Consider the following 144,179-nt stretch of genomic DNA (forward strand, 5'->3'; position numbering starts at 1 on the left):
ATTCATTTATATACCACTGAAAAATAGATGACTTAAAAATCGGGTTTTGTTAAACATAATTTTTTTAGTTAAGATTTCCAAATTGCATTTAAAAAGATAAAGTGTTTTATTACTGGATTGTTTTAGAATGCTACAATGAACCAAAAAATAAGTCAAATCATTGAAATACTATAACGAAAATTGTTTGAAACTGTAAATGTGCTCCTAGGGCTTAAATTAAAAAGCGTTTAGCTTGCTTTAATATTTTAATTTGGTACGATCGCATTTGATCAATTCTTTTATTTGTCCGTTATGAAAGGAAAATAAAAGGTCGGTTGTTCAGTTTTAAAGATCTGGCAAAAACATAGCTGGAATGTGCTGAAACAAATCACAAATTTGCACTTTTTCCCCCCCGACATTTTCCCCTCTCTCACATTAGGAATAAAATAAAAACGCCTTATTAAGCAATCACGATTGCTTATTGTTCTCACTTGACTGTGTTTGGCGTGCTATGATATTATTTTCCCGCCAGCACCACCGTCAACCGACCTCACGATGCTGTCGATTCTTCACGATGCTGACGATCCTCTAGTGAAAACCGTCTCCAGATTGCGTCCATATCCTACACGCATACATACACACTCATGCCTGACCACAGACACAAACACACGCCTACACACACATACATACACGCCTGCACACAGATACAAACACACACCTACACACACACACTCATACACACACACGCCTGCTCACAAACACACACCTACACACACACACTCATACACACACACACACACGCCTGCTCACAAACACACACCTACACACACACACTCACACACATAATACCCACACACGCAGACACACAAAAATACACGTGATTGCGAAAAACATAATTTGAATTCAAGATGTCAAAATTCAAATTAATTTAATTTTATTTTATTTTTATATTACGTCATTATCTACACATTTAGAAATAATATATTTCAATTGTATGTCAAATTGCCTCATTGCGTATCAAATACTCACTTTTTTGAAAACAAAGAGGGGGAGGCTTTTTAATTAGAAAACTGTCACTATTATGAATCGCGTCGTTGTCAGTGGATTTTACAAATGACAAACATATCTGACACTACTTTTCAACAGAAACAAACTTTGCTGCCTCCAAGAGCTACTTTTGCTTCATCATAAATTGCGCTACTTCAGCGGAGGTAAGGACTATGTACAAGAAAGTGTAAGCGCTCACGAAGACACAACACTAACACACAGACCACAAGAAAGATTCTGAAAATTCATGACTGCACATTGAATTTCATTAAGTTTCTTTTTTCTGTGAGATGGCACATCGGTATATTGAACGTCCCAAGTCAAATAGCTTGTCGGAAACAATTTGATTTTACGAATTGAACATTTGGCACTAATTTCAGCAATCCAAGAATATTGACATAATTTGGCACACATAAGTCTTGATATCATATATCTATCACACACTGCTCAAGTTTGCAATTCAGGTAACCGATTCAATTTGGCTTTTTAAGTACAAGATATTGTGGAAAGGTAAATCTGCAAAATTTCACTCCAATATTTCGTTGACACTGTGATAATTGGTTGAAATTGAAAGATTACATTGTTCAAACTCTACGTTGCATATGGCACTTTTTAAGGTGAAACGTTGTAGTACCAGCGCCACCACCCTAAGGGGGTATTTTCACTCTATATCGAACCCCAAAAGCATTCTTAAAGGTGCCATTTGGTTACGTATGGCACTTCTAAGGTTGCCAAGGGGCTCTCAATGGTTTCCTTAAGGGTGTCCTGGTTGGAAAAATGGCACTCTTAAAGGTACCTCTGGTGCTATACGGTTTTACCTAAAAGGTGACACATGCAATAAAAATAATTATGTTTGCTTTTTTTTAAAATCACACTGCATTTCCTGCTTCTTGGAAATAATTAAGTTATCAAGTAAAAAATAATACTTTTGTTATTTATTTCATTAATAATAATAACAAATTCTCAAAATGATCATTTTGTACTTTGTATTTATACTAAATCAAAGTGTGGTGTAACTACCACGGTTAAGTTACTTTATGGTAAGTAAGCTTGTGCTTTACTTCATAGTTTTTCTAACATGTCGTTGGCGAAAATGCTACAATTTGAATGCTACAATTTGCAATTCATATTTTATGCAGGGTGGACCGACCTGTGAATGAGCACTTATGGGCAATTTAATTTTCAAACAACAGCACAATAAAGTTAAAACTAGCATCTGGGTTAAGGATAATAAAATATTTTAATTGATAAATGCAATTATTTTGAAAAAACAGGGAGAACTTTTACGGTTTTGCCTCATATTATATTTTTCTTGGATGGAGGTTTTTGAAATGAAACAAAGTGCGCTACTCTAATGAATGATCATGAGCACCCCTAAAAACCAGTAGACAGACACATACATCATTTTCAATTTCTTTACTGAAGAAGAAAGTTACTTCTGTGAATTCATCTAAAAAGCTTTTCATTCTTATTTATTGAATTTCCTAATTTTTGTAGATGAGCGATATGCACTTTACAATATTTTACACATCACACCTGTACCTCATCGCTCTTATCAACACAACATACGTATACATGAAATACACCGCCAGCTCAGTCATTTCCAGCCGAGGACTGCAGTTTCGTGTTTATTAGCACTCATCAGCCCGGCATAGGAAAGTGACTGAGCTGGAGATGGAAAACCTCTTAAGGAAGCCAAGAGTGCCAAACATAATTTATTGATTAAAACATACGTACATTGTACATCTATGGCACACAGTTATTGCATAGCACACATTTATTGAATAAGGCATTAACTAATATAAATCTACTTTTAATGGATATTCACACTATTAATTACATTATGAAATTGGAGCATGATTTGAGTAATTTTAGGGATCTCGAGGCATTTATTTCCTTTTATTTTTGTTACATATCTATTCAGCAAGAAAACAATTATTTTACAATAAGAATTACTTCTGTAGCCAGTTTTTTCCCCATTTGCATTGCGTGTAATGATAGCGTGTGTGGATAATCTATCACATGTGTGCTGGATAAATAAAAAACGTTATGAGGTCATAAAAGGTATGACTATCCCACATACCTTTTTATTTAGAAAGATATTCAAATAAATAAATCATCATATGCTTCAAATCTTAGAATATTTAAAGCAATTAATATACCTAACTTACTACAGAAAGTAACTTTATCTTCATTAAAAAGTTTAAACAAGCCAGTTAATTTTTCAAATGCAAATAATATCACATGCTTGTTCACTGATACTACATTATTTTGGTGCAAGGAGAAAGGAATTAACTTTTTAGTGGGGGAATTTATAATGGGATCATTTTTACGTAAATGCAAAGTTATATTTTTGGGATTTAAAAACAAAATTACGAAATAATAACCAAATATTATTTTTTCATTCATTCTCCTTTATCAATTACTGATAGTTTTGTCAATGTCCAAAAAATTTTTTGACAATTTAATGCCTCGTATATTCACATGTGCCCAAATATGTCCATTGTCAAAAATTGCACTGGCGTTTGAAGATCGATTCAAACAAGGATTATCAAAGTCCACTCTTTGAACAAATATTCGTCTGTTCGCCAATTTCCTCAAGAAATTCGTCTGTACTGTCAGGTAGACATGCCGATGCCGCCATCTTTATGTTGCCTTCTTCGAAACAATTGAAAGAAAGAATATCACGTTTGGTTCGTTCAGAACCAGTAGAGGTCTTTGCTCTCTTGAGGTTGACCTTCCAAACCTGAAAAGAGAAAGGAGGATATATATTATATATACATAGAAAAATTGCAGCTTTTCGTAATTCTGCCAGATTTACAGCCAACACAAAGACATGTGCCACGATTATTAATTTCTGGAATCTGCATTTCAAAGTTTGGCTAGATTTGTATGACGTTATTGGAATTTCTTATGGGGTATATTCGTAATGGTAGTTCTTTCATTACAACACAGCAAGAATTTCACATTCGGCTCCAACTTGGGACATTATACTGTTCGGCTAGAGAAACTATTCACGTAGTAAAAATTCTTCTGCAGAACTTTTCTTACGCTTCTGTTAAAAAATCGCTTTGCAGTTGCATGACTAATAGGGGCGGATCCAGAAATTTTTGTAAGGGGGGTCAAGTTTAAATGGATGTCGTTATTATTCCTACGTTAAAAAGTAGCAGTTAAGCAGGGTTGCCCGTCTTTCCATGCATGAGAGCGTACCGCCTCATATGCTACGGAGTACCCCCTCCCCAGTCAAAACCCATTCAAATTACCTCCCCTCCTCTCCCCCTAAATTTTCAATGCCGCAGCCTGAGCCATTTATCATATTCCCTCAAATTTTCATCAAAAGTCACATTTTTTTCGGCATGGTCATGTTACCATTAGCTTTGGTTATTCGAGATTGCATCTATAAATAGTAGGAGAAAGCACACATGACAGGCACAACATGTGGTTTGAGGGGAAGGAGAACTGGGGAAAAAGTTAAACTCATTAAAGAAATTTGTGCTTTTGAAAATGAACAAAGAAATCAAAATAGCAATACCCCAGTAAACAAACCCAGTCAATTCTTAGAATTATGACACGCTAAAAAAACTACCTTACAGAACCGGGAAAAAGAAATGTTGACATTGATTCCATGTACTATTTTTTCGGATCTAAAGAATTGAAGTTTAATAATAATCATAATGAAATTCCACTCACAGGGAGGTCAGCTGACCCTTTGACCCTCCCCTGAATCCGCCCTTGATGACTAAGTATTAAACTCTTTTAAGATTCTTGGATGGACGCTCTCACATGCATCACATTTTCCAGCGTTGGTACGGTCTGAGATCTTCCAGGCGTTTTTGTTTACATTGCTGTAAATGTGACTTCAAAGTTTAATAACTAAACATGAATTGTTTTTCTATCCAGAATAGAGTCATGTAGACCAAGTTGGGACCAAATGCAAAATGCCCGCTTATTATTAATCACAGATCACAGAACCACCATAACGAATATACTTCTCCACAACAGACGACGATTACTCATCACATCATAGCACTGCAACTGCTGTGGATGGCACACGTATACTGCAATCAATCGATATCACTTTCACTATCGTATCGAGGACAGTACCCCCCACCCCCCACAACTGACACAGCGCCCTCTCTAAATACTATGGGTCGATATGTATTTCAGTACAAAATTTCCACGTTTTTAAAAGCTTAGACTTTTGTTTTTTGCAGAGTTTAGCATTTTTAGCAACGAATGTTATGATGATATAAAGATTATTTTCATTTTTTCAATCTTAATACATGCGTGAGAGAAGGCTCAGAGTGAAGTGTTCTTAACTGTCGATTAATACTATGAAGAATGTTAAGAATATTTCATAGAACATTATTTTAAAATTACCACATCTGTCAGAAAAAGAAGAAAGAAAACTTTAAAAGCTGAATTGCATACGTGTTCGAAAATCACGTGACGAACTTCCGATTATTCGCAGCATTCAACAGGAGTTCGAAATTTCAAATCTTTCCACTTCACGGAGCGCATGAAATTCCTTCATGAATTCAGTTAGTGAATAACGAAATGAAATAAAATTCTTCAGGAATGAGAAATTGAAAAAATACGCAAACACGATGCGACGAAATGGCACAAAAGAACACACACAAACGGAAGAAGAAGAGGACACAGAATCAAAATGGCGAAAGCGAAACCGAAAGCGGATTGGGAAGGGCACGCGAATAAATTGAACATTAGAGGGGGGGGAGGGTTTTCCGGGGGATGGAATTCCGGAATTTGGATCAATAACAGAGCGCAACGGATGCCTCGCTTGGAATGCGAATTCCATTCCGCCTTTTTCCGCCAATCGTAGAACGAGGAATGATCCGTGGAGGGAAATGAAAATGGCGGAGCTCCGAATTGAATTAGGACGCGATGCGGAAGGGGGAGGGGGGGGGATGGACATGTTGCCTTTCGAGAAGACAGTGCGGGGGAGCATTTGAAATGGAAGGCACACGAAAAATATAAATTGTTTTTTGAAATGTTTGTCAACTGGAATTAAGGAGGAGGAGAGGAATGCGAATGCGTTACCTTCACAATAGAAGACAATTTTTGACACTGAATTGGACTCATCGGTGCGGATACAGTGATTGGCAGTGATTCCATTTATATCTGTTAGTTGTTTTTCTTTTTTTTCTGCCCAAACATAGCAATTAGAATTGCAAGTTCTAACGTACTTTAGAGAGGAAGCAAATATAAACGTATGAGGTCGAGGTGGTCAAAAAATCTTTCCCTGATTGTAAGATTTTATGGCATAAAATCTAAGGTAATTCGACATATGGTTGCTTCGATACGTTGCAAAGACATTCAAAAAACTTTTAGTGCAACTTTATATACTTCAGCAAATTTCAATGTGAGCACCTTTGGGTAGTTCGAAGAATATCCGAGACAGTTCGAGTTGCTATTGCACATTATTCAACATTTGAGCTCTTACACTAGAAGCAGAATGTATTATCTCGATCTTGAGTATTTCAATATCTTTAACTGATGTTTTAGTTCATTCCTTCTTCCCTTTATGTGTTCTTAAAATAACAATTCCAGGGGAGTAAAATCGGGTGAGTGATAGTCCGAATGTCGAAGATTACCCAGTGGGAATTGAAATCAAGGTACAAAAGGGTGCTCTGAGTGAAATCCACTGCCGTAAGCAGTGGATTTCACTCAGAGTAGTCTTACTAGAACGTTTAAAATTAGTAACACTGAAGTAAAAAAAGCATATGCTTAATTTCATTAGTTTTTGTTTAATTAATTATTTTTACCAGAGAAAGCCCTTATGACCCCCTTGTACTCATAAGTTAATGTATAAAGTAGAACTAACAACTTTATTAATTTCAAAAACATACTAAAAACATACTAAAACTCAAAAACAAATAAATAAAGTGGTAAATAAAATAATAATAAAAAAAAGAATAATAAACAAATAAATAAAAATAATAAATAACAAGAAGCTTTTTACTGCCTTAATATAAGCGAATAAGTTACTTCAAGGAGAAACTCAACCTTTAGGGTGCTTAATAAAGGATGAAACATTTCAATTTTGCTTTTAAACGTGCTGCACAGTCATAAAATACTATATTGAGGCCGTGAGAAGCAAATAGATTTTAGTGGCTAATTTAACGTTTAGAGTAAAACGCGTAAAAAATTTAACCCTTAGGTAAGCTTCCATTGGTTTTTCTATCCTCAATCGTGCTGTGTAGCAACTCCTACTAGGGCGACTAGTACTATCCCCTACCCAAAACGAAGGAGAGGTTCTTCCACATTTTTACCGTCTCTAAATTTTTAATTGAGGGCATTTACATTCCTTCACCCGCTCCTCCCCTTTCTCAGTTTTTTTTTTAGTCACATCAGTTTCAATTTGTGTTTTCATATATTTTGTCCATCAGTTAACTAGAAGTTTTACATTTAAAAAATGATTTAATAGCGAGAAAAATACATTTCTATTTGCAGAAAAATATGAAAAAGTGGAGAAATCTGTGGTAAAAAAAAATATTGTCAAAACGGGATTGATAATTAGTATATGTGTTCAGAACCCGATTAACTAAAAGTGAGGCCCAAGACCCACAATAATTTTGAGGCCCCCTGAAGACTATTATTTTAAAAATGTGTGTATTTTTTGTATAGTTGTAATGCTATGCATAATTCTTTAAGTAATTTAGGGCCCCTTAGGAAGAGAGGGCCCCAGGCATAGGCCGTAGGCCTGTACGGTTATCAGGCCCTGTATGTGTTGGGAGATAGATGGGGTATTGATATAAAAACAAATGATTGAATGCAGAGATTTTAGAAAGGATTTTGACAAATAAGTTGGATGATTGTATACACTGTAGGGGGATAATATTTACTGTAGAAACTAGATAGCATTTTATCCTAAGTTCGCGACAATATGCGTCAGAGGGAACTGCATAAGGGGTCTTTCACAAATGATGCCACACTTCGAGGTAGGAGGGAGATTCGTAAAATTGCTAGTGTGTGACGTGGGAACTGGAGAGTGTAACAAGAAGTGTAATATCACATTATTTTTGCATATTTATAGCAATGTGATTATGACAAGAAGTTCTGTCTAGAACTAGACGAGCCTACTTTCCCGTATACCCATACTACTTTCTAGTACCTGATCAATATTCTCAAAAATAGCTAAAATCGCAAATTTTTTTCAAACATATTTTTAAAATACTTTATGCTGATTTCTGAGAATAAAATATTCCTCACTCATCTAAAAAAATAGATGCGTAAAAAAAGCAGCAATTTTTAAACAAAGCACCTAATACACTTTTTCCATTAAAAAAATCTTTAACAGCTTTCAAAACGAAAAAACAATAATTAAAATTAATAAGCTCATTAAAATAATTACATCATATAAAAAAAATCGTTTCTTTTTCCCCTGTTGCCGAAAACAATTTTTAAATGAATTAATGCACTTACCAAAATAAATAAAAACAATAAAATGTCAACTTAAAGAAATAATTTTCATTGTCAAAAAAAGAAAATCATCTGCGCATATCTTTATGTAGAAACATAAATGACTTCGAGTTTATTCGCCGAAAACTGAATACATAAATTAAAACTTTAGCGTAAAAATAAAAACAAGTCAGATCAACAATAATTATTTCACAGTCAAAGCCATAGCTGCGGAGTCGGAGTCAATCTCATTTTGGGGTAAAGGAGTCGGAGTCGAATATCTAAGAATCGAAGTCAGTCATTTGTCCTCCGTGTACAAATTTTCGCCAAAGCTACGAAGTCAGAGTCGAAGTCGGGGAGTCGGAGCCCGATAAATTATCGGGCACAGGAGTCGGAGTCGGAGTTAAGTGCCCCTAAATTCTTGGAGTCGAAGTCTGGAGTTAGGCGTCAAGAGCTATTTCTAACAAAATTTGTTTGAAGTAAATCCGCCTTCAAGTACGGAATCTACATTGACTTTCAGTTTCCCCGTAAACGCTAATATTAAGGGATTTGAACTGTTCAAAATTGAACGGGAAATTGTTCAAATCAAAAAGATATTTTATATACAAGTTTTTCATCAAACGCTTTTTCCTACAAAGTTTGTTTGAAGCAAATTCGCCTCACAGTTCGGAATTGCCTTGAATTTCCCCGTAGGCGCTGATGTTAAGTTTTTTTGAACTGTTCAAAATTGAACAAAAAATAGTTCAAACCAAAAAGTAAAATATGGGAATGAGGTGTCCTCGCCGAGATCTTTCGAACAAAAAAAAATTTGTTCGAATCGGACTATTCATTCAAAAGTTATTAGGGGGGGGGGAAGACAGACAGACAGACCGACAGACATTTTCCCCCATCTCAATACCCTACTTTCCAATTTTTAATTTTTCGATATTTATTTAATTATTTTATTTATTTTTGACTTTTTTTTGTTTTCGCGATATTTTTAGGATGCATTAAGCCTTCTTTCATGCTTTTTTCTTCTTTTTCTGACTTTTACTAGGAAAGTAGGCTAAAAAACCACGTGACGTGTGACAGGAGTGTAAATTTGTCTTAAAAAAGTGTGGAATCATTTATATTTCTTTTTAAAGCTGATAACTTTTTTTTCTCAATTTCACATTCTCTCTCACTGATATGAACTAGCAGCCCTCTTCTTTACTAATAATAAAGCTGAATGTCCCTCTGTCTGCCGATTTTCATGAAATTTGGCACAAAGTTAGTTTGTAGCGTGGGGGTGTGCACCTCGAAGCGATTTTTCGAAAATTCGATGTGGTTCTTTTTGTATTCGAATTTTAAGAACAAATTTTTCATAAGATGGACGAGTAAATTACGAAATTATCATAACGTGGAACCGTAACATGGGTACAAGCCAATTGTCGAGAAAATTCATCATACAATATTTGTAAATAAACAGGCGAACCAAAAGACCTTTCAATTTTTCTGTTGCGGGTACCTCTAGTAATAAACAAAAACTGTAAAATAACTGCCGATTCAGCACAGTCGACTTCCCGAAACGCAAAGAAAAATGGATGCATGAGTTCATTATACTCAATATTTAAAGCTCTACGCCACTTTAAACATTGACATCTGATCACGAATCCCCCCTCCATATGCTGTCTCGTACCCCCTCCCCCCCGTACGTGGTTAACACAGGCAGTACGATAGGAAACTAGAGCTGATTATGAGCTAGCTACAGCTAGGTAAAGCTAGTTAATAAGTAAAAATCCAAATATTTTCGCGTACAAAATTTAACACCTCTTAACAAAGCTTTATTTTGAACATATTATTGCTAGAATAAGTATGAAATCCGAGAAGCAAATAAATAATTACATTTTTTTTGAGCAATCACGATTGCTTATTGCTTTCATTTAACTGTTTTTGACGTTCCTTTGATTTTTCCCACCGCCACCCTCTGCACCATCACCGTGGACAGGCGGGCTCCTCACGCTGCTGCTCCTATAGCGAAAGCCGTCTCCAGGTTGCATCCATGTCCTACACACACGCGCATACATACACAACTACACACACACGCGCACATACACACACACACAAACACATACACACATACACCTATACACACATACAACTACACACACATACAACTACACACACATACACCTACACACACAAACACATACACACACAAACACACACGCATACATACACACACATACACACAACTACCCACACATTCCTGCCTGCACACAGACACAAACCATATGCCTACACACACATACACATACCCCCCCACACACGCCCATACACATACCCCCCCACACTTATGCCAGCACACAGACACAAACACACATACCCCGTACACACAAACACCCCCCTCCCCACACACACAAACACACATGCCTACATACACGCACTCGTGATTGCGAAAAACATAATTTGAATTCAAGATGTCAAAATTCAAATTAATTTTTTTTTCTTTTTTTTTTCCCCCTGTAAATTAGGATCTGGGTCAATTTGGCGTACACACGAGTCATTTTCACAACATTAATGGGAGGGCTGACACTGTTACTTAACATTCACATGTGATCTCACGCGTATCCAGAGGAAAATAAGGTGGGGCATCTGTCCCCTCAAAACATAAAATACTTCAAGCTAACCCATCCTCACCCCCCCCCCCAAAAAAAAAAAAGGAAATTTCAAAAAAGTTGATTAAATGACGGTTGTTTCGTAACTTACTGGTGAGTTCAGTTCTAGAAACTTAATGCCTGATTTTCGAAGTGTATTTTTTCTTTGGAAGCTCATTGAAAAGTGAAAGTTATTGGAGTTTAGTGGGGTTAGTGTAGGAATACTGCTATGAAAGTTACATAAGGCAATAAATATTCTTCCCTTTTCTACAAACTCCCCACAAACGAGCTGATGTGCGCATAACATGACTTCCTTTTTTTTTACTCCAATTTAATGTCATTTCCCCATTACTGACAATTTTAATGTGATTCAATCATAGACTAATAATAAGAATAGACCGAGCTATGGCAACCCTTTGCTGCTCATGAACCAAACCATGTGACTAGTGGATATCCTAGCAACAGCGGGCGTTGATCGTAGCAGACGATCAACTACCGCAAGAAATAAAATAAATAGAATTGATGGAACGCGGAATATTTAAGGAGTCCGATTTGTAAATTTGTTATTCGAAGTTGTAAATATTTTGTTAATATAGTGAGTTTTTCGTTTAGATAGTATTGTGCATTTTCTTTAGTCAATTTCAATAACTCTCTAAGCAATTAAAGATGCAAGCGCCCAAAAAGAATCGGCAAACGGTAAGATTTTTACCTACAATTTCAATTTAAGATACCGATTAGTACATTTTTGCGTTAACGCAAAACGTTTACGCCATTTACGCCAACGCTGTTCCGAATGAAATAAAAGTTACTGAAAACTGTGACCAAAAACTATTACTAGTGTCAAAATAATGCATAACTAAAAGAAAAACAGTTCAATCTCTGCACCTGGAAAAAAATTATAATGAAAACACATTACGTCTTAAAATACATGTCGAGTGCCAAACTATAGATAATGTTGCCATCTAGCAACCATGCTGCCAAAGTTTTCGCCAAGCCTTCCACCAGTCACATGATGTATCCATGAACCAATTTTTTCATCAGCAAGTCTGGGAAAGCTCGGTCTACTCTTATTATTAGTCTATGGATTCAATAGTTTACTCTTTAAATATCACCACAGTGGCCAAATTGAAACAGATTTTAAAAAATATATATCGCCCCAAAGTTGGCGACAAAACTTGGCGACCAAAAGACTGCCGGTATATCGCCAAGTGTCTGACAAATTACAACACCACTTAAGTTTACATCGAAATTAACAATGATTTCCCCCCAAAAAGGGACAAAAGACCCCTTTAGAAACACCCGAATGCAACCAAAAGGGGAGGTGCACAACTAGACCCCACTAGGAGTCTACGTACCGAATTTCAACTTTCTAGGACATACCGTTTTTGAGTTATGCGAGATACAAACACACACACGGACATACATACGGACATACAGACCGTCGCGAGAAAATTCGTTGTAATTAACTCGGGAATCGTTATTACGGATATTTCTCGTGTTTATACGTTCTTAGGCACTTATCCACGTCTGGTCGAGTCAAAAAAAAAAAAAAAAAATTCATTTAGGGGTGAGCAAAATGGAAATTAAGGTCGATTTTTGAGTGAAATTTTTTCGCGAATACAATACTTCCTTTTTTGTAAAACGAAGTAAAAAAGGATCCTTCCTTTTGCATAAGGGTAATATTATACTTGACCTCTCTCCATCCAAAATTAAATTTCATAAAAGTTTCTCCAGCTGATTCATCATTTGAAAATTTTCCAGAGGACGAGGGGGGGGGGGGAGCTTAATGCATTTTATAGGGAAAACAAAATGCGTAATTTCATGGTTTTAAGAACCTCAGGGAAGAGATTAACCTCCCTGAATACCCGAATGACAGGTCTACCTCCCAATCCCCTCCATTTTGAGCTGGATACGCCCTTGCATGTGACCATAAAATTAAATAAATCATTGTTTTATTTTTATTTTGCCTGATATGCCCTCACGTCTCCTTGAAGTTCGTCTACGCTAAAAGAGCGCAACCCCTGGTCGAGAACTACTGCATTATAAAACGGTTCATTATGTGTATGTGTAAGATTCGAAGCATATACTTTGTTCAGTAAAGGTTTTCGTAATGCGTTTTTTCCCCTTTAAGTAATAAACAGCATTTTCAAATAAAAAACGAAGTTTAACTCGGATTGTAACGTTATATTTGAAAATCACTTCCTACGTGGATTCCATAAAGAATATGGAAGTTTGAGCACAAAAATCCGAAATACGTCTATCTGTATACTTTATTGGTTGATTCAGTGAATTTAAAGCGCTGTATTTTTTCCCCAAAAAGAAAAATATGAATTTTTTTATATTTTTGACACAAATTGTTTTCCGTGCTTTAGGATAAAAACAATCAATGTAAGATTTTTATCGAACTTATGATATATTTAAGATATATTAGGATATATATGATATACTTATAATGCTTTTGTAAAGTAGATTTAAAAAATGGACGTATTTCTTCATTTGTTTATTTCATACCTGTTCATATTTGAAATTTTATAAACTGACAATTTTTTTCTCTCTATTCATTTCCACAATTTATGCGTTTCATATACAGTTGCTTGAGTTTCAGTGGTACTATTTTTAATTGCATACTTTGACCTCAACCGTTACAAAAAAGAAATGAAAAGTTCAAAAGCATGCGGTGAATGCCACGGACTTTCATGGCTGCTATAAAGAAACTTGATGAGAAGAATTTTTCCAGAATTAAAATAATTGCTGTGACGCTACTGTTGGAGCCGCAACAAGTCAAGCTCTCTCGCAATCTAAAATAAAATAGGGACTCTGCGTCTGTCTCGCGTGATTGTTTCGGTGAATGATGAAAATAAAGCTAGCAATGAATATTTTTTTCAATCTCCAACCGCTGTTACTAAAATGGCCAATGCGAGAACAAAAGATGCAATCTCTTTCTAATTTAAGAGACAATCTCTTATCTGTAACAGAGACATATCTCCTAACAGGAGTTAATCATTCCAAGTTTATTCCATCTTCAAAACAAGGCAGTCTGGATTATTCGATCGTCTGCCTCTCGCCAATCGGGGTTGTTCTACAAGCCTCGAGGAGCGAAGACAAATCGCCATCTGACCCAACCTCGCTATTCTCCAGATATCCCGTCACTTGAGGAACTCCAACCGATATCTCATGGTCCGGATGTGAACAATGAACAAGCAGTGGAACAACGAGATGGAACGGCGGACGATCAGAAGCATCAAAGACTATCATATGGCGAAAATAATGTCTTCTGGCTTCTTGCCGATGGTATCTCCACAATAGCAAGCAAGAGACAGAGAAGGCGGATTTATCCATCCCAAGCAAGAATTATCCTCCGGAATCTAATATTAGAAGGACGAGGGTTTGAGAAGTTTAAGAAATGGAATGCAGTACTCGAAGTGAAAATGCATCGGGTCTGGAAGCCCGATTGGAGGATTCATTGTGCAATCTGATTACTGGTGCTTCAAAAGTCTAGTATTCTTCTTTTTCATTCCGTTTCTGAGCAGGGTCTTTCACGAGGGGGGGGGGGGAGAGAAGGGACACAATCATCCTCTAGAATCTATTATTAGGAGGACGCAGGTTTGAGAAGAAGTTTTCCAAATGGAATGCAGAACTTGATGTGAACATGCATCGTTACTGAAACCTAACTATAAGATTCATTGTGCAATCCCATTACCAGTGTTTCAAAAGTACGAGTTTCTACTTTCACATCTCGTTTTTGAGAATCTGAAGTTTTCAATAAGTTTTTTACTAGTCGTTTTGGATAGGTTAAATCAGATTTTTCTGACCTTCTCCTGTTGGAAATTGCATTTTTTGGAATTCTTATGTGCACAAAAACCTAAACCATATTTGGGACAAGTCTTTTGCACATGTCCCTCACATTTTACTAAATGGTCTCAAATTTGCATTTTACAGTGCCTCTATTGCCTATCGTAGCTCAGCAAATGCTAAAGCCTGATTGGTTTCCGAGGCGTCGCCAAAGCATTTAAACACACTTATTATAGAATTTCTTCTTTTTTTTTTTTTGCTAGACATTATGGAAGGGGGCGGTCCATAATGAAAACCGGCCTGCGTACTTTAATATTTTTAAAATCCGCCAGGTAGGCTATATTAGCCGTAACGACGGCCGCCCATTAATTACTGAACAGTACATTAATTTTCAGCATGGTGCATCTCAGGGCCAGTCTACCACTCACCTCTTAACCATTAACTTGAACCGTACAAAGATCGAAACATTCCCGCTTTAAACAGAAAAAGAGAGAGAAATTAAAGCTGCAGAAAAAAAGGCCATAATTTTGCAGAAGCGTGATGCAGCCTTCGGAAAGAAGATCTCAGGGGGGAAACTAGCACGCTGCCAATAACCTACGGTAGAAATGTCCTTGAGAATTGACGTATTAATTAATATCTTCGCTAATTAAAATCGTAGGAGAACGAAAACTGTCAAAACGTGATGGCAGAATAAAAACGAAACTATCGATACTTTGTTCAATAGACCTCAATTTTCTGGCGTTGGGAAGAAGTTACAGTGACATATATAAATAGATAGATAATTGCTCTCAGGTTTTAATACTTAAGATTTGCACCTATTAACGTTGGCAGTACCATAAAAGTTTCTCCTCCAAAATCCCAATTTTTAATTTAGATATTACAGTTTACTTTCTGTGGATCATTCGTTGACTTTTTCTATTACGCAATTGGCTGAGATCATTAAGACCTTAATGGTCTATGGCAGCCGGAGAGGAGGGGAGAGGGGTGAATGGGTTGTCAACTTTACGTTAAGCAAGTATGCTGGTACGGTGTAAACAAATACCAAAATTATGTTTTTCACCCCTAATGTTGATGGATTCATTGAGCGCTAGACATGCTATTGTCATTTTCTATCCTCCGCGAAGTTTACGCAGGGGATGATTAATGAACTTCATTTTCGAGTTCCAAAGCATCTTTCGAACTATAGAATGGTTGAGAATCTTAAACAATACACGCTAAGAATCAAAAGCAGGAACGAACACATTAAAGGATGAATGGAAAAAAGGCGGAATTGCATCCTGAAAAATGCTGAGAATTTGAGACACAAAACGTGAAGTTCGGTTTGTTCTTTCAAGACTCTTTTCTTCCAGTCAAGCTTATAACACTTTTCTGACAGTGGAGAGAGGGAGAAAAAAATGACTTGTCTAAACACGAGAGTTAAATGAGGTGTGACATTTGGGCAAGATATTTCTTTGTCTTTGAGGTAACCTATTAGTTGATACACTGGGTGAACTTGTGAAAGGAAAGTATCGTTTATTGCGAGTAGAAGTAGTCCCAATAGCAAGAATATATTTAGTTACAGTACTGAAAGCAAATAAAGTTACTTTATTAAGATATCGTATAAAGTAATAAACTTTTCATATGAATTAAAATAAACTGGTTAGCCTTCAGACGCATTTGCGCTCGATTATTTAACCTAATCAATGTATTGTTAAAGAGAAAAGTTACACTCTAATTTAGTAAGCACCTTAAGTTAATTTTTGTTAGACTTCGATATTTATCGATAAGTAATCGACTATGTGTAACATGGCGTCCATTTCCCGATCTCACATTTTTCACATTTTACTCCCGTTTTATTATTTTTATCTTACAAACTAGCGTGTAGTATAAACGAAAACTTTCGAATGTTTTTTTCTTTCATTTGATTGGCAAAAAAGTTTCTTTCTTTTTAATGGATTTCGCAGTTGTTTCTGGGTAATAGCGAGAAGACTTCAAAAATCCAATTTTTTAGAGTAATTTTCGAAGAAAAACCAAAATATCACCTGCTTGTTTATTTTTCGTCGATAGTGGTGCAAAAAATCTTTCAAATGATGCATTACTTATGAAGTTTGATCAGCTCATAAAAGGAAGTTACCGAAAAACAATACAATAAAAAAAAAGAATAAAAAATAACACTTTTGAGAAATAATGTGATCATTTGATCCTACTAAGATCATTGATCAAGTAGGAAAATATAATAAATTTTATAAGCATTAGAGCATAATGTCTTGACCTACAAACTATTCATACACCATACTTTTAATTGCGAAAAGTGAGCACGAAAATCTGCTCCTTCAATATTGTTTCCTTAGTATTGAAATCCACCTACAATTAGTTTAGACATGTATTTTAAATTTTTTATGCCCTTATTTTGTTTACAGTAATTCTCCTAATTCATTCATTACTATTCATATATTTCCAAATTTTGCAATTTGTATTTTACTAATATACGCTACAGTTCAAAAGATAGACTAAAAACCAATACCTAGTGACTCGTTTCTAAAAACATAAAACTAACTCCCGCGTCTATTTAATGTTTTATGAGACTTTATCGAATATTAATTAACGAGTTTACTCTAAATGTTCAGTAAATTAAAAAAATGCAAGGAATAGGGAAGTTGCAACCTATTAAATATTCATATTTTGGCTATTGCATATTGTTAATTGACCCTCAAAACTAAAAAATTCACCATCGCCGAATTTTAAAACACCGTGGTTGATTTTTAATGAATTTTTAAAAATCCACGCGCAAAAGTGCGCTCTTCTGAAACGTCACGAGCCTACGTCACAGGGCGCGAATGGGCAGCCTTCCGCCGAAGATCCCTTGTTTTCGCTAGGGACATTTTGAGCGCGCTGATATTTTTATTTTTTAGAAATTCAATAATCCTTTTGAACACACTATGGAGGCCGGATTCGTTAAAGCACAATCTAAATAATCTTCCTCAAATAATATCAATGGTGATATTCGAATATTTCCGAGAGGATGAGAGGTTTAATGTTCCAGAAACGCGAGGAGTTTAATGCGAGGAGATAAGCCTTTTACGTTTCATCTTCGAAGTCGAATGCACGTTCTTCGGTTTCTCCCATGACATGGGAACCGGTTCGCTAGCGTTTCTCTCCTATCGGACGTCACTTCCTATGCCATCTGACGTCACAGGCGCTTCAACTTTAAAAATTAATTTAAAAAAAAACTACTTATCGTATCGCAAAAATTTTTTCACCTATGATGTTCATACATGTTACTCTATCATATAAAAATAAAATTGAAAAATCGAAAACTTCCCTATTACGAAATGCACTTCAATAGGCTTTATTTTAGGGAACAAGTCTTCTGCCGAAATTTCTTAACACAATAGCTTAGGTCGCATTTTCAAAGGAAATGCAATGATCCGGCTAGTAGCAGGAAATTTCGATTCCAGTCGTCTGGGATCCTATCTGCAGTTAATCAATACCTCCTCTGGGCCTGAGCTATCCCGCTTCGCACCAAGGAGCAGGTTAGCAGTGATTCGCTACTTTTCCCTTTTTTAGGGAATTTTCTTTTCGCAGTGTTGAAGTACCTGTAGTGAGCCGGATTTTTTGGCCTGCGTGAACAGAATCTCAAACCTTGATCTTACCTTATTCCGATAAAAAAAAAAAAAAAGCAAACTTGGTTGACAGTCAAGAAAGAGTACGTCGGCAATCGGCAACTTGTTGACTGTGACATGGAGAAAGCAGAAAAAATTATCGTTTGCGTTATCGTCATTTCAACCATCAAATTTTACTCTTTAAAGTGTCCACTTTTTTTCTTTCCCACGAATGAAACGGTTTTAGCATCATATAAAGCACAATAACAAACCATTTTTGTTTTTCGAAGATTTATTACATTTTTCAATTCCTTTTTGGACTGGAAATGTAGCCACTACATCATCAATAATGCCAATGCTGACAAGCAGTATTTTTCGACACATATCACAACTGCTTTCTTACGGTTCTCAAAATAAAGGAGAATAATTCTTTAAAAAAATTTAATGTGCTAGAAGCGGAGGAATTAAATTTTAAAAGGACACCACCACCATATCCCACCACCTTTTAGTATAAAAACAGTCACGTACTGCAGGATAGTCGCTGTCACCGATATGACCTCTGCACACTCTGCAACTTGTAGAAATCACACATGCTTGAGTACCCAAGGTTGCTGGATTCTGCAGGAATTAATTTTCTCATTAATATTAATACTCACCACACCACTTTAGACACATTTGCACAAAATTTCAAAATGAGTTTTCGGGGACATATCCTAGACGCGAGACATTTAAATTTCAAGCTGTCACTAACATCAGACATCCAACTCTGTTTCACCAGGAAAGTAAGTTAAACAGTTGTAGTGAAACCTAAGTTACACCAGACGTCCATCTCTTTCTTACCAAGAAAGTAAGTTAAACAGATGTAATGAGACTCAAGTTGCACCAGAAATCCAACTCTGTTTCACCAGGAAAGTAAACAGTTGTAGTGAAACCCAAGTTACACCAGACATCCATCTCTTTCTTACCAAGAAAGTCAGTTAAACAGAAGTAATGACACTCAAGTTGCACCAGACATCCTACTGCTTCTCACCAAGAATGTTACACACATAAAGTGAGACTCAAGTTACAACTCACATCGTATTTTTTTTACCAACGTTTTAATAATTTTAGGAACAGAATACTAAAAGCTCTCGGAAATTAAATAGTAAATAACGAACTGAAAATCGTTTAAATTAACATTGAGGATACATTAATAGCTTTTTATTTAAGTGGACCAGACATCCAACTCTGTTTTACCAGGAAAGTAAACAGCTGTAGTGAAACATAAGTTACACCAGACATCCATCTCTTTCTTACCAAAAAAGTAAGTTAAACAGAAGTAATGAGACTCAAGTTGCACCAGACATCCTACTGCTTCTCACCAAGAATGTTACACACATAAAGTGAGACTCAAGCTACAACTCACATCGTATTTTTTTAACAACGTTTTAATAATTTTAGGAACCAAATACTAAAAGCTCTCGGAAATTTAATGGTAAATAACGAACTGAAAATCGTTTAAATTTGCAGTGGGGATAGATTAATAGCTTTTTAATTAAGTGGATTTTTATTAGAGTTATGACCGTGTTTGTAGTATTTTTGAGATTCAATGAATACGAAATTACTAAACAAAACTTCAAACTGGATTTTCTATCCTACAAAATTTGTTATTCGGGATTTGTGTTAGGAAACCGTATATATATTTTTCTTTTAAATTGTTTTACTAAATCATTGGGGAAGGAAGAAGAATAAGAAAAAAATAAATGTCTGACATTTTAAGCCGGATTGCATGGAGCTTTAATAGCAAATGCTAGCGCTAAATCATCTTTACTCTAAATGAAAAGTTATCATATAAGCTTTGTGCTACAATATGATTAAGGTGAAAAAACAACGTAAATATGATTAAGGTGAAAAAACAACGTAAATAAAGCACAAATATTGGAGAAAATACAGCATATAGCTATTTCAAGGCTACAATGGAGCCTCTTCATCAATGCAAAAAGCTCATCAACAACCAAAAGTTGCGAGAGAACTGACAACAACCAAGGTGGACACCGGTATTTATACCAAAGAGGGCCAACAAATAAGAATACAGGAACAAGACATCAAACAACCAATCAACGAACAGCAGGGATGTTGTCAGTTCTCTCGCAACTTTTGGTTGGTTGGTTCCTTGCACTGATGAAAAGACTCCATTGCAGCCTTGAAATAGCTATATGCTGCATTTTCTCCAACATTTGTGCTTTATTTACGTTGTTTTTTCACATTAATCATATTTACGTTGTTTTTTTCACCTTAATCATCTGTACTCTATATGGGAATGTTTGCTTTATCATGCTTTTGACCTAGTTTTATTCAGTTTGGAACAAGACTAGATTACTTCTAGCAGTTGAGCGGTTCCGAAATTTAGTAATTACGTGATAAATAGACTAGTTTGAAGCACGACAGTAGAGAAAATTGGTGCAAAAGCTAAACATTTACTGTCTATATACTTGTGCGGTAAAGAATGAAAGCTTTCGCTGTACAGATACGCAATCTTATGCTAAACGTAGAATAAATAGCTTCATATTCAAACTATTTGCAAGGAGGAGGGGAAATGAGTAATTTTTAAACCATAGTTCTTGCAAATTTTTGAACAGAAACTAGGAGTTCCTTAAAATTGCTTTCAACTGTTTGTTATAATTAAATTTCACTTAGTGGATAAATTTGTTTATGTCAAAGTTATCTCTTCTGTCCGGAATTTTAAACAGTAAAAAATTGTGAGGAAAATAGCCCATGATGTTAATACTAAATTGTTTTTGTCAAGATCTGAAAGTTTTATGCTTACTTCATTAAAACTATGCATGGTTTTTGCTGTCATAACGCACAATAATTGCTCATCATGATGCAAGATTATCGATGAATTACCATTTAATCAGACACGATATTCCCTTGTCATATGAAAATTGTGCTAAAAATCAGTTCAATACGTTTGTCAGTACACATTTCCTTACCGCAGGACGAGTCATAAGTCTTGCGGTATGAATTACTTACTTTATTCTTTTTGAATGCATTGTTAACGTAAGAAACTAGCAATCGAAGTGTAGATCATTATGTTCAATTGTCTTAAAGCCCTCTTTCAGCCAGTTCTTCGATACCGCAGTGATACTAACATTTTATCCTGATGACAGTCGTAACCATCCCAATAAGAGTCCTTCCCGAAAATTCACATATGTCAAATGTTGCAAAACTTATGACTCACCCTCACTTTGAAAGTAAATAAATGACTAACCTGGCATAGGTGTCATTGCACCATAAGCAGCGCCATAATTGGAATCCATGTGTCCAATGGTATCGTGGTACCTCGCCGGTCCCCAACCTTCTGACTTTTCCAGGCTGGCGCAAGCTGCCGCCGCCCTGGCAGCTGACCGGACCGCCGGTTGCAGCAGCAGAGATCCGTACTGGGGACCGAACCGGGAAGCCCCGGTCACCGTGGACATGCCCGGATGGTGGTAAGAAGTCAGTTCGTGGGCCGACCGGTGGTGGTGAGAGAAGGGATGACCTGCTTGGCTCGTCAGGGTGTAGTGCCAAGGGTCGTTCTGTGGATGGTGCAAGGAGAGGGCACTCGGATGGTACGGATCTGGAGCTCCGTAAGTCGTCAGGTCTGTCGGTAGAGATCGAAGAGAGCTCGGGCCTCCCATGCTGCTGAGGTTCGTCGCGTTCGACATAGGTTGGTAGTTGCTGTTCCAAAACGACGGCGGGAAATTCCGATGCGACATCGGTGGGCCATCTGTGAGAAAATTAAAGTGTTAAAAGAGTTGGGGAAAATACTGCTAATTTTATTTATTTTTTTTACTTTAAAAATTAAAACTCATATTAACCCTTAGAGGCACAGTAGCTTTGTTTGAGATGCTTCGTTCGCTAGCTTTATATTTTAGTGAATGATTTGTAGCGAGCATTAAAAATTAAACAAAAAATTAAAAATAGATTATATTGATCGTTTAACATGTTTTCAGAAATTAAAACAAAACGTTAAAGATTTTGTTTATTATATAAAATGTGGATATGCAGAGAGTGAAACGGACGAGCGTCGGAATTCCGTGCAGTGACGATAGAAGAGCTAAGTATTAAGTCTCAAAGAATGACTTTTTAATTCCATTTACCTGCGCTGGCCTCTGTTGGCAGCGCTTTGCATGTATATATATATATATATATATATATATATATATATATATATATATATATATATATATATATACATATATTACAGGAGTTAACTGTTAAAACCACTGAGTCTGTCATCTAGAAAAATAAAAAAAGGTTAGGTGGCTTCAAATGAAGCTTTTAAAAATCTGAGTAGTTTAAAATTTATTTTATAATGCGTGTTCAACTGCTAACTTATGCTATAACATGAAAAACTGATACTGTTGTGCCACTGTGATATTCTAAGGCTCAAAATACAAGAACAATTCTGGACTGAATTCCCACCAGCAAATGCTTGCGCTAATGCCCTTAAAAACATCAGCTTCGTCATTATAAGGTAGCTTCATCCATGTTCTTTCCATTTCCCTTTCATCTTCCACAGCGTGAAAGGGTGAGGGAAACGCGCCCGCTGTGGCATCTGTGTGTGAAAATTATCGAAATTCAACTCCTAAAATGGTTTGCGATACATGGCTCATGCCTGCCGTTCACCTATCTCCCTTTTCGTCCTGATGAAGTCGAAAGTAAAAGGGAAAACGCATGAAAGCAGACATCGAGTACCATGATAGTTTCACTACTCAGTAAAATTCTACTCGCATTTCAGAAAAATCCATCTTGAAAATAGAATTTTTCCACAAGGTGACTGAATTTGGGTAAAATACGAATTCAAAAGTAGACAAAAAAGAATGAGTTTGCTATATAACCGAGCTCTATAAATTGTAGGTTCAAAGTTAGTATTGCAACAAAACTCTGGAACTGTGAGTCAATGATTCTTAAGGCTTGTCCCGAGAAAGTTTTGGACTGCAAAACAATTTGAATTGTATAGAGTGTCCAAAAATTACTTGACACATTTTAAAAGTTCACAGAAAAGCAATAAATTGTTTTATTGATAGGCGGTTTTGGCCATAATACTTCACAGATTCATGAATTTTTTATGACATCGTAAAGAAAAGTGTAATTATAAGTGATTTACATAGACGGCTATATCGTTTCAGTAAGAAAATCTAACGTCACGTAAGGTGTTTAAGGGTAAAGGCCAACCGCTTGTCCCGCACGTGATGGTTCATATATTTCATTAAAAAGTAATAATTTTAAAGGGTAATGACGAAAATTTTTGCTTAAGAAATCACTCATAAGTTTGTATTTTGTTAATCAGCAAAAAATTGTTCAACACTATTTTAAAGTATTATTTTTAATGACATGTATGAGGCGTCACGTGCGGGATAATTAGCATTTTCCGTAGAATGGCCTTTGATCATAATATTAAACAGACAGCAATACTTTTCAAAACTAGAGTTCAATATGTGTACCGTATGCTTCCTCGAACTATATCTAAACGGAACTCAAGTTGATCTGATATCCGCAAACGATTGATTGACGGATTGCACTTTAGGTTGGTGCAAGACGTTGATAGGCATAATTTGTAAAAAAATGAAAGTGGTGTTTTAAAAGGTGAGATTACCTAGCAATTCCATTTATGTCTGCTAGTATGGAGCCGCGGGTTTGAGTTAAAGCACATTGCCTGTTAACATTATCGTATACCTTAGGTGAACACATACACAGGGCCGACGGGAGGCCATATCAGCCTACTCAGAAACGAAGAGACCGGCTCTTGTGAGGGCCCGGCAACTAATCAGAGCAGTAAAAGTTTAACAGGTGTTATGGGGGAAGGTGGGGGGGGGGGGCGGAGATCAAATGGACAAGGGACTCACATTGGCTCTTGGCGGCCCTGCGCATACACTAATTTTTATTCTGACTAAATTGCTATGCTGGAGGCATCTCGTTTAGAACAAAACTCGCAACTCCATTGTTCCAGAATTTTATGACTTGTGAATAGTGAATGAACAATCAATTTGCTGAACTTGTTTTGCGCAACAATTTCATAAACTCGCAACCCTGTCTAGAAGATCATATTATGTAAGTGAAAATTCCGATTAAGTAATCGAAATATCTTTATCAACTTTTCGTATAGGTTAGTTCTTGAGGTTTGTATGAGCTATTAGTATGCTTATAAATCCAGGCATTTCTAGATTCAGCTAATCTTCATGAATAACCCAATAGCCTCTTCAAGAGAAAATCAGTTCCATTTCAATGCTATCACATCTAAAGGGTGTTTTTTTAGAGGTATAGAACTTTACGTCGGGAACACTGTTTGATCTGTGGGCCATTTTGATAGTTGTCACTTGTTTTGTGTTTAGTTTGGTTTGCCATTTCATCATGAATAGACAACAGGACGGTGCAACACGCCACACAGCGCGTGTCACAATTGATTTATTGAACTTTCGGTGAACGAATAATTTCGCTTAATGGACCCGTGAATTGGCCTGCGAGATCATGCGATTTAACTACGCTGGACTATTTTGTGTGGGGCTGTGTGAAGTCTCATGTCTATACCGATAAGCCACAGACGATTGACGCCTTGCACAAGAACATTCGCAGAAATATCACTCACATACGGCCCCCATTGGTGCAAAAAATGATAGAAAATTGGACTTCCAGATTAGACGTTCTCCAAGCCAGCCGAAGAGGCAATATACTAGAAATCACATTTGAATAAAAATGGCAAAGAATCATCTTTCGAATAAAGCCAAATTCATGGCGATTTATATCATTTAACGGTGTTTTATTTGAAACTAAAGTCCTATACCTCTAAAAAAAAAAAACACCCTTTATTTCTGCAACACACATTTCTACAATATCACGTCTATTTAATTCCCCCAAAAATATCATGTGATATCGAGCAAATGAGCTTTCATTGCAATATGTAGATCCTATTAAAAAAAATCTCGGATATTTCGAGTTCTCTTATCGAACAAGAAGTTTCACCTACTTAAAGCTAATAAAAGAGCAGACTTATTTCTGACTACGGAACAGCACTAGACTAAAAGTGTAAGAACAAAAGATTACGATCTATTTTTGCGTTCCGGCAATTTATTATACCTAACATTTCCATTAACTTTATTGAAATTCCTCCCGACCGTCATTCGAAAACAACACGTTGAACAACTCTCTTTCGAGGGACAAACGCGCGCTGAATTTCGGAAACAATGTTTGAAGTGCTAGGCTTTTTGGAAGTAAAAAAAATAAGGGAGTCATTTGTAACGGAAATTAATGAAACGCTATGGCGTCCATTAATAAAGCTCTGCATGTCTTTCGGCATGGTGACTTTTCATTGTGTCGCTAAATGATCCCAAGACTTTGTAAACTATTCGGCAAGTCGCCAGCCAGTGTGCTTGTCGATGCTATGTTTACCAGTCATTAATCGTGTTTTCTGTCATTTAATTGAGTTCAACAGTCCTCATGTCCATTTACATGGTGCAGTCGGTCAATCCTCAACTGACCAGTCATTGTCTTTCGTTCAATGAGGTCAATGGATCAACCAATTCACTTACGTTAATGTTAAATCCTAAAAAAATATGCTAATAGGTGAAGGATTTGTTGGAGAAAAGTCACTTATTGATGAAAATTTTTGACAGTACCCATTTTTCTGACGAAGTGTTCTATGCCATGATGGCGTAATTAGGGACTCAGGACTGATTTGCAACTTGGAAACTATTGGCATAAATTTATCAAAATATACATAACAACTATACAATGAATATTTTGAAGTGGAAAGTGTTGTCTAAAAGTGGATGTCGATGGCTTAAACTGAAAACAAATTGACTCCACATCAATTTAAAGAAAAAAAAGTATCTGTATTAAAAAAAAAGCTTTTTCAAAAAAAAGTATCTGTTTTTTTTCAAATAAATAAAAAAAACAGGAGTAAGACCTAAATGTTTTTTAGAAGTAGAGAAATAAATGCGTTGCATTAAAACATGCTAACTACACAACGTGATAAAGATAACATTTTCTCATTGCCTCCTGAAAAGTCACCTATCATGGAGTTAGCTGGTTTAGTTCATATTAGTTAGTGGTGCCCAACCTACGGCCCGTGGGCCACAACCGGCTCGTGAAGCTGATCCGTGTGTACCGTTGTTCTGTTCAATGTTACAAATCGAAGAGCACGATCCGTGATTGTCACACATTTTAAACCAAATATTCAGAAATAGGTATTTGAAAAGCTTGAATAAGCATCACGTTAGGATTAATAACTATTATTGGTTTGTAATTTTGGTTACCTATATTTTCCCATGCTATTTAGAAAAGAATGAAATATTCTGAAATTTTGTACGTGTTTTGACTTGTGAGAATGTTTTTACTATGAGGTGTGGTCCTCAGGCTGAGAAAGGTTGGACAGCACTGACCTAAAGCCATTTTTTTTTTTTTTTTTGACATGTCAAAAACATTTGTTAATCCTCGTTGTAAGTAATCCGCTTTTTCTTCTGTCGTACTTCAAATTATTCAAGATATATCACATCGTCGCCTCAGAGCAACAATAAGGTATCTAATTCTAGAAAAAAACATTAAGATATCTTACTGTTGCTCTGAGGCGATGATATGCCTCGCTTCAGTACAAATCGATTGCTTTAAAACACGAAGCAGAAACTTCGGTGTTTTCCAAACTGTAAGGAAATTTTAATTCATTATAACTGGTAGAGATATTTTTAACTCTTCTATAAGCGGATTTCGCGAAATTCAAAATCAAAAAAATTCCTCATATTTTGCCAAGAGTACATCTACTTACTCTTGGTACTTTACAAAAATTCTGTATAAAGTGTGTAGCTGCATAAGTACGTATCTGTCCAATTATTTCGCAAATGCGTTTCTTTTCCTAGATACTGTAATACTAAGGTAGACCAACAGCCTAAGATAATCTGAGAGTTTCAAAATGGTTTAAACACAACCAGGAAAGGTTATTACAACCTATATCTTTTTGTATCGACAGATATGTAAATTTTACTTACAGAAATATTTTTTGGATATATCTACTTTTGGAGCCATAATGTAATCTTGAAGATTGAAAAAAAGGAAAAAAAAGAAAACAAACAGCTGAACATTTTAAAATGTAACATTTGAATGGCTTATTATTTTTTTTTTTTTAATACAAAATTTGAAACATTTTAGGCGTTAAAAATCAGAATAGCACGAACTGTTTGTCTGCCATCTTCCATATCATCCTTAGAAATATAAAGTTGATAACTATTATGGTCTTCAATGTGTTCATATATTTCACTCCGTTAAAATGAACTTCACGCATCTAAAAAGGTCAAGGAGCACTTTCACGACTTGAAAAAAAAATCTCATCAATATCTTTGATAACAGGTTATTGTTTGATAAGTACGGTTGTAAAGGCTCGATTAAGATATTGAGACAAACATATTTTTGGGGCGCCTTAGAAATCCAAATCTTAACAACCATTGTTTAAGCCTTACAACTACAGTCATTCTTTCAATATCTTTGATAACAGGTCATTGTTTGATAAGTACGATAGTAAAGGCTTGATTAAGATACTGAGACAAACAGTTTTTTGGGGCACCTTAGAAATCCAAATCTTAACAACCGTTGTTTAAGCTTAACAACTACAGTCATTGGCAAAAGCAATTTTGGCAGTTTGGTGGCCCCCTAAAAGGCGGGACCCTTGGTCACTGCCTACTGGACATATTCAGTAATTCGGCCCTAAAGGTTGATACAAAAGAGCAATCAAAACAGGCAACCTTTAACAACTAGTTTTTCCAACCTCTCTTATAAGTAAACAAAGCAAACCAACTTCAATCAAATATCCATTTAAAGTTCCCAGAACTTCTTTCGAGCTTAATGTGTCTGTTTAAAGATTTTATCCAGCTTCAATCCTCGAGGTTTGGGATGGCAGACATAGTTCGCTTTCACCGATAATTTCAACGAAAGAAAAATGACATCTTTCGGAATTTAAGACACGTAGATACTATTTGGTCTAATGGTAGTCCCTTGGGCAAAAATGCGATGAAGCAAATATCGGCATTGTTTATTTCCGCTACAGGTCCCACTGTGGTGGAGAAGTCATTAAAAGAGCTTCAATCAAACTTTCAGCAGGCATTCTTCGAGTTCCCGTAGAGGTTTTCCGAGATGTTTTGTTGCTGCTTCTGCATATCTGAGTGCCGCGGATGTCTGGAATAACACATTGCAGGCTAAGTGAGACGGAAAAGCCATGCGGATGTCGAACCGCCCGAGTTCAAAAAGTATACCTGCTTTTTTAAATGTCTGCCTGTGAGCTCAATCTAAATTTGTCAGATATGATGTCACTAGCGGTACCCGCACGGTTTTGCCCGTAATAGAAAAATCAAAAGATCTTTTGGTTCGCCTGTATATTTACAAATAAGGTATGGTGAATTTTCTCGCCAGTTGGCTTGTACCCATCTTACGGTTCCACGTTATGATAATTTCGTATCTCGCCAATTGGCTTGTACCCATGTTTCGGTTCCACGTTATGATAATTTCGTAATTTACTCGTCCATCTTATGAAATTTTTGTTCTTAAAATTCGAATAGAAAAAGAACCACATCGAATTTTCGAAAAATCGCTTCGAGGTGCACACCCCTACGCTACAAACTAATTCTGTGCCAAATTTCATGAAAATCGGCCGAACGGTCTAAGCGCTATGCGCGTCACAGAGATCCTGACAGACATCCGGACAGACAGAGGGACATTCAGCTTTATTATTAGTAAAGATAATCTGGGGAATAGAAATTGCAATGAATACTGCCTGAACATCTTTTCTCCCCCCCCCCTAATTATTATATCTAGGAACAGGGGTGTAACAAACCCGTTAGAGCCCATGTTTTTTTTCGCACACTGTCAATTCTAACAGGGTAGTTTATACACAGGCAGGGCCAAATTTAGTCATGGGCATATGGGGCACGAGCCCAGGGCATCAAAATTTGAAGGGTGCCAAATCTGAAGCTAAAGTTTAAGTATTTTCGAACTATACTACAACAACACGTAAATAAAAACAACCTCTTGTAGTAATTTTAATCTTTTACACAGATCTCAAAACCAATCCAGACAATATACTTGTATATAACATTTTGATGTTTACGTCTTTCTACAAGGAAAAAAAAAATGTGACGACATCTTTTATGTGTAATAATGTATATTTATCACATATACAACATCTACTTATATTAGTGCTTCTTTTATTCTAGCACTAGTGGTACCCGCACGGCTTTGCCCGTAGTTGAAAATTAAAAGGTCATTCGGTTCGCCTGTATATTTACAAATAATGGATGACGAATTTCTCGCCAATTGTCTATGTTTATTCGCTCTCCCATTCCACGTCATGATAATTTCATAATTTACTCGTCCATCTTATGATAATTTTGCTCCGGAAAATGTTCTTAAAATTCAGATAGAAAAAGAACAAAATCGAATTTTGGAAAAATCGCTCCGAGGTGCGCACCCCCCTGCTACAAACTAACTTTGTGCCAAATTTCAGGAAAATCGGCCGAACGGTCTAGGCGCTATGCGCGTCACAGAGATTCAGACATCCTACAGACATCCTCCAGACAGCGAGAATTTGAGCTTTATTATTAGTAAAGAAGATGATATTTTAATATGCAACACATCACCAAATTTGGCTTGGTTGAAGACAAGTATCGAAAAACTTTATTACTGCGCTATGCTAACGCTTGCTATGACTCCCACTTGCATTCTGAAGTCTGCAGTACGAGCTTGGTAAAATCATGATTTTTATGAAAAGGGACTTTACAGAAATACCATTCACTGTTTAATAACCCTAATTATAAATAGATACAAAAGTTAACGAGAAATTTTTTCAGAAGATGCTAAAAAACAAAAAAAAAAAAAAAAAAAAAAAAAAAAAATGAATTCTGACATCTAGAATTCAAATTTTTTTTTTCACCTCCACGAAGGTGTGATAAAACCCTACTCCGTAGTTTTATTGTTTCTACTAACGGTTTCTGTCCCCCGGAGAAATGACTTCATTTATACCCGACCTTTTCGACTTTATACAATCTTCGTTACACAAAAGCAACCTCCAGCACACAACAAATCTCCTCGAGTATGCTCCTCCATCTGGGCATATATCTGTGTATGTGTAAGCGTGTGTGTATGTGTAGGCGTGTGTGTTTGTGTATAGGCGTGTGTGTATGTGTAGGCGTGTGTGTATGTGTAGGCGTGTGTGTATGTGTAGGTGCTTGTGAATAGCTGTGTATATATGCAGTTTGTGTGTATTTCAGTGTGCGCATGTCTCTGTGTATGTGTAAGGGTGTAGGCGTGTGTGTAGGTGTGTCTGTGTGTTTGTGAATAGCTGTGTATGTATGCAGTTTGTGTGTATTTCAGTGTGGGTATGTCTCTGTGTATGTGTTAGGGTGTAGGTGTGTGTGTTTGTGAATAGCTGTGTATGTATGCAGTTTGTGTGTATTTCAGTGTGGGTATGTCTCTTTGTATGTGTTAGGGTGTAGGCGTGTGTGTTTGTGAATAGCTGTGTATGTATGCAGTTTGTGTGTATTTCAGTGTGGGTATGTCTCTGTGTACGTGTTAGGGTGTAGGTGTGTAGGTAGGTGAAGGCGTGTGTGTAGGTGTAGGCGTGTGTGTTTGTGAATAGCTGTGTATGTATGCAGTTTGTGTGTATTTCAGTGTGGGTATGTCTCTGTGTATGTGTTAGGCTGTAGGCGTGTGTGTTTGTGAATAGCTGTGTATGTATGCAGTTTGTGTGTATTTCAGTGTGGGTATGTCTTTGTGTATGTGTTAGGGTGTAGGTGTGTGTGTGTTTGTGAATAGCTGTGTATGTATGCAGTTTGTGTGTATTTCAGTGTGGGTATGTCTCTTTGTATGTGTTAGGGTGTAGGCGTGTGTGTTTGTGAATAGCTGTGTATGTATGCAGTTTGTGTGTATTTAAGTGTGGGTATGTCTCTGTGTACGTGTTAGGGTGTAGGTGTGTGTGTAGGTGAAGGCGTGTGTGTAGGTGTAGGCGTGTGTGTTTGTGAATAGCTGTGTATGTATCATGTTTGTGTGTATTTCAGTGTGGGTATGACTCTGTGTATGTGTTAGGGTGTAGGCGTGTGTGTTTGTGAATAGCTGTGTATGTATGCAGTTTGTGTGTATTTCAGTGTGGGTATGTCTCTGTGTATGTGTTAGGGTGTAGGCGTGTGTGTTTGTGAATAGCTGTGTATGTATGATGTTTGTGTGTATTTCAGTGTGGGTATGTCTCTGTGTACGTGTTAGGGTGTACGCGCGTGTGTTTGCGAATAGCTGTGTATGTATGCAGTTTGTGTGTATTTCAGTGTGGGTATGTCTCTGTGTACGTGTTAGGGTGTAGGCGCGTGTGTTTGTGAATAGCTGTGTATGTATGCAGTTTGTGTGTATTTCAGTGTGGGTATGTCTCTGTGTATGTGTTAGGGTGTAGGCGTGTGTGTTTGTGAATAGCTGTGTATGTATGATGTTTGTGTGTATTTCAGTGTGGGTATGTCTCTGTGTACGTGTTAGGGTGTACGCGCGTGTGTTTGCGAATAGCTGTGTATGTATGCAGTTTGTGTGTATTTCAGTGTGGGTATGTCTCTGTGTACGTGTTAGGGTGTAGGCGCGTGTGTTTGTGAATAGCTGTGTATGTATGCAGTTTGTGTGTATTTCAGTGTGGGTATGTCTCTGTGTATGTGTTAGGGTGTAGGCGTGTGTGTTTGTGAATAGCTGTGTATGTATGATGTTTGTGTGTATTTCAGTGTGGGTATGTCTCTGTGTACGTGTTAGGGTGTACGCGCGTGTGTTTGCGAATAGCTGTGTATGTATGCAGTTTGTGTGTATTTCAGTGTGGGTATGTCTCTGTGTACGTGTTAGGGTGTAGGCGCGTGTGTTTGTGAATAGCTGTGTATGTATGATATTTGTGTGTATTTCAGTGTGGGTATGTCTCTGTGTACGTGTTAGGGTGTACGCGTGTGTGTTTGTGTAGATTATGAATATCATCGCCCATGGATAGTGCTGCGGGTGGAGGCCCAGGAGCAGAGGGCTGGTCCAGCACCTGCAGGGGCCGGTGGACAGTGGTGCTCACAGAGGGACCGCGTAAAAAAATCAAAGAATTGTCATTTGCGGTGATGAAGTGATAAGCAATTCACTGATTGCTTAAAAAAACGACGTAAATTTCAAATCTCTCTCCCCTTTTTTTAACTTAAGTAGTTCTTCGTAAATGATCATGTGAGGTGTATGGAAGTTTTACATATTCTTTGCGACTCCATGAAATTTAGCGGGTTAAAGCTTATAAGTTTAAACTTATTTTTTGCCCTATTTATTTATATAAATTCAATTAAAGCACGCTCAGATTCTCCATGGTTAGATCCTGACAAATCCCAGGTGACCAAAAAAAAAAAAAAAAAAAAAGAAAAAAAAAAAGAATCACCTTGGCGATTATGTTAAAAAATAATAATAGAAACTGTATAAACTCTGAGAAATAATTTGGCGTTCAAAACTTTTTTTCTGGCCCCTAATTTTTTACAATTATTGCCGAACTCTATTCATGGCGAATCTGAACGACAATTGAACTCTAATAATTTAGCCATGAGAATTCAGGAAGAGGGAGAATAACGTTTATTAGGTGAATTGCTTTGGAAGTCATCCAAACACAAGAATACAATGGAGAGGGAAAAGAAAGAGCCGCCTTTTTAACTTTCTGTACAATCCGCGAGGAGCAAAGTGAAAGAAATGCCTAAAATATGGCCTGTCAAGAGAAACGACTCAACTTAATTAAAGGGACTAACAGGCAATCCTACATCACGAGTCCGCAGTGACGTATGTTCGCAAAGAATCTACTTTCTTGAATTACCCATTGCGTATCTTTTCTTCATTTGTCAAGCAGAGAATGGTTTTCACCACATTTAAGTACTCGAAGTGTGCGGCATTGCGTTGTACCATCAAAAGTAAAAGTATGTATTAGGCGCTTACCTAAAATTAAAGGGACTAACAGGCAATCCTACATCTTGTGTCTACAGTGACGTATGTTCGCAAGGAATCTACTTTCTTGAATTACCCATTGCGTATCGTTTCTTCATTTGTCAAGCAGAGAATGATTTTCACTACATTTAAGTACTGGAAGTGTGCGGCGTTGCATTGTATCATCAAAAGTAAAAGTATGTATTTGGCGCTTACCTAAAAATGGTTAGTCAAAAAGAAACTGATTGCGATATTGTCTGCTTCGATGAAAATGTTTTGCAATCTTTACTAATAATAAAGCTGAAAGTCTCTCTGTCTGGATGTCCGGAGGATGTCTGGATGTCTGTAGGATGTGTGGATCTCTGTGACGCGCATAGCGCCTAGACCGTTTGGCCGATTTTGATGAAATTTGGTACAAAGTTAGTTTGTAGCATGGGGGTGTGCACCTCGAAGCGATTTTTTGAAAATTCGATGTGGTTCTTTTTCTATTCCAATTTTATGAGCAAAACTATCATACGATGGACGAGTAAATTACGGAATTATCATAATGTGGAACCGTAACATGGGCACAAGCCAATTGGCGAGATGCGAAATTATCATTGCGTGTAACCGTAACATGGGTACAAGCCAATTGGCGAGAAAATTCACCATACATTATTTGTAAATCTACAGGCGAACCAAAAGACCTTTTAATTTTTCTATTACGGGCAAAGCCGCGCGGGTATTACTAATAATAAAGCTGAAAGTATCTCTGGATCTCTTTGACACGCATAGCGCCTTAGACCGTTCGGCCGATTTTCGTGAAATGTGACGCAAATTTAGTTGTAGCATGAAGGTGTTCATTCGAAGCGATTTTTCGAAAGTTCGATTTTGTTCTTTTTCTATGGTTTTATTTTTTATTACTATTGGAGTTTTTAATTCCTCTGCACCGAGCGAATTACCATAACACGGACGAGTAAATTACCATGGACGAGAAAACTAACATAGCATATTGACGAGAAATTCATCATCCATTATTTGTAAATATACATGCGAATTAAATGACCTTTTAATTTTATGCTACGGACAAAGCCGTGCGGATACCGCTTGTTGAAAATATACTTGTTTGATAATTTAGCTCAGACGGGTACGGGTGACATAAGAAAGTAGAGGTAAGGGAATCACAGTTCCCTTGATACTCTTAGTAAACACACTTTCAAAGAAATTTTCTCGCAATGTGTAAGTCAATTTACCTTCCAGTGTGAGGGCGAAAAAAAAATTTTTTTTTCCCTTCCTTACCTCGAAGAGTTTTTACCAACGTTTTAGTTATTATTTTTGCAGCTCGAGAAAAAATGATCAAGTTCGAAACCGAATCAACTCCACTGTTTATTTTGCGGAGAAAAAAAACTTATAGTTTTTTTTAAACAGTTGGAGATAAATAAGCCCAGAGCAAATGATAATATCTCCAGCAAACTTATTCTACACTCCATGCTCCAATCTTCAGAAAAATCAAAACGGAAAGTTCAAATTTTTGTAAATCGATTTTTAATTCAGCAAAATATAGAATTTTTTTTCCACCTACGGCCAGAAAAAAATGGAGCACTTGAGAAAAATTCACACAAATTCTTGAAACAACTCCAGACCAAATAGGGATTTCCCCTTCAAACTCTAATGTAATGATGGATTAAAATTCTGTAAATTCTTGACCAATTAACCATCCAAGATGGTGTGATGAAAGTCTACCTTTATTAAGATAGGTAATGTCTGCAGATACGGCATAATTTCCTACGTCAACGTTTCAAAGGTGGTAAATTTTCGAAATCCTTGAAGTTCTCCGAAGAATTTAAAATTTTTAGGTCAAAAGGTAGGAGTAAATTTCCAATAAATTTTAACTAATGAATAATATTTGTAAAGTGATTTTTGTAGAAGTTATTCAATGAAATCAAAGTCGAAAAGAACATTTAGATTTTATTTCAAACTAGTGGTACCCGCACGGCTTTGCCCGTAATAGAAAAATTAAAAGGTCTTTTGGTTCGCCTGTATATTTACAAATGTATGGTGAATTTTCTCGCCACTTGGCTTGTATTAATGTTACGGTTCCACGCTATGATAATTTCGTATCTCGCCAATTGGCTTGTGCCCATGTTACGGTTCCACGTTATGATAATTTCGTAATTTACTCGTCCATCTTATGATATTTTTGTCCTTAAAATTGGAATAGAAAAGGAACCACATCGAATTTTCGAAAAATCGCTGCGAGGTGCACACCTTCATGCTACAAACTAACTTTGTGCCAAATTTCTTGAAAATCGGACGAACGATCTAGATGTTATGCGCGTCACAGAGATCCAGACATCCTACAGACATCCTCCGGACAGAGAAACTTTCAGCTTTATTATTAGTAAAGATAGGTCTTTCTATTGTTCTAACCATTATATTTTTAAAGCAAAGATAACTTTATGAATTTGCTTTTTTTCAAAAAGTTTTATAGAGAACATTTATATTTATCCTTTAGTTTGATTAAAATGAGAATTCTGTCTCGCATCTATTAAAGCTACGATTTATGTCGGAAATACATTGTATACAACAGAAGTTCATTTTATTATAAACAAAATAGATATAAAATTTCGTTTTGCAATTACATCAACAAGATATTAATATTACTTTCATTATCATTATTTGAAGACTCCTATACTAATATAAACCTTTTCATTATGTAGTTTTCAGACTCGTAATTGAAATCACTACTAATAGCATAAAATGTATTTAAAAATGCAAAGGTAGTAACACTTAAGTTTTTTCCGTAATCGTTAGTACTTTTAGTTTTGCCAAAGCGTTATCCTCATATAAAAAATAGCCGATGATCGAGTAACCCGCGTGTTTCAACAATAAATCTCGCGCCAAGATTTGATAATATGTTTTGGTAATGTTTAACATGCAGGGAAAGACTTTATCGTGACAAGGCTGAACTCGATCCAGTAACTTTACTGTTTTACTAGTAAGACTTTCATTTTAAGAGAACGACGAAACTAAAACAATTAACGCTATCTACTGGAGTTTAGAGTTAATACACTGGTGTTACGGATAAAATGTCAACTATCAAAATATCATCAACTGGCAATTGCTTCGTTCAAATGTAGAAACAATTTTCACCCGTCATACCAGGGCGGGCGATTTTCTAGTTGGTAAAGAAAAAGAGAATATCAGTTAATTTTCATACCCGTGAAACTTTAGGAATTACCAAAGTTGTTTAAATAGTTTCAGTATTTCTAGACTTATTTCGGTGCTTCTAAAACTAAAAGTTGATATAAATCGGCATCGGTTGTAGAGAAAAAAAAGCAGAGAGCAAGTAGTGTACTAAATTTATTACTTAAAGATAAGACACGAAAACTGAGCTTTTAATAACTATAAACTGTTACTACATCGTACAATGATCGTAGTTTGAATCCCAATTTAAATTAAAGTTCAAAGTGTTGCCAATGAGAAATATGAATACAATTGTTGACAAATAACAAGAATAAAAATATCACAAGCAGTACCCGAGAATTTCGTATTTTCAAACGCGTGACGCATACAAGCGAATGTTTCAAGCCGTGAAAGTAATTGCCAGCTGAATAATGCTTAATTTCTTTTATGGTCGCTTATTATATTGAATGGTATGAGGTGGCAACGGTCGTTCAGAAGAAAGATAAAATGGCAGTTAAGCGTTCACGAGTCAAAAATTCTTGGCCATGGCTCTAACAATAATTTCTTCGCTAAAGCATACCTTCGGAGCCGGTCTGTTTATCGTTGTCCAATCAATTTTCCTGCAGTGATAGGTGTGGAATCTCGAACCATTAGGACTCCCCCTAATCGTTCTGACGATTGCGAGCGGAACATTTAAAATTCCCCCTTTTGCATAGTTGGCTGGCTTTCAAAGGGAATGGCATCCGAAAAGCAGCTGATGGTATTCACAGCTTTTCGACGAGGAACTTGTGAATCATTAAAAAAAAGAGCTCATTCTGTCATCCGTGGAACTTTTGCTCTAATGAAGACGCTGAAACTGCACGCATGGGGCTCATATCCGCAGCCAGATCTCACTGTTGGTTGGAGGGAGAATCGATTTGGTGGCAAACGTTTGCGACGGTTGTCCAACGCAATTACTAAACAATGGCTTGCTCAGCTAGAAATCAGCAGATCCTGGGTTTAAATCCATGCGTTGTGCATGAAATACACCGCCAGCTCAGTCAATTCCAGCCGAGGACTGCAGTTTCGTGCTTATTAGCACTCATCCAGCCCGGCATAGGAGTGACTGAGCTGGAGATGGAACAACCTCTTAAGGAAGCCAAGAGTGCCAAACAAACTGGTAGCTAATACAGAATTAGCACTGACCAGACGAGGGACCGAAACAATGATTCGGTTCAACTCGAATATTGAAGGCAAGGCAGGTATGTTCAGTAAGTTACCGCCCTATAGCCAGGGATAAGGCAGAAATACATGAAATACACCATGCGTTGTAATAGGGAAGTTGCAACCTATTAAATGTTGTTGGCTATTGTTGTATTTTGGCTTTTGGATATTGTTAATTGACCCTCAAAGCTAAAAAATTCACCATCGCCGAATTTTAAAACACGGTGGTTGATTTTTAATGAATTTTTAAAAATCCACGCGCAAAAGTGCGCTCTTCTGAAACGTCACGAGCCTACGTCACAGGGCGCGAACGGGCAGCCTTCCGCCGAAGATCCCTTGTTTTCGCTAGGGACATTTTGAGCGAGCTAATATTTGTATTTTTTAGAAATTCAATATTCCTTTTGAACACACTATGGAGACCGGATTCGTTAAAGCACAATCTAAATAATCTTTCTTATGTAACATCAATGATGATATTCGAATATTTCCGAGAGGATGAGAGGTTTAATGTTCCAGAAATGCGAGGAGTTAAATGCGAGGAGATAAGCCTTTTACGTTTCGTCTTCGAAGTCGAATGCTTGACCTTCGGTTTCTCCCCTATCGGAAGAGCGCATGACGTCACTTCCTATGCCATTTGACGTCACAAGCGCTTGAACTTTAAAAATTATTTTTAAAAAAACTTTTTATCGTATCGCAAAAATTTTTTCATCTATGATGTTCTTACACGTTACTCTATCATATAAAAATAAAATTGAAAAATCGAAAACTTCCCTATTCCAGCCGAGGACTGCAGTTTCGTGCTTATTAGCACTCATCAGCCCGGTATAGGAGTGACTGAGCTGGAGATGGAACAACCTCTTAAGGAAGCCAAGAGTGCGAAACAAACTGGTAGCTAATACAGAATTAGCACTGACCAAACGAGGGACCGAAACAATGATTCGGTTCAACTCGAATATTGAAGGCAAGGCAGGTATGTTAAGTTACCGCCCTATAGCCAGGGATAAGGCAGAAATACATGAAATACACCATGCGTTGTAATTTCTGCGCTTGAGAAGCGACTAGTTGAATTGTTGCTCTGAGAGGTAGTTCCATCAACAACCGCTCGCAGAAAGGCAATACTATGTTTGGCAATAACTCTCTTAAGATCCTCTGTATTGAAGGATAACATGTGAAATATACAGTCGAGCACCAACTATCCCAACTTCTTAGGACCCATCCTAGTTCAGACGGTTAAACAAGCAACTTCAGGCAGTGCCTAATTAAGATATTGGACGCCCTAAGCCAACCACTTTTTCGGAGCCCTCTGTAGCCCAACCTTTATAAGCACAAATAACCTCCATATATCGAACTTCTACATATCAAAATTTTTTATATATCGAAATCCCAGCAAATTTCTATGTTCATTACATAGAAAAATTGTTTCTATATATCGAAAAAATCTCTATACATAGAATTTTTTTTTCGAGACATTCGTAGATTTTTTTTTTACTTAAGACTGTTTGTTTCATGAAAAATGAAGGTTAGGGGAGAAAGTTATGTTTAAAAAAGGTTGCTACAAAACTCATAAGGAATCTGGGGTTGAGGGGTGTGTTTCGTTCTTAAATTCCCTCAAGTTTATTTCAAATCTTAGTTGTAACCAGTAGCATTGTAAAATCAGTTTCAAGTTATCCCTTTATTATTCCTAGTCTTTTTAGCTGCAGTAAAAATCATTCAAGTTAAGTAGATTGATTTTTTACTTTTCTTTCGATTACATTGTCAAAATGAAAATCCCCTAATGTTGCGGATCAAGTTGAAGAAGAATGAAGATGTATGAAGGCGCAAAAATAAGTAATTTCTGTTATTTTTTATTAACTTTTATTTAATCCGATGATCGTATCAATTAGAAATTGGGTTTAATACACTTAAATTAGCTTGTATTTTAATGTTATAGGGAACTTTTAGGATAAAATATGATCGTTTCTATATAGCGAAATTTCTATATATCGAATTTTTTTCGGACAATTTGCTACTTCGATATATGGAGGTCCGACTCGGTTTCAGAAGTGCTGTGGTGCTCAAGCGTTTCCCTCAAAATGTAAGCATCTTTGAGGGAAATAAATAAAGGAGAAAAACCAAGTTTCCTTTCTTGTGTGAAAAAAAAAAAAAAAAAAGACTGAAACGTTAAACAAAAAAAAAAAAAAAAAAATACTGACTAGCACTTTTTATCATGTGGGGGTCTACGAATCGGGGCGGCTCTAGGCCATGGCCTGGTTGACCCGTTCAGTATTCCGGCTCTGACTTCAGGGATGCTTCTGACTACATGAAAACGGTCGGAATACAAAACTGTATTGCAGAAAACGTATGTTTGAATTTAATTTTGTTGTTAATAGCCATATATATATTTTTTTAAGTGTGTGTGTACAATTTTTCTCCACAATGTATCAGGCTAAGAGTAGGCTGTTAGAATTTTGTCTCAACATAGATTTCCCCATCTCTCTTAAACCTTTATCCTCTCACACATTAGAAGAATATTCTCGATTTTGCGTGCTTGATAGCAAGAAATGAGAAAGATAGTATGGTCGAATAACTGAATAGTCGATTAATAGGAGTTCAGAGGATTAGGATTTTAATCTCTCTATTAAGTAAAGTGTGGTGGAAATAGTATCCTCATCAACAGCTAAGCCTTACTGAATCTGTGGGAGAAAAAAAGGAGAATGATTTCCACTACATTAATTTCGTAATTTTTTCACGTACTCTAGCAGGAACAGTTACTTCAATGTTTTGTTTTTACGAAGATCCTCTGTGGTACTTAGATAGCGTTTTGAAGTTGGATATTTTCATAGTATATACAATAGCGAAAACTGATCGAGTATCGCTCTGACGTCACCGACAATTCAAATTATCGTCTGCTTTGAAATTGAAAAATTAGATTCTTAAAGAAAAACAAAAAGAGCGACGGTGATCTCTTTTAACAAAATATCGTCTGTTTCGTAATCAGAGTTATTTGATGAAAAATGAATGAACGATTTTTTCATGTATTCAAAAAGAATAATTGATTTAGCTTTCATTTTTTTTTTAAGTATCTCTGCTGTTCCTTGCCAGTTTTATTAGCTCTTGTGGTACACATTGGATTGAAAAAAAAATATTTTTTATTGTTAGTTCTCATCATCATAAGTTAGTTCTAAAATTACTTTTAATCTACGTTTATAGATATTTTTCTAAAGTTTTCAGAATTTAATTCATAAATTCATGCTGCTGTCAACGTGGAAAGATCATCTGATGCTGGTGTGAGTTAAAAATTTACCTTCATGCTTGCTGATCGTATATATTTCAAATTCATTTCTATTTTTAGCAAAAAGTAGTAAATTAAATCAGTTGTACATTACACGAGGTTTATTTATTGCAATCGCAATGATACTCTTTAACAATATTTTTTGGCAATGCTGATGAGCTGAGAACAGCTCTATACTGACCATGATTTCAAAATGGAAATCCTAAGATATTTAAAACGTTTGATTAGTTGCTAATTTCATGGTTTTTTTGAATAGAATGGTTATTTAACTCTGCATACTACAGAATTCTGCATAAGTTTTAAACATTTCTCTCTCATATATATTTAACTAGTGGTACCCGTACGGCTTTGCCCGTAGTAGAAAATTAAAAGGTCATTTGGTTCGTCTGTATATTTACAAATAATGGATGGTGAATTTCTCGCCAATTTGCAATGTTAATCTGGTCGCCCGTGTTACGGTTCCACGTTATGATAGTTTGGTAATTTAATCGTCCACGTTATGAGAATTTCCTCGGTAAAACGTTCTTAAAATTGGAATAGGAAAAGGACAAAATCGAACTTCCGAAAAATCGCTTCAAGATGCACATCCACATAGTACAAACTAATTCTGTGCCTAATTTCGTGAAAATCGGCTGAACGATCTAGGCGCTGTGCGCCACAGAGATCCTGACAGAGAAAGATACAGACACTGATCCAAACATCCAGATAGAGAGACTTTCAGCTTTATTATTAGTAAAGATTTAGAGCTGTACTAAACGTGTCCAAAAATTGTTGTTTTCAGATTATTACTGCATTGCACGTAGAATCCTTTTCCGCATTAAGCCATAACAACGTAATTCTCTTTTACTTCGCACTGTTGTAAAACTTCACGATTAGTTTGGATTTAATCGTGAATGAACGAGGTATTAGTCAAAAGGTCACTGAAATTTATTTTCAGACCTTTTAAAGCACTCTAGAAGATGGAAAGTTATCCTTTTCTGTAACAAAAGTTAGTTATCGACTTCTTGAACCTTCTATTGGTGCGTAAAGAAGGAATCGTTGAAATGTTCGCTGAAATTCATCAGCTGACTTTTTAGAAATCTCTAGAAGTAGGAAAATTATGCTTTTCTGTAACATAAGTTAGTCTTCTCGAACCTCCTACATCCACTTGGTGGGTAACGTAAGAATCAGTGAAATGTACAGTGACCTGTCACTTATACGCGACCAAAGGGGACAACGAAATTTTCGCTCACAAGTGAGATTCGCGCATAAGTGAAAAACCCCAAAAATAAGCTTAAATACAGTAAGTTATCAACAGTTATACTAATACTAATAGTACACTACTGATACTAATGAATAAATACGCACATAATTTCCATTCATGCATTGTAATTTAATAAAAATGTAAAAATTGAAGTTGCACGTTTTGTCATTTTTTATACACTGTACAGTATGTAAGCGAATTCCATAAAACCTAAAAACTGTCGCGTGATCAGTGTCATAGTCTGTGAGGATACAAAAGATCCTCGATAGGCTATATGTCAATGCTTTCCGCTTCGCCACGAAGGTCAACCTTTTCGCATGTAACCCGTTCTCCCCTCTCGATGTCAATCACAAGACTTGAACTGCATCCCGAATTGCACACTTGCGCGAAAAAAACGCGTTCTTGGAAACATTTTGAACATTGGAATAAAGGTGTTTGAAAGCATTCCAAGAGGGGTACAAATCTTCCGACAAGCAAAGCGTGAATAGGCGATTTAACTAAAACTTGAAAAAATTTTATCGCGCATAAGTGAAAAAGTGCATTTTAGGTTTCGCGTATAAATGAACAAGAGTTAACATTGTTTTCCTATATCGCTGGCCGGGTCCATGAGAAAAACGCGCATAAGTGAAAAACGCGTATAACAGAGGTCGCGTATAAGTGAGAGATCACTGTACATGGAAATTCATTAGCAGACCATTAATAGAAGAAAGAAAATTATCCTTTTCTGTAACGAAAAATAGTTACCAGTTTTTTAAAGTTCATTAAAATTCATTAGTAGACCTTTTAAAGATCTCCAGAAGATTGAAAATTATCCTTTTCTGTAATAAAAGTTAGTTATCGGCTTCTTGAATCTCTTATATCCACTAGGCGGGTAAAGGAAGAATCGGTGAAAAGTTCACTGAAATTCATTAGCAGATTTTTCAAAGATGTTTAGAAGATGGGAAATTTTCCTTTTCTATAATAAAAGTTAAATATCGGCTTCTTGAATCTCCAATATCCAGTTGGTGGGTAAAGAAGGAATCAGTGAAATGTTCACTGAAGTTCATTGGAAGACCTTTTAGAAATCTCTAGAAGAAGGAAAATTATCTTTTTTTTTTTTTTGTAACAAAAGCTAATTATATGCCTGAGTTTAATGATGGGAAAACGAGGTTTAAGCGATAGATTTAATGAAATGAATTAGCAGATCTTTTGAAGCTCTCTGGAAGAAGGAAAGTTTTTTTCTGTGCGAAAGTTAGTTATCAGATTAAACTTAATGGCGGATAAACGAGGTATCAGTGAAAGGCTCGCTGAAATGATTCAGCGAAGCAGCAACGTAACGACATCCAGGTGACGGCGACAATTCTTTTATTTCAACATTTTGAAAATATCATTATCCTCGAAACGAAGGAACGTGGGGGGGGGGGGGAAGCAAGAGATTTGGAGGTGGTGACGTTTAATTGGTGATAAAGCAGGAAAAAATAATTAAAACTCACAAGCAGTGGAGGGAGATAAGAGCTTTGGCAGCATTCCATCTTGGCGCGAAGTCGGTGTGTCGACGAGACATTCCATTTTGAAGCCTATTGTTCCCAGGAGACACAACAAAGCGCAGTGGGAGCAATTTAATTCATTCCGTCACCCCTCCTTCCCCCATTCTGCTTGTAACTTGTCGTGGCAGATGTTTTTGTGAAACATGAAAATAATGATTTTTTTTTCGTATGTGTTTTTATGAATTTTATTACATAGTCGAGAGATTTGGGAATCGGCGAAGGTTTTGAGGGAGGGGGAGGGAGGGTCCAGTCCTATCCAAATGTTAAGGGAGCTTTTAACAAATGTACTAATGATTAAACATAATTTTGCGTTAGAGAACCGTTTTTACTTCCTTTTACAAAAAAGGAATTGATATATATCCGAATATTTTGTTATATATGTATATATCCGATATTTTCGACCCGTGAAAGTTAGGATATTTTGTAAAAATTTTATTGTGGTGGCCCCTTTGTTGTAAAGGCCCCGGGGCAGTAGCCCAGCCTGCCCTTCCCTAAATCCGACCCTGTGGGTTGCTGTTATGACCGATACCAAATATAAAGCTACAGGGTAAAAGTAAAAGCAATCTCGACCCTATTTCATATTTTTGCCTTTTCCAATTAAATTCGCACATTATTTCTTTCAGTTATATTTTTCTTAATTGTATAAATTTAATTTCAAGACTAAGAAAACGGGAATTTAGACTGACCGTTTTTTACTTCCTTTTACAAAAAAGGAAGTATTGTATTCGCGAAAAAATTTTCACTCAAAAATCGGCCTTAATTTCTATTTTTCTCACCCCCGAATGAATGTTGAATTTTTTATTTCGACCCGACCACACGTGGATATATGCCTAGGAACGTACAGACACCTGAAATGTCCATTTTCATCACAATCGAGTTAATTACAATGAATTTTATCGTGACGTCCGTATGTACGAACACTGTTAAAAAAAAACCTGAAAGTACAGGTAGTTTTCTGACTGATTTTAACAGAATATTTCCGTAATGCTTCAAAACGTATTTTTTCCTTACAACAACAGAAATATCACGAAAGGAAGTAACGAAAACAGAATTTTTCCATTTCTAGGGTTGCCGCTGTGCTGTACTTTGTTAGTATTCTGATTAGCCTTCAAGTTATGATAAACATCACTTTTTGATAGTGCTTATTAAATCGCACTGTTACATTTTGTTAAGTAAAAGCTTATTTAGAATAACAGCTCAGGTGTCGTAGACAAAATAGATAGCTTGCTATTTCAAGTCAGGAGAGTAATATACTCGTACGTCGAAATTGTTTTTACGCCTTTGGGCTTTGTAGGTTTGGAAAAATGTTTGCGCCATTTTCAGACAGGCAGATGTGTTTTGATCGCCCTGATGATTTGATGTGGGTTTTACTGAGTCAGTATTAGAATATTATTGCGGTGTATTATTTTGCTCAATACTTCGAACAATTTTATTCCTTAGTCATATTGTGTGTTCTAGCGGTGAGAATAGTTTTAGGATCTCGTGTTATCTATTTAAAATAAAGTCTATTGGATTACTTGTAACCAGATGTAATGGAGACACTTAAATTTAGCACCGCTGGTCACATGTAAATATTGTTGAATATCTTTGTACATGCTAATATACAAATGTATTTTTCTTGTTAATATGCTTTTGATAGAATTCCGATGGTAGCTGATTTAGAATTTATAGAACTATTATAAAGTTACTGTTTTTGCTCTAACGCGTTGTATTCTTGAAAGTCATTATAAAACGTCAAATGCCAACATTTCGTATCAACCGGAGATTATCGTGGTGTGCGAGCAAGACAGAAAAAATCAGCTGACAGTTTGACCACGGAAGAGGTGGAAAGGCTAACATCCGGTTTACAGGTGGAAATGAACGCATGTATTAGTTTTCAGGGATACTGCCTTTTTAAAATGAAATTGCCGAATTTTAGGTGCTCCAACAATAAAATAACGCCCTAACGCTAATCTTTTATAACTTATGGTTTCGTAATAAGGTGGAGATTGGCGAAAGTACATTCATTTTATCGCTAGCGTCATTGTTGGTGCCGTCAGAGCGTTATTGGATCAGTGATTTTGGCTATTATACACAGGGTGTCCCAAAACGATCGCATAAACTCTGCACAGCTAGATTCCTCGCTGGGAGTACGTAAAAACTGCCCAAAGAAGCGTTCCTGTACAACCCATAGTTTACGAGAAAAATACGAAAAACTAAGTATGACGTCACTACCGGTGCAAGAAAATACACTGTATTGAGCAAATCAACAGCAGTACACGACGTACATTACGTATAGCAACAAATACGTGTAATGACGTTTTAAACACTATTGTCTGAAAAGATATGTAAATACTGTTGCTGATATCTTTACTAGTAATAAAGCTGAAAGTCTCTCTGTCCGGAGGATGTCTGTAGGATGTCTGTGACGCGCATAGCGCCTAGACCGTTGGGCCGATTTTCATGAAATTTGGCACAAAGTTAGTTTGTAGCATGGGGGTGTGCACCTCGAAGCGATTTTTCGAAAATTCGATGTGGTTCTTTTTCTATTCCAATTTTAAGAAAAAAACTATGATAAATTACGAAATTATCATAACGTGGAACCGTAACATGGGCACAAGCGAATTGGCGAGATTCGAAATGATCATAACGTGGAGCCGTAACATGGGTACAAGCCAATTAGCGAGAAAATTCACTATCCATTATTTGTAAATATACAGGCGAACCGAAAGACCTTTTAATTTTTCTATTACGGGCAAAGCCGTGCGGGTGCCACTAGTATCCAATAAAGTGTTTTTTCCTTGTACCGGCAGTGACGTCATACTTTGTTTTTCGTACTTTTCTCGTAAACTATGGATCGTACAGGAAAGCTTCTTTGGGCAGTTTTTACGTACTTCCAACGAGGAATCTAGCTGTGCAGAGTTTGTGCGGTCGTTTTGGGACACCCTCTATATGAGGATATGGCAAAGAAATATAACGCATTTTAATCGATAATAAATTAAACTAATTGCGTCACCCGGATTTGCACGGTCCACCTCGAATATAAAAGTTATGTCAAGTGACGCGAATTCAACACTCAGGCTTGAACCAAAAAAAAAGTCAGTGAAGTTTTGCGGCAGATTGCGGAAAAAACCCCAAAAAGTAAACATTTTAAATCCCCTGTGTGTGTGTGTGATTACAGGAAAAGCCTCAAGACAAAAACAAGAATTTTACCTGTTCATATTCGAGAAAAAAAATGGCAACAGATCTTTCGTCTCAATGATTTTCTTCACGCTATACATTTTAATAAAAGCATTGTTGCGGAAAGTTGAGATGAAGCACTGACTAATAATTTGAATGGAGGAAAGCCTTCGAAAAATAGGGATTTTATGTCGAAATCTAAGTGTCATAATTAATAGTTTCTAATTGATATCTCCGCTAATTATTATTGGAGGATTATGTTAAATAGCCAAACATGAAGACGAGAAGATTAGGGATCCATCGATACCTGGTTCGATGGTCAGTTCACAGTCGTTCGGAAGAAGCTTGGACATACATAGATACATAGGTACATACGCTCAGTTTTTAATTATATAAGAGATAAAAAACAAATGCAAACTGCAGCAGACGATACATTTACAAATAGCAGCAACAATTAGGAATGTAATACCTCTTCAAAACATAATTCCTGCTTACTACTTGCATCGAATTTCGATTTTGCATGAATAACATAATTGCGTTTTTTTTTTAAATACAAACGCAGCTGGCAAGTTTTGTTTTTCATATTTACTGTTTTTTCTTACCGAACTCCGTTCGACTCGCAGACTTCTTCGAGACGGAGAGAAAATTCGAACCCTCCCGCGCCTCCTCTAAATATCGTTTGCGGGTTTCGTGTCTCATATCGCTCATTACCTCGCTCATTGTGGGACTCGCCTCGATAATGATACACATCCGGGCACTTCGTTAGTGAGTGGAACACCGTTTCGGGTGCTTGAGTGGCATCGGGACATGCGATACCTCCTCTGAGCACCCTCTCGGGCCCTATCTTTGGAACATCGTTCCGGAGAGGCTTCTCGTTTAACGCAATAGAGAGCTGAGCCGAGACATGGGAGAAAATGGGAGGATTTTGTCATATTAAGGGTGATTAACGTCTGGGAAATACAGAAAATCTATCTCTTATATAATTAAAAACTGAGCGTATCTATGTATCTATGTATGTCCAAGCTTCTTCTCCCCAACGACAGTGAATGGACCATCGAACCAGGTATCGATGGATTCGTCATCTTCCCGTCTTCATGTTTGGCAATTTAACATAATCCTACGATAATAATAAGCGGAGATATCAATTAGAAACTATTAATTATAAAGCTTATTTCGACATAAAATCCCTATTTTTCGAAGGCTTTCCTCCGTTTAAATTATTATTCAGTGCTTCATCTCAATCGAAAAACAAAAAACAAAAACAAAAAAATTAATTTGAATTTGACATCTGGAATTCAAATTATGTTTTTCGCAATCACTAGTGTGTGTGTGTGTATGTAGGCGTGTGTGTTTGTGTCTGTGTGCAGGTATGAGTGTGTGGGTAGTTGTGTGTATGTGTGTTTGTGGTAGGGGGGAATGTGTATGTGTGTGTAGGCATATGTGTTTGTGTCTGTGTGCAGGCATTAGTGTGTGGGTAGTTGTGTGTGTATGTGTAGGTGTCTGTATGTATGCGTGTGTGTGTATGTGTTTGTGTAGGTGTATGTATGTGTGTGTTTGTGTGTGTGTGTATGTGTTTGTTTGTACGTGCGTGTATGTATGCGTGTAAATGTAGGATATTGACGTAGCCTGCAGATGGCTTTCGCTAGAGGAGCAGCATCGTGAGGAGCCCGTCGACGGTGATGCTGCAGAGGGTGCTGGCGGGAAAATAAAATCATAGGAAAGCCAAACACAGTCAAATAAAATCAATAAGCAATCGTGATTGCTCAAAAAAAAAAAAAAAATCATTTTCATGAATCAATTCCTGAATGACGAATTAGAATTATTATCTAACATTAAATGTGTTTAAAATACTACATAAAATTAGAACATTGTTCCATGTTCCTAAACATATCTTAATTATTAAGAACCATGCCTATGTTGTACCTTGCAACGTGTCCTAAGGTAATATGTTTGGCTGTCCCAAAGTACAATCACCACGTGGCTTAAGGAAAACTAAAATATTGGTCGATCTAGGTGCACAATCATTATTTTCTCATAACCAAAATATTTATAGTACTTCTCTTTTATAACAAACTAGCTGTACCCGACGTGCGTTGCTACGCCAACAAAAGTACATCATTATACTGATTTTCAGGACAATCGGTTGAACGGGGCAGAAGTTGCTACTCTGCAGGGCCACCTGGTGGCGAGTGGCTTCAATGAGCATATTATGCACCTTCTCCTTGGAAAAATACATATATATAGCAATTTTCATAATAATCGGTCCAGGTATCAAGTGAAGCCGTAACTATACTCAAATTTACACTGTAAAAAAAAACTGTAAATTTTGAAGAAGTTATCCGTATTTTTTACAGAAAAAAACTGTTCGTAATAAAATACAGGATTTCTGTTTTTTTGAATCTGTAACCGGTTATACTTTGTTTTTCTTCGAATCTTCGAAATTTCGAGCGCGTGTTTGGATTTTGGTTCTCGTGCTCGAGTTTTTGATCTTATATTTATTTAAAGCGAGTAAGTCTTAAATCGTTTGCAACTTCCATTTCATTGCATCCTAATCAATATTTTATTATTATGTTTTTTGTCATCTGTTAGAGGCATATTCGGAAATTTACCTTTGTATACATGTATTTCGTAGTAGTATAGTAAATATTGAAATGGATTTATGAAAGTATAGTATCATTTTCTAATCTTCATAAAATAATAAATCAGCTTGAATAAATAATAAAAATACGGAAGATTTCTGTAAAATAAACGGAAGAAAACTGGCGTCCTGGCTGACAGTTTTTTTCTGTAAATTTTACGGATTTTTTTTACAGTGTAGTACTCACGCAGTTTGCAAGATCAATCCATCGCTAAAAATATCAAATAGAAAAAGTTTTAAATCCCCCCGTTGCATGAAAAGCCATAAAACAATAAAGAAAGAATTTATTTGTTCAAACTCAAGAAAAATGGCAACAGCTAACTTCTTATCAATGAGATCTTTCACGCGAATTAATTTCTGCAGCCGATAATTTTATTCGTATTTATCCAATGGATTGTGACTTAAATTAGAATAAAAAAGGAACTATCGATCGGATTTTTTTCGAATTGGTCTATAAACATTCCCAGTACCAAAAATAACAAACGGTGAAAGTTTCAGCAAATCTGCCGGGTAGTTTTTGAGTTCATGGATGACATACAGACAAACATTCATTTTTATATATATAGCCTAGTGGTACCCGCACGGCTTTGCCCGTAATAGAAAAATTAAAAGGTCTTTTGGTTCGACTGTGTATTTACAAATAATGTATGGTGAATGTTCTCGCCAATAGTCTTGTACCCATGTTACGGTTCCACGTTATGATAATTTCCTATCTCGCCAATCGGCTTGTGCCCATGTTAAGGTTCCACGTTATGATAATTTCGTAATTTAGTCGTCCATCTTATGATAATTTTGTTCTTAAAATTGGAATAGAAAAAGAATCGCATCGAATTTTCGAAAAATCGCTTCGAGGTGCACACCCCCATGCTACAAACTATCTTTGTGCCAAATTCCATGAAAATCGGCCGAACGGTCTAGACGCTATGTGCGTCACAGAAATCCTGACAGACAGAGATCCGGACAGAGAGACTTTCAGTTTTATTATTAGTAAAGATTAAAACTCAGTTGATTAGTTTTACAAATACAAAGACAGAAAATGAAATAAAAAAAAAAATTTTACTTTAGAGTCATGAAATTTTCTTTCTCTCACAAAATCGTCAATTTTACTCATTTGATGCTGATTTTTACTATGGCACCATTTAGTGGTGAAGGTTACTATCAGAGATTACAAAAACATGGCTACTAAAAATAGATTCTTAGAAACTAGCAGTGTCCCAAGTTACAACACTCTCCCCTATATAATTGATAGATTTTTGACGAAATGGTTGCACTGATAATATTATCCGCATGTATATAATAGCCAGTTCACTAATCGAGTAACGCTGACGTCACCAACAATGATAGTTGCGTGACGGCGTTATTTCATTCTTGAAGCACTAAAAATTCAGTAAGTTATTTATCGTTTGATAATATATTTTGGCAATGCTTGGCATGTAAGGAACTGCTTTTTTTTGACAAGGCTGAACAGGATCCGGCAACTTAGCTGTTTTACTGGTAAGACTGTACTTTTAGGAGGGTGAAGAAACGATAAAGTGGAAAAGTGGCCAACACTGAGTGCTATTTACTGGAGTTTAGGTTCAATCTACTGGAGTTAGGGTTAAAATTTCAACTACCGCCAAAAAATATTCTTGCACCAAAATATCTCCAAACAGGCAATTGCTTCGTTCAAATGTAGAAGCAATGGGGTGGTTTCCTTTAGTCAAAAGTAGTACTTTTAGCCACTGAAATTGATAGAATAAGCAAAAAAAAACATGGACCCAGAATTTTTTTTTATTTTCCCAACAGTTATTTTTTGATTAATTTTTTAAAATGTCCGATTTTTCAAACAAAGCGTAGTCTTGATGACATCACAAATGATGCTCTTTGGCGCATCTTTGTACTACGTTTCTACGTTCTGATAATCAAGCAGCGAATTAAAATTGCGCTCTACGCTTTCTACCAGCCATATCGCTGCCAATACACGTGAGTAAAGATGCGAATTAAATATTTTGGACCATGAATGGCAACACTGAATGGCATTTCATCATTTGTGATGTCATCGGCAGAAGGGCTAAACGATGGAAGAACACCGATTTAAGTAATTTTTTTAAAAATATTTAACTTAAAGAAATTATTTAAAAAATGGTCAGATTCTATGTATTTAAGCAGGCGCTTTCCGAAAAAAAAAATACTTTTAAAATTTTGGAAACGACCCCATTTTTACTCGTCATACCCTGACGCGTGATTTTCTAGCAGTATAAATATTTAATATTTTTTATAAACTTTCGAATAATTGAAAATCAGATAGCTGATGGTCAAATTTGCTTGATTTTCAAACAGCTAAGATGAACGAAAAATACTCAAAGGCTTATGTCAATCTACGAACAGGTAACAGTGTTTAATCTCATGCAAAATTACAACTTTTAGAAATACAAAGGAATCAGCTGGCTGCAATTCTGGGTTGCGAAATCTTCAATTTATCAAAAAAAACGAATTCAGCTAATTACTGTCTGACCACGGATTGTATGGAAAGACAAACATCCGTTTTACAGCCGGAAATGGACGAATCTATTATTTTTTACCGATGTCAGCATTTGCAGAAGCAGAGTCTCATTCAAACGAGCGGAATACGCGCATCAAATTTTTACTTTTCCCCCTTATTCACATAGATTCGTTTTATCTGGACGTTTGAAAATTCCATGCAATCCGTGGTTGGACTGTATTGTTGTTTTTAATCAGTGGTAAACATCCTAAAATTTGATAAGATAAATAAACAGTAATACCTTCGTGCTGAACAGTAAAGTAAGACAAAACAACGTTAGAAGAAGCACAAATTTGTAAATTGCAGCAGACACGTGTTTCGGCGTTACAGGGAACGCCTTTTTTCAATGCAAAAAATAATGAGCTTTTCATCCATAAACTCATTATTTTTTGCATTGAAAAAGGCGTTCCCTGTAACGCCGAAACACGTGTCTGCTGTAATTTACAAATTTGTGCTTCTTCTAACGTTGTTTTGTCTTACTTTATCCTAAAATTTGTTTTTAACAACGTTCAGAGTCGACTGCCAAGCATTATTGTCTCATCTTCTCGTTTGATGAGGTAAGCGACGTCAACAATGCCCCCCCCCCTTTACATATTAAAAACCGGCAGCCGGAGCGAAGCAAAATAAATTATTACGCGCTCATTTTTTCTCCCTCGGGGTCCTTGACGTATGAGCGATCCTCTCAAAATGGCGGTCGGCTCTGTCTCCTCTTTCGTGACGATGACACCGTTCCATTTGTCAAAAAGCAAGGCCCAAAAAATCAGCGGAAGCCCCTGCGCTCTATCTATAGAACAATGGGCTCATCCACTGTAATTTGTGTGCAGACAAGCCAGCAAGTTTGGAAATATAATTAGAAAAATGTAGCTCCTCAGAGTTGTGTAATGCAAGAAAAAAAAAGGTTTATAGTCTGAAGACCATTCGTTCAGAACGCATTCCGATCTTCCACAAGCTGTTGCCAATAAATTTCATTTATATTACTTGTTTACCATCTTTTATGAGCTCTTTGTAGAAAAGAAAATCTACAGCGTGTATGAGGTTCATTGTGTAAAAATACAAAGCGGTACTAAACGCGATTTTTTTTTTTTTTTAACTTCAGTTGAATTAGCGAATAGTTTTGGATAAAAAGTGTTTTACTTCTGTGGTCAATAACTTTTTTTCCACTAAAAATATATGTGCAACTTGTGAGTAGTACAGTACCCTTCCATTATGGAAAAGAAATTCGAGGCTCAACTGTGAATTACATATTCAACTATGCACGAAGAGAAAATAATTGCATTTTTTTTTTGTAATCTCGCCCCTTAGATTTAAAAAAAAAATATTTCGTTGTGCATACTGTGCCAGTTACCCATGATACATAAAACATTTAAAATTCGTATTTCATAACAATTATTTAGTTCAGCTAGGAAAAAGCATAAAAGTACATTGTTAAAAACTTTCCGGAAAATTTACGGTAATTGTTAGTGGCATCTATGTTGCCAGTAACTATTACCGTAAAAATTAAATGTTACTGTAAAATAATACGGTTTCCTCGGTAGGCCACAGCAACCAATTGGAGCTGGGATCGCTTATTTCTCCAGTATAAATTACCGTAAAAATAAGCGATGCTGTAAGTCCGCCATTTTACAGTAACAATTACCAGAAAATCTTCCTGAATTTTTAACAGTGATAGGAGTAATGTACCGTAAAAATATCGGTAAAAACAAGAAAGTAGCTTAAAATAATAAAGAAATAAATAAATAAAAATTAAAAAATAGAGGTTTTGAGACGTGAAAACCGGAAGGTTTCGGATGAAAATGTCTGTCGGTTTGTCTGCCCTCCCCCAAACATTTTTGTAGAATTACTCCGGATCGAAAACAAATTTCTTTAATACGAAAGATCTCAGCCAGGACAAATCATTCCTTGTTGCATTTTTTTTTATTGGAACAATTTTTCGCTCAGTTTTGAACAGTTCAAAAACAAAAACGCTAACATTAGCACCTGTGAAATTAAAAGCAAACATAAATCTCTGCCTAAAAAGCAGATTTGCTTCAAAAAAAAAAAAAGAATGCTAAGAATAGCTCTTGACAAAGAAATATGTACAAAAAATAATATTTTTATTTGGCTCTTTTAAGGGTTCTTTGTGAATAATTCAGTTTGATTTTTAAATTTTAACATTGTTCAAAATAATTTTGAAAATTAATAAAAATTTTAGCATTGACACCTAAGAGAAAATTTTAAATTTTTTTACCTAAAAATCCAGCAGCAATTTTTTTATTAATACTACTATTATTATTATTACCAAAATACTGACAAAATTGGGCACATTCTGAATGCTGTTTGGATTTTTGGCTTCAAGCAACTCGGAAAATGTTATTAATAAAAATCGAAGTGCCATTTCTCGTAAATTTAACATTGACGAAAGTTAGAGATTGATTGACTGAATCAAAATGAGCTAATATTTAGATGAATGAAATGCAGGGTGTCCCAAAAGTCCTTGACATATTTTTAAAAACAGTCATACAAACGCAACAAATTGTCGTATGACTAGTAGGTTTGCTCAATAATACTTCACAGGTTCACGAATATTTTACGGCTGTGGTGACCTACACTGTAAAAAAATTCCGAAACGTTTCTGGGTATTCCCGTGTTACGTTTCGAGATTTTAATGTTTTTTATCTACTTCCTGGAAAAATAAAGTATCATTGTCAAAAAGTTTCCCGAATTGCTACAAGTCGCACGAATGCAGACTTTTCACTGTTGTGAAAAATATTTCTAGCTCCCAGTTTAAAGATTAACTGAGCACATTTATAAAATGTATCGGTTTCTGTTCCGTCACGGCTCGTTCATGCTAATTAAGCTCCCAAAGGGAGCGAATAAGTATGGACTACGTTGCTTTGCAAGAATTGCAAATAAACTTCTCGTTACTTACCAGCAATTCTGGCTTAGCTTTGGCTATGTTTGCAATAAAGCTTTTGGAACTTCCTTGATAAATCAGGAAGATGCCGAGCCATTATATTATACCTTCTTAAGCTCGCTCGAATTTTCCAGAGACACAATTAGCTTTTAACTGGAATATTTCTGAATTTTTCAGGAGACTTCCAGGATAATGTCAGGAAGGTTACTGAATTTCAACGAAAAATGTTCTTGGGTTTTGCAAGATATGTTACTGGAAGAAATTGGGCACATCAGCTGCCCATTATTTCCCAGGAATGTTCCTGAATTGTTTTTACAGTGTATGGCCCGTCTGGAAACCTCCAAAGCCACTAACCATTTTCTTCCGATATTAGAAATGAATGCTGCAAATTTATAGCCAAATGGTCAGAAGTTGGTCCAGAAAATGGTCAGAAATTGACCAAATGCTCCACAGTTCAACTATCACCAAATGATACCTTCTCATCTAAAAGCTTTGAAGATGCCAGCCAAAAATGGGCAGAACATTCAAAATTAGTGTGCAATTCCGTATATTAATCTAGAAGAACGTAATATTTCAACACTACATACTACTGGTATTTTCACGGACGGATGGAAAATATGTGATGGAACAGCAACAGCATTTATTCACATCTCCAATAATCAAGTTGTAACGAATTCAGTCTTTCAAGCGGAACACACACACACACACACATATATATATATATATATATATATATATATATATATATATATATATATATATATATATATATATATATATATATATATATATATATATTATCATAAAATATTATCTCCAACACTACAATATTCTCAGACAGTATGTCTTCCCTCAAAGCAGAGACATTCAAACCCTCTACAGAGGGCTTGAATGAACCCTTAACATAAAACTAGATTGAGTTAGAGCTCACATGGGCCACTACGGCAATGAACGAGTCGACTTTTTAGCTAAAACCGCAGCATTGAATCCTCACATTCATTAGTATATAAAATTCCCCCGCCAAATCTTTCCTAAAGTATCTCATTTGGTATGAACTTCTTCAAAATTGGCAGAAAATCTGGGACACTGCAGAAACGGGTCGGAGAGTTCATGATTTCTTGCCACAAGTTAGACTAAAACCACGCTGCAAACATCCAATAGAAGTACAATTTATCAGTGCAAATAAACCTTTTCCTTTGTATCTACACCGATTAAAGATAATAGGTCCACCAATATGTCTTTGCAGGTAATCTCAAGCTCCTGAAAATTCCATATTCAACTGCCTTTTAACTAGTTCTTTCCATTGCACTTCCAATTCCAACCTTTATTTTTCCAAAAATATTACTATCTCACATTCTATCTCATCCAGTTTCACGCAAGAATGCTTTTAAAAAATGTCTCAACTGATATCACAAGCAGAAGACATTAAATATCCGGCCCAAAAGCTTTCATAGAACTTTTATTGCCGTTTATATTACATTTACCAGCCATCTCAGTCTCATTTAACGTTTTTTTTACTCATATACTTTGTTTATTTTATTGTTTTGTGCTTTTGTATGTGTTAAAATTGTTCCAGTGGGTGGTGGTGGCTCGTGAACTGTTCTGTTCCCCCCAATCCCGACATCCGGTTAAACCCTCTCCAGAGTCGGTACCGTGGTGAATGTGGTAGGGTTTAAATAAATAAATTAAATACTTTCACCCAGTCCATGCGGCTCAGTGCATAAAGCATGCGACAATGTGACAGGGACAGGCTCTTATTAAAAAGAATCAGCGAGTGGCTTTCAAATATTTCGCAAAGGAAACCATTACTGATCCGTATTTCATTCATTTTTCAATTTCCACGTCATAGCATCCAAAACAAAGAAACATCCCGACTAGCCCTGCGTATTTCTTGAACTCAACATCATCTGGAGGCATTCTCTAAGGTGGTCTGGTGATAGGAATTCCAATTCCTCGACAAGTATTTGGATAAGATAAGCAGTTTAAATGAATCACCTTGTCAGACAGGCAGGATTCCGATAACGCATTCCGTCCCGAAAACTGCATCAGGCTGTGTGAGAAGCCAATTAAATGATTTTTCCTCACCAGTTAGTTGGTGCTGTAAATTAATTTGGCGCTTCACCAACATCCATTAGATCTCATCGTAGTATGATAATGCTCTAACTATAGCTTTCTGGAATTCACTTTCTGAAAATTTAATTGGAATTTTATATGGGAAGAGGCTGAGATCGATGTACCCCGCAAGACAATGGTAAAATAATAATAACGATTAACATCGCCTTATTTTCCAGTAAATTGCTAATTCAGCATTGTTGCAGCGGAACTTTACAAGCGTTTCGACAAAGTGGAGGTTCTTCGTTGTTCTGGTATGCCTTAAGTGATCGTCTACCTTCTGTACTTAGTTACAAATGAGATGGGTCGTGTTTCTCTAAAACGGTGTTTGCTTTTTCTCATTTAATTTCTTCTGCTGTTGTTGTATTTATTTTAAGGATGTTAGTTTGTTTCCTCTGAATTTGATTCTTATCGAAGTAACACGGCTCAGTATATCATCTTCTCGGTAGATTTGGTACGAAGATAATCGCAGCATTAAATCAACTTAAAAGACAATGTACATATAAATGTTGCTTTGACTGAAAAGGAATTCGTTATTGTGCTTAAGATTAAGAGGAAGTTAAAACTGATCCACACTGTAAAAAGTTTTTATTATGTTGCACTAAAATATGGTGCCCATCTGCTGACTACGAAAAATCTTGTATAAATCTTCTCTACTTTGTTCCAGCATGTGCAAGACAGCACTGAAATATAATATTAAGTATTGCGGTGCAGAGCACTGCTGGGTTTGAACACTCTACGCAACCCATGGCTGAAATGAATATATATCACTTCCATAATTTCTTGCGTTAAAAAATGATTATTTCTATTTTTATTATGAAAATAAAATATTTAGTTCTTAGCCTAATTACCTTCCATTTATATCGTAACAAATGAAAAAAGAATAAACACAAATGGAAAATTTTATGAATTCAATCACTTATTTCATTTAGGCACCCCATTGGAAATAATTTACGCCGATATAGCTTAGTGATTTTTTAAGGCATCAAAATACTTCTTGATAATTTTTAGAGTCGTGAATTTTATTCTTGAGGAGTGTTATAATGAAAACATTGGTGACCATTGGTGCCTATTAATTTCAGTTAAAAAAAACGATGAACAGGAAGATTGCAGAGAAAGAGAAGCGTACTATTTTGATTTTTAATATCTAGATAGTTTGACATCTTGTATCTAAAATAATGAAAAAATATTGAAATGCAGATTTCTCTTGATTTTTTTCTCTCATTTTTTGCTAAACTGAATTTTTTATTTAAAATACAAAACGTGAGTATAGGCTTGATTGAGTTTTTAAGGCGTATTTCCGGTTTTCAATGCGTGAAATACGCTTGTGCCTTAAAACAAATCCGTCTATGGGAATAAGTGAATTTTTACAATTTTTAAACAGAAGCAATAAATCATTTTTGAACGATTAGACAATTTGAAATTAGCGCGAGCTAAAAGAACACATCTCATCTACCAGATTCAAAACACATTACCCCTCCCGGAAGATTTGTTCGGTTCGCAGACCGAACATCAAATTAAAATACTTAGTTACTATCTTTGTGGCCTCCACTTTGTACAAGACCAATTACGAGTATAAAAGGATCTTATTGAATCATCCTGGCTGGTCCTTTGTCAGGCAGAAAGAAGTTATTGATTCAGCACAGGCCAAGACCCCCTTGTTCGTCGGGGGAATCGCTCACTGTCTCAGACTGTGTGCCCGAGACACAGCGCGCGTGTTGTGTCTTGGCATGCAATCAAGCCAGAAACAAATAAACATGCAGGTCCTGGGGAAATGGATTGGATGGCAGCAGGACAAGAGGTAAAGTGCGAAATTCCAGGCGCTCCTGGAGAACATGGATCTTTGTGGCTGCCGCGAACGAGAGTTGTATTGTGGATGTCCTCCCGTAATCCATTGGAGTCGCTACTATAATTGCAGAGGCTGTTTTTTTTTCTACCAGCAACACACCCTGTGGCATCCATGCCAACTGTATCCCAGATATGCGCAGAATGAAATTGCTGGGAGACAACAATTTTAAGCATAACGCTATCCGTAATATCCGTAGCTCATCGGAAGCTGTTGAATTTCTTCGTGTCACAAACATATATAGATGAGGGGAAGACAGACTTGCAATGGCAATTGTTTGACGAGTTGAAGGGGGAAAACAATTTTCAGCGCGACGCTATGCGTAATATCCCTTGACTCATTGGAAACTGCTGAATTTCTTCTTGTCACAAATATTTGGACATAGACAGACGCATGACCGCAGAGAGCCAAGGCATGCCCATTGTCAGTTTGGTCTCCGAGCCCCTCTCCACCTAAAAAGTTTCAAATTTATACTACTCTGATTTCGAGCCTTGCCTCCTCAAGGGACGGGCCCCTAGGCTGACATGGCCTCTCTTCGGACCTGGACTGACGGATAGGCCAGCAATTGCAATTGTTTAACCAGTCGAAGGTGACAAAAAATTTCAGCATAACGCAATCAGTAACATCTGTAATTCATCGGAATAAGTGGAATTTCTTCTTGTCACAAATATTTAGATGAAGTGTAAACAGACTAATCATCTTGAAATGACCGCTGTATTACTAGTTTGTAATTTAGGATTCAAATATTGCACTGCATTTAATTGTAATCAAAATACTTCGACGATTTGAATGCATGATGGGATATGATCTCATATACATAGGTGTCACTTTTAGGCGCTGTTTTAAGCTATCAATGTCCTAACCAAACACATGCCACTGTCCATGATAACTATAGCTCGTTATAATAGGCCGATTTCTTCTTCATAAAAACATTTATTGGAATGGTAAGTTGGCAGATGAGTAGTAGACAAATTTCATCAAACTTATATTTATTTTTATTATTAAGACGTTTCTTGATAGGTCTTATGATCACTCTCATTAATGCGAAATTAGTTGCCGATAAAGAACCATGGATGTGTCAAGGGGTCAATGATAGATTAACTTGGCATTGTTTCTTGCATGAACTGGTACAATTTCGCTCTTTAGGACCGTTTTTTATTATGATTGTTATTATCTTTGACCAACTGCTTCTCAAGTACGCAACTGGAGGGGTTTGTAAATTCCTTACGCAAAAAACCCTTAAAGCTGCCTTTTGTGTGAGTATTCTTACTAGAGTTTCTTATAGTCACTCAATTTGGTCATCTTTTATGCAACAGTGTTTTAGAATTTCAAGCATTATATTTAGCAAGAAAAGTACTCGTCACTGTAGAAATATATTCTGTTACAATAGTTGATGAAGAAATTCTGAGCATTTTCCTCTGAACAGAAGCAATTGATCGTCACACTACACATCTTGCGTTGTTAGCATCATCGCGAACAAATTCGGTAGCATGAATCGCGCTCCAAGTTATGTTCATAAACCATGGCACCTGCTGTGAAAGCATCCAAAAAGTGCAATTTGGGAGGGAGAGGTACAGCAGAGGTTGCATTTCTCCACACTCATTACCTCCAACTTTACTTCTTCCTCATAATTCTCCCAACCATCCCAAATATTCGTCTTTTCCTTCAAATTTAAAAATGCCCCCTATCTTCATCTTCATTCGTCTGGGATTTTTTTTCACCGTTTTTTCCACCCTCCCCACTTATTTATTCCTACCCGTCTCTAATTGGCCATTAATCTTTTCATTCCTCAGCGATAAGATTTCTCAGGTGATGACTAAGCGCTTCGTGGGCGAGCTCCTCAGCGAATCGCGCGTAGAAAAAGAGTTCCTCCATTGGCGTTGTATTCTTGCGAACAATGGCAAGCTTTGTGGGTGCAAATGACTATATACGCAACTTGTGGGGCCGTGGCACCCCCTCTACTAAAGCAGAAATTTACCCACCTGGGGAAAGAAACGGCAATCTTAAATTAGAATGTCTTCCAGAACGACGTCTGGCACGGACCCCTCCTCCAGGTGGGAACAGCGATGTCCTTTATTTGGAGGCGGAACATCCTGATGATAGCTCTTGGTGAAGCCCCCAGAAGCCATGTTTACTTTCGAACATTCAGTGGCGTGCTGTCTTATAGAAAGGTAGCATTATGTCATTCGTCACACACGTGCTTCTAATTTTTTTACGGTACACAAGTCAGAAACTGTTGAGGTGTTTGATTGTTCTTGTTGTGCCATGTGGTACTCATCCGTGACAGTCTCTTAGCTCTTTATTCAACTCTTTAAGAGGTGTAAATATATTCATATTTAAAAATATATTCTTATTAATAGACGATTCGGAGTCCATGTTTACCTTTGTGTTTCTGCTATCTTGTTCTTTGTTGCATGGGAGAGCTTTTATGTCGGGTACGAAAATCCTTTCGGGTTGAATTTATATTGCCTCTGTTGTCTTTTGAAGTTCACTGCTCTAGTGCACAATATGACGATAATCTGTAATTAATTCGTCATCTGAAGTTTCATCTTATTTTTTGACAATGGCTTATGGCTTATAAGGTGTATTCATCCATCCAGAACATCATGGTTTTCTGTAATATATCAGACACAAAAATGCTTTCAAGTCGTTCGCATGTTGATTCTGGTGTCTATTGAAGTTGGTCTTTGCTCGTAATATGTGAACAGACTGTGATAAATTTTCCTCAGAAGTTTCTTGTTATTTTTATCACCATTGGCTTAAGTGGCGTAAGGACATTCCTGTATCCATAACACCCACGATAAAACTGCTATATCAGGTTGGCTCAAACAAAAAACGGAGCAGGAAAAATTATAGTGCATTATGTGTGTGAGTGTGAGTCTAACAAAGCTGTGTGTAGTGGTTAAGTGGGGGGTGAAGAAAGAAAACCCTTATTTAACTCACTCTTTATATGAACACACAGTCATGTGTTCAGGTGATACGAGCAGACGGTTGAACTACAGAGTTCTCCGACATGCAATCAGCAACCAGTCTGTGCCAGGTTTGCAGCTACAGACATCGGCTATTTGCATATTCGATCTGGTCAACTTCAAAAACGTTCATGATGACGAGATGAATTCGATCCTATGTCGAATCGTCTGTAAACGATTCCTGACCTTTGCAGAAACCAGGGAATAGGCCAACTACTCCTTGACCTAGGACCAACGATTTTTTTCAGAGCCTTCAAATGACTATAATTGTTTAAATTCTAGTCTTTTATTTAGGAAGTGAAAGAAAGCTCTTTTATTTACCTCTCTGTTCCTCTGCTTGCTTTGGGATGCTCTGTGCTCAAACAGATCATTTGAGCGAGTGATGGTTGAGCACCGCAAGCTGGCTCCCCGTGAATCTTTGCGTTTCTAAGGTTTGACTGCAAAGGGCCACGAAAAACTATTTGGCCCTAGGCCCCTCAATACATTAATCAAGCCCTGGGGGAAACACTGCCGCTGAAAGACGAGTAACACCGAATTTCTCTTCACTGCTAAAAATTCAGGAGAATTTTCTGGTAATTGTTACTGTAAAATGGCGGACTTGCAGCCTTGCTGAATTTTACGGTAATTTTTACCGAAGAAATAAGCGATCCTAGCTCCAATTGGTTGCTGTGGCCTACCGAGGAAACCATATAATTTTACAGTAACATTTGATTTTTACGGTAATAGTTACCGGCAACATGGATGCCAGTAACAATTATCGTAAATTTTAAGGAAAATTTTTAACAGTGTTCCTAAATGGCAGCTTCTTGTTAATTTTTTCCATTGGTTTAAACGATGTAAACACATTCACGGTAGAGCTATGATGGTTAAGAAATTCATTTCTAATTTTCCTTGCGTTGATTCTGGTGCTTTTTGTTGTCTTTTGCTCTTGATCACAATAGAATGATATTCTAAATTTCTCCCCAAATGTTTCTTTTCATTTTTTATTTTTTTTCTTTAACGATGCAATCATATTCAAGCTTCCAGAACATCCACGGTATAACAGTTGTACATTAGATATTAAAATCTTTTCAAGCTTTTTTCTTATCATAATTTGGTGGTGGCATTTGAAACTTTTTGCACCAAGTCACAATATCATGGTAATCTATGACAGATTCTTCGTCAGAGCCTTCTTGTTATTCGTATCGTACCATTAGCATAAATGGTACAAATAAATTCATGCTCCCAAATTTATTTATTTCAGTTGTTACCTAATTAGGTTGATTTGTTAAACACTGTAAAAACGACTCAGGAACGTTCCTGGGTCATAATGGGCAGCTGATGTGCCCAATTTCTGCCAGTAAAATATCTTGCAAAATCCAGGAACATTTTTCGCTGAAATTCAGTAACCTTCCTGACATTATCCTGGAAGCTTCCTGATGAAAAATTCAGAAATGTTCTCGTTAAAAGCCAGTCGCGTCTCTGGAAAATTCAAGCAAACTTAAGAAGGTATAATATAATAGCTCGGCATCTTCCTGATTTATCAAGGAAGTTCCAAGAGCATTATTGCAAACATGGCCGAAGCTGAGCCAGAATTGCTGGTAAGTAACGAGAATTTTTCTCGCCTGCAATTCTTGCAAAGCAACGTAGTCCATACTTATTCGCTCCATTTGGGAGCTTAATTAGCATGGACGGGCCGTAACTTAACTGAAGCCGATACATTTTATAAATACGCTCAGTTAATCTTTAAACTGGGAGCTAAAAATATTTTTCACAACAGTTAAAAGTCTGCATTCGTGCAACTTGTATCAATTCAGGAAACTTTTTGACAATGATACTTGATTTTCCCAAGAAGTGGATAAAAACCATTGAAATTTCGAAACATAACACGGAAACCCAGTAACGTTTCTGAATTTTTTTACAGTGAATCATTGGAATAATTTCTGGTTCTAGTTCAGCATGTAATGGAGTCCGTCAAAGACTAGAGTATATTTCCATTGTTAAGTTTCCATGACATTGTTTAAATAAGTTAATGAATTTCGTTTTTTCTCGCAAAACTAGCATAGCACTTTGTTCTAAAGATTTGTCATAGAAAATCATTTTTAAATATTCACCACGCATTCTAATCGTCATACTAGGGCTCTCACAACATAAGCAGTTCTTTTATTTAATTATTTTTTAATACTGGATTTCAGAGAAGGGCGAAGAAACGTTTACCTTCCGCATTGCACTATATTGTACATGTGCAAAAGGAAGAAAAAAAGAAATAAAAGAAAAAAAATGAACAAAAATAAACCAACAACAACAAAAATCGATTTTTACGTTTATAAAATCTAAATTTAAGCGTAATTTGCAAATAAATTTTCAAATTGGGGGGGGGGGGGGAATCTACTCACGTTTATAATATTCATGTTTTTTTTTTTTTTTTTTTTGAACAAAACATTTCTGATGACTTAAGACTTGAAAAATATGAAGAATTTAGAACCTGTAGGTACTAAGAACAGCGGGAATTTTTTCTGAAAAGAAATATAAAAATAATTTTTGAGTATTGCAGTTTTTCGTTTTGTGATATCTGCCTTCATACAAGAGGATACAAGTGAGCATTTAACATTTAAACCGTGTACGTTTTCTTTTAGAACCGTACACAATTTATTCTTGTATTACGAGAACAAAGTAGGAGCTTCTGAACTTCTTGAACAGCAATTTTTACAATATTTATCAATATTACAGAATATTTGACCGAAATGATTTGCTGTTTTTTTTTTTGGTTAAAGCCCAGTGTTACTAAATTGCTTTTTAACCATGAAAGATTTAAATCATAATAAGATTTTTCAAAGCACTTTATGCATGATTCAAACAAAAACTAAAAGACAAGGAATATTTTTAAAAAGTTTTTTTTAATTTAAATAATACGTTTAAAGGTTTAAGTAGCATTTGTTTCGAGTGTTAGATAAACTCAGACAAGAACAGAAATATAGATAGTGCTTTTTCAAGGCATGATAATTCATTGACATTTATTCGAGGAGTGAAATTCATTGAGTGAAATATAGGAAAACAGAGAAAACCTCTAACAGAAACCAATTCTACGCAAAAGTTTTCGAAGCTGAAATGGAAGAAAGCGAGTAAAGACGAAAAATGAACTATATTTTTATTTTCAACATTTAGAACGTTTGGCACTTTGTATTAAAAAAAAATCAAATATAATACTGTAAAATTTTCAATTGCTTTCCCGCATTTTTCCACGATGCTAAATTTGTATTCAAAATACAAAACATTAAAATACGCTTGACTATATTTTTGAGGCGTGTTTCCGATTTTCAATGCTCAAAATATGTAAGTAGGTACGTTAAATGCGTCTGGGTCATAAGCAAGAATGTATTCTTTAAAATGATAATTTGGGTAATTTTTGTGTTCTTATATTATAGATGCTGTGTTGAGCAAATATCGTTTTGTGAATTAAGCTTTCATATGCAGACAGGTGTGTTAAAGTACCATATGTTTAGCATGTGACCTAAGAAGCCAAGCATTAGTTACGTATAAGGGGCCGGAGGTGGAGGCAGAGATGGAAAAACCTTTACACACCCTTACTTTCGAGAGAGGAGTCAAACCTATTCTTACATAATATTTTCCAAACAGATATTTTATATTAAAAATCGCGCGGTCAATTGGTTTGGCAGGATTCGTTTTTTATTTACGCCTGGAAGGTAAAAAACGTATCAGAATGAGCTGTTTTTTACTTGTTTTACAAAGAATGAATAGAATAACATTTAATAAAAGAATCGCCCTATGTTTCATTTTTAATTAAAATCTCATCATGTACAAAAAATGTCAAAAAAAACATTCAGTCTAGATTCCAACGTTTTAGCAAATATTTCCTTCGCCCAAAAAGGTTTTAAAAATAATAACAATGCGGAATCGTACGTAAGCATAGGGGAAGAGGTTTGGAAAATCTTACGCACCCTTACATGGGGGTTGGAGGGGGGGGGGGGGGCGAAAATTGCCAAAATCATTACGTAACAAATGAATGGCTCCCAAGTGCGAACAAACCTTAAGAGAATCGCAAAATACCAACAAAATCTCAGATTTAAGATTATGATACCAGACTTAATAGGCTTAACATGTATAGCCTGGAGCAAAGGAGAGTCAGAGGGGACATGATTCAGTTATTTAAATTTATCAAAACGAAAGATGTAAATGGATTAAATTTTTGCAGGGAAAGCAGGACAAGGGGTCATTGTTTTAAGCTATTTAAATCTCAGGCTGACTTGGAAATTAGGAAAAACTACTACTTTAGCAGGGTCGTGGACACTTGAAATAGCTTAGCGGAAGAGGCGGTAATGAGCAAGGGGGTGGATAACTTTAAGAGGGCCATTGATCTTCATTGGAGACGAATTAATTGACTAGGACCAGCCTGGGCCCAGAGCCTGTTGCTGGTCGTCACATTTGTACAGTATAGCCCCTCGTTATATCGCGCCTCGTTATATCGCTCATTCGGATATATCGCTCTTTTCTTCTGTCTCCCGAAATATTAAAGCCTAAAATAAGAAAAAAACTTTGCTTCAAGTTTGAAACCATTTCTGAAAACATATGGTATTGCACAGAGAAGGTCTCTTTCTTCTCTATTTTGTCAATGAACAAAAGGAAGCAATTCTTCTGAATTCGCTGGAAAAGCAGCAGCAATACCTGTCATCCAAATGTACATACCCGCACAGTATATTTCAGAAGATGGTCTGTAAACTACTTGACATCTTCTTTTGTATTGATACATTGCCTTTACAAGGAGTGAGAGACATCAAGCAAGTGTCATAGTAGCCCATGTAGAAGAGAACATACGCCCTTCTTTTAGTACAGAAAAGATTTGTACTTGGTTGCACAAACCAGGATTTGCATCAAAGAAGGGAATAATGATCTGGACGGGCGAAATAGTTTCCTGGAAACAATCTGGTTTCTTTCACTTTTCACATCCTTTCTACAGCAAGTAAAACGGATTAGAAAACCTACTCGGAATAAGAGGGTATTGAAATGCTCATTCTTATCTCGCGGTAGCTCAGAAAGATCGTCTTCATTCGCCATTTGATGATTTTAACTTTCTGACAGTGAAAATTGACTTAAATTTCAATCTTGTTTAAATTTCAAAAGGTGTGATAGTACCCACATCGAAACCATTAGAAACTAATGTCAAAAAGAACGAATGCCAATTTACTTGTGTATTAGACATAACTATTTTTAATGCCCTCCGTTATATCGCGCTTTCGGATACATCGCTCTTTTTCTTTGTCCCCCGAAAAGCGCGATATAACGAGGGGTTACTGTATTTGTATAAAAGCCACTGACCTTTGCTCGTTTGTCCCTTGGAGGTCGTGGCTTCGGCGGGCGCAGCGTAGCTCGTCACCTGTGAGAGCGCCCTGGCAAAGTGTTCGTCGACGACGGAGGAGATGTCCCCCGTGTAGTAGGTGAATAGGACGCAGTTGGCCGACAGGTACTGGGCCTCAGCCGCGGACTCCTTCTCTGCCTTGGCCGCATCGCTGGACGAGGCGCTGCCGGACGCAGAGCGGTGGGTCGCCGCCGCGAGGGGGCGGCAGTCGACCGGGGAGCCGGCGGGAGTCGGATCGAGGCTGCTCGGGCTCGGCTCGGTGTGCGACTTGACGACGGCGAATTTCTGCAAGAGAGGTTTCGTCTGTTAGAGTGGCTGAAGGTTGCGTGGAAAATTTCAACGAAGAAAATTGTTGAAAGCGATAGAATTTTTTTTTGAAATACCATAAGAGGACAATCCGCGGTAATAAGATGCATCAACTGTTGCACGTATCTTATAGCGAAGGGCCTTCGTCTGCCCCCCCCCCCAATGGTGTCTAAGCGGCGATGCATACGTATGTCGTGTTTACATGAACACCCCCGAGTTTTAATCAGTCCCAGCAGTGAAGCGACATGGCGCAACCAGGCTTTAAAAAAAAAGATACATCTCTAAAAAAATGAAGTTTTGTAACTTGTAATTAGTCGAAGACCAGCTTATTATTATTATTTTTTTTATTGTCAATAATATTAAGTATACTCTGACACCATCCACCTACAAACTACGATAGTCTTTTTGTTTGTTTTTTTTTCTTTCTTTTTTAATTTAAGGTTAGAATTATTGAAACAAAAAACGTACCTTCGGGCAGAGCGGGTATAAGTTTTTAATCATATATTTATTTATAATTTCTTGACTCGTGTGCTGACTTAGATTTTCTATTTCAATATGATTAGTATAACTTTAAAAACTTTTTGTAGAATGGACAATTAATTAGTCTCTTAATTTTATGAGTTATTTCTGTATATTTTATAAACAAATGTGCTGACATTAAATTGGAGAAGTACAACTGTTTAATATCTTTTTTTATAATGGCAGACAGCTAGTCAACTATTTTAATCATTTATAACTTCATATTTGCTCATCAAATGTACCAAATCACAATTAGTTAAGTTCACCCGCTTTGAGCTGCCTGGTAGGGCAAAGACATTTTGAAGTTCAAGAACCCAGCAAGGAAAAACCGAAATTGTTACGATAAAACTCCAAAAACTACAATTTTCGAGCGTTTTCCGAAAATCTACCCTATTTGGGCCACCCTCCCCTATATATCCTTATAATATTTTCCTAGTACTAAAAAAAAGAAAAGAAAAAGAAATAGTAACGCGTGTAGGCAAACAACAAATGCTGTCAAAATTAAACAACCAGAAAATAAAGACATAATAAAAATTAAACAATTGCTATCAATTAACATGAAAAGTACATAAAACGCTATTTTGATAAAATAATTATTTCAATAAACAGGCTGTTGCACAGTTTTGTCCAAATTAATAATCATTGTCCAAAAAACAAAAAGGAATACATTAGTTATTTCTACAATAAATTCATTCTAGGAATAAAAGTGACACTTTTAACTACGTTTATTAATACATTCATTCATCTTGTCGTTTATTGAAACACCCACGGCTATTGAAACTAGGTATGACCTTCTTATGACCTTTACGTCTGCAAAAATATTCTTTTGCACATGAAAAAACATTGGAACTAGGGAATTAAAAATTGTCCGCATAAGAGGAGTGTCCGCTTTTGAAGGGTGTCCGTTAGGAGGGGTTTTACTGTAAATTGAAATAAAATGTTGTTACAGCCGAGAAATATGATTTTATCTAAAAAGACTTTAATAAATTGGCCATACGTGTATCCTGCTCAGAAACTCAAAATTATACTTTGAATTTTAAAGCAATCTCTTTCAATCACGGCAAACACTGTATTCAAGATTTTGTCCAATAATCAACCTCCATCACAGCGCCACACCGTGGGGCGAAAACGCCAAAAAGCGCTTTAAAATGTTTTAAAACCTCTCTTGCTTGTTTGTTTACGCAGGCATGTTATTATGGAGTTTTTTCGATTTGTTTGGGCCCAAGGTCCAAAGTTCGCAGGTTTACGCAACTAATCCTTTTCAGGGTCTTTCTACAGACCATTTATGACTAATTAATATTAATTTCTAAAAGGACATAAGAGGACATTTTTTTGTAGAGTGTTTAAAAAAAAAAAAAAAAAAAAAAAACCTTGAATTCTGAAGTTTTCGGTGCTGATCAAAACCGAATTTCGGTTTGAGAATTCAATTAGTGACTTTTTTCGTCCTATTACTATCGTTGGACATGAGAGAAATTAAATATACCCGTCTTTAATAAGAAAAAAATTATAGACACATACTCACTAATTACCTAAAACTGACTTTAAATATAACAGAACACATTAATAAAAAGAACTAGTGAACTGTTTAAGCTGATTGAGGTTATGTTCCTGGTAGGTAGATAAACAAAGAACATATACAAAGCAAACAGTGCTGCCACCCGCAAACATTAAATTATACTAAAATAACGTAACAATCAGTGTACAATATGTACTGTACTTTAACAGTAAAATAAATAGTATTTTAGTACAAATAGTGTACAAAAAACAAAAAACAAAAAACTTTAGTCTAATAATTTGGTCAGCACTATAGTAACATCTCTTGTCCCAAAACTGAGTAGAGGTTTCCCTACCAAATTTGTACCGATCATTTTCAAATTTTCAATTTTGGCACTTACATCCCTTTGCTTCTCCTTGCCTCACATGAAAAAAAAAGAAAAGTGTGTGATTTTATTGGCTGCTGTTCCTTTTTATTCTATTCCTTTCTCTTTTTTTAAAAAAAATTCGTGCATACTTCCTGCAAATTCCTGAAATTCTTCTTTCAATAATTTATTTTTTCATAAAAGATGTAATTGACTCAAGCACACACGCGTGAATGCATGAGTAATATTAAACATTATATGTGTTTGTGTCTGTGTACGCTCCGCTTAGTTATCGTTAAAGTCTTCCGGAGTATTCTGAAACTTTGAGGTTCCCCTCAGTTTGTTGGGGCTTCAAGCAAAGGGAACAAAATACTAGCAAAACAATTGTACTATCCACAAAGATATCAGGTATCTTCAACCGAGGAAAATTTTTATTCTCATAGTTACTTAAAAATGTGTTTTCCTAAGAAACGTTTATTTTTACTTCCTTTTACAAAAAAGGAAGTATTGTATTCGCGAAAAAATTTTCACTCAAAAATTGCCCTTAATTTCCATTTTGCTCACCCCCAAATGAATGTTGAGTTTTTTTTTCGATTCGACCACATGCGGAAAAGTGCCTAAGAATGTATAGACACGCGAAATATCCATTTTGACCATCACCGAGGTAATTACAACGACTTTTCTCGTGACGTCTGTATGTATGTGCGTATGTGTGTATGTGCGTATGTGCGTATGTGCGTATGTGCGTATGTATCTCGCATAACTCAAAAATGGTATGTCCTAGAAAGTTGAAATTTGGTACATAGACTCGTAGTGGGGTCTAGTTGTGCACCTCCTATTTTGGTTGCATTCGGGTGTTTCTAAAGGGGTCTTTTGCACCTTTTTGGGGGGAAATCATTGTTAATTTCGATGCAAACTCAAGTGGTGTTATAATTTGGCGGTCACTTGGCGATATATCGCCAGTCTTTTGGTTGCCAAGTTTTGTCGCCAACTTGGCGAAAAATTTGGCGATTTTTTTTTTATTTTTTTTTTAAATCTGCTTTCAATGTGGCCATTGCTAGTGATATTTAAAGAGTTAGAGAGAGAATCCCATTAAAATTGCAATAATAGGGAAATAGCATTAAATTGGTGTAAAAGGAAGTCATGTGATGCACACATCAGCTCGTTTTCTTGTAGGAGAAGAGAACTCTAAAATACTTCTTTTCATGATCGGCAGTAAAGTTACCGTCCTTAAGCCGGGGTTAAGGTGGAGGACTACATGAAAAATGTCCGCAGCTCGGTTTTCCCAACCAGAGACTACAGTTTCGACCTTGTTACGGGCTCATCAGTCTGAAATAGTCAACAATCGAGCTGGAGGCAGAAGCATCTCATTGAGGCTGTGATTATTAACAAACTGGTAGCCAAATTAACTAAGCACACCAGCGAGAGTCAACAAGCAATAGTGCGGATCAACTCGAAAACAAAGGTAAACGCTTAGGTAATTAGCAGCAAGTTACCATTCTTAAGACATAACCCGGCTGTCGGTACCTCTTTTCAAATTCAAATCGTTCGAAAATTAAGGTACCACCAAAAATAAAAAGCCCATGATGAACCACTCACTGCCCCCCCCCCCCTCCTCCCACTGAGGGAAGGGCTTGACATTTTTAATGGTTATAGTTCCGTTTTTGTAACGCCAACATCACGAATCCCTTTCTATACTTTTTTTTTTACGATTAACGTGAAACTGTCTTGACAAATCTTCCTCACCGTTACTAAGTGGAGAGTAAAATTGGAAGCTCTGTAGGTCAACAAGAAATAGAGGATGAATAAGCGTTGCGGTTATGTGGTTTATTAACGGAAAGAGTTGTTTTTGCTTTGAAAAAGCATTAACACTTCTGCAACTTAAGCCGAAAAAGTGTTAGAGAAGAAATCATACTATATGAAATTAAAAGGGGTCATCATTTTTACTTTTTTTGCTGTTCAAAGTATGTCACCCGTTAAGGAATTGGTTGCTTTATGCAAGTTAATGCATTGATAAGTAAAACAACAAATTTTGTTAACATTGTATTGCAAACTGCTTTTTGTTTTTGGTATACATTTTAAAAACTACGTTAAATTGGGCCCCATTTTGGAACTATTTTCTCAATGTATCATCAGTTTGAAGTTTGTAAACAATTTCTGTTTTAAGCTGTGAAAATTTATTTTATTTATTGAGAAATCACGATTGCTTATTGCTTTCATTTGACTGTTTTGATGTGCTATGATTTTATTTTCCCATCAGCACCCTCTGCAGTATCACCGTCGACCAGCTCCTCACGATGCTGCTCCTCTAGCGAAAACCGTCTCCAGGTTGCGTCAATGTCCTACACTTACACGCATACATACACGCACGTACACACACACACATATATATACCTACACACATTCACAAACACATACACACACCTACACACATACACAAACACATACACACACAACTACCCACACACTCATGCCTGCACACAGACACAAACACATATGCCTACACGCACATACACATCCCCCCCCCCACAAACACTCATATAGACACCTACACACATGCACAAACACATACACACACAATTACCCACACACTCATGCCTGCACACAGACACAAACACACATGCCTACACACATACACATACCCCTCCACACACAAGCCGCCCCCCCACACACATAAACACACACGCCTACATACACTCGTGATTGCGAAAAACATAATTTGAATTCAAGAGGTCAAAATTCAAATTATTATTATTTTTTTTTTTTCAATTTATTTTCCCCCGAAAATAGAGATTTATTGATCATATGCATTAAGTTGAAATTTGAAAAATATATCATAATATTCTGTCTTACAGGTTTTTAAGTTGTTGCTTCGAACAAGTTCGGATAACCTGAATTACCTTGCATTACAGCCACACATTTTTTAGATACTTGTCTAATTCTTCAGGTAGTACTGGTCGATTACTTCACATAAGTTGGAGTGTCCTACCAACACCATCGCAAAGACTTTCTTTTTCCTGTGGAGATTTAATGAACCAAAACCGAACTTTATTGGGGAAAATATGCTATTATTTACTTTTTTAAGAGATATGACTTCCAGCCTTTCAGAATTTGGCAATGCATTCTCGATCACCTTGTCAGGTTCAGTGAAACTAAACCAGAGCCATGAAGCTAATATTGTCCAAGAAGTCTAAAAACGAGTGTTTCAGACCCATGCTCTCTACAGAAAAACGTAAGACTTTACAAGAAGTCATTGTGAAATTTTTAAATAAAAGCCTTAGCTGAAATGACATGTACAACTATGCCACTGAGTAAAGTATTGAATATTGTTCCTAAATACTAGGTCTTTAGCAAACCTTTAGCTGATAAAGTATTGCTTCTACATGTAAAAGGAAGTTAATTTAGATGCAATCACTATAAAGAAATAATAAAAGGTACTAAATAAAAAGAAAAAAAATAAGTAAAAATTAGTAATAATGTGAAATACACCGCCAGCTCAGTCATTTCCAGCCGAGGACTGCAGTTTCGTGCTTATTAGCACTCATCAGCCCGGCATAGGAAATTGACTGAGCTGGAGGTGGAAAACCTCTTAAGGAAGCCAAGAGTGCGAAACAAACTGGTAGCTAATATAGAATTAGCAGACCAGACGAGTGACCGAAGCAATGGTTCGGTTCAACTCGAAGATTGAACGCGAGGCAAGGTATATTCCATGTGTATTTCACGTGTTTTTGCTTTAGCCCTGGCTAATGGGCGGTAATTTATTGAATAGTAATAATGTGTTCGCTGACCAGGATTGTCCAACAGAGGGTCGGTTAACCTCATTGTTTGACATCGCTGGCACATCAGTGGGGCAATGAACAAACAAAATTGAAAGAATTGGCACAAGATGTGCACAAAAAAAATTACTTAAGAGCCGAGTCAGATCAAAAAATTACGATTAATATTTTATAAACGAAGAACATCAAGACGCTTTCTAAATTGTGTAAATACAATCTAATATTACGTAATTAAAGAAACATAAGGCATTAGGGATACGCAAGGCGTAAGGATTATTAATTATGATTGTTGGAAAAATTGGCATCTCTCGCAACCTCAATTTAAATACCAAGTGAGTTCACGCTCAACCACTTCCTGTATAGTTTCCTAAACTAAAATCAATAACATTTATTGAGAGTAATTTAATCGACCAAAACATACTGACAAATCTGCAGCAAGGACTGATTTATCAATGGCCCTACGAGACATTTGTAGAGTAAATGAATGGAAGTCGCATTGAACATTTTTCATAAAGGTAAACTTGGACAATTTCTCTATCTTGCAACAATATTTACTTCATTTTTTCCCTGCAGATTCCATTGAATAGATTCATTTTTTGTGACCAACTAATTTGGAGACACCCTGTTTTGTGTCGTCCAACAGATGCCACCAATTATTTTCCCAACTGTCCTATAACTCCAACGTACAAACTGGATTGTTCGACTGGGGAGCACGGAGATGGCTTCCTTGTCGAACAGAACCTGTGGAGAGAGAGAGGGGGATTGCAGAGAGTGTGTCAGTGAAGATCAAGAACCAGTTCGGGCCCGCTATCGCACAAGTCACGTCTCATTGAGCTCGGCTCGTGGGGAACAAGTCGTCTGCTTGTTGGCGGCTCTGCTTTGAAGGTCCCGGCCACTCCTTATTTTTAGGAGGACTTCGCACTCGAGATAAACATCGGGATCCTGGAGCTTCTAGGGACTATCTGATGCTACCTCACACACGATGGTCTTTCGTGCCTTGGAAGACTTCTGCTGTTAGCGGGAATCGTTCGAAGCAATTAAAAATATCCAACTATAGATATAGCCTGGAGAAAATTGATAGGACACTAGGACAGCCAGAAGTTACCTATTGAGGAGGAGGGTCATAATAGTTCTCTCATGTACGCATATAAACTACGGTACACTGATAAATATAATGTTTCACCAAGAAGTTCTAACAGAATTTAGATTCAACTATGTTATTGGTAATAAGTTTCACCAATGTAATGGTGCTTTTACAAACTGGTGACCATCAAAAGTACCATTTCATTGGTGAAATTTATCACTAATGCAGTTCCTGCTAAATTTTACTAGATAAAACTAATTTCTTGAGGAAATATTGAACTTTATTTTTAACATTGTGTTAGGATTAGAAATAGTAACAAAACTTTGAGTTTTGGGTGAGGGGATGATCTTCGGACACTATGTCATCGTTGTGCCTCTGAATGAATGCCCCAGAAACATCAGATTAAAGCATTCATATCATGCAATAACTTTAAATTTAGTACATTTGAATAAAGTCAACTGAGTAGAGACTTGTATTGAAATGTATATCTTAAAAAACATGCTTTCATTGCTCCAATTTTTCATCTTAATAAGGATATAATTTTTAAAGTTTTTCGAACAACCATTATCATTATCCCATGTCTGATGATAGACCCTCCTCATATAAATAGGCAAGCCTGTTGCCCAAGTTTCATAAATGTATCACATAGCTACATTGCAGTGACCTAGTTTGAATCGACCCAGTTAAGTCAGGTAACTATTTATAACTTAGCACAACTATGTGCTTACACTTGATGCACAGCCATCATCATCAACGTGCCATGCTTGGTGCTGGCTCTTCGTCGCATAAATAATAATTTTGAATGAAACCAAATAGCAATTTCTTTTCACTTTTTAAACGATCACTGTGCAATGTAGCAGGAAGGCATTCCACAGTGGTGTATTTTGGATAGGATGATCGTCTAGTTATCTGGGTTAACTTTAACAGTTCACCTCGGTGAAAGATCCTATAATCAGCTCAGTTCATTTGTACAACTATTACTCGGTCCAGTTATATGCTTTCAGTTAATAGTAAACCATCATCATCATACCATGCCTGATTGTCAATCTTAGTAGACATAAATTTAGGGGCCGTTTAAGACCCCTCGCCCCTACCCCGCCTCCACACACTCACAGTGGGGAAATACCTGCTCCGCTACAAATATGATTAAAATAGTATAACACTGATAAAATAACAAGTGATATTTCCAGCATTTTCATTTGTTCGTAAATGCAAGTAAATGTATAATTATCAAAGGCAGTGATGGTAGGAAGCAAAGCAGAAAAGTGGATGCAGTAGCGAGTGTAAATCATCTATGTATTGTGATTAAATTTTTATGTGAAATGCATTTGAATCTTTTTTAAAAGAAAAAGTCTTCAATTGCCGTCTAATGTATCTTTTATATCACCAAGTTTCGATAATCCAAAATACAAAACACATGCCCCTGCTAACCAGGAATTTTACTTGATTTTGCTTGTTTATTTATTTATTTATATTTTGAAAGTCTACTTATTGTTTATTGTGCTATGCAGATTTATTTTCTTAGTTTTTCTTGGATTGATTTGTTTACTTGTTTGTTTATCAGTTAACTATACATTTCTGTTGATTTACATTTTAATATGATTAATGTTTGATTTTTAAATAGCAGCTGCTATTTAAAAATCAAACATTACGCTGCATGCTATGAACAAAAATCAATATTTTGTCGTCTAGTCCACACTCAGACTTAAATGTCACTCCTTTAAAAGAAAAAATAAGAAAAAAAAGCTCGTGTAAGTAAATATGCGTATTGCAATATGTAACGTAAATAGGTTCACGTAGTTTAAATTATGTTCACGATGGCACACATTTGCAGCATAGCATATATAAACTTTTAAACTATTAGGAAAAAAAAAATGCTCTCACTAGAAAGGATCAAAATAAATTGTGTGATGGTTGGTCATGACAAAAAATTTTTTTGAACAAAAGCGATTACTCGGTAAACAGCATTTTAACGAAGAAACTGTCTCTTTTTCGCTGCCTAATAATAACTTTCTACGTAAATTGACAAAGCATCGATTTCAGTTTTTAAACGTCTTAACCTTTTTTCTACTAGGATTGCTCTTTTTCTGTGATTTTATGGAAATGACAATTTATCGGTTTAAAAAAACTTTGATTTGTCAATTCACTTAACCGAATGCATTATTTGATTCGAGATACTTTTTTTTTTTTTTTTTTTTTTGAACAATGAAGTAACTGTTGCTGAAAATAATGGATACTTTAATTTTCTTATATTTCCCCCCACCCTCTGCATATTTAATCGATAAAAATATTCCAAACACTTTTTAAGAGTATGGTTAATAGTTTTCCTAATTTTTAAAATTTCATCGATACTGAAGAATAAGAAATCAGTACACAATGTTGTGCTATCACGTAAATGCAAGTTGCATCAAGTTCTTGCTAAATATAGTATTGTAACAAAAATTAAAAATATCAAGTACAACAACTCATATCAAAAACATTTTGAGAGATTAAATAAATCAAGAATCAGGTGACAACATCAAGAATACAGCTCCATCAAGTTACAGGCTTTATTTTAATTATTGGTTCGCGCAGACTATAAATTTAATATTGCAAGGAATAAAAAAATAGCAAGTGCGAAATGTTACTTGTTGAGCAATCACGATTGCTTATTGTTCTCATTTGACTGTTTTGAATTCCTATGATTTTGTTTTCCCCCGCCTCCTTCTGCAGCACCGCCGTCGGCCAGCCGCCTCACGATGCTGCTCCCATAGCGAAAACCGTCTCCAGGTTGCGTCACTTGCCTACACACACACATACGCACACAAACACATACACGCACACTAACAAACACATACACACACCTACACATACACAACTACCCACACATACACATACCCCTCCCCACACATGCCTACACACCAGTGGCGCACACAGGAATTTTGCAAGGGGAGGGTCCAAGATCGAAAGCCTCAGTCTCATATCATATCCCCAATACGCCGTCAAACATATTGACTTGATTTTTTCGATTCTCGAGAACGAAAAACAGTAAAAAATAAACTATTGAATAAACAATTATTGTTATTTAATAAAATATACTTAAATAAATTACCAGACAGCAAAATAATATACGCATTGACTTTTCTCATAATTAAAAAACGGATTCAACAAATCAAATTCATCGTTGCAGAAGCACCATATGATTTAGAAGTTCATAGAATCTCATTTGGTGTAATCTGTAATTACAAAACTAAAACATGGTTTTTTAGTGTATTCATTTATAATCATCATTCTGCTTGTTATAGGCAATTCGTTATAGGAAAAGTGCACAATATTTTAAACAAATCTTTTATCATGAGGATTTTTTTTTTCACTTATTAGAACTTTGTTTGAATTTATTTTACGTACAAAATACAAAGAATCGTAATCAACCGGGAAAAAAAGCAAGCCTATGGGAGGGGTCCGGATCCCCTGGACCCCTCCCTTGTGTGCGCCACTGCTGCACACACATAACCCCCACACACAAACAAACAACCTCCCCACACACACACAAACACGCGTACATACACACACACACATAATCGTGATTGCGAAAAACATAATTTGAATTCAAGATGTCAAAGTTCAAATTTTTTTTTTTTTTTTTTTTTTTTAATCTTTGGATGATACACGAAGCAGAATCGTAACAATGTTTAGTTCGCCACTGGGCCCGATTTCGATTTTCGGGGGCCTGGGCAAAGAAAGCAATGGGAGCGACTACGACATCATGCATCGTAATATAGCTCCCTCTTCTCTCTCCACACCAGACAGACAACCTTTTACATAGCAATAAAAAAAATATACTTCCATGCGTTAGGAACTCGCTGACTTAAGTACATCCTGAGACTTATTTAAGCACTAATATGTATCTTTTTATGCATAGAAACTCTACTTCTTTACTAATAATAAAGCTGAAAGTCTCTCTGTCCGGAGGATGTCTGGATATCTGTAGGATGTTTGTGACGCGCATAGCGCCTAAACCGTTCGGCCGATTTCCATGAAATTTGGCACGAAGTTAGTATGTAGCATGGGGGTGTGCACCTCGAAGCGATTTTTCGAAAATTCGATGTGGTTCTTTTTCTATTCCAATTTTAAGAAAAAAATATCATAAGATGGACGAGTTTGTTTACGAAATTATCATAACGTGGAACCGAAACATGGGTACAAGCCAATTGGCGAGATACGAAATTATCATAACGTGGAACCGTAAGATGGGTACAAGCCAACTGGCGAGAAAATTCACCATACATTATTTGTAAATATACAGGCGAACCAAAAGACTTTTTGATTTTTCTATTACGGGCAAAGCCGTGAGGGTATCACTAGTAATTCATAAACAAAATGGTTTTGCATCAGAATGCCTTTAAAAGAAAAAGTTCAAGGTCTGTGCTCAACTGAAACTTTGATATTTTATGATAAGTTTTACAAAACAAAACGTATTCGCTGAAACATGCGGAAATGAAATTTCTAAAACAGTGTAACAATGATAATATCAGAAAGCAGACAAAATTGATCTTCATTGATAAATAAGAACGCGAGGTGGGGAAGATTTATTCATATTAGTTAACAAATTCTCACCAAATAGCATACAAAGATTTCTCCCCCCCCCCCCATACAGTGGGGTCCTGACAAAGTTCCCTACTTCTACTTATGAAAACCAAGGCATTAATTCCAACTGCGCCATGACAACTAATAAAAAAATGCTATATTATGTAGTTGAAATTATGCTGCTTTAAGTTTTTATTTATGCTTACAAACTAACAAGATCTTAATCTTACCATGGCAATAAAGACTATCATAAACGTCTAAAAATTTCCAGAATAAGATTTTCGTTACGTCAAAGCAACTATTAGAAATCTTAGTTTCTTCACAGAAGCTTAAGCTATGCATTAGTTTCTAGAGCGTTGTCAAGTCCATAACATTCGCTAGAGGGCGCATGAGCCTGTGCGCAAAAATGAGAACTGCATTTGTTAACTTAAAGCATATATATATTCTATTCAACTGTATTTATGTCGAGGACTGCATACTAAGTGCCTTGCCTCCGCATATTTATATATAAACTATTCTATTTCTATTCAAGAGTCACAACTGACTTCAACTGTATTTTATGTCGAGGTCTGCATACTAGTGCCTTGCCTCCATTATTTTATATACCGATAGATGGCAGCACCATCACCGGATCGAACAGTTAATGAGAATTTAGAACTAGTCCAAGAGCTAATAGCTACCTGGTACTAGCACCCCCAGAGGTATCGTTTCACTTGGAGGACATTGAGACCACGAGCATATTTAACGTCGCCCAGTCCCCTTTAATGACGACGGTGGGTCTTCGACCAGCGGGGATCGAACCCGAGCCCCTCCGGCCCCGAGTCCAATGCCCTACCGATCAGGCTACCACGGCCCCTTATATATAAACTGTTTCTCAATTTTTTTCTTTTTCTTCTTCAGTTGGGCCGTGGTAGCCCGATCGGTAGAGTGTCGGATTCGGGGGCGGAGGGTCCTGAGTTCGAACCTCGATGGTCGGAGACCCATCGTCGTCATTAAAGGGGACTGGGTGACATTAAATATGCTCGTGGTCTCAATGTCCTCCAAGTGAAACGATACCTCTGGGGGAGCTAGCACCAGGTAGCTATTAGCTCCTGGACTCGTTCTAAATTCTCATTAACTGTTCGATCCGGTGATGGTGCTGTCATCTATCGGTATATAAATAATGGAGGCAAGGCACTTAGTATGCAGTCCTCGACATAAATACAGTTGTAGTCAGTTGTGAATCGGAATCGGAATTCTTCTTCAGTTCGTTGGTTTTGCGTTGTTTTAGTTTGCTGGATTGGGATGTATAGTGGTTAAAGTTGTGTCATATGAACTAAACATATTTGAGTGTTTTTTTAAAAATATTGAACTCAAAGGTTTTAGTCCAACTGTTAAATTGACAGAAATTGGCGGATTGACAATATTGAACAGAAAAAGTAGTGGCATTTAAGTTCAAATTACATGATTTAAATTGTTTATAAAATCTGAAACGCCGGCCGTATACTGATTGAATTGAAATGGTTCCTCATTGAAAACTTTGAAAGAAAAAAAGAGCAATATTTGAACAAAAATAATTTGAGAAATGACGCTGCTAGTACTGTTAAAAAGAACAAGGACGGACCTATTAAGGAGGAACACTTCGAGAAAAAAAACGGGGTAAGTCTTCTCAGTTTGTTAAAGATTCAAAATTTTTCATATAATTGATGTTGTGAATCGGTCTCTAATGCTAAAATTAAGTTGCCATCTATGACGGGGTTCTCAAAGTAGGAGCGAGAGTGGTGCGAGGTGAGGAAAAGCTCGCGAGGTGAGGAAAAGCGTATCGTGAATTGGGGAAAAGTTGGGAACCCCTGATCTACGACATTACCAGTTTTCGGAAAAAATATACTGAGTGATTCTCTTTTAAACAGTATGGTCGAACCTCGTTAAAACGAAGTCAGAGATCACATTCAAATTAATTCGTCTTAACCGTAGTTCGTCTCATCAGAAAAATCAGAAATAGTATTATTTGTAAGCACAATAGGATGGAGATCGCAAAAGTATAGTCGGTCTTAAGCACTAACTCGTTTTAATCGTGTTAGAATTAACAAGGTCCGACTGTTATGGTGTTACATCGATAGCAAGAAGCAACTGTGGCATTCTAGGAAGTTTTTTTTTTTTTTTTGCAGTCAGCATTAACGGGACTGCAAAACAGTTATAAAATATTGAAAATTATTATTGTTCTTTGCTTGAAGCACTGAAAACAGGTATGAAAATAAACTGTTGAATGTTCAAAGTCATGTTTCCAAAATATTGAAAACTGATATTAAAGTTTGAAAATATCAAAAATTTACAGTACTTGACCCGCTTAATAATTTGATGGAATGAAAGCAGTCTTAGATTTGAACATTAATGCTTCAACTGAAAAGTTTATTAATTACATTATGATTTAACGACTTAATGAAGAATTGAATGTGGAAATGTCTTTGAATTGCAATAATATAAAAATTGGGGTAAAATTGATTTTTTATTAAAACTTGTACTTCTTTCTTAAGTCTCGGCAATGTTCGGCGTAATGTTGCCAAACATAATAATGAAAATCATTTGTACCTCATTTGTTGCTGGTTATTACCAAAGTTTGAGTTCATTACCAAATTGCCATTCGCATCATTTTACGGACGAACCTTTTGAAATTGCAAAGTAAAACTACCGATAAATTACAGCACAAGAATTGGTCTTGAAATTTATTTTTTGCCCCGCCGTGAACGTATTCCACGTTCAAAAAGTACGGAACAGTTTTGTCATAACAAAGACAAACAGGCAATTTTTAATTTCTTAAAGGCAATTTTTAGATTTACGTGTCCAAGATATTTTAATTTTAGTCAATAAATAGCAACTATGCTCTAATTATAAATCAATACAGTGAAACACCGTTTATACGTTTCTCTTTTATACGTTTTTATCAATTATACGTTTTTAAAATTAGTCCCTGCAAAGTCTAATACACTTAACCTATACCTATTATACGTTTTTTCGTTTGTACGCTTTTTTCATATAGTCCCTTCAAAAACGTATAAACGGTGCTTCACGTATTATAGTCAATAAATCGCAACTATGATTTAATTGTTTGAGTATAAGTATTCCAGTGGAAATATAATAAGTAAATATATTAAACAAGCATAAACAAACAATTAAATGTAAGCATAAACTTAAAAGTTTCGCATTTACTTTCTTTATGGAGCTAATTTCAAAAGTAGATTTTGATACGAGTTCGAAATCCAAAATGTTAGGGAATAATCCTCGTCATAACGTAAATTCGCATGAAGGTTGAAAGCTTTTGTATGAAAATAGTAATTTGAGTTTGATTATTCTATCATTTATTTTTTAATACTGTATTGAAACTAACTTTGTGTCACTGGGTTGCGGGAGGTTGAAAATGATTTTGCATTAAAGATAGCTTTTTTAAAAATGACATTAACTCACATCTTTTTCCGGACGAATCTTTTTGAAATTGCAAAGTAAAACTCGAAAAATTACAAAATAAAGAGGTTTGTCTAAAAATTTCTTTTTTGCTACGTTGTTTTTTTTCCCCCCCACGCTTGAAAAATGCGGGACAGTTTTGTTATAATAAAGAGCTTAAAACTTTATTATTAAACTTAAGGTTTGCGTTAGAAACTTAGAAACTCGGTTAATTTCAGTCATACATAAAAGGAATGAATTTAAAAGAATGAAATGACTTACTTTTTGAGACTTGTGGCAGAAAATTTTGAAAACAAGTACATAAAGCACAAATTAAAAAGACATAAAGATGCATAAAAAGTAATGGTTTTCATTTTACTTTTATTTACGTTGTCATTTTGATTCGCTGCTTTTAATGTTATTTATTTATTTACTATTTAACTTTGCATGTCAACAGCAGCAGTCATTATCAATTTCTATTTTCAAACGTATAGTACTCAGGTTCAACCATAATGTCATAAGTCTCGGATACCATGTCATAACCCAGTTTATAAGTAAGATACATTTTCACGTTATACCGCTATGAATTCGAAATTTATCCATACCATTTTAAGTTTCATACACTGTAAAAAATATCTGTTCAACCTTTAACCATAATACGGTTCAAACTGAAAGTCCACTGTTGATGTAACCATAGTTTGGTTCAACTGTGATCACATCAACCACCGCGTGTCACGTTTAGGTTCGAATCAAAACATAAAGCACCAAAATTAGGTGCTTTCATCGTCAGCCAATCAGAGCTTCTGTTCAACCAACGAAGTGAAATGAAGTTACTCACTGTCGGCCATGTTTATTTACCTTCCGGGGCGCAGCGGTAAGTACGAAGTTACAATCCTTAGTTTTGTATTATTTTGATGCAGTTAATGCTGCTCATGATTACTTTTAGTTTTCACATTTAAAATATAAGAAACGCAAATAATTTAGACTATAAAATTTTTGCATACCCATGGTAATATCGACTTAAATAATGCATTTTGAAGTTCGCGTAGGCTTAGCTGTATATTTAGAGATATATTTAGAGCTTATAGTAAATGTTCCAATTTGTGAACTAATGATTTTAAAAGAGGTTTTTGATGATCAACTTAAGTACATGAAATACAACTTGTTCAATATTCCATGTTTACTTTTAATGAAGATTGAGGGTTTTTGGTTTGAAAATAAGTTTTAAGCTGAGCTTGGGTGGGGAGCGAAGGGGGACTCTTCTAGCGAAAAGATGACGGTAGTTTTGCTAGCATTAATCTGTATTCTCCATCTATTGAACCATTTGTTGATTTTGAACGTCTGTTTTTAGAGTCCTAATTGGGCGGCAAACGATTGGCCATAATTTTTTGAGATGAAACATGTATCATCGGCATACTGAGCTATTAGAATCGGTGGCGTATATATGTTTTTATTTTAGAGGGGGCCCAAAACCAAGATCAGCTCCTCCTCCCCCTTTCCCCTTTTTGCAATTTCCATTTTTCTTGGGGGGGGGGGGGAGCAACAATGCCATGATCTTTTCATTCTTTTCAAGGTGGGGCAAGGACTTCACACTGTCACCCAGTGGCGCAACCAAAAAAAAAAAGGAGTGCACTATTAAAAAACTCTTGCTTGGGGGCGGGGGGGGGGGAATTAGTCCAAAATATTGTAGTGCAAAGAACGCAGGTTTAGACAGATTCTGGTAATGCTACGGTGAGGGAAAATTCGGGGGCTTTCTGCGAAAATTTTTAGAAATTAAAATTTTGAAAATGCTATTATGAACTATTTGTTGACACTAGGGTAATGAAAGGAACGAGACTTCTTTAAATTGCTTGCCCAATTCAATTCTTTAAAAAAAAAAAAGAGAGAAAGAGAAATCCATCACCCCTCTGTTCAATTTTTCGAAATTGAAGTTTAATAAACGCAGTTTCGGACTAACTTTGATGATGTTATGGATAGTGCGGTTTGGTTTTCGGCCCAAAAACAAATTTGAAATTGAAGTCTTAAAAAACGAAGTCGAAGTTTTTTAAGAGATATTCAGTGATACTAGGTTGTGGGATTTAAACCCTCTCCACTTTTCAAAATTGTAGGTTTTTCATTTTCAGATTTCATACGAGAGCAGTCGGAGCGTCGTCCAAATTTTTTTCATAATTGAAGTTGTGAAAAACGTGATTGCGGACCATATTTGGAAACGTTAGCGGTTTTGATAACGTTAGCATGATTACCTAATGAATAGTCAGCAACTTTTGAAATTTTTTATTTTAATGTTCTTTTCAAAAGCAATTCTGATTTTTCCACAACATTAGGTAATTTTTGAAAAGGAAGAGAGAATCCTCTCCTGAAAGATAAAACTCAATTTCAGGTTATCTTTGGAGATTTTTCGAAGTAATTAGAGGTTAGGGATTTTCCTCCAAAGTTTTTCAAAATTAAAATCCTATAAACTACTACCTATTGTAACTCACTAGGTTTGGTTTCAAAGATTAATTTCGTGTTAGTCAAATTAGTGTTTAACTCAGGGTTAACCCTGAGGGTTTACCCCAGGGTAATCCTGAGCTAAACACTAATTTGACTAACATGAAAGGTTGTCAGTTAGGTTAGCTAGTAGTTTATAGGAGGCACAGACTTCAAATGGTGAATAAAAATTAAGAGTTTGTATATAATTAGTTAGGCATTAAAATACTTTGTCGCATAATATTTAAAATCAGTGTTTATTTTACAATTGGTTGTTTAGTTTGGGGTAATTCTTGTATTGGAATTGTAAAATAAATTTGATTTATTGGTTTGGGTAGGAAATTGTATGTAAATATGACCAATTACTTTTGCTTTTTTTAAATTATTTAAAAATAAAGGGTCGTTACCTTAGTGAAAGGATGTTAATCCAGGGACCTTCCTCCAGAAATGTTTGGAAATTGATGGTCGAAAAGCGCCTGAATAAATGCATTTTTAGGACATCAATTTCCATTATTACTCCAATCGAACTACTAAAACTTATTTTCAATTTCTTGCAGGGGACGAGAGTTAAGGAGAGAAAAATTTTGAAGACCGTTCTTTTCAGACTGACTAGGGAAAAAGAGGGGGGGGGGGGTGGAAAGAAAGAGAGGGGAACTTAAGTTGCAAAGCAATAAACTGCATCTGTGAAATATTTTTAATTTAAAGATTTCTTTTTGAAAGAATAGAATTTTCCCCCCAACATTATTTGCTTTTCTTTTTGTTAAAATAACTTCGCTTTCCCAAGACGCGTTCTTTTCTTGAGTAAGGGTTTCGGAACCCCTGACTCCTTCTGAACACCACGCCATCGCCTGGTGCCTTCTAACGCAGCATTCCCAAACTTTAACGATTTGCAGCACCTTTTGAAGAATTAGAATTTTCTCAAGGCATCCTACTCTAGTTTTATGTACATATTATTATTACTATGGACACTTTGCCACGCCTCTCACCTCCTCCTGCGGCACCCAGTGATCTGGGCAGTCATTCCAAGCTCGTCAGCTTGCGAGATCGAGATTCTCGCTCACGTGATCGGTTGTGACGTAGGCATGTCGCAAAGTAGCATTCTAATCTACTCGAACCTAGCCGCAAGATAAGTTCAGATTAAAACTTATTTTCAAACCAAAAACCCTCAATCTTCATTAAAAGTAAACATGGAATATCGAACAAGTTGTATTTCATGTACTTAAGTTGATCATCAAAAACCTCTTTTAAAACCATTAGTTCACAAATTGGAACATTTACTATAAGCTCTAAATATAATACAGCTAAGCCTACGCGAACCTCAAAATGCATTATTTAAGTCGATATTACCATGGGTATGCAAAAATTTTATAGTCTACATTATTTGCATATTTGTTATAAAGGGTGTCCCAAAATTAACGCAAGATTTGAATTTGCCGCCATTTTTGCAATAAATTGTGGGCAATCTTGAAAAAAGAACAATTTGGCAGCTGAGGGTCTAGGGTTATTACAAATGGAGCGTTTTCGATTCTGTAATGCGTTTTCATTACCGAACAATTGTTTGAAAAATAATGAAAGTTTGGGCGGGTCAAGCAGTTTACTGTTATTGGCGCTCGATATCGCAATTAGGTAATGTGCAGGTGGTTGTGGGATTGCTGACATAGACGTTTGACTTCAAATAACCCCATAGGGAGAAATCTAATGATGTAAAATCACACGATCTAGGGTATAATTCATATCACCGAAACGAGAGAGTACACGAACAAGAAACTCCTCATGCAGTGATTGAATTGTTTCGCTGGCTGTATAATAGCATAACACTCCATTCTTACTAACCCTAAACGCCCAGCTGTCAAATTGTTCTTTTTCCATGGCTGCCAACAATTCACAGCAAAAATTGTAGCAAATTCAAATCTTGCGTTAATTTTGGGACACCCTTTATTTTAAATGTGAAAACCAAAAGTAATCATGAGCAGCATTAACTGCATCAAAATAATACAAAACTAAGAATTGTAACTTCGTACTTAGCGCTGCGCCCCGGTAAGTAAATAAACATGGCCGACCGTGATTTACAGTAGAAGACCGTTATAACACACACTTTGGGACCAGAGCTTTTGCGTTATACAGGTTTTTGCGTTATATAGATCATTTCACAAATTTTGAAACTAGAGACGTACCGAGTAGCACTTTGGCCGAGTACCGAGTACTCGGCCTTTCACTACTCGGCCGAGTTAACAAGTACCAATTATGTTTTAAGAAGAACCACTGACACACACGTGATCAATTTTGAACTTATTGGAATAGTAGTATAGACCTCTTTGTCCATATAAAAGTTTTTAAAACTAAATTCCTGCTGAAATTTAATTTCGCATTATTTAAAAAAATTTTGTTTACGTCAAAAATTTTACAAAAAAATTATTTTTAAAATTAAAAATAAATAAATAAAAGGTATGATTGATCAAGTTGGAATTAAGACAAACTATACCAATCTATTTTAGTTCTAGTCCGCCAAACATAAATAATTTTAAAAAGCAAATGTGCAGGAACACTGCACACATGTGTTTCTGCGTTAGAAGGAACGTCTTTATCGATCCATAAAATGTGAGCTAACAAATGTTAAGACATTCGACAAAAAAATCCTACTTTTGTCGGATGCCTTTAAATCTACAAGCTCACATTTTGTGCATTGAAAAAGGAATTTCCTGTAACGCCAAAACACGTGTCTGCAATGTTCCTGCACTATGCTTTTAATGTTGTTTTATTTCCCTTTTTTTTAAGCAAAGGAATTTTTATATTTCTTATCACTAATTTTTGTTTGTAGAAAAAATCTATTTTTTATGCAAAAATTTCATATTTTCTATACTCACCTTTTTTGCACAATTTTTAATAAATAAGTTTTATTAACTTTGGGGACATTAAAATAAAGATTTATTCCATTAAAGCATTAAAAACTTCATTATTCTCAAAATTTAAAACTGACTTGTAAAATGATTGCAGAATATTTAATATGCTTGCACTTTTTTATAAATTTTAATATCTGTCTTGGACAATATTCAATTTTTTGCAACTACTCGGTATTGGCCGAGTATCTGATCAAAATTTGGCCGGTTGACAGTCGCCTAGAGCGTTGTTCATTTTGAACCCTCCGCCCTCTTTAGAGGTCTTTAACCACCTCGAAACTTATGAATAGGACAGAGAAGAGTTCCCGTAAGCCTCACCATGGGCGCCCATATAGGGTGCTGTTTAATAGGTAAATTTTTATCGACTGGTAAAATTAGTAAAATTTTGTTTTTTCAATTAATGTTTGAAAAGTTTTTTGTATATCGAACTCAATTTCAATAAATTTTGTATCAGCATTTCATACAGACTTTGTCATAACTGTGTTACATTTTATTGATTTGAATTTGTATTGGTTGAAATGTTCCACCCTTAGAATTCGTTGCAGTTGGATAAAATTGACATGACATGCATGTTAAATGAAAAAAAAATTGCAAGATAGATATTTTTTACTAGGATTATTTTACCATTAACCAGTGAAATGAAATTCCAATAACTTTTTGCTGATTAATAGTTAAATTTTTTTTTACTGGTTAAATTAGTAAAATTTTGTTTTTCCAATTTATGTTTGAGGAGTTTCGTGTGTATCAAACTCAATTTCAACTCATTTTTTCAGCATTTTATATACTCTTTGTCGTAACTCGGTTACATTTTATTGGTTTGAATTTGTATTGTACTAACATGCACGCTATGAAAATTTTTTGATGAATGAAAAATTTAATGAAAGACAACTTTAATTGTGTTATTGTATTAGGATGTTCAATTGAAACCTGGTCAGTGTGTCCAACTTTGCATAGACGTTTATGGCTCCATGTAGCTGTGTGTGTGGTGACCCCATGTATAGGTAGAGAGACTGATGCAAGTACAAAGTTTGACTTTACATAGTGACTATGTCTACATGAGGAAGGGAAGGTTGTCATTTAACTTATCGTTCACAACAGAACAGGCAAGTTCACAGGAAAATTCAACTCAAACACGGTCAGTGTGTCTAACTTTGCATTAGACATAAGACTTTGCAGTAGACGTTGCCCCTTACATCTAATGCTCAAGTTAGACGCATTGACCGGGTTTCAGTTGAATGTCCCTGCGAACTCACCTGTTCTGTTGTGGACGAAAAGTTGAGTGTCAACCTTCTCTTAGTCGTACAGCCACACTGTCGCTATGTAAAGTCAAACTTTGTGCTTGCATCAGTCTCTCTACCAATACACGGAATCACCACACATGCAGCTACATGGATCCCCTTACGTGTTTTGCAAAGTTAGACACACTGATTGGGTTTCATTTGACGGCCCCTAATACAATAATTCAGGAAAAAGAATAAGTAGAGTTTGAAATTAGATATTTTTTTCTTGATGTACCTCATAAACATTACTGAAAATTTTTTATTAATTAAAAAATAATTCTTAATTAAAAACTAAAACAAACAATACTAATAGGAAAAAAAGTATGGATCATCCAACTACTGGTAATTTTCTGGATGAAAAAGAAAAGTACAGTTGGCTCTCTGTTTAACGACACTCTATTTAACGACTTTCTCTATTCAACAACCGCTTTTCACCTTCCCAGATTTTCCACTGTAGTGTTAAAAGCATTCTCTTTAAGGACAATTTTTTGTGGTCCCTTGAAAGTCGTTAAACAGAGAACCAACTGATACCAAAGACAGAAGCTGGAAAATTCACTATTGGAATTTAGACATTATTTAAACATGCTTTATGTGAATTAAAAAGATTTATCAAATTTGATGAAAAATGCAATTTATTGGTAGAACTATGCTAATCTTGCTATTTTTTAAAGCTAACTACAGTAAGGAGTAAATTAAGAACTTTTTTCCTTTGAAGCAAGTCTTGCAATTTTTCTTTTGTTAGGGGATAAGACAACTAATAAATTGTTTTTCAAAAAAGCAGAATATTTTATTATGTAAATTACTTTTAATGCAACACTATTAATATAAATAATTGAAAGAGACAGCTGTTGTAAATTATATTTCGAAACATATAGAAGGTTTTTATGACGTCAGATAAGTTATAATTTACTGCTGTGTGATGGCGTAAAGTGAAAAATAAATGTACGCCCCCATAAAAACATCTAGTGCTGGATATCCTGTAAAAATCAATATCCTGCATTCCTAAAGGAAAATAAGTAGCAGAGTTCTGTAATTATCAATATTTTATGTTCTTGCCACTGTATGCATAGTATCTCAACTAATAACTGACTGGAAATTTTAACATAATAAAAATTAGGCATCTTCTAAAAACAGCATATCAGTTAAAAATTTTGGCTCCTTAAGTCAGAAATTATAAAACCTTTGAGAACAATAAATCGTAACCTATTTTAAGAACTGTAGTACCTTATTGGTATTAATTTCTTTTTACTTTATTAATGCATTTTGATTGTCAAAATGGTTCGAAATGTAGTTAACTTTTTTTTAGATTACAATTAGAGTCAGAAATTATAAAACCTTTGAGAACAATAAATCGTAACCTATTTTAAGAACTGTAGTACCTTATTGGTATTAATTTCTTTTTTACTTTATTAATGCATTTTGATTGTCAAAATGGTTCGAAATGTAGTTAACTTTTTTTTAGATTACAATTAGATTGATGTTAAGGAAAAAAATATAAAGATAAAAAATGAATGTCAATTAGGAATACAGTAAAACCTGTAAAGTTGACCACTTGTCTAAGTTGACCGCTTTTGTCAGGAACGGAATTAGTCCTATCTTATATAATGAAGGAAAACCTCTCTATCTTGACCACTAATATACACCAGCTTTGGTTTGGAGAAATGTAAAAAACTAGGGATGCACCGGATATCCGGTATCCGGCTGATTTTTTAACTATCCGGAACTATGAGGTATCCAATCCGTCAAACCACTCCGGATCCGGATATCCGACAGTTTTTTGCAGGATATCGGGCAGTTATCCGGTAAAAATGTGAGAGATATCCGTCGGGTATCCGAATCCGGCAGGTAAGGGGGCATCTGATATCCGGTATCCGGCAAAATCACTATCTGGTGCATCCCTAAAAAAAACCCTTTGTAAGTTGACCAACAGGCAAAAGCATTAAATTGTACTAGAGGTTTCATCAGTTATGCCTCAAATAAATAACCAGACATTTTAGAAAATCCTATGAATATTTATGTTTCCATCGAAAAACATTGGCCTGATGTTATGTCCCAGAAAATGCGCCAAACTTCAATAAGGAGTTATTTTGTTGAAAAGTAGATTATTACCATGGTTACAAATGTTCAAGAAAAAATCAAATGAAGAATTTGAGTAACTTTCGACTTATGAATTTTTAGGAATTGTTAATATCAAGTAAGTTGTTTTTCATCAGTAACGACACTTTTTTTTTTTTTTTTGATTGATTCACAGAAATTTTAAATTTGTATGATACTTTACGAGTCATTCTGGTAAATAATCTCTAAAAATATTTAAACAACATTTTTTCTTATTGTTTTAAAGTAATGTTAAACAATGAAAGTGAGTTTAAAGTATTCCAATTAGTTAAAATGAATGCATGAGACAAGAAATGAGAAAAAAAAAAGAAAAAAAATTCCTTACTACCCTCTATAAGTTGACAACCTGTCTAGTTGATCATCAAAGTGCAAGTGGTCAACTTACACAGGTTTTACTGTAATTGCAATAGCAATATTTTCTCTTTTTTCCCTCCCAGCTATGCAACTCTTAAAATATCAAGAAATGTATAAAAAGGATAATTTCTTATTTTAAATAATGTATATTTTTTTAAATTAAGTTTTTAATTAGGAATTGTCACATACGTACGTTAAAAATCTTTTTAATCTATCTTTATTTATTCCAATTGCTCATTTTTTTAATGCAGTTAATGGTTTTAGCAAAAATCACAAAAAATAAATAAATAGTTGTTTAATATCTGCCTGCATAGCAAATTCTACCTTTTGCGTTAATGTTATAACACTAAAGAGTATGATAAACCTGTGGTCATTTTGACGATGAAAGATGCTAATTTTAAGTACTCTATTCTTGAGAACAATATAAAATTTTGACTGAAAATATTATAAAGGGTTCTCGAGTACATCTAATATTAACTTTTCTAAAGAAAATCGAAAAAAAGGGAACTTTTTAAAATCCTCACAAAATTACTTATTTTCCACGAAAACAAAATATAAATCAAGTAAAGCAAATGGCTAAATTTAACACCTAAATGAAGAAATCAGAATATTGTTAGCGGTTCAACCACATACCAACAAATGAAAGTCGGAAAACGCTACTTATGGTTCAACTTCATCCCAGCAATGCAAGAAACGAAAACCCGAGTTATGGTTCAATTTCACTCCAAGAATGCGACGAACGAAAACGTGAGTTATGGTTCTACTCCGCTCCAGTTATAGGGGAAAAGGAGAACACGATACATGGTTCAGATTAACTCCTATGGTTGGAGAAAGATGGAATGACGAATATGGTTCAACTACGCACGAAACTTGGGAGTGATATAAAACACCCTGTTTTGGTTCAATCGTGCACTGAATATAGGTTGCAGCAAATTTGCTCCTTTCTTTGGTGCAACGGTGGACGTAATTTTTAACAGTGTAGGAACGCACTATCTCAAAATTCGAGATTCAAAATCTTTGGATTCGACTACTTCGAGACATAAATGGTGAATAAGATGATTTTTTTAAGTTATACTTCTTTTGGTGCGATGAATATTTTCAAAGTATAATTTATGAGCCGAAAGCTGTGCATTTTGGAGTGGCTGTCTGAGAAGAATTTAATTTTTGAATTTTAGAACAAAATGAGCACAAATTACTGCTGTTAGTTACGTACTTTACTCAAAAAGAAATGGTAAGCTAGATTTATATTCTTTGTTCTGATCTCCATTTGGATGTTTCAACTGCAATCTCCCTCTAACAAAATATTCATCAAAAAATTATTAATTTCAGAAGTATTACTTATAACGCACGAGCGAAGTTTTTTTTTTTTTTTTTTTTTTGTGAATAAATTTTGTGAAGAGCACATTTTTCAGTTACACAACTTTGGCGAGCTGTTTTGGTTTTAGATAATTCAACGTACGAAATTCATTATTTTGAAAATTTCTCCCTTTTACTCTCTCCTTTACATTATTTATATTCTAACTCGAGTAAAAATTCTGGTTAAAATTTATCTAAGGTAACGTTTGCTAATTTATTCAACTCCGGTTTTCGATTTTCTACGCATTTTTCAATATGTTTTTTTTAGAAGTACGTAAAGTACGTGTTTTTTAAAAGTACGAATGACTTGTCATTTATTAAGGTAACATTTGCTAATTTATTCAACACCGGTTTTTGATTTTCTACGCATTTTTCAATATGGTTTTTAAAAGTACTTAGCGATCATAAGGAAATTTCAATTATATCCAGTTGAAATTCTTTACAATGTAGTAATATCTTTCCATGCCTTTTCCTGAAGAAAAAAAAATCTGTTCTCTTCATTTCATGTTTATTAGAAGTTCGAAAAACTCGGTCACAACTATTCCTTTCGCACCGCCACAAAACGGCGTTAGCGATATTTTTTCTTTTCGAGCAAACTTTTTTCCCGCCTTTTATTATTTTCTTTTTTCTCTCCATGCTTCTCATGTCGTTTATTTACATTCCGTTCTCGTCGCATTTCGTTTTCCATTTTAATCTGTCACGAGTTGCGGGGGTGCCGGGAGTGATCAGATGGCATTCGAACTGCCAGCCGGAACACATTCTATCCGCGCTCAACATTCGAAGAATGCGGCTGCGAACACGGCTCGGGGTGGATGGCAGCAAGTGCGCAAGGAACAGCCTTAAATAAAGCTTGTAAGTTCATATCTTGCTATGCAGCGCGTGACAGTCATGAAGATCTCGTGAATAAATAACACTCACTTTCTCATCATGCCCTTTTTTTTCTTTTCTGTCTTCTCTCTTGTTTTCTGCATCAGATTTTAAGCACCTGACATAAAATAGACACTTAAAATTTTGTACGTGGAATTAAAACAAAATGAAGCGATTAGAACAGCAAGTATTTAGAAAGGAATATTAAAGTTCTAACTACATTTTTTTTAAACCGAAACCGCATATTTATTATGTTATAATTGAAACCAATCGCACTGTTAAAAATTCAGGAAGATTTTCTGGTAATTGTTACTGTAAAATGGCGGACTAACGCATCGCTGATTTTTAGGGTAATTTATATTGCAGAAATAAGCGATCCCAGCGCCAATTGGTTGCTGTGGCCTACCGAGAAAACCGTAAAATTTTACAGTAACATTTGATTTTTACGGTAATAGTTACTGGCAACATGGATGCCGGTAACAATTACCGTAAATTTTCCGGAAAATTTTTAACAGTGGGAGATGTACTTTATGCTTTGTTGTTTTTTCCAATTGTATTAGAAGGAATGTGTGGCTTGCTAAATGGTCGAGTGGTCAATTTAAAATTCGGCAGACTACAGATACATAAACGATCGAACAGCAGAAAATGGTTTGAAAAGCACTTTATGCACGTGGAAATTGCGGGAGGAATCTATATTTTGCTACTTCTACGTTGCCTGTGGAAATCGCGGGATGAGCGATGAAAGGGATAGAATAAAGCAATGTATCCAATTAATAAATGCATTGTGAAAATTACTTAGAGCAAGGGTTCTCAAACTGGGTGCCACTTAGAGATGAGTTCGAGCTCATTTTTGAGCGCCCGGGCCCGCCCGAGCCCGAAAATTTGTAACCGAGCCCGCCCGAGCGCGAAAATTTGTAACCGAGCCCGCCCGAGCCCGAGTGATATTGTCTCGGACCGAAATCCGAACCCACCCGAGCCCGAAGGAAACTTTCTTGTATCAAAAACCAAGCCTTCTACAGTCTGACATGATCTCTCTGTTAATGAAAAATGTTACGTCAAATCTTCTTCATTAACAGAGAGAAGTTTCTAAATTTTCTTAAAATGCTCCACTTGTAATGCATTACTGCATGACATATTGCAGTAGTCATCGCAAAAAAGCACTATAAATAAACGTTAATTAATTAATTAATTTTTTTTAATTATTTTTATTTTTTTATTTTTTATTTTTTTTTGAGCAATCACGATTGCTTATTGCTTTCATTTGACTGTTTTTGAGGTCCTTTGATTTTTCCCAACGCCACCCTCTGCACCATCACCGTGGACAGGCGGACTCCTCACGCCGCTGCTCCTATAGCGAAAGCCGTCTCCAGGTTACATCCATGTCCTACACACACGCGCATACATACACAACTACACACACACACACACACACAAACACATACATACAGACACTTACACATATACACACACAAAAACCCACACACACAAAACTACCCACACTATCATGCCTGCACACAGACACAAACACACATGCCTACACACACATACCCCATACACACAAATCCCCCCCCCCAACCACACACTCGTGATTGCGAAAAGCATAATTTGAATTTAAGATGTCAAAATTCAAATTAATTTTTTTTTTTGAGGGGGAGGGGGAATTTGACTTTAATTTTACTGATTTAAATGTTCCTTTCATTTTCTCACAGTAGAAAAATGTTTATTTGCTTTGAATTTGTATGGAGATTGGCATTGAATATCTGTGCTTGATCCCGCCGGAGCCCGAAACCTATTTTCGGTTCTAGAGCCCGAGCCCGCTTCGAACCCGGGCTGAGTCCGTCTCATCTCTAGCGCTGCAGCACTTGGCCGCTGTAAGAAGGGGCAGGGGATGCCGGGACGTGTATCTAAGTATCAGTACACAGGATCAGTGGCGCACACAAGGGAGGGGTCCAGTGGGTCCGGACCCCTCCCATAGCTCTTGCATTTTTCTTATTTCAACTGATTATGATTTTATGTACTTGATACACAAAATATTTCCAAACAAAGAAAACAAGAATTTCAGTTCTAATAATAGGGGAAAAAATCCTCTTGTTAAAAGATTTTTTAAAAAATGTGTACATTTCTTGTAAAGAATTGCACAAGCGAGAGATCTTTCTCAACTTTGAGAAGGCTAAAAACATACTTAAATAGTACTATGTATAATGAACGTTTAATATGTTCTTGTACTGCTGAATTCAAGCAATGTCACCATCACACACTGAGAAAGTTATAAATAAAATCGAAAAATGAACTAGAAAACTAAATTTTATTCTACGATGTTTTGTAAACCTATAGAGGCAGACTAAGGGTGACTGTAAATGAAAACAGAGTAATAATAATGTTTTTAGTTTTGTAATTACAGGTTAAAATGAGATTTTTCTTGTTCTTCAGACTTGAAGCTTCTTATACTTGAATCTGGGCATCTGTTTTCATTTATGAGCAATGATGAAAGTAAATACATTGCATAAATTCGTTTGCTTTCTGGTCATTTAAGTATCTGTTATTAAAATTTTTTTATTAATTAGTGCTAATTATTTATTCAATAATTTATTTTTTTACTGTTTTTGTTCTCAAGAATCAATAAAATCAAGTCAATATGTTTGACGACATATTGGGGTATGATATGAAAATGGGACTTTTAACTATGGACCCTCCCCTTGCAAAATTTCTTTGTGCGCCACTGCACAGGATGATTCGGAACAACGTGCCAGAAATGTGCATGGAGGTTATGTTAACACCAATCAACATACACGCTGGTTTGACTCCAACTCAAATACAATTCTTCAGTTCTTTACTAATTGCATATTGTTGCCTCAGAGCAACAGTAGGATATCTTAGTGTTATTTCTGGGATTAGATGCCTTAGTATTGTTCTGAGACGACGATATGAAGATGATTTTCTAAGTGTTTAAATTTCTTTGTATATTAGTCATGGAACACTTCTTTTTAATCATCAACTTTTATTTTGAAAATTTTTTTTTCAAGTTTAAATGTTGGAAACTTTAAAAAATTAAACTTTATTTTTCTGTAACCAAAACACGGATTTACATTTTCATTAATTCATAGATGCAAGCTCTGCTTCTGGGGTAGGTGACTTAGGTGGCCGCCTAGGGTGGCAAATTTTAGGCACGGAAAATGTCGAAATTGAGACTTTTTTTTCTTTTTTTTAAAGTAAAATATTTGCTTCAGCGCCATAAGATTCACTACTTCAATGCTGAAAAGAAAAAAAAAAAAATAGTGTGTATACCAGTGCATGGATATGCAAAACAGAGTTTAACTTAATTTGAGAGCCGGCAAAGTTCGGGATTTAAATGTCTTTTGAAAATATCAATATTTGTTTCAGTGCTAGAAGATACACTACTTTGGTGTCAAAAAAAGATAATTTAAAGCAGTGGCGCACCCACGGAGGGAGCTAAGGAGCTTAAGTCCCTCCCAGAAGCATGAAGTCGAACCCCTTGACCATAGGGAGCCTGAAATCGCGTTTTTCGGCCTTGAGTTTTGGAAATTTTTCGGGAGACAGCTCTCAATTCCCAACTCCCATCCTAATTTCTCCAAAGATAATTTTAGTTTTTTCATAGATTTTAAATTCGAAAAATTTCCTAGGGAGGGTTACTTACCCTCTCCTGCTCCTCTAACTGGTACAAAATAGCCTAAAGTGAGTTTTTCAAAGTATTTCCAGTACGGAACTTCCGTATTTCCATCCTTTGTGTATCATCTCCAAAAGATAGCTGTAAAATCTGTTTTAAGCCGGAAAGCTCCCGAATCTTCCATCCTCTAGCCCTAGGTACAACATTTAGAATTGTGTTTATAGACCTATGACGAAAATCTTTCGGGGAGAATCCTCTCAAATCCTACCCCCTTAAAATCACCAAACATAGATGGAAAATATATTTTTTGGGCTTCAATCTCAAAGCGATTGAACAATATCCCGAGAGTACCCATTTATCTCCTAATATCTTAGCAAATAATCTGCATTAGCGTTTCTAAAACTTACATATCAAAACATTTCTGAACAGAGCCCCTGAACCCTGACCCTTCTCCCCCATTTTCATGCCACCACAATAGGATAAAATTACAATTTTTAAATAAATTTCGGAATTTAGAAATTTCAATTTAGCAATATTCCCAAGGGGAAGGCTTCTCATTTTTGGCTTCACTTACTGGAGCTCCTCGTGAAACTTCTAGCTCCTCCCAGGAAACAATCCTGGGTGCGCCCCTGATTTAAAGTGTGTAACAGTGCTTGGATATGCGGAACTCAGTTTGGAATTGAACTAGAAACTCACTTTAACATTAAGCACTTTACTATTTTTTATTTTATTAATATATTATTTTATATTTTTATTATTATTCAATGGATGGGGTGATAGGAGGGCGGCATTTGTAACAATCGTCTAGGGTGGCAGAACTACTAGAGTCGGCTTTGCATAGACATTTTCAATTTTCTACAACACAATTATTGTAACAGAAAAAAATACTTGTTAGGCACTTTGTTTAATATTGTTACAAATTCTGTAAATAGTAATTATTGTAGTAACGTAACCTGTAAATAGTTTCCCGTAATGAATATACAGCCCCTATACATTCGGCTGAAGTATATGGTCCCCCTATTTTTCATTGATAAGATTCGTGAATGAATAAAAAGAAATAAAATAACGGTCTACAATTTTCGAGAAGCATTTGGAATTTTGCGGAATATTGGAGAGTTCTCTTTCGGTGTGTATAAAAAGCGTTACGCATGATAAAAAGTTTAGTTTCGATTGAGAATTTGTACTGAGAGTGTATTAGCTCTGTTTATTGCGAGGCATTTCGCTGTGTTGTTCTTCGTATTTGGAAGTAAATGCGTGTGTAACCGTTGAGTTTACGGTGTTGTGTGATATTTGCTTAATTGCTGATGATTAATTTAGCAGTTGTTGACGATCTTCCCTGTACATAGTGTAAATAAATTTCCTGTATTCTTAATCTAGAACTGCGTCGTCCTTTCAAGAAAGTTGGAAGTCGCACCGGATCCGTTACAATATATGTGCATAAAGGAAAATTTAACCATACATGTATGCAGTAAAAAAGGAGTTGTCCGTCAGTCGCGGTATATTTTTGCTGAATAACAGAAATTTTGACATTCAAACGCAGTTTAACATTAAAAATTCAAGTGACACTTTCCGCTCTAAAACTTCGTAGTTACGTGATACTTGGATGTCTTAATACTTTCATGAAACGAGCTGATGTGCGCATCACATGACTTCCTTTTACTCCAATTTAATGTCATTTTCTCATTATTGGCAGTTTTAATGTGATTCAATAGTTTACTCTCTAAATATCACCAACAGTGGCCAAATTGAAACCAGATTTAAAAAAAAAAATGCCAAATTTGTCGCCAAGTTGGCAAACAAAACTTGGGGACTAAAAGACTGGCGATACATCGCCCAGTGTCCGCCAAATTATAACACCACTTGAGTTTACATCGAAATTAACAATGATCCCCCCCAAGGGGCAAAAGACCCCCTTTAGAGCATCCGAATGCAACCAAAAAGGGAGGTGCACAACTAGACCCCACTAGGAGTCTAAGTAACAAATTTCAACTCTCTGGGACATTCCGTTCTTGAGTTATGCGACATACATACGCACATACATACGTACATACAGCCGTCACCAGAAAACTCGTTGTAATTAACACAGGGATCGCCAAAATGGATATTTCGGGTGTCTGTACGTTCCTAGGCACATATGCACGTGTGGTCGGGTTGAAAAAAGAACTCAACATTCATTCGGGGGTGAGCAAAATGAAAATTAAGGCAGATTTTTGAGTGAAACTTTTTCCCCGAATACGATACTTCCTTTTTTGTAAAAGGAAGTAAAAAACGGTCAGTCTAAATTCTCGTTTACTTAGTCTCGAAATAAATTTGTACAATTAAGAAAAATATAACTGGAAGAAATAATGTCTACGAATTTAATTGGAAAAGGCAAAAATATGGAAAAGGGTCGAGATTGCTTTCAGTTTTACCCTGTAGCTTTATATTTGGTATCGGTTATAACAACAGTTCAAATCACAAAAACACGAACTGTAGAGAACTTATGGGTAACTGCTGTGAATTATTGACTTCTACTAAGCATTAACTGGTACAAAAGCTGTTCCTATCCACTTATATGAATTTTATCACTAATCGAAACGTTATTTGCAAAAATGCAAGCAAATAATTTTCAAAAAACATGTTTTTTGACAAACCGAAATTAACGTAAAGAACAACGAAATCACTAACAAGCAACTAAAACTGAATGCAGTCTGACTTTCAACAAAAGGTTTCCAGGGCAAAATCAATTTCATTTATTCAAATGATCGATAAAAACATTTTTTTAATTAACTTGTTCGTTATTCTTTGCCCTCAAAGCATCCTCATGGTCTATGGCGTTAGCGAAATTTTGTTCTTTAACTTTTAAAACGCAGATTCGAATCCCTAGTCTAACTTTACTTTAAATTTCACTCTATGCTAGTCCTTAAAAGTATCCATAATATTAAAAAAATCCCTACATGATTCAGAGAACGTTCAGGGCCGCAGAGAGCAAAGGCGGACCCCTTGTCAGATATGCTGCCGGCCCCTCCCCCCCCCCCCAAAAAAAAAGAAAAAAAAGAAAACGGGGAAAGAAGGGGAAAAAGGAGGAGAGGAGTAAAAAAAGAGGAAAAAGGGGGAAAAAAACAAGGAAAAAAGGGGGGAGAGAGAAAAAAATCACAACTGCTGACTAGAAAACAATAACCTCTATTTTTAGTGCCAGAACAGAAAATGCTAAAATAAAATTTACTTAATCTTTACCTTTTCTCTTATTTTTCTCCTCCCCCCTGCTCCAAATTGAGAAAATTTCGTGTTCCTGCACAACATTTTCGCATGCATTAGAGGATGTATTTTAATGCATTAAATTAGCATGTAAATATGAATTTAAAATTAATTCGAAGTCTGAGAGAATAGAAATGACGCATGCTAGATCCGGGTTCCGACAATTATTTCTCATGCAAAAAAAAAATATTATATTTTTTTCTAAATTTGATCTTACACATCAATTATTTTAAACTTCCTGTATCTTAGACACCTCCAATTTCATTTGACGGTAGGTAACAATTTTTCATGTACGATAAGAATCGTATGTTCATTTTTTTTTTCAGAATTAAAAGGCAATAGTTATTTTTATTACGTTAATGAAAATAAAGCTTTTACACCAGCTGTTCATTATTAGGAAATGCTTACAAACCTAAAGTTTAAACGTTTTGTCAGATGTTGAGCTAGCTTTTAATTTTCCAGTTGGTCATTGTGAACTCAACCGTTCAAAGTACTGTATAACTTGGTTTCTGGTTCTCTTTAACATTTTGGAAAAAGATTTTAACCGTTTCTTAAACAAAATCATCTGTACAAAAGCTGTAAATAGTACATGTGCATCGTGCATTCAATCATAAACTGGTGCTTGAACGCACTCAAACACCATTTTGGTATACGTTTAGTCCCTTTTTGAGCAATCACAATGCTTACTGTTCTCACTTGATTGTTTTTGGCGTCCTATATGATTTTATCCCCCCCCCCCCCGCCTGCCTCTGCAGCACCACCGTCGGCCGGCCCCTCCCGATGCTGCTCCTCTAGCGAAAACCGTCTCCAGGTTGCGTTCATATCTTACACTTACACGCATACATACAGACACCTACACATACACACACAAACACATACACATAACTACCCACACACTCATGCCTGCACACAGACACATACACATACATACACATACCCCTCCCCCACACAAACACATATACACAACTGCACACAGACACTAACACACATGCCTACACACATACATATACCCCCCACACACAAACACACATGCACACAACTACCCACACACACACAAACACACATGCCTACACCCACATACACATACCCCCACACACAAACACACATACCCCCCCCCCCCCACACACACACACAAACACACGCGCCTACATACACACACTCGTGATTGCGAAAAACATAATTTGAATTCAAGACGTAAAAATTCTAATTAATTATTTTTTGATTTTTTTAAAAAAAGTTTTTATAGCTTCAAAGTTGCTTTTGTGCACTACTGTTTAAGTGGTTTTCTTTTTGTACAATTTGTTTAATCGTACAATTTGTTAACCCTATTCGCCGCAGACACGTTTCTTCAATATGGAGCAAGAGAAGTTCGAGTATTTTATAGATACTGTCAAAACAAATGAATGGACTTTTACATACGATCCATATCTTCCGTATGAAAATAAAATCGGAAACAGCTTTTCCCTCATCATCAATTATAAAAATCACACGTTAAATAAGTACGGAATAAATCAATGCATTTTTTAGAGGAACCAGTTTAGTTTTACATTAAAGGACATCTCAATTAATTCTTAGTCGGTACCCTGTTTTCGCGTTATGTTAGATTGTTGATGATAGGAATTTATAATTTTCAGAGATATCTACGAGTCTATTGAAGTGAAATTTTAAAGCAATTCTGTTTGTTTTATAATTATTAAATTTTAACGAATAGTAACTTTAAAAAATAAACTGTTTTAGACCATAAAAATAGCTGTTTCAGGCAGCGGCGTACGCAGACAAATCAGTTCGGGGGGGGGGGGGGGGCTGAGCTCGAAAGTCTTTGAGCTGGGGGGGATACTTATGAACTGTAGCTAAGAAAAGTTCATGTATCGCTTTTCTGATATCAATACGAATGTAAGATTTCAAAAATACATCATAAAAAAAAACTTGTTCTTTATTATAATTTTTATAATTAATTTTGAAAATTTCGGGGGGGGGGGGCTGTAGCCCTATCAGCCCACCCCCTGGGTACGCCACTGGTTTTAGGGAAAAGTCTGAGTCATAAAGCAAAAATGTCACTTCAGTATAATTGTGAGCATTTAAATAAAATGTGGTGAAAATTTTAAAGTAATATGTAAAGTAGTTTTCTAGAAAAATGAACATGAGTTTTTAAAATTGACATTTTGAGAAAATCGCGTCTGAAAGCAAAATTGTACGTAAATTTTAATACATTCCTGACACATTTTTATCTATATTGAGTAATTTTTAGTCTAAATAAAAACATGAATTCGGTATCGCTTGAAAGCTCCTGATCTGAATATTTTGAATAGATAAAATCTGAAAAACGATTATTATTTTGAAAGGTTTTAGAGAACAAACTCTCCTTAACTATAAATAAAATTTATTCACAAGTTCAAAATAATGTCATTTTCATTTTTTAACCACTAATGCAGCCAGAGGGGTGTTTTTTGATCAACAATACCTTCTGAAGGGGATTTGTTCAAAAAAAAAAACAACTTTCAGAAGATATTTTTGATCAAAACAGTCCTTTCATATGCAAAAACTAATGAACAGTCGGATCTCAATAACTCGAAGCTTAACTCGAATATTCTTTTATCTCGAAGATTTCAAACGTTTCAGCCGGTCCCTTGGGACTTCGGGTTATCGAGAGTTGACTATAGTAGAATTTGCATTTACGCTAAAAACAATGCCTCTGGGGAGTGTTTTCACTCCCCCCCCCCTTCGCTGCGCCTCTAACTCTTACTATAACCACCAACTACCATCCAAAATCCACTTGCTGCGAGCTTAAGAATCTTTCTAATTTGAATACAGTGCATAATCAACATTTAAGACTGACCAAATTACAATTCCAGTGGAAATCAAACGGTCGGGTGCTGGAATATTCACTAGTGGCAGATTCTAGACCAACGTATAATTGCAAAAAATATTAGTGGAGCGCAAAGTATTTTGAGATAAATTGCTTGAATATTGTTGTCGAATTCTCAAAGCAAGAATTAAAAATTAAAATTAATTTGAATTTTAACATCTTGAATTCAAATTATGTTTTTCGCAATCACGAGTGTGTGTATGTAGGCGTGTGTGTTTGTGTGTGGGGGGTATGTCTGTAGGGGGTATGTGTATATGTGTGTAGGCATATGTGTTTGTGTCTGTGTGCACCCATGAATGTGTGGGTAGTTGTATGTGTGTTTGTGTGTATGTGTAGGATTCTGTATGTATGTGTGTGTGTATGCGTTTGTGTATACGTGTGAATGTGCGTGTGTGTGTAGTTGTGTGTGTGTTTGTGTGTATGTGTAGGATTCTGTATGTATGTGTGTGTATGCGTTTGTGTATACGTGTGAATGTGCGTGTGTGTGTAGTTGTGTATGTATGCGCGTGTGTGTAGGATATGGACGCAACCTGGAGACGGTTTTCGCTATTGGAGCAGCATCGTGAGGAGCCGGTCGACGGTGATGATGCAAAGGGAGGCCTGGGGGGGGGGGGGAAACATAGGACATCAAAACACTCAAATGAAAGCCATAAGCAATCGTGATTGCTGAAAAAAAAGTTTAATTTAAATATCCTCAACGAGAAATTTATGTATTTAAGTTTTAGTCAATGACTTGGAAATTGAGTGTGCCAATGAAATTTAACATAAATTTTAAAGTTTATGACCAATAAGAAAATATGAGGAAGAGAAATACACACAAATATTAATTGAAATCAGAAAATTTTAAAATATTCGGAAATTTGAATAATAAACCAAGCAATCGTAAAACCGTAAAAGTTAATCGTTCAGTTCATCTAAGATCTATGTTGTGAAAACGAAATTATTAGTATAGATAATATTTTTTAACTTTTTGCTGCAAAATGCAAAATTGTTTTTTCGTTTTACAGTGTCAGGTAGTTCTTAAATGCGTATCGCTGCAAAGCGTGGGCACACGTTGTTAAACTGTCCGTCTGAATCATTTACGCTGAAATCGGATTAAAAAATTAATAGCGTAAGTAAAAGCAGAAAGTAATTATTTGCGATATAAACTTTCAATTTTGATAAAATATATGTACCAGAATTAATATTTTTAGTTAGCTTTTGCTTTTGTATCGGATAAAAACTGGGAAGGTGGGATGTGATTCTGCTTTTTCTCCATGAAACCATGGATTGTCAATGGATTAGTATCATTCTGATGCAGATAAATATACGTTACTAAATCATTTTCTAAATCGTTCACGTGAAAGTCAACTTACAGTTGACAAGGAAAAGCCAGATGTCAAAACGGAGATTATCCATTCAGTGTCACCGCTGGAAAAAAAAATCGTAAAATATATTCCTTGGAATAAAAATATATTTCAGTTTTCTTTTTTTTAATTTTAGAAGAATGGGAAGGAACATTTTTTTTAAACCACGGGTAGCCCATTTGTATGTATCTCTAAAAAGCACTTGCATATGTAAATAAACCGGTTGTCTGAATTGAGCTCGCAGTTAAAAGCAAATAGCGACGCATAAGAAGATATAAATAATCTCAATTAAAAAATATTCATAAAAGTACATTCATTTGAATAAAATTATTTTTAGTTTTTTTTTTCGCTTCACAGAATGAAAAATACTTTTTTCAGCTGATGTCAGAGATTGGAGCCCATGAATAGGCATTCCCGTTGTGCACGTGCTTGTGTTGATAAACCGGTCTTCGCGATTTAATTTCTACGACACTGCAGAGCGTCGAGTATCCGACCGGTCTGAACTTAAGATCCGGTTAACAAAATAGCCGGATAGTTGGACAACTTTAAAAAATGGTTATAGCCAGTGGCGCACACAAGGGAGGGGTCCATGGGGTCCGGACCCCTCCCATAGGTCTTGATTTTTTCCCCCGATTGATTATGATTCTATTTATTTCGTACATAGAATAATTTCAAATAAAGGTAACAATACTTTCAGTTGCAATATGTGAAAAAATAAAATCCTCATGTTGAAATATTTTTTTAAATGTTGTGCATTTTTCCTATAACGAATTGTTTGTAAGAAGCAGAATGGTGATTATAAATGAATACACTGCAATAACCATGTTTTCAGTTTTGTAATTACAGATTCAAATGAGATTCTATGAACTTGAATCCATTTTTCAAATATGAGAAAAATAAAAGCATACAGTAGTTTGCTCTCTGGTTATTTATTTAAGTATTTTCATTTTAAAATGCCAATTTAATTTCAATAATTTATTTTTACTGTTTTTCGTTCCCGATAATCGATAAAATTAAGCCAATATGTTTGACGGCATATTGGGGTATGATATGAGAATAAGGCTCTTGGCCTTGGACCCACCCCTTGTAAAATTCCTGTGTGCGCCACTGGTTATAGCAATATTTCAATGAGCACTTTTGCCATGTTCGAGACTACCAATTGTAACAGCACACAATTACAAATAACTTGTTATATCGATCCGGTTCAGTGGCGCACACAGAAATTTCTCAAGGGGGGGGGGGCAGGATCGAAGGTCAACCGTTCTCATATCACGCATCCAAACATACTCTTTTGATTGTATCCATTGTTGGCATCAAAAAACATTTAAAAAAAATTTTTTTTTTTTTTGATTAATTACTTAGCATTAGTTGATAAAATGAATTTATGAGTAACAAATACTTAATTAAAATACCGGAAAGCACAAGAATGAATGTATTTATTTTTGTCGTAGTCAAAAATAAAAGCAACGAAGCACAATCATCATTCTAGAACAATTTATGTTCACAGTTTATTAAATCTGAAATTATTGTTATCTTGGCTTGGCACTATTTTAGCTACATAAGATTTTAGCAAATTAAAAAAACTCAAGGTTCATGGAAAGGGTCCACACCCCCTTGAACCCTCCCCTTGTGTGCGCCACTGATCTGGTTAATATCAGTGGCTGGATCATCAGTGTCCTACTGTGCTTCTACGGAAAATTAAACTTTAAAAAACGGCTAGTCAATGTTTTTAGGTTCCGTTTCTTCACGCTTTTTCCATTGCAAGGATTGAACAGTTGCAGTAGCGCATATTACTAATGTTGTTATATCGATCCGGTTAATCGCACATTCGGTTAATTAGAGTCTGAATAATCGTTGCTGTACTGTACTTCGGCAGGAAAACTTACTTATCGGGTATGACAATGTTTTTCACACTTTTTAAAGGGTTAGTACTGTAAAAGAGTCAGTGAAACGGGGCAAAGGGCTGCAAGTGGACTTTTTGTAGTTTGAGTAAAACGCGTATAAAGTTAAAACTCTAATTAGTCTTCACTGAAATCTTTTTTCCCGAACCATGCTATATACTGTTTGACCGCGGATTGTAAGTAATTTGGCTATCTGCCAAGTAAAGACTATTCCATCTGAATTAATCTAGCAGGGGAGAAGGGAAAATAACGATGAGATTTTTTGATACACGCTTTTCGTAATGTAACTATAGTGCCTTAATCATTTATTGCATTCTCTAAAATAAAATAAGGGAAAACAAAAATAGTTACCATGGAAACAACAAAAAGAAAAGAAAATATTTTAATTTCGTTCAGGTACTTAAAAGCAAAATGGTAAGCTCAAAACTTTGTTGTTAAAAAATAAATCAATTTTTGCCGTGAGAATATAGATCGAATATACTTCAGATTTAAAAAATGTTGCTGTGAGCAAATTTTCATTTTTCCAAAACTAAGGCTAAATAATAAGAGAGGCAAAAGTGCACATCTGTAGCAAATCAACTAACACCCCTATAAACTAATAGATACGTCCATTTCCGCCTATAAAACGGATATCAGCCTTTCCATGTAATCGATGGTCAAACAGTAGCAGGACCTTCTAGAGATAATAGTACCATATTTCGCCCCCGAACATATAAGGGTTTCTTTTGCCATTTGTACTAGCAATCTTTAAAACTTTTAATTTTGGCAATAACACCCCATTGCCTCTTGATGGTTCAGCTGCAGTGGCATAAATCATAAATTGCTCGCTATATCGACCCAGTTAAATGGATATTACGTTCATCATTGTCCAGATAATAGTCACTCCTGCAGAAAAACGAAGATTAGTTACTCTAGTCTGTAAAGTTTTGTGTTGGTACTAGTTATCTCTAGATTTTTAATTTTGGCACTTATACTGCCGTGTGCAGGTAAAGGGCAGTAACTGCAAATTTTTCATTTTTCATTTTTTTGCATTTTTGTCATCTATTGTACGTTATCTTTACTGTAAAAGCTCGCTTATTTGGTTTCTGCTGAAAAAAGGCGCGAAAAAGACGTCTAATTCCAACATTTCCCTATCGTTAGTATTGAATCCAAAACGCGTTTCTTCAAATATCTCGAAAATTCATTACTGCAGATACTGCCGTTTACCTGCATACGGCAGAATAGCTCGCTATATCGATCCAGTTAATTTGATGTTCCGTTCATCATTGTCCAGATAATAGTCACTCTACTGTACTTCTGCAGAAAAACGAAGATTAGTTACTCTATAGTCTAACGTTTTGTGTTGATACCAGTTATCCTAGATTTTTAATTCTGGCACTTATACCGCCGTGTGCAGGTAAAAAGGCAGTAACTGCAAATCTTTCATTTTTGTTCCATTTTTGTCATCTATTGTAAGTTATATTTATTATACAAGCTCGCTTATTTGGTTTCCGCTGAAAAAAGGCGCGAAAAAGACGTCTTATTCCAACCTTTCCCTATTGTTTGCATTGAATCCGAAACGCGTTTCTTCAAATATCTCGAAAACTCATTTCTGCAGATATTGCCGTTTACCTGCACACGGCAGTACTGTCTGACCACGGATTGTATGGAAAGACAGACATCCGTTTTACAGCCGGAAATGGACGAATCTATTTTTTTTTTTTTTTTTTTACCGATGTCAGCTTTTGAAGAAGCAGTCTCACTCAAATGAGCGGAATACGCGAATCAAATTTTTACTTTTCCCCCCTTATTCACATAGATTCGTCTTATCTGGACGTTTACAAATTCCATGCAATACATGGTTGCAGTGGCGCAGCTAAGGGTGAGTTTTGGGGGTGAAAACATCCCCCATAGGCATTATTTTTAACATAAATGTCAATTCTAATGCAGTAGTTTAGGCATATGAAAAGGATGGTTTGATCAAAAAACCCCCTTCAGAAGGTAATTTTGATCAAAAAATCCCCTTCAAAAGGTATTTTTGATCAAAACCCTCTCCCAGAAGGTATTTTTGATTTAAAAAAAAACCCATCCAAGAGGTATTTCTGGCTGCGCTAGTGCATGGTTGGACAGTATACCCCTCTTCCTCCAGGTGGTTCAATTGAATTAGTGCATATAACAAATGGCATGCAATGTGAATCCGGTTAATTGGACATTCGGTTCATCGGCGTCCGGATAATCGACACTCAACCGCATTCCGACAGAGAGAAACATAGAACACTTACTCTATAGTCTGTGGAGACCTGTGTCGGCACTGGAGTCAGGGGTCCCACGCCCCCCGTGGACGATACCGCGACCTGCGATCGTTGGTGGTACGGGAAATACGGCGAGTAAGGCTGGTACATGACATCGGCGCAGCTCATGGTGCCCGGGGTTCCCTGCCGCCCAAAGGCATCCACGGGTCGGGAGAGAGACTCGGGGCTCTGAAACTCTCGGCTGAGCTATCCTCCGGTTCGCACTCGCCCTCTCTCTCTCACGCGCTCACTTTCGCTTTCCTGCCGAGGGAAGTCATCTTGGTTTTCCTCTCTCTCGGTATCCCCGGGGTTGCCAGAGCTCTGCCTCCTTTTTTGTAGCTCGTCGCCAAGCCCCCGTCACGCGACATCGGGCGGCAAGTCGCCAAATGTCCGCGTTGCGACTGCACTGACAATGGATGTGGGAGGGGTGACGTTTGACTCGCACCTGCTGAAAGGAGATGAATGCCTAATATACTTATCCCGAGTTTTATTCGTTGGAAAAGAAAGTTTTTAGAAACTATTCCAAAGGTCTTATTTTTATTTTGCAGTTAAGGGGTCATAGTACCTTTTGAACATTTTTTTAAAATTTATGAATATTGTGTTTTTTTTTTTTGAAACCATAACATACACACTCATTTCGCAACCAATAATTTATTTTCAAAATCTTAAAATATTGCCCACATTTTTAAAAATTCAAAAAATTTAGGGAAATTTCAATTTTTTAAAATCCCTAAGGCTTTTTTGTTTTTTCACTTATTTAAAAAAAAGATTTTTGCTAAGCAATCACAATATTCATCTCTAAAAATCTGTGCATTCATTTGTTTATATATGTGTTAGAACATTTTCTGTGATTAATTATGTAAAAAATCGTTTTTTTTTTAAATTTTATTTTTAAATGTTTAACATGCTCTAAACATTTGAGTAATTTATAAAATGTTTATCCAATGCACAGTTTTGTTAAATATATTATCCTAACTGCAAAAAGTGTTACTTTAAAGCTGTATCTTTAATTGAAAAAAATCCTTAGGGATTCTAATGACATGAAAAAAAAAACAAAAAAAAAAAAAAAACGATCACTGAGAAAAAGCAATTTAAAGTTTTTCTTTTGCATAAGAATACATAGCAAGCATGACCTAAAACTACTCATAACTTTTTTAATATTTGAACTAAAGCGATGAAACTTTTTCCCTGTGTTTGGAATAGTTTTTAGTTTTGAAATAAGCAATAAAATATTTTTTGATCGTTTGATCATTTTTGAGGCACTGTGACCTCTTAAATATACTTTTCAGGGGTGCATTGGCACAGCCAGAATTTTCATCTGAGGGGGAGAGGGATCATGGCAATTCAGAAATTTCTCCTTAGGTCATTCGCATAAAGTTTACGTGGTTGGTCATACAGTCCTTATAAGCGTACACTATTTTTCGTAATGTGCTACTGGTCTCTGTAACTAAGAAATCTGGAGTTGTACGCCTACCCCTCCCCCCTCCCTTGCATACATGGGGATGATTCAGCATGGAGGTCATATTTCAGTTAAAGGATGCTATCACAAAAACTGGTGAACTTACCCTTCTCTCTTCTGCACGATTGCAGGCATTAAATTTTAGGAGAGGCATTTTGGCTCGAATATCTTAGAATTAATTTTCTTTTAAGGAAAATTTTGCATAAAAATATTTTACAAACAAACCTTATTCTTTTTTCAGTTTTTTTATTTTCTTTAGTGAGATCATTTTCTTATTATTAAATTTTATCACTGTGTCACGAAGTGATAAACAATGGAAACGAGGCATCCCTACACTGTCAAAACTACGGGTGCATTAGGAAAGCTATTTGGCTCCCTGGGGTGAAAACACGGTGCTTTAGGGTGCCATGAAGGCTAGGAAATGTGATCACAGTGAATGACGCTAATAAATGGGAAGACAGACCTCTTAAAAACAAGGGTGAAACGTTGGTGCATGCGCTCTGACATCGTTCAACCACAATCAACGGTGGACAAAGGAAGTAACTACGCAGATGCATTATCTCATTGAATAAAGTACAAAATTGGATTAAAACTCAAAAGTTTCTTCGATTTGCTCTTCAAAATTTCGCGTAAGTACAGGCATTTGATCATAGTGTAGCTCTTAAGGCTTTCGAACATATTTAAAAGTGTTTCAAAAGAACGTTGATTGTTCAGTTGACCGTCATGTACATTTGCTATTTCTATCACGCAGAAATTTTATTTTAAAATAGCTATCAGCACTGGATAAGCTATTAATAACCAAACATATAACATTTAATAATCAAAACGCTAAAATTAGATGATATGTGAAAAGTTAATTCAACCATTAATTTTGAATATGTGGTTTTAATTGCCTGTGGATTTTTAACTAAGAGATTTATTGTTAACAATGTGATGCAATCAGCAAGTGAACGAAAATTCTAACGGTGCTGCGCATAAACAAAACAGAAAGTATAAAAAAAAAAAAGAAAAGCGGGTTGTAAAAGAAATTCCTTCTCCGTCTCGATTTTTTTTATTTACGTATTATCTCGTGTCTAAATTAACTATCTTCCGTGGCGTTGTTGCATGAAACGAATGACTGAGCCTTTTTCGTCACTCTAGTAAGAGTGAAAAGATTGTTTGGATTTGTTTTGGCTTTTAATCTGCCGAAAAACTTCTCATTGAAAAAAAGTGCTTATTCATCATCTATACGGATATTCAAATGCCGAATCATATATTCGTACGGCTCTTGATTAAAATTTTGAACGTTTATGAAACGATTTTATTTCTCCATGATTGCAATACAATTGAATATTTATGCTTGTTCCTGTAAATTATTTACGAATACCTACGCTCTTCATCTCGTGCTGCAGTAAATGTCAATAACATATTAAAATTACTGAGCAATCCAAGTGGATGTACGAAAATTAGTGCACGAAAAGACAAATTAAAGTGACGAACACTTCTAAACTATGTTGCAAAGTTGAAATGTGATCAAATGCCTTAAAGTTTTAATCATTTTCAGAGCTATTCTTGTGGAAAATGTACAAAGACTGTTTTTTATAACGCAAAACAATAAATAATTTACACAATTGTATCCAAAAATGCACACAACACGGGAAAGGGGGAGGGAGGGGGTCAGTAACAGGAAACAGAAAGGGTGCCAGTATTCTGCCATACGGTTCCATTTTTCACGCGGTGCACGCTGGGTGAAGGGTGTCATTTTTCACTCGTGTTAAGGGTGCAATTTCGGCACCGTTTACGGTGCCGCTGGTGAACAAGTTTCTCACACTTGAAAGGTGCAAAATGCAACCTGTAGTTTTAACAGTGCAGAAATACGTTCATTCATGCTAAATTATAAGCATAGTACTTAATTTCATTTGTAATCTAAATTATATCTGTGAATGTAACTTCAATAAATATAAAATAATTCGGGAAAGGTTTGTGACTGAAGATCTGTGATTCGACTCGTGTGCAACAAGCGATGCTCCCAGAATTTTATTTATTTATTTTTAATGTGAATTTTTTTTTGCACATGAGGCTCATGGAAGTAATGCAGATACTTTGGTTTCACACCGGATTGTAAGGAAAAAAATGTGGGGGAAAAAAAAAGAATCAGCAAAAAAAGATCGTTTAGAAGATTTTAAAAATATTTTAGGAGGGAATACCACCCTCTTTGCTTCAAATTTTCGTGCTTTTCTAACCTTTCTTCTCTCTAGTCCCTCAGAAAAATTTAATTTTGCTCTCTTGCTCTAGAAATGAAAATAATGGCTATAAAACTGTCAAAAATGGAAAACAATTGAAGACCGTTATCTCCGAGTGAGTGACAGGGGCGTGGGGGGAGCGGTGGTCACATTTAAATTCAGGGGTTCATTTTATATTAGAATAAGCAAGAATAGTACAATAAGAATTTGACAGGGTTTGTTTAGCCGCGCAATGTAATTAGACTTGATCATTTTCTATAAGTTTCAATTTTAAAATTTTGAAACCACTATTGAAAGAGGCTTTATGGAAACAGATTTAAAATCTACCTGGGGCAGTGTGGAGCTAAATTTGGCTCTGCCATTTTTCACTGCATGAAACAAGGGCGCACAGGGGGCAAGGGGGGGGGGCTTGAGCCCTTCCTTAGCAATGAGAACTTCCTTGCTTTTAGTGCTTTTTTTCTATGCAAAAATGTATAAAAATTTCTTTTCCAGCCATTAATGAATAAGTTGTTAAAAATGTCAAATTTTAATATCTCTAATCTGTACTGAAATCGGTTCCCATGGGGAAAATATTCTGCTAAACCATGGGGAAATTTTTTGAGCTCCTCCCCCCCCCCCCCCACTTAAAATTTGGCATATGGGCGCCCTTGGCATGAAACGCAAAACTTGTTCCTAAAAAATTGTTTGAATCTTCATTGACGATCAGCCAGTCCCACCATCGGTTGCTAAAGAGAACATAGCAATCCATTCGACCGTTACAAAAACGCAGCTTGTAATGAAATAGTGTTCTGGAGTTCTTTAGTCAGGCTATAACAATTTGTTTAAATTCAACGTATGGGGAGTTAACCTCCAGCGAAACGTATTTAAAAGGAGTGAAAATTTCCATTTTTTTTCCTAGAGCTGCATTAATTTTTGAAATGTTAGTAAAAAAGGAAAAACCTTTTTTTTTTTTAGGTTTTATACTTAGCTTATGCTGTTTTGACTTTTCAACTATGCAGTTTATTTACAACAAGCTTTTACGCTCAATTTTATACTTTTTTAAAGAATAAAAAGAACTAGATTTATAGCTTGGTAATAATTAAGAAGAAATAAAAATGTGGAATGAATAAGGGGTACTCTAAAATTTAAATAAAGTATCATATTTGTAAGCTTTTTGGTTTTTCTACTTGAATTAAAATTGATTAACAATAAAAAAAGCGTGCTGATGTGTGCATCATATGACTTCGTTTTACGCCAATTTAATGATAATTGTAGTGCCTTAATTAAGCAAAGAAACACTTTAAAAACTTTTACTCCAAGTTTGTGCGAACTGAAGCAAAAAAAAAAACCTTTTATACAGTTTAATTTTCCCAATATTGGACAAATTAATGTGATTCAACGGTTAACTCTCTAAATATCGCCAATAGTGGTCAAAATAAAACCAAATTTCAAAAAAAAAAAAAAAAACCCACCAAATTTCTCGCCAAGTTGGCGAAAAAATTAGCGACCAAAAGCTTGGCGATATATCGCCAAGTGTTTGCCAAATTATAACACCTCTTGAGTTAGCATTGATATTAAGGAGGATTTCCCCCAAAAAAGGTGTAAAAGACCCCCTTAGAAACGAGTGCAACCAAAAAGGGAGGTGCACAACTAGACCCCACTATGAGTCTACATACCAAATTTCAACTTTCTAGGACATACCGTTTTTGAGTTATGCGAGATACATATACACACACACATACGCACATACAGACGTCAAAATTCGTTGTAATTGATTCGGAGATCGTCGAAATGGATATTTCGGGTGTCTATACGTACTTAGGTATATATCCACGTGTGATCGGGTTGAAAAATAAACTCAACATTTATTCAGGGGGTGAGGAAAAAAGAAATTAATGCCTATATTTTTGGGTGAAAATTTTTTCGCGAATACAATACTTCCTTTACTTCGTAAAAGGAAGTAATAATAAAAAAAAACTCTCGAAATTGTTGTAGAAACTCTGAAGGGTAGATTAGGACCACCACCAAACTAGGCATGGGCAATCTCGTCCATTTTAATGATTCGTTCATCAAAAAAAGCTTATTCTTTTACAAGTACATTGAACTCGTTCTTTGAACTACTTCGTTTATTTAAAAAAGTTATTTAAGTTTTAAAGTTCATTAAAAAATATTAAATATAAAAAAGTATAAATTAAATTATAAACAATTAAAAACTTTGATAGTAGGCTCGAAAAATAACAAAAACTTAATTCATTGACTTATCGGCGCAAAAAATATGGCAACGAAAAGCTGAACAGCAAGTCATGCAGTTTTGTTATAAAAGCGAAAATAAATAACTTACAAAATGTTTCCTTGTGTAGTGTAGGTTAAAGACGAATAAAAATAGAAAAGAACAAACGAACTAAAGATACGTACTTCCAGTATAAACAGTAGCGTAACTGTGGGGTTTAGCGCTATTGGCTGACTAAAGAAATTGCGTCCCCCCCCCCCTGTGTGGCTACCATTGGCTCATCTCCACTGGCACGCGGAATGCTTATACTTGTTGTCTACTGCGTTTCAAGCTTATGATAATTCAGTAGCGAATTAAATATTACGTCCTACGCTTGCTATCAACCATATCGTTGCCAGTAGTAGTGAGTAAAGAAACGAATTAAATATTGCGCTCTGAGCTAATGGCATCAGTGAATGACATTTCATCACTTGTGATGTCGGGTGCGGAAGCGTAAAAAATGAAATTACACCGTTTAATTAATAAATTGTTTAATATATATAAATACAAAGTTTAATATATTTGTTGAATATATTCAACTTTTTATTTAAAAAATCTTTTGGAACAAAAGAAAGTTGAAATAATCCCCTTCCACCATACCGTGCTTCCATTTCGAACTTGTTCCCATATTCGACTTTCAAAATTGCATAATTTTCAACTGCTACTGAAAATGCAAATACGAAATTCTCAAAACGAAACGTTGGCGATATAGCGCCAAAGATGGCAACCTCCGCCGAAGTCTCCCGTTTTGATCGATTAGCGGCTGGTTACTCCCAGGCTTCCGCAGATGGGGCGTGATCGGTTCTCTCCCGGGCCCCGCCCCCCTGCTCTGTCATCCATCAAGACTGGACCAATGGGAGGCGTCGCCAGCACGCGTCGGGGGACGTCACTGGATCGCGGTCGAGAATGTATGGAATGAAGGCGAGGGTGAGTGATGGCAGACAAGGAACGGTCCATTTAAACGGATTACATTTTATGCCAGTTAATCGGCGGGGTTCTACATTTGGGCAAAGCGTGCTGTGATGAATATGGGCAAGACGGGACTCCATACGTCTCGGGAGCAGTTCTTTGTTCTGTTTAATTTCAAACGACTTGGCGCAAATTGGTGTTATTTAATTAGCGCCACTTAATCACTTAATTTGTCCTTTTAATCCTTAGACACTTTAGCGCTCGAAAAAAAAGCAGTAATTTATAAATTGAGAGATTCTGGCCATTTCTTTTCATTGAACTACGTTTCAAGACTCTTTTCTTCTACTTCTCACTTTGTTAAAACTCCAGGGCAGATGCAGAAATTTGTCAATGGGGAGACAATTGGTTTTTGATGCTTATCTCTTGCTGAGTATCAAATGAACTCATGCATTAGGGGAGAAAACGCACAGCATTTTTAGTTGACACTAATGAAATACGTATAAAATCAAGAAGGGGGTGAGGAAGGAAATCCTCGAAACTTATCCCTTCCTTTCAAGTCACCAAAAGTAGTACAAAATTTCGTTTTAAGAACTTAAATTTCGAAAAAATTCTGGGGAAAATCACCTAAGCCCTCTTTTATTAACACCATCGTAGGCCGTTTGAAATTTGGAACTTCAATTTGCAAAAATTACCGGTCCATGAGCCCCATACTTTCCCCTTATACTACTTGAGACGATCTAAAATTGCGTCTTTATGACTTCCAATTTGAAAAATGAGAGCTAGGGCCTTCGAACCTCACCTCCTCCTAACATTGTTAAAGAATGTCTAAAATTGTCTTTTTTGAAACTTCCAATTGCAAAACTATTCCGAACCATCTTCCAGTCACCAAAGATGGTCTGTAATTGCATTTTAGGACATCAATTCCGAAATATAGCAGCTGCTGGTTGCTAAGTCCCATCTCTTCTCCCTTGTAAAAGGATTGAAGTAGGTTCGATGGTTAACAGATGAAACACATTAACTTGGTTCTATTATCGGAAATTAGAACAAATGCATTGTTGGGACAAATTTTTGAGCGAGTTTTTTTTTTTTTTTTTTAATTCTTTCTTTACTGGACCCTATTTTTACAATTATACAATCCGCAGATCGGCTGAAGAAACTGGCCTTGGCATTAAATGTTTATCACGATCAATAATCCCTATATAGTGCTATTAAACTAACATAAAGGTTTGGACATCGCCATTATGAGGAATTCGCGAAATTTAGTGATTTTTATTTACATGAAGTTTAATACATTGGAATATTTTCAAACAAAAAAGTTACTGAAGCTCATTAAGTTATATAGGTTAATTATTAATGATAGATAAGCGAAATGTAGTTTTGAAAAAAAAAAAAAAAACCAGAGGGTAATCGCCCATTTCAGATACTCTCTTAAAATACTTGCGAACTAGGTTGAACATTTTCATAATAATGTCTTCCCATTCTGGGGAGTATAAGTACCGGAATGACTCAGACCACGGTTACGGTATTGCTTTTTTATGAAATATTTTCTGGTCACGTACTTTTTTTTGAGCAATCACGATTGCTTATTGCTTTTATTTGACTGTTTTGATGTCCTATGATTTTATCCCCCCCCCCCCCGCCTCCCTCTGCAGCATCACCGTCGACCGGCTCCTCATAATGCTGCTCCCATAGCGAAAACCGTCTCCAGGTTGCGTCCATATGCTACACACACACGCATACATACACAACTACACACACACGCATACATACACAACTACACACACACGCATACATACACAACTACACACACACGCATACACACACGCACACAAACACATACACACACGCACACAAATACATACACACACATACACCTACACACATACACATACACACACACACACAAACACATACACACACGCATACATACAGACACCTACACATACACACACATACAACTAGACACACATTCATGCCTGCTCACAGACACAAAAACACATGCCTACACACACATACACATACCCCTACACACAAACACACATACCCCCCAAACACAAACACACACGCCTACATACACACACAACTACACACACGCATTCATACACAACTACACACACACGCATACATACACAACTACACACACACGCATACATACACAACTACACACACACGCACACAAATACATACACACACATACACCTACACACATACACAAACACACACACACACACAAACACATACACACACGCATACATACAGACACCTACACATACACACACATACAACTACACACACATTCATGCCTGCTCACAGACACAAAAACACATGCCTACACACACATACACATACCCCTACACACAAACACACATACCCCCCAAACACAAACACACACGCCTACATACACACACAACTACACACACGCATTCATACACAACTACACACACACGCATACATACACAACTACACACACACGCATACATACACAACTACACACACACGCATACATACACAACTACACACACACGCATACACACACGCACACAAACACATACACACACGCACACAAATACATACACACACATACACCTACACACATACACAAACACACACACACACACAAACACATACACACACGCATACATACAGACACCTACACATACACTCACATACAACTACACACACATTCATGCCTGCTCACAGACACAAAAACACATGCCTACACACACATACACATACCCCCTACACACAAACACACATACCCCCCAAACACAAACACACACGCCTACATACACACACACACACACACTCGTGATGGCGAAAAACATAATTTGAATTCAAGGTGACAAAATTCAAATTATTTTTTTTTAATTATTTTTTCCTAATTTTCATTTTAGCTTTAAGCGTTCATTACTCTATTATTTCTTTGAACATGGTTTCCCCTACAATTCACGGAGAAACGTGCATTAAAAACAGAGGACTTTATTTTAATTCCTTTAAAAAAGAGTTATTCACCCTTGCCTCTGCTTTTTATCATGAAAATTTTATTTCTAAAATATCATCTTAGCAGCCTCCGAAAGACAAGGGTGGTATATTACATATTTTTAATAACTGAGTCACGCTTTTTTCACTGCTATTGATTCCAAAGACTGAAATTGAAAAAAAAAAAAAAAAAAAAAAAAGAAGGTGGTTCCGTCCACAGAATCAATAAGATGCGAAAAGATTCATCGTCAGCAAAAAATCAATGAATGGGCGAATAAAACGCTGCGAAAAGATTTATCGTTTGCAAAAATATTTTAAGAAGTTGTCAACGAACAAAATATGATGCAAAAATATTCATCCCCAGCAAAAAATTAATTAAGCTGTCATTTGACTCGCTATCTACCAGTCACAAAGACAGCAGAATGAGAAACGTCTATCCACGCTAAAGGGAAACTAATAAGCAATCTTGATTGCTCAAATAGAAAAAAAGAAAAAAACTTACCTCAACTGGTGTTCTCATATTGTCGTGAGGTGCGGAGGGACCTGGGAAAGTAAGGTGTCTATTGAAGTCCACATATTCAATCGAATATTTTTCTTTAAAAAATTGTGAATCTACCGAGGCGAAAATTGCTTCTGTTTCTTCACAGGATAGAGGCCGTTCACTGCTAAATAACTTTAAAAAAAAGCAGAAAATGCAGAAATAAATTCAAAAATAATGATACAGTTGGCTCTCATTTTAACGACTTTCAAGGGACCACAAAAAATCGTCCTTAAGTAGAAAGCGGCCTTAAATAGAATGCTTTTAACACCATAGTTCACCATCTGGGACCGTGAAAAGCCGTCGTTAAATAGAACGTCGTTAAACAGAGAGCCAACTGTAATAATTCTCGCAATAACTAAAAGTCAACGAACTTAGTAACATAAGTGGCACTGTTCAGTACAAAGGACGGAATTTCTTTTTTAAAAAGAAAAAGTTCTAGAGACGGAATTCCGTCCCAAGTGTTGAAAAGTGGCATTAATTCTCATCTAACGCGAACAAATTCTTACCTCTTCAATTTTCATGTCTCTTATAAAATGGAAAATGTGGTTTCTTACAAAAATTCATTCGCAGTTCTACATCAACCAAAAATAATACTGTCCATCACCAAAAGTGCTGAATCTGAAGTACTTAGCAAGAGTCTTACGCAAATAATTTGTTTACATGCGGCCAGTATCAAGCCCCGGAAAAAAACCCATGATTCATTCTTATGACCATAGGATATCGGAGGGACGAGATTAGGCAGTTGATAAAGGTGAGTCATTCATAAGGTTTGCTTAGCGTCTTTTGAACTACAGGAACTCAGTTGCATTGCAGATAATACTGTTAAAATTTCAGCTTTACTTACAAACTTAAAACTTTATTCTTTTTTTTTCTTTAAGGGGGAGGGGGAGGGAGGAATTTAAAAAAATTTTGATCCGGGCGGTTTCAGTAGTGGATTTTAATGGTGTTCGGGGGGTTCGTGCTCCTCCCGAAGCGATGAAATTAATCTAAACTATCCCATTAAATATCTTAGAATTTATTTCCCCGTAGAGCAAAAAAATATTTTTAAACATATTTAAAAATAAAAAAAAAAAACCACACACATACGTACACAAAGCATAAAAATTACATGGGGGGCAGTTTTTACTGTCCGATACCCCCCTTAAAACTGTCTCTGTGTCCGTCCTTGGTTAGATCTATATGGGGCTCCTATTAGACGCTCCCACGTGACGAAGACCCCGAATATTGAAATATTATGATACAATTTTTAATATTTTTTTAACAATTCATTTTTAAACAATTCATATTTTTTAATATTTCATTAACAAAGCTAGCTTTTCAGAACGTGATGACGAAATTGGTGCAGCGTTTGACTCGTGACCAGGACCGACGAGAAGCCATGTCAGCCTAGTCGAAAACTAGGGCCCGGTTTTTTGAGGGTCCCGTCACGGAATCCGAACAGCAAAAGTCTGATAAGTTTTATGGGGGGGACGACGACCAAACTAACAAGGCGTCTGCTTTGGCTCTCGGCGGCCCTGCTTGTGTCCCAGTTTCGATGCCAGGCGGTTGCAGTAAGGCCCTTATAGTGGAGGAGCCGACGCATCCGCCATTTTGGAGCAAATTTGATCCAATGCTTCGTAGCGATAGCATTGCTGGTAATGTTTACATTTCTTTAGCATGTGTTAAATTGAGTCAAATAGGTGGTTGTTCGGCTGTTAATTGCGTAAACAGCTCCGAAAAAGGATTTCAGCTCTTCAGATTTCCAGCAGATGCAGAAAGAAAAAAAGAAAAGGATGAATAATAACCCGCGGAGTGACTGGCAGCCTGGAAACGACGCCAACTGTTTCCCAAATTTCGCCAAGGCTCACCTTCGCTCTCCGACTCTCTCGTTCCCTGTTTGGCGAATGATTGCCAATAAAGGTAGCTTTCCCTGTTGTACGCTTGCTCCAAAATGGCGGATGCGTCGGCCTCTCCAGTTATAGGGGCTCTAGGTTGCAGGTCCTCCCGGTATATAAATGGTGATAGTACTCATAAAATCTGTCCTCCGTGTTCCAATAAGAAATAATTCTGTTGATGGAACGGTAGCAAATGGTTGTTTGACGTCTGTCCTGGATCAAAAATCGAAATCGGTTCTTGGTAATCGGTAAAGCCGTCTACCGTGTGTTGTTTTAGAAGTCCAACCTCCTTTAGGAAACAAGCACCCGATTTCCCGCAGTTGTGGGGACACGGCAGCAACTTATTGCCCAAAAGTAATTAATATCACAAATATAATAACAAAAATAACTTACAGTACGCTGCAGGAGAAGAAAAAAATATTTTTCTGAATGCATGGGGCTGCTACGATTTTTGAGTATTTCCAAAAACTTTTTTTCAGTATTTTGGAAACTTTTTTCTGACAACAGACTTCTGTATCTTAGTTTTGATAATAAAGGAAATATTTTTGCAACTGATCGGAAACATGTCATTACCAATATTGCTCTGAGATTTTCGGACACATTTCCGTTGAGTCAAACGAGCGGATGTGTGCATCACATGACTTCCTTTTACTCCAATTTAATGTCATTTTCTAATTATTGGCAGTTTTAATGTGATTCCATAGTTTACTCTCTAAATATCACCAACAGCGGCCAAACTAAAACCAGATAAACAAAAAATCGCCAAATTGGTGACAAAACTTGGCGTCCAAAAGACTGGCGATATGTTGCCAAGTGTCCGTCAAATTATAACACCACTTGAGTTTACATCGAAATTAAGAAATGATTTACCCACAAAAAGGGGCAAAAGACCGCCTTTGGAGCATCCGAATGTAACCAAAAAGGGAGGTGCATGACTAGACCCCACTAGGAGTCTAAGTACCAAATTTCAACTTTCTAGGACATTCCGTTCTTGAGTAATGCGACATACATACGTACATACAGACGTCACGTGAAAACTCGTTGTAATTAACTCTGGGATCGTCAAAATGGATATTTCGGGTGTCTGTACGTTCCTAGACATATATCGACGTGTGGTAGGGTTGAAAAAAAAACTCAACATTCATTCGGGGGTGAGCAAAATGGAAATTAAGGCCGACTTTTGAGTGAAAATTTTTTTGCGAATACAATACTTCCTTTTTTGGAAAAAGGAAGTAAAAAGATTTCGGAAGTATTTCACAGGATTATTTATTGAAGTTGTTTCCAGCTTTGAAATGAGATATGAAAAATAAGGTGCGATTTGAAAATTATCCATAGAATAACCTTACTAAATGTAAGAGCTGTGAACCCTGTTCAACAGTCGATCCAAATAACTTCGGCATCGAGATTCGTGCATTCATTCTACCAAACAATAAATATATTGAAAATAAATTCAAAAAAGGTTTTTTTACTGACGATTAGCGATGAATTAAAATTTAAAATTAAATATACAGTGAAGTACACCGCCAGCTCAGTCATTTCCAGCCGAGGACTGCAGTTTCGTGCTTATTAGCACTCATCAGCCCGGCATAGGAAAGTGACTGAGCTGGAGATGGAAAACCTCTTAAGGAAGCCAAGAGTGCCAAACAAACTGGTAGCTAATACAGAATTAGCACTGACCAGACGAGTGACCGAAGCAATGGTTTGGTTCAACTCGAATTTTGAAGGCAAGGCAGGTATTTTCAGTAAGTTACCGCCCTATATTAGACCCCCCTATATTTACCCCCCTATATTAAGAGGTTTTCCATCTCCAGCTCAGCCACTTTCCTATGCCGGGCTGATGAGTGCTAATAAGCACGAAACTGCAGTCCTCGGCTCGAATTGACTGAGCTGACGGTGTATTTCACGTATTTCTGCCTTAGCCCTGCCTATGGGCGGTAACTTACTGAATAAATATACAGTGTTCAATAGATAAAAATAGATTTTCATTCTTATAGAAAAATATATGATGGCAATTAGGCAAAAATGACATGCATTTTTTCAGACAATGGAGTGGTTTCCTTCAGTCAAAAGTACTACTTTTAATCATTGAAATGGATAGATTGAGCAAAAAAAAAAAAAAAAAAAAATGTACGAAGTAATATGCAAGAACATGAAATGAATGTAAATATATGAAAATTAAATTAATGTAGAAAATAAATGTGGCAAGTATAGTACAAATAAAAACACTGGTCTCAGTATTGAAAATCGAAATACGTTAAATCAGTAAAAAAAAATATGTAAATTGGCGTAAAAAAATTGTAAAAAAATAAATTATAAATTAAAATTATAGTAGGGAGAATTTTTTTTCATATAAAATAAAGGTACTCAAAAAATAAATAAATAAATAAATAAACAAATAAAAATAAATAAATAAATAAACAAATAAAAATAAATAAACAAATAAAAATAAATAAATAAAAATAAAATAAATAATAAAACCAGAGTACATTGAATCCATTCAAAAGGATGTTTTTACTTTAGCATCACAAAAGTAAAAACAAACACAAAAGCTAAAGTAATAAATTAAAATTAAACTGTTTTAGAAATAAATGAAGAATGAATTAAATCTAGTCATTTATAGGATTTAAAATCAAAATATATTAAATCAATAAAAGAAAAAAATGCATAAAAATTAATCATAAAAAATAAAACAAAAGTAGTAAACTAAAATGAAATTTTTTGTTGATTTGTTGGAAAAGAAACAGTATCTGCTTTCGAATGTGTCAGCAACAGACTCCCAGCTTCGCTATTTATCTTCAAAAACTGCAAATCACTCATCAGTCCTCCGTGCCTTGAAAGTCAATCGGAGAACCCTTATGATAAAAATTAGTCAATGATAAAAATTAAGATCTCCTAACCCTTATGATAAAAATTAATCATAAAAAATAAAACAAAAATAGTAAACTAAAGTGAAATTTTTGTTGATTTGTTGGAAAAGAAACAGTATCTGCTTCGCTATTTATCCTCAAAGACTGCAAATCACTCATCAGTCCTCCGTGCCTTGAAAGTCAATCAGAGATCTCCTAACCCTTATGATAAAAATTAATCAATGATAAAAATTAAGATATGATAAAAATTAAGATCTCCTAACCCTTATGATAAAAATTAATCATAAAAAATAAAACAAAAATAGTAAACTAAAGTGAAATTTTTTGTTGATTTGTTGGAAAAGAAACAGTATCTGCTTCGCTATTTATCCTCAAAGACTGCAAATCACTCATCAGTCCTCCGTGCCTTGAAAGTCAATCAGAGATCTCCTAACCCTTATGATAAAAATTAATCAATGATAAAAATTAAGATATGATAAAAATTAAGATCTCCTAACCCTTATGATAAAAATTAATCAATGATAAAAATTAAGATATGATAAAAATTAAGATCTCCTAACCCTTATGATAAAAATTAATCATAAAAAATAAAACAAAAATAGTAAACTAAAGTGAAATTTTTTGTTGATTTGTTGGAAAAGAAACAGTATCTGCTTCGCTATTTATCCTCAAAGACTGCAAATCACTCATCAGTCCTCCGTGCCTTGAAAGTCAATCAGAGATCTCCTAACCCTTATGATAAAAATTAATCAATGATAAAAATTAAGATATGATATAAAAATTAAGATCTCCTAACCCTTATGATAAAAATTAATCAATGATAAAAATTAAGATATGATAAAAAATTAAGATCTCCTAACCCTTATGATAAAAATTAATCATAAAAAATAAAACAAAAATAGTAAACTAAAGTGAAATTTTTTGTTGATTTGTTGGAAAAGAAACAGTATCTGCTTCGCTATTTATCCTCAAAGACTGCAAATCACTCATCAGTCCTCCGTGCCTTGAAAGTCAATCAGAGATCTCCTAACCCTTATGATAAAAATTAATCAATGATAAAAATTAAGATATGATAAAAATTAAGATCTCCTAACCCTTATGATAAAAATTAATCATAAAAAATAAAACAAAAATAGTAAGCTAAAGTGAAATTTTTTGTTGATTTGTTGGAAAAGAAACAGTACCTGCTTTCGCATGTGTCAGCAACAAACTCCCAGCTTCGCTATTTATCTTCAAAAACTGCAAATCACTCATCAGTCCTCCGTGCCTTGAAAGTCAATCGGAGAACCCTTATGATAAAAATTAGTCAATGATAAAAATTAAGATATGATAAAAATTAAGATCTCCTAACCCTTATGATAAAAATTAATCATAAAAAATAAAACAAAAATAGTAAACTAAAGTGAAATTTTTGTTGATTTGTTGGAAAAGAAACAGTATCTGCTTCGCTATTTATCTTCAAAAACTGCAAATCACTCATCAGTCCTCCGTGCCTTGAAAGTCAATCAGAGATCTCCTAACCCATATGATAAAAATTAATCATAAAAAATAAAACAAAAATAGTAAACTAAAGTGAAATTTTTTGTTGATTTGTTGGAAAAGAAACAGTATCTGCTTCGCTATTTATCCTCAAAAACTGCAAATCACTCATCAGTCCTCCGTGCCTTGAAAGTCAATCAGAGATCTCCTAACCCTTATGATAAAAATTAATCAATGATAAAAATTAAGATATGATAAAAATTAAGATCTCCTAACCCTTATGATAAAAATTAATCATAAAAAATAAAACAAAAATAGTAAACTAAAGTGAAATTTTTTGTTGATTTGTTGGAAAAGAAACAGTATATGCTTCGCTATTTATCCTCAAAAACTGCAAATCACTCATCAGTCCTCCGTGCCTTGAAAGTTAATCAGAGATCTCCTAACCCTTATGATAAAAATTAATCATCAAAAATAAAACAAAAATAGTAAACTAAAGTGAAATTTTTTGTTGATTTGTTGGAAAAGAAACAGTATCTGCTTTCGTATGTGTCAGCAACAGACTCCCAGCTTCGCTATTTATCTTCAAAAACTGCAAATCACTCATCAGTCCTCCGTGCCTTGAAAGTCAATCGGAGATCTCCTAACCCTTATGATAAAAATTAATGAATGATAAAAATTAAGATATGATAAAAATTAAGATCTCCTAACCCTTATGATAAAAATTAATCATAAAAAATAAAACAAAAATAGTAAACTAAAGTGAAATTTTTGTTGATTTGTTGGAAAAGAAACAGTATCTGCTTCGCTATTTATCTTCAAAAACTGCAAATCACTCATCAGTCCTCCGTGCCTTGAAAGTCAATCAGAGATCTCCTAACCCTTATGATAAAAATTAATCATCAAAAATAAAACAAAAATAGTAAACTAAAGTGAAATTTTGTTGATTTGTTGGAAAAGAAACAGTATCTGCTTTCGTATGTGTTAGCAACAGACTCCCAGCTTCGCTATTTATCTTCAAAAACTGCAAATCACTCATCAGTCCTCCGTGCCTTGAAAGTCAATCGGAGAACCCTTATGATAAAAATTAGTCAATGATAAAAATTAAGATATGATAAAAATTAAGATCTCCTAACCCTTATGATAAAAATTAATCATAAAAAATAAAACAAAAATAGTAAACTAAAGTGAAATTTTTGTTGATTTGTTGGAAAAGAAACAGTATCTGCTTCGCTATTTATCTTCAAAAACTGCAAATCACTCATCAGTCCTCCGTGCCTTGAAAGTCAATCAGAGATCTCCTAACCCTTATGATAAAAATTAATCAATGATAAAAATTAAGATATGATAAAAATTAAGATCTCCTAACCCTTATGATAAAAATTAATCATAAAAAATAAAACAAAAATAGTAAGCTAAAGTGAAATTTTTTGTTGATTTGTTGGAAAAGAAACAGTATCTGCTTTCGTATGTGTCAGCAACAGACTCCCAGTTTCGCTATTTATCTTCAAAAACTGCAAATCACTCATCAGTCCTCCGTGCCTTGAAAGTCAATCAGAGATCTCCTTACCCTTATGATAAAAATTAATCAATGATAAAAATTAAGATATGATAAAAATTAAGATCTCCTAACCCTTATGATAAAAATTAATCATAAAAAATAAAACAAAAATAGTAAGCTAAAGTGAAATTTTTTGTTGATTTGTTGGAAAAGAAACAGTATCTGCTTTCGTATGTGTCAGCAACAGACTCCCAGTTTCGCTATTTATCTTCAAAAACTGCAAATCACTCATCAGTCCTCCGTGCCTTGAAAGTCAATCAGAGATCTCCTTACCCTTATGATAAAAATTAATCAATGATAAAAATTAAGATATGATAAAAATTAAGATCTCCTAACCCTTATGATAAAAATTAATCATAAAAAATAAAACAAAAATAGTAAGCTAAAGTGAAATTTTTTGTTGATTTGTTGGAAAAGAAACAGTATCTGCTTTCGTATGTGTCAGCAACAGACTCCCAGTTTCGCTATTTATCTTCAAAAACTGCAAATCACTCATCAGTCCTCCGTGCCTTGAAAGTCAATCAGAGATCTCCCCAACCCGAGAACAAGTGATGTATTTTCTTTCAATTTGAGCATGATATTTTTCCAGCCCTAATTTTGGCTCAACTGCTGGGAGCGGGGAGAGCGAAACTCCGTGGTTTCACCCGTTGCTGAGAGAAGGCAGGGAGCTGTAGATGAGGGGGAGGGGGAAGGGGAGATCGTCATCCCATAAACTGCAGGCGACTTGCATCAGTGTCAAGAGCGCTTGATGAAGAGTGTTTTCTGACAGAGGAAAAGCGAAAGCGAAACTTGGCGAATTTTCTGCAAAATTGCACTTGAAGTTTGATTACCAATCACCCAAATGGATTTCTCACATCTATACATTTTTTTTCTTAATTTCTCAATTACCTACGACTATTAAATGAGATTTTAACTAAGATATATAAAAGAAAAACGGGGACAAAACTGCAACAAAAGACGCTGCAAATTTTTTTAGTGAGTTTAATATTGCTCAAGCTTTTATTATGTCACTTAAAAGAGAGTACTTGTTGCAAGACCTTTTTTTTTTTTTCATTTATTTGCTTTCATTATTTTTTCCGTTCTCCTAACTTTTTGCAGGCAGGGAGCTGTAGATGAGGGGGAGGGGGAAGGGGAGATCGTCATCCCACAAACTGCAGGCAACTTGCATCAGTGTCAAGAGCGCTTGAGGATGAACTAGCTTTTCTCGCTGTGTTTTCTGACAGAGGAAAAGCGAAAGCGAAACTTAGCGAATTTTCCGGAAAATTGCTCTTGAAGTTTGATAAACAATCATCCCAAATGGATTTCTCACATCTATACATTTTTTTTTCTAATTTCTCAATTACCAACGACTATTAAATGAGATTTTAACCAAGATATGTAAAAGTAAAACGGGGGACAAAAATGCAGTAAAGACGCTGCAAATTTTTTTAGTGAGTATAATATTGCTCAAGCTTTCATTATGTCACTTAAAAGAGAGTACTTGTTGCTTGATCTTTTTTTGAGCAATCACGATTGCTTATTGTGCTCACTTGACTGTTTTTGGCGTTCCTATGATTTTATTTTCCCACCAGCAGCCTCCGCAGCATCACCGTCTACCGGCTCCTCTCGATGCTGCACCTCTAGCGAAAACCGTCTCCAGGTTTCCTCAATATCCTACACTTACACGCATACATATACGCACCTACACACATATACATACATACACCTACACACACATACATACACCTACACACACATACATACACCTACACACATACACCTACACACACATACATTAACCTACACACACAAACACACACACATACACACAACTACCCACACCCTCATGCCTACACACAGACACAAACACATATGTCTACACACACATACACATACCCCCCCCCCACACCTACACACAGCTACCCACACACTCATGCCTGCACACAAACACACATGCCTACACACATACACATATCCCCTACACACAAATACACATATATACACCTACACACACATACATTAACCTACACACATACACACACAAACACACACACACATACACACAACTACCCACACACTCATGCCTGCACACAGACACAAACACATATGTCTACACACACATACACATACCCCCCCCCCACACACAGCTACCCACACACTCATGCCTGCACACAGACACAAACACACATGCCTACACACAAACACACATACCCCCTACACACAAACACACATACCCCTACACACAAACACACATACCCCCTACACACAAACACACATACCCCCCACACACAAACACACGTTCCTACATATACAGACACACTCGTGATTGCGAAAAACATAATTTGAATTCAAGATGACAAAATTCAAATTATTATTTTTTTTTTCATTTATTTGCTTTCATTATTTTGTCCTTTCCCCTAATTTTTTGGTTTTTAAACTATGCCTTAGAAGTCATTATCAATCGTTTTGAAAGAGAAAATGTCAGCTTTCCATCTCAATCACCTTCCATTAGTAAATTAAAATATTTCGTCCTTTAAAACTTATTGAGCTCAAAATCTTAAAGTTTTACGTTTCGTCCAATTAAAAAGAAAAACCTGAACATTTCTCAACTAAAATGCGCTAAAGTAGTATTACTACATCCATATTCGTGTCATAAAATTATTGGTTGATTTCATTGAAGCAATCTCCCACCCCCATCAAAATGTCATAAAATGCTTCGTTGAAAATTGGATACAGTGAAACCTGTTGACCATAGAGCTTAAGTGCTCAACTTGAACAGGCGATCAACTTAAATAGCTTGATATATGATATAGGACTAATTCTGTAACTAACAAGAGATCAACTCAGAGAAAAATTTGTGGTATACGTGCGATATCAACGTAATCTTTTTTTTTTTTTTTCAAAAAATATCCCATAAAATTAACGGTTTTGAAGCTGGATTGGTTGGTAATAATAGGAAATACCCTAAACTTTTCCCTGTTTTGTGTGCCATGTTTCTGCTTGTTCTTTTTTTTTTGAGCAATCACGATTGCTTATTGCTTTCATTGACTGTTTTTGGCGTCCTATCATTTTATTTTACCGCCAGCACCCTCTGCAGCATCACCGTCGACCGGCTCCTCACGATGCTGCTCTTCTAGCGAAAAACATCTCCAGGTTGCGTCCATATCCTATACACACGCGCATACATACACAACTACACATACACACGCACACCCATACACTCACACACACCTGCACACACACACATACACGCACACTAACAAACACATACACACACGCATACATACAGACGCCTACACATACACACACACAAACACATACACACAACTACCCACATATTCATGCCTGCACACACACAAACACATATGCCTACACACACATACACATACCCCGCCCCCACGCGCACAAACACACATACCCCCAACACACAAACACACACACCTACATACACACACACACACACTCGTGATTGCGATAATTTGAATTCAAAATGACAAAATTCAAATGAAATTTTTATTTTTCTTTTACGAAAGATTATTGTATTTGTTGCAGTTGTGTACAACCAAGATCCCTGCTCAAAACAGTCAATTTAAGGATGTTTGTCGATTGTTACCTTTGAAAATACAAGAAAGGCAACTCTCGTGTAAGTAAAGTGTTTGAAAATAGTGGTGGTACCACCATACTAGACGCAACAATCAACTCAGAGAGTTGCAAAAGCGAAACTTGAAGTTAAAGTCCAACAGGAACGAGTTGACGCCTTTTCTGCTCTGGCAACAGAGCAAACCTTTTCCAAAATATCACCGTCAAGTATCTCCTGAATACAAAAAGAGTTACTCGTTGTTGCAGAACGCGACGTCAGGAAATCTTCATAAAGGGTGCCGTAGTAGTTTCTTTATTTGTGCACAGTGCAATGACATTTTTGGACACCTTTTTAAGAATTTTCTTTTAGTTTTTCCCTCAACTTCACAAGACTGCAACTGCTGACTGTTGCTATAGAGCTTGATTTATCACTGTTGAAACTGCACAGCACCGTGTTTGATTTATCCAACGCCTTTCTAACATTCAGAAACTATACTTTAACCATCATGATTCGAAATAAGAAGGATGATTGCAACCAGGGGCGTGCATAGAAATTTTGGAGCCCGTCACAAATGATTTTTACTCCCTCCCCATACTGTTTAGTCCTACGTCCCTACATATATTTAACCCCTCAATTTAAGAATCTTCAGACTTGGGCCCGGGACAACAGGTGTCCGCCGGGGCCATCGTGAAGGCAGTCGATTTCCCTCTTTCTACCGGGCCTGCTTCAAGATTTAATTGCGCAATCCACGTGATCCCATACTTTTAAGCGCTTCATCCCTTCTCTTCAAACTTACAATTCGATATGGAGCACGAAAGTCTTAAAACTTCAGTATCTTCAGTTGATTTTGACATATACACAGCAAACAATAGTTCTCATACATATTTCATTGAAAAAAAGATCAGAAAGCAATATAAATAGTGCAATGGTATTTTTGATTATCATACATTTAAGTATTTAACATATGTACTTTTTATGTTTTGAATTGTAATTATTCTTTTAAATTTTAATTGAGTGCGACAAAAATGCTGTAAGTTCAGATTACTGCCGTCAAAACTTAAATAAAGAAAACAGATTATTCATTACGTTTTTGAAATTTGTGAGATACAATAATCTGAAAATAAATCTTTTGGTAGTTGATCAGTTTAAATTGGTGTTTAAAATGACCAACTTCGAAAATTCTCAGACCTTTTAAAATTTATTAACATTTTAGAAGTAAGATCCTGATTTTACAAAATTTCGTCTTTTTGCTTATGATTATGTTAATCTTATTTGGTCGAAATAATCTGAAAATTTCAACCAGAACGTTCAAGAATAGAGTAAAATTCAGTGAGAAATTTTTTTTTCAAATAATACATAACACATTTCGAGAGTACACACTTTATTTACAAACATAAAAAATAGCATAAAACAGCTTTAAAATTGAACAAATTCAGTGATAATCTGTTACTAACGATGTGACAAAACTAATAAGCACAAAAGTTACTAATGTACCCATAAGCTACAAACTAAGGGTTTGTGTTCTCAAGTTTTCAAAAATTTGAATATTAAAATAATTATGCTGTGTAAACCTGTTGGCTTATTATGATTATATATTTAATAAATATATAACCATTGTATATGTTCATATTTCATAGTAAACTCAGAAAAATTAGAAAACGCATTTTGATCAGTTTAAAATATTTGATATCTATTAGGACTTTATTTTTATGAATATATTTCAAAATCACCCCCTATCGATTTCGTACATTCAACACAGTACTTTAAAACTATTGAAACTGAAAAGGTCTATTTAAACATACTTGTGCTTTAATGTATACTATTTACACATCGTGTCACACAGGTACCTTTTTTAAAATCTTTCCGCATAAAATTAGTTGAAATAAATTCAATTAGACTCATCTTTAAAAATGACCTAAATCTTACATTTTCAAACATATTAATCTTTAGAACTATCAATTTTTATTGTTAACTTTCTTTCCTGTCAACGAAAATTTGCCTTTCATTTTAATTATGCTTGGTAGTTGGTCAAAGTACATAACTTTCTTTTATTGCTATTAGAATGGCAATCATTTTTTGTTTTTGTATAATCATTAAGAAATATATTAGATATTCCTGATAAACAATATTCAATATGATTTAAGACAGATGTTCCACAGGTACATTTAACTAAGAAATCCATCCCCAGAATTTCCATTTTTTCTATTGAAAGCTGCACTAATAAACTTCTTTGGTCGTTAAAGTTTAAAAATGATTTCTCGTGATCTTTACTTATAAGTTTCCTAAATATTTGAAAAGTGTATACAGTCACATCTATTAACAGTTTTTGGGGGAATTTAAGTTTACCTCTGTCAGTCAGTAGTAGAAGTTGATAAACATCTGAATTCTCCAATTCTAATGTTTTATCAGACACAAACATAGAAATGCAATCTGAACACTGTATCTTATGTGATAATTTATACCCTACATAACCGGAAATATAAACTAAAACTGACATTTCATCATCTTTAATTTTATCATGACTATTACTATTAAACACATCATAGAAAGGTTCAGGTATTTCAATTTCAGGACTGTTAGTTAACTCTCCACAATTCAAATTCCTTAACTTAAACTCGCCATTCTTTTCTGAATACAAACTTATTAAGCTTAGTATTTTTAATTTCCGCTCTGCTTCCATAACTTGAATACAAGATACGTTGTAGTTTGCCCCACTCATTTGCCGATATTGGCCAAATCTAGCTTCTAGACAGTCAGTCTGAAATTAAATAATACTATAAAAAGAAAAATATTACTTACTCAATTTTTAAGGCATTATCTCCTGTTGGAATTTTGAATAAACATTTTCTTGACTAAGGTAATTTTATAACCAGCAGTCATTTTTTAGCCTTTTTTTTTTGTAAAAGTAAAATAATAAATAGATAAATAAATAAATAAAGGCATGAAAGACTGCTTTAATTGTGTTCAATCTCAAATTAAAGTTCACTCAAAAAGGTAGCAAAAAGCTCCAACCTGGCCGAAGGGAATCCAAAACTGCACTGATATAGACATACACTTTGTTGACAACACATCACATACAAGAATTTCTTTATAGTAAATAAAAATAAGGTTTCTAAGAAATTCTGGAAGGATGTCTGTGGCGTACCTGCGTCCAGGAGATCCCATAGCACCTACAGCCTTGAAAATCTGCAAAAATTACTTCGAGCCCCGGGGGTGTGCACCTGGGGTTTTGTTTTTTAAAATTCAGATTAGTTTTCTTATAATTAATTTTTTAAGCTCAAAAACCGCGTAAATTGCCTATTATTGCCTATTAAAGGGGTAAAAAATTACTTGCATATATTAATATTACATATCGTTGGAAAGGGTAGAATTTTCCTCGTTATACGCAATTTATTTCAATAACTAAATAACTCAATTTCAATAAATCAATAATTTCTCTAACTTAAATTCGGCGGGAGTTATTTGCGTTTTTAACTCGAACTGTTTTAGGCTTAGTTAAAATTTAGTCACTACTTCCTTTATTATATCTATCAATATTAAGCGAAGGAATTGTCCCACAGTTTTCTTTTTGACACCACTAAAAAAAGCGGCTTTTTTACTCCAGATCTAACTCGACTTATGGTCGAAAAACAAAGATTCTATCTCCAAAGGAAAAAAGTTACAAGCCGTTAAAAACTAAGTTCGAATAATCTCACATCCATTAAAATTATTGATGTTTTATTTGGCGTTGCCATAGCAACGTCTTTTCGATTCGCATCTTTCTTCTTTCTTGTTCAAACTTTAACGGTTTCGATTTTAACGGAAACTCTTAGGCTCAACTCAATCCAAGCATCGAGTTAAAGAGCAAAATATATTACTAGAGACCACGAATATGAAAGCGACTTTTCACACGTACAAAACTGCAGTTTTCCCATGCTCAGGAGCCCCTTAGCCCTTACGGCTCTGCAAGTTGGTACAAGTTATTTTGGAACTCGGGGGAAGGGGTGCTCTTTGCTCCAAAGTGAGCTCATAATGCGTTTTCAATATGTTTCTTTTTAATTGACGATTTAAATCTTTCCAAATCAAATAAGATTGCGAAGCAATCTTCAGGGGTTAGTGAGCGTCAGCGAGCAGGGAGCAGAGCCCCCTAGTACTGTAAAAACATCAACTACTACTTCGATATCATCATAGCCACACAGGCTTTTGTGTATTACGGTAGCGCTGCTTACAGTTAAGTTTCAACAAACTGTAGTGTAAAAATATTGCAGAGAACAAAAATAATTAAAATGTTAAAATATCGAAAAATTAAAAATGGGAAAGGAGGGTTTTGTGATGGCAATGGTCTGGTATGTACCCTCTTCCCCTCTCTTGGGGGGGGGGGCAGTCTGATTCAAACAAATTTCTTATTATTCAAAAGATTTAGGCGATGACATTTCATTCCCATATTTCATTTTCTTATTTGAGCAATTTTTCCTTCAATTTTCAGGAATTCAACGAAATTTAACGTTAGCCTTTAAGGGGAAATTTAAGACAAATGCAGATTCCGAGCTTAAAGGTTAATTTGCTTCAAAGAAACTTCGTTGGAAAAAGCTCTTGACGAAGAACATGTTCAAATATAGACGGTCAAAATGAGCAATTTAAAATTTTTTAAACTGCTCATCAGTTTAAAAAAAAAAAATAATATGAGTACATTGAGGAAATTAAAGCAATTTATCGATCCAGATTTACGATATTACAATTCTTCTCGATTTCAGTGTTTATATTCATAAAATAAAAATAATAAAAAAAAAAATCAAACAAGCAATTGTTTTGGGCTTTTTTTTTTTTTTTTTTTTTTTTTTTTTTTCCAGTTTTGAAGACTTTTCTGAATAAAAATATTGCGGATTGTTATAAATTGATAAAAATAAAAAAACTTATTAGTATCTTTTCTCGTTTCTAACATTCTCCGACTTCAATGAAACACTCGCTTCGGAAAATGCTTCAGATTGTCATAAGATTCTTGTTTACTTTATGAGTAACATTAGCATTTATTTATTTAATATTTAGTGTTGATTATTATATTTGTCATTTATTACTATCACTAGAAAATCGCTCGTCGAAGAATGTGAAAATTGCTTCTACATTTGAACTTAGCAATTGCTTGAAATTTTGACTGTTGAAATTTTAACCCTAACTCAGTGGATTTTTTTAAACTCTAGTAGATAGCGTTCATTGCTGAACACTTTTTCGTTTCTTCTTTTTCCTAAAATGAGTCTTGCCAGTAAAAAAGTTAAGTTACCGGATCCAGTTCAGCCTTGTCAAAATAAATCATTTCCCTGCATATCAAACATTACCAAAAAAAAAAAAAAAATATCATGTTATGGCATAAGTTTCATTGTTGATGACATCAGGAGCGTTACTCGATCAGTGAATTGGTTATTAAATATATGAGAATTGCTCAAGATTGGAATAGACGTTTTGTGGTAAAGCGGGAATGTAGTTACCTTGTCACTTAAAAGTCAGGGTACTGAAATTAGTAAAATATTTTTCCAACTTTTAAACCTGTTAGAAAATGCTTCGTTTAGTATTGCCATATTGAAGTAAAAATTTTGCGCCAAAGTTTTGGAAGATAACTTATGTATATAACTATATAAATTTACGATATGTTTATAGCTTAACAAATTTCCTTACACCAAATGCATAAAAACGAAATTCCATAAGAAATTCTCTCAATGTTAAAAATCAATGAAATTAATTTTGTATGCGACACTAAAACTTTATACGAATATCGTGCTATTTTTTTTTAATATCCAATGAAATTTTTAAAAAAGCCACCGCCTATTGCTTCACGAGAATATTCTCCGTTAATAGGTGTAAATATTTATGGGGGAGCGGAGGAGTATTGAAATCTTTAAGTTAATGTTATTGAAATATTTGATAATTTATTTATATTGGTCACATCTGCCCAAGCAAAATAGTCGCAATAAACTAGACTTTTAACTAAGGAAACCGAAGTAAGAAAAAACAATGTCAAAAAAGCACAAATTTGCTAATATCAGCAGACACGTGTTTCGGCGTTACAGGGAACGCCTTTTTCAATGCAAAAAGTAATGAGCTTATGGATGAAAAGACAAGTCGTTCCCTGTAACGCCGAAACACGTGTCTGCTGTAATTGGCAAATTTGTGCTTTTTTTAACGTTGTTTTTCTTACTTTACTGTTCAGCACAAAGGTATTTATTTATCTTAAGGAAACCGAGTTTTAAGAGAGGCGTTCTGTACCAGCCGTTTCCGGAATCCTCTATTCACAGCTATAAGCTCTGCTAGTTTTTAGACCGAAGGACAATACAATTATTATTATTATTAATGTTTCAATGGATAAATTCAACAGTAGGATAAGCCTTAATATTTCTTAGAGTGATTTTTTTTAATCTGCAAAACCAGTCGACATTTATAACCTAAACGTAAAATATTTTCAAGCAATCAACCTTTTTCCCCCCCCCCCCCCCAAAATGGTGTCATTTCTTCATATTCTTAACTGGATTGTTAACCCATTGTTCATAACTGGAGGGGGAAAAGCGTTTCTATCACTCGAGTCGATAATTTCGAGTCGAAATTCATTGACTTTTCCAGCTTCGCTGTCTGAATGGTATCACGAGATGCAAGTTTCACCCAGCGAGCGGCGAGCGTCTTTTTTACCTCATCAGCATTCCTATTAATTTGGAAAAAAAAAAGAAGAAAAAAATCTATTTTAAAGCTCAGTTTAAAGGAGAGAAGAAGAAAAAAAAAAAACAGGAAAAAAACTGTTCTAGCTTGTAAGCAAAACGCAGACGATCTATAATTACAGGGGGGAGGGGGACCGCATAATCTGTTAGTTTTACTTGATGAACATTTTATTAAGTATTTTTTCCTTTTGAATGAAATTCAAAAGAGCATTAAACTAGATGCTATTTTCTCAACAACAAAACCAGCCGATATTTTCAAATTTTATAGGTTCTCAACCAACACGCAAAATCTATGAGACCAACAATATTTTTCTAAAGCTTGTGATTTCTTTCTATCATTTATAACTAAAGAGGGGAAAATGTTTCCGTCACTCGAGTTGACAATTTCGAGTCGAAATTCATTGACTTTTCCAGCTTCACCGTCTGAATGGTATCAATGACATGCAAGTTTCATCCAGCGAGCGTCTTTTTTCCCTCATCAGCATTCCTGTTAATTTGAAAAGAAAAAAAAAATCTAATTCTTGGAGTTCAGTTTGAAGCAAAAAATAAATTATTAAATAAATAAAAACCGGCTGAAAGAAAAACTGTTATAGATCTTGCAGTTGAATTGTAAGTTATACGCAGACGATCCTATAAGTACAGAAAAAACTATAGCATTATCTGTTAGTTTTACTTGGTGAACATTTTGTTAGGTATTTTTTATCTTTTGAACTGAATTCAAGAGTGTATTAAGCTAGATGCTATTTTCTTAACAACAAAACCAGTCGATATTTTAAAATTCTATAGATTCTCAACCTACGCGCAAAATCTATCCATGAGACGAACAATATTTTTCTAAAGCTTGTGATTTCTTTCTATCATTTATAACTAAATTGTTTCCAGTGGCGGATTTACTAGGGGGGCGGTGGGGGTGACCGCCCCCTCCGTGACCGTCATTTTGAAAAACCAACAATATAGAACTGAAGGAATTACTAGCAATCGCTACTAATTTCAATCAACTACATTCCACAAACTTGCTTCGAATTAGTTTAGACAGTTAGTGTAGTCGAGGATGAACAGCGTTACCCACTTTTTAATTTGAGTCTAAGTTCGTCCCTCCCCCCTCCCTTTTTTTGAACTTGAATAGTTTTTATACATCTTTCAACTTTTTCCCTCCACGGACTACACTATACTGATATCATAACACATTGCTATGACTTATAACTGTTTTTTCCAACCCTGGAGGGTAATAACCACCTAAGGGGAGATTTGACACTTCAAGGAGGCCATAAGTTTGTGAGTGGCGATAGGGGGCGAGTAGTATTTAAAAGACAAGATAAAGGGAGGCAATTGACTCCTTGCCCATGTCCCCCAAACCCATCACGGGTTTGAGGGAAGGAATGGCTTTTTCGGTTTTTTACCACCACCCCCTTGAATAGGCTGTAAATCCGCCCCTGAGTTTCTGTCACTCGAGTTGATAATTTCGAGTCGAAATTCATTGTGTTTCCCATCTTCGCCGTTTGAACAATCTCACGAGTGGCAGGTTTCATCCAGCGAACGTCTTTTTCCCCCCATTAGCATTCCCATTAATTTGAAACCTAATGACTCATAGGCATCAAGCGCGATAGTTTAAAAATAACGCGTTTATTACTTGTAACTCCAAAAAATCACTCATAAGGCAAGTGAGCGTTAAACACAAAGACTGCACGCTTCGTTTGTTGCTAGCGCACGGGCTAAGAATAAATAATAATAAGTGCATCTTTTCTTTCGGTAGGATTGGCAACACATTTGTCAGCCATATACGTCACACGATACTCTGCCAACTCGACAAGATAGCAGAACCCCCCCCCCCCCCCCCCCCCGAACGTGTAGTGATGAGTTTGAGTTTCTTTTAACTCGGGAGAGTGCTTTTTTTTCTTCTCCTTCGATTCATTCTGTCTCTTGAATAGCGGGATGCAGTCTTATTTTAAGCTTCTTAAACGCTTCGGGAATAATACACGGCGCAACTAACAGCCCGTCTTATTCAATAGCAGAAGGGCGTTTCAATTGGATTCAGCATACGAACGTCGTTATAATGAACCTCAAAAGAAATGATTAGCATGCTTGTTATAGCCCAGCGTTCACTATTCCGAAAGTTTTTAAAACGGCATTTATAGCTTTTAGCCTACTTTCCCAGTAAAAGTCAGAGAAAGAAGAAAAAAGCATGAAAGAAGGCTTAGTGCCTCTTGAAAATATCGCGAAAAACAAAAACAAAAAGTCAAAAAAAAAAAAAAAAAAAAAATTAAAAAAAATAAATAAATAAATAAATGAAATAATAATAATTAAACAATTATCGAAAAATTAAAAATTGGAAAGTAGGGTACTGAGATGGGGGAAAATGTCGGTCGGTCTGTCTGTCCCTCCCTAATAATGTTTGAGTGAATAGTCCGATTCGAACTTTTTTTTTCGTTGGAAAGATCTCAGCGAGGACACATCATTCCTATATTTCACTTTTTGATTTGAACTATTTTTCGTTCAATTTTGAACAGTTCAAAAAAAAAACATTCGCGCCTACGGGGAAATTCAAGGCAATTCCAAACTTAGAGGCGAATTTGTTTCAAACAAACTTTGTGGAAAAAAGCTTTCGATGAAAAACATGTATATAAAATATCTTTTTGATTTGAACAATTTTCCGTTCAATTTTGAACAGTTAAAATCCTTTAACATTAGCTCCTACGGGGAAACTGAAAGTTAATGTAAATTCCGTACTTGAAAGCGGATTTACTTCAAACAAATTTTGTTGAAAATAGCTCTTGACGACAAACTTCTGACTCCAAGAATTTTGGGGCACCTGACTCCGACTCCTGTGCCCGACAATTAGTCAGACTCCGGCTCCCCGACTTCAACTCTGATTTCGTAACTTTGGCAAAAATTTATACACGGAGGAAAAATGACTGACTCCGATTCTTGGAAAATTTGACTCCGACTCCTTTATCCCAAAATTTGTCCGACTCCGCAAACATTGCAGAGTTGCGGACTCTAAAAGGGAAATGACAGATTCCAACTCCGAGTCTTTAAATTAAATACCTTCGGCTCCCGAATCTGACTCTTTTATCCCAAAATGAGATTGACTCCGACTCCGCAGCCATGGTTTTAAGTGTGAAATAAATATTGTTAGTATAACTTGTTTTTATTTCCACTCTAAAGTTATAATTTATGCATTCAGTTTTCGGCGAATAAACTCGAAGTCCTTTATGTTTCTGCATAAAGATATGCGCAGACGGTTCTTTCTTTTTCTTTTTTCTTTCCTTTCTTTCTTTTTTTGACAATGCAAATTATTTTTTTTAAGTTGACATTTTATTGTTTTTATTTATTTTGGAAAGTGCATTAATTCATTTAAAAAAATATTTTTTTTTGGCAACAGGGGAAAAACAAAGGATTTTTTTTTTTTTGATGCAGTGAGAAGCAAAGGGATGCAAGTGAACTATTTTGAGTAAAACGCGTTTAAAGATCAGATCCTAGGTTTGAATTTTTTTATAAATCATGCTATACAGCAGCACCTACCAGAGCTACTCTTGCCCCAAGACAGAGGAGAGGTTCACCTAAAATTTGTACTAGTTATCTCCAAATTTTTAATTTTGCCACTTGCATCTCTTTGCTTCCCACTGCCCCAATGATGTATTTATTTTCATAAGCTTATTAATTTTATTTATTTTCTTTTTGAAAGCGGTTAAATATATATATATTTTTTTAATGGAAAAAAGTGTATTACCTGCTTTGTTTAATAGTTACTGCTATTTTATTTGTTCGTTTATTTATTTTATCTTTTACGCATCTAATTTTTTAGATGAGTGAGGCATATTTTATTCCTAGAAATCAGCTTAAAATATTTAAAAAATATGTTTGAAACAATTTGCGATTTTAGCTGTTTTTGAGAATATTGATCAGATACTAGAAAGTAGATATGGGTATACGGGAAAGTAGGTTCGTTTAGTTTTAGACGAAACTTCTTGTTATAAAATACATAAATGAAAATATTTTGAAAATTAGCAATCAAATCTCTCTTACTGAACTTCGATTCCTTTTTCCCCTTGTTTATTTAGTATTTATTTATTTATTTTTCTTATTTGATTAGTATTTACTTATATTATTTAGCTCGTATTTATTTTTATTTATGAATATTTGGTATTTTTCATTCTTATTTGTTATTTATGAATTTATTTTATGTATTTATTTATTATTTTCCTTTATTTAGTTTGTGTTTATTTTTGAATTATTTATTATTTTCATTATTATTTATAATTTGTTTAGAACAGTGGTTGGAAGTAGCGCGCTACAAGTAGCGACGCTACTGTAGTAGCTACATTTTTTAGTAGTTTGTAGTGTAGCGCACTACTTTTCAAAAAAAGTAGTGTAGCGAGTAGTTCGATACAATTAAAAGTAGTTTGTAGCGATTTCTGGAAACTACTTTTAAATGAAATTTCAAAAAAAAAAAAAAAAGAAGAAGAAGAAAGAAACGAGGTTTCAAACGAATCTGACTGGTGCAAGTCTTACGCGAGTAAAACTTGTACTAATCAGGTCCGGAAGACTCTAAAAAATACGAGTTGACGTCAGATTGACACCATACGTTCTATCTGTTTGACGCCATTAACTTGTTTAGCATCGACATTTTCACATTTCCCCAATATTCACATCGAATGGCATAGAAAGAATAAGCGATAACTGTTAATGTAGTACCGCGTTTCATGGGCACCCATATATGGGGCAAGTGGGGGCTCAAGCCCCACCCCCCAACCTTTTAGAAATTAGAACTTCCTTGCTTTTAGTACTTTTTTTCTTCACAAAAATGTAAAAACATTTCTTCTCCAGCCATTATTAAATAAGTTATTAAAAATGTCAAATTTTAATAATTCTAATCTGTACTGAAATCAGTTTCCATGTGAACTTCTCCTGCTAAACAATGGGGAAAATATCTGCCCCCCTCCCCTAAAACTATGCAAAATGGCGCCTATGCTGCGTTTCTGTTTTCTGGCAGCTGAGAATGTGCCGTGGATGAACATTTTAGACGTCAATGAAATTATTGTGTCAATATCCACCTAGTATGGAAGCTACAGTAAATGTTATGGAAGAGGATGATATTGAACTGGCTTGGCCGGCTAACAACAAATATTACAGTGTTATAGAAATGTATGATCACGAAAATGTTTCCGTTTCTTGCAAATATGCTCTTTGAGAAAAAGCTCTCGGTATCCATGTCAGATGTCATCTACATATACGGTGGAATCTCAACTTACGCGAGGGATGCGTTCCTAGACTCCCAGCGTAGGTTGAAATTTCGCGTTGTGGAAAAGGCGGAAAAATGCGATTTTTTATGAGCATACCAATAATTTTGAAGCATTTGAAAACATCCCTCAAATGATTTTTACCCATTTCTTAACCTTCTATTACCAAATTTAAACATAGAGAACTGAAGCTTTACTGTATTTTTAAAAAAGCTATGTTATTGAATAAAAATACTGTTAGGTTGCACAAAAATCAAAAGGGAAATAATGGCATAAAATGAAACACTGCGGTACGTATAGTATGTAGCAATAAAAAAAGTGAAACACTACAATAATACTATACAGTAGATATTGTAATTATATTCGATACACATTTTAGTTGTTCAAGCATATCGAAAATCTTTACATTTCTTTAGTTATCAGAGATTTCTATTTTTCCTTCCATTTTTAAACTTTAGATGAACAGCAGCTTATGTGAAATTATGTTTCATCAACTTCATATTTAGAATGAAAAAGATGCGAGTGGTGATTTGTAAATTAACAAAGCGATGTTTCGGTTGGGGAACTTCCGCTTTCAGTGAATCGGAAGCGAAAATTTATTCACAAAACTAATATTTAGTAGGCAGTAAAGAAGGTGATACTTAAGCCCCGTGATTCCCACTCGAAAGTTTTCGTGTAACGAGGTGAGGAATTCGCGTTAGCTCCAAAATTCAGTACTCGAGAAAAGCTCGCAAAATATCCATTTCGTTTAAATAGAATCGCGCTGTCGCGCGAGTCCATTGTAGTTTAAAATTTCACATTGAAGTAAAGTATGCATTCTTAGTTATGTTTCATGTTTCAGATGTCATCATATATATACTAGCGAATGATCGAGTAACGCTCTTGACGTTATCAACTATTAAACACACGCCACGACATGATAATTTGAAAATATTCTTTGGTAATGTTTGACATGCAGGGAAATGCTGTATTTCGACAAAGAGTAATTTCAGGAGAATGAAGAAACCAAAAAGTGGTCAACAAAATTAACGCTATCTACTGGAGTTTAGAGTTAATCCACTGGAGTTACGGTTACAATTTCAACTATCAAAATATCACCAAACAGGCAATGGCTTTGTTCAAAAGTAGAAGCAACTTTTGTTTTGATTGGGTGTTGGATATATT

General features: G+C 35.6%; 1 protein-coding gene across 1 annotated transcript; it reads right to left on the reverse strand.

Moving 5' to 3' along the window:
- Positions 1 to 18,980: 18,980 nt before the first annotated feature.
- LOC129217830 (transcription cofactor vestigial-like protein 2) lies at positions 18,981 to 109,609 on the reverse strand. The gene is made up of 4 exons (XM_054852175.1): positions 109,389 to 109,609; positions 67,248 to 67,572; positions 21,687 to 22,184; positions 18,981 to 19,054 (listed from the first exon to the last, which is right to left on the reverse strand). The coding sequence occupies exons 1-4, from the start codon at positions 109,524 to 109,526 to the stop codon at positions 18,981 to 18,983; spliced, it is 1,035 nt and encodes a 344-aa protein (XP_054708150.1). The 5' UTR covers positions 109,527 to 109,609.
- Between the last annotated feature and the right edge of the window lie 34,570 nt (positions 109,610 to 144,179).

The sequence above is a fragment of the Uloborus diversus genome, chromosome 2 (genome assembly GCF_026930045.1).
Source record: "Uloborus diversus isolate 005 chromosome 2, Udiv.v.3.1, whole genome shotgun sequence".
Lineage (NCBI taxonomy): Eukaryota > Metazoa > Arthropoda > Arachnida > Araneae > Uloboridae > Uloborus > Uloborus diversus.

Coding starts and splice junctions, on each gene's coding strand:
- LOC129217830 (XM_054852175.1), bottom strand. CDS start 109,526: ATGAGCTGCGCCGATGTCATGTACCAGCCTTACTCGCCGTATTTCCCG. Junction 67,573..109,388: donor AGGTCTCCACAGACTATAGA/GTAAGTGTTCTA, acceptor CCTCTCTTGCAG/AAATTCGCCGTCGTCAAGTC. Junction 22,185..67,247: donor CAAGGGACAAACGAGCAAAG/GTCAGTGGCTTT, acceptor ATTTTCTCACAG/ATGGCCCACCGATGTCGCAT.